This window comes from Catharus ustulatus, chromosome 6 (genome assembly GCF_009819885.2).
Source record: "Catharus ustulatus isolate bCatUst1 chromosome 6, bCatUst1.pri.v2, whole genome shotgun sequence".
Taxonomy (NCBI): Eukaryota; Metazoa; Chordata; class Aves; order Passeriformes; family Turdidae; genus Catharus; species Catharus ustulatus.
The window spans coordinates 46,803,376-46,921,810 of record NC_046226.1 but is presented as its reverse complement, the minus strand read 5'-3'; the positions used below and the strand labels follow the sequence as shown (position 1 = coordinate 46,921,810).

The following is a 118,435-nucleotide window of genomic DNA, read 5'->3' as shown; positions in this document are numbered from 1 at the left end:
AAGAATTTACAATTATTATTATTATTATTATTATTATTATTATTATATTTCTGTTTTAAAAAATCCTTCATATGCCTCTCTTGGCAAATATATATATATATATATATATTTCTTCTGTAAACAGTTAACCACATAACAAAACAAAACAAAAAATCCATATTTTCGTACAGCTACTATGCTAATGGTGTTATGTAAACAAAAAGTAGTGTGCAGCAGCTTCTCACAATAGGATTTTTTTCCTTTGCCTCACAAAACCATGTAGGGAAATATGTCCATCATAAATTTTTCAAAATATTGAAGTTTATAGTTCTGAAAATATATGGCTTTCTGCACTCTAAGTTTTCCTCAACAAAAAAAAAAGAAACATAGAAGCAGAGGGGTACAGTTTTCCTTGGGCTTGGTTTGTTTTCTGGATTTGTCTTTTGCTTTTTCTCCATGAACTGGAATGAAAATGTTATTAAAAGTCCAGCACTTCTCAGAAGACAAATGAACAGAAAATGTCAAGATGAACTTGTGCTGTACCTCTCAAGGTGTAAAAGAAAAGACAAAAAAAACAGTGGGAGAAATAATATTGATAATGAAAACTGAAATTCTGTAGACAGACATACTGGGAGTTTATGCAGAAAACATCATCTGTTCACCCAAAATTTTAGCTGCTCTTGACACTTTAGTATCTTTTGAAGTTTCTTTATTTAGTCTTATGCTCAGCCCTTGTTTGAGGACTTCTCTCTAGTTCTAATTTTTGACATTCCCTTGCTCCTGAGAGGTCTTTATCTGCTGTGTCTGCTGTTGGGTGTTTTCCTGGGTAATGCACTCAGCACCCACACAGCTGCATTTCTCCACGTAGATGTAGGAGTGATCAAGGGAGGTTCCATCACTGCACGTCAGAGTCACTTTTCTTTTGCTGGTCTTGATTTCCTGACAACACGAGCATTTGTGCACCATTGTGTTTGTAGTTTGAGAGTATCTGATATTAAAAAAAAAAAAGAAAGATTCAGAATTTATGTGAGAAATAACACTGCCTCTCCCCCCCCATCACAAAACATAACCAGAAGTTGTGGTACTATTGCTCAGTATTACCATTCTTACAGTATTGTGGTTAAATACAGGTAAATTGCCCCTCATTGTAAAAATTGATTACTCTAAGTCTTCATTAAGGCCAGAAAAAGTAAAGAATTATTCCAGAGTCAATCCAGTGAGAGAATAAGGAAAAACAAATAGCCTCAGTTTTAAATGGACAAAATCAAAATTCGGGTCTATTCACTATAAACACTGAACAACCTGTTAAACACTTCATCTCGAGGTAATCAAGCTAGTACAATGTCCTGTTAATTAGCACAATGGAAAGAGCTGATGACTGGGTGGATGTTGAGCACATCAGAAAAACACTCGTGGTTTGCTTGATGTAACTGGTGTAAAGAGTAGAAGACAAGAGGCCACAAATATCTTTTATGCCACTTACCGTGAGTAAGCATCACAGTTGCCTTCACAGTATGTTATCTCAACAGGTGCAGTAGATACACAGCCGTTATAATTGATGACAGTAGTCGTATTGTGCTTCATACAAACTGAGATCATCACAAAGCAAAGGAAAATAGGTTAAAATACATGTGCATATAAATAGAGAGCTGTGGCTAGTTTGTAACTGAAAACTAAGGTGGATGGAGCTGAAGTAGGAAACTAAGTCACAATGCATTTTTCTTTTAATTGCTGAGGGCCAAATGAAGACTTGCTGTTTGTGTTATCAGTGGATGAAAATTTCCCTTTTTTTATGCAGCTTGGTGCAGGATGCAGACAGAAAGAGCAGTACTGTGAAAACTACTCGATGCACACCCATCTCTCAGAACTTGCTTTGCTTTCCTCCTTAAAAAGAACATATCTATGGAAATCGGAGAATAGTCATAGTCCTTACCCTCCCACAAAAAAGCCAGTATTTAACATTAGTGGGTGGGAAAGTTCTCCATCTGTTTCACAAGGACCTAAAAGTGGAAGTGGAAGTGTTCTGATCCTTTCTTTTCCACCTGTTTCCTTTCTCACACCAGTGAAGTAGTGAACCCAAATCTGGTCAGTTCACCTCTTCTGTCTATGCACCCATTGTGCAAAATGGGCTAATATACCTAATAAGGCACATAGAATCAATACTTCTAACAAAATTATTATTACTTACGTTTCTGTGTTCTTTGGCACACTAAACAGCAGCCATCATCAGATAATCTGATATCCTCCTTAAGTGGGAAAACACAAAAAGATAACTCAGGTTTCGTATCTGCATACTAAAGCAGACTTTCCCTGCTTCTTAATTTTCTCTGGCACAAGAGACTGTGTATATTTTTGTATTGACATGTAATCTAACTTCAAGCAAGGCTAAATATTAAGGGCAAGTCACTAATATTAATAAGAGTTATTTGAAAGTTGAACTGGAGGAAAACTACTCAGTTTAGTAGTATAATTTCAGCAAACAATAAAGCACATAGCATGTGTAAGTCAAAATATCGTGACCAAAGTCCATAGAGGTGAAGGATTATAATAGACAGGGTAACACAATGAATGAAATAACTGACTTGCCAGAGGCTGACTTTTGCTTCTAGGTCACTTGACACTTTTAGGAATCCAAAATATTATGCTTTTCTCTAATGTCCAGTCCTCAGTGAGGATTGATATATCACTCGTTTTAATTTGGAGTTGCTTTTCTGAGATAAAATTTGACTGGGACCAAGTTCAGAAAGGATAAAAGGAGAGCTACTTCCTGCACAATGCTTGTGCTAGTTATTTTCACTGGACACCATGATCCTTATATCACAGGTGTTAGGCACTGCAACCTTTCCAAAAATGAGAACTGGCAGAACAGTACTTACTGGATCACACTCATCACGGTTGAAGGCAGGACAGTTTGCCTTTTTGATGACTTGAATGAACTGGTCACCATGTTTTTCACATGTGTAAACAGTACAGTTATCACCAGGTGGATTCCAGTGTTCTCCTTCCTGAAAGTAGTCAAAATTAAAGCAGATTAAGATCTTCTTATATAAAAATGAAACAAAAGCCCCCCAGTGGTTTATTGTTGCTGTGTATAGTAGTTTGATTATTCCAAACAACTTCCTTGAATTTCAGCTAATAATTATTTGCCATATTATCATACTGCTATTAAGTGTTTTTCATTAACCAAGTGAAGAAACTATTTTTATCTGGATGTAGATGTGCTTTTTGTGTGAATAGGGTGAGTACATGGACTCATTTGGAAATAATAATTTACATTTCAATAGTTTTGTCATTAGAATTTATGGATATGTCAGAATGCCTCCACAGATAAAATTATCCTGAGCAAAATAGATGCTACAGTTTCAGAACTCGAGGCAAACAAAAGTCATTGCTTTCACCTATGTATTTTGCTATGTTGATTTCTGAAAGCCATTGTTGAGTATCATATCATAGCTGCTTCCAGAAGTCTTAGAACTGGCATTTTGTGGTGTAGGGTATTGTTTAAGCTGTGTGGAGACTGTCCAGTCTCTGCTTGAGTAAGCATTTGTCTAATATGAGAAAAGATGGAGGAAATAAATGTGACAAATACGAGGAGAAGAAAGACTAGCAGAGCGCCCCAGAAGTGAACTAAACCAGAGGTAATTACATGGAGCACGTGTGTGATGTTATCTCCCACGGTCACTACACAAGCTGCTGCCTTGCACGTGCCACAGCACTGTCCAGGTTCCACTGTGTATTTATAGCCCTGTTTTGAAAGAAATGGAGAGACAATGGCATTAAGTCACATCACAGACCTTAGCTGGTGGTTACTGGAGCTGAGCGGGCAGGGATTTCTGAGAGCAGCACAGCACTCACCAGAGGGCAGTAGGTGTCACAGATCACAGGCTGGCACCTGACTGTGGGGTGCTGAGGCTTTGAGGGAGAGGATTCAGAGCACATACATTCTTCACAGGGGCCTGATGGGATGGCAGCTCCAGGCTGGGGAAAGTTGGAAAAACTCATTATTAGTCTGTTAAAACAAGTTGTTCTGTGCAAACATGTCACAGAAAATACAAAGATGAACTATATGTAGGCTAAGCTATCCATAAATACGATTTCTGTTGTTTTATTTAAGCAGAGTTTCTGGTTTGGTGATATCAATTTTGGAATCAAATTCTGCGGTTGTAGAAAGGAGAGCAGAAAATGCTTGTGCTTGTACAGAGAGTGTTAACCTCAGTAAAACAGTGAATAATGTTTTATCTCAGGCCTTCCTACAAAATATGGACATGACAGGTGTCTCATATACACCGCACTGTGAACTATGTGAAGGTGTATTTTTATAGTGAGTAACTCTGGGTACTTACTGCATAATAGGTTTCGTTGACTACACAGCCTTGTTCTGTAAAGAGGGAAGAAGGAGGTATAAGTTTTAAGCAGCAGAAATGCATGAAAAAACTTCTGCTTTGTAGCTTTGTAGGCCTGTGGTAGCAGCCTTAAAACACTCATTGACAACAAGGCCCAATATAATAACACAGATAATTTGCATCTCTCCCATAAGGTTTTTGTAACTTAGAAAAATACAGCAGTAAATAGCACATGAGAAGGGTGCCCAATACTCACTGCATTCAAAGACAGGACAGCAGTTTCCAGGTGGCATTACTGTGATAATTTCCTGTCCCTCTAAGCACTGGGGTGTGATGCCAGAACAGAGGCTTGTGTTACAGTCTGTTTAGAATAATAGAAAATAATAGAAAATAATAAGCTCAGAATTTTTGAATTGAAACAATTTTGTTGTACATAAACTTCTGAAGTTTTCCCATGGGGTAGATATGGTGCTTACAAAAGATAGTTTAATGACTAATTCAGTCTAAGTGACAAGGTGTTTTCAATGTGATCAGGCTTTCCCATAACCTTTGTAAAACAAAAACACTGAGAACAGAGTGGAAAGAGATAATTTCAAAGACAAATTTGTACCAATGGGGAAATCTGATTACTCTGGTCTGCTAACTGGTTCTGGAACTTTCTTTAGCATTTTTTAAATAGTCAGGACTATTTTTTTAAGTTAATTTTCCTAATACTGCTCTTTGAAATAAAAAAAAGTTTTAAATGTTTTTTGAATATTGTTTCAGATAGTGGCAGTATTAAAGGCTTTCAATATTAAATTATAGAAGATTTTCAGTTAATATTCTGTGTTTAACTAAATAGAATCTTTTAGTCTTTAAATTCGTTATCTTCAGGCATTTACTCTGTGCTCTGCAAGAAGGCTCCAAAAAGTGGGATGAGGGAGAAAAGCATTATGACATCAATGCAAAATATTAAAAAATGAGAAATGATTGCTGTAGTTTCCTAAAATTAATATAGCATATTCCCCATGATAAAGAACTAAGACAGTACTTACAGCACTCAGTCCTAGTGCAGCATGGATCTTCTGGTATCGGTATCTGAACAGGTACGTAACCTGGTTTTTCACAAAATACTTGCTGCGTCAGAGAACATTCATGTTTTGTACACTTCACCTTAAGAGTGTTTTTGTCACAGACACATTCCTGGCAATCTCTTGTCCATTTTTCTCCTGGCTAAATAAAGAAAAAGACAAAGGAAAGAAAATAATTAAATATAAAAATAAACCAAAATAATTTTATTTGCTTCCAGTTTTTCGTATTTTAAATTTTATAGGAGACCCTCAAACTGCTTATTAGGGGAAGATACTGGATGCCACTAAAGGTTCTGAGTTCACGAAACTATTGCCTTCTATTTGTTAATAGTGTTAGTATGAGGTTTACAGGAGTTCTAAAAGAGAAGTGATTGAACCTCACATCCATTTCTGAGTAAGAAATGATCATATGACATATTTATTAGGTTGCTGACTTCTATGCAGCTGAGGAACTAAGAATACAGACTATGAACATAAGCAACAGGTAATTTTTGTTATCCATTTCCCGCTTCATTTCTAGTAATTTTAGTGAGCCCAACCTGTGGAAATAATATAAGCATATATGCCTAACTTCCACTAATACCATCTCTCTCTTTTTCTTTTTTTTTTTAAAGTTTTTTTTTCTGTTTGTGAGGTTATTGGAATGATATTTTATCACTTTTTACTGTTGAATTTCATAGGGGTCCTCTAGCACTTATTTTTATGACTGAAAGTGAGCAAATATTTTTGACAAAGTTTTGGTTTAGAGGAACATTAAATATCATCTTGTTTAATTTGCCTGTGTTCATTAAGCCACACTTGTGATACTCACCCATCTGGACATTCCATTTGGTTCTCTGCAGACTGGAAAGAAAAAAACAGAAAAACAAATGAATGGGTTTTTACACCACTGAAAACTCACAAAGGAGTACATACATGCAGTTTCAAATAAAAATACTGTGAAGGTAAAGCTAACAAGAAAATGAATATGCGGACTAATTTTGCTGAACTGTAGAATTCTACTATCTTGGTGGATCTCACATAAGGAAGGATGATGGGGGGAAAAGGTAATATTGACTATTATTCAGTTTGTAATTGGGGACACTTAGAGAGGCTGATTTGCAATGATCTGATTATGCAAAAGATCACTATAGAACTCAGGCCTCCTGATTTACAATCCCAGTCTCCATTTATTCCCCAAACTAGCTACAGATGACTTACCACATTCAGAGACACAGATGCTGCTCTCTGCATGCAAGAGTGTCAATCCTTCAGGACAGAAACAGCCTTCAGTTATTCCGTAACCAGGACGCTCATAGCTGGAATGGGAGGAATATATGTGCTTGAGTATAGCACTTTAGTGATGAGGCAGGGGACAGAGCAGCATATGTGTCAGATACAAGACAAAAAATTTACACTTTCCAAAGGGCAGCAGGAAGCACATGTTCCTAGAGTTGATAGGTATTTATAAACCTTGAATAAATTAGTAAAATTCACAACATATTTCATTATGAAATAACTCAAATTTCTGAGGAAAGTAGGCAGATAAGAAAGATACAGGCAGATGTTTCAGGGTGGGTTTTTTTTTGTTTTTCCATACCTTTGGTCACAGTTAACTGGATTAATAGGCCCACATGGCTTGTATACCAAGCTTGATGGACAGTTGAATGCTGTATGGAAAAAGACCAAAAAAAATTTAAAAATTGACGGTAGATGTATTTGTTTTCAGAAAAAATTACTATAGCTTTGCCTCCTTCATCTGCAGCTTCTGTGAGAAGGACCCCACTGAATTTTGTAACAGTAACCAAGTGTCAGATAAGGCATGTTTCGTGAATAAAACACTAATTTCTAACATTTATCACACACATTTTGCAATAGTTACCACATGTATTGTTGGTCATTCCTCTCCAGTCAATGCAGACACCTCTAGCAGCACACTCTGTTGCATACATCTCCAGACTGGAACACTGCATGAATTCATCATCTATGCGACATCCATCAAAAACACAGCCTTTGAAAAATGGTTCTGGTGGTATTACAGTATGACATTCTGCAAAAACCCTGCAGGCAGGAAAGAAAGCAAACCCCTTCTATGTTAATGAGCCATTATATAAAGTCTGTTCCTGTCAGACAACACTTTCCAGTTAATAGCATGTGACTCTGCTTGAGAAAGAAAGGTATGAGAAACAAAACCCTACGAATGGCCAATAAGCTGGGAGATAGATTCAGGAAAGATTAAGAAGTCTGAAGTGCCTTTTTTCCTAAGGATGTTAATGGTCATAGTATTTCTGTATGTGTTCACAAATTTTTATCAGTTTGACACCAGAAATTTAGTCTAAAAGACAGCTGCACCAGATTGAGAAAAAAGGAATGAAAGAAAGTAGCAAAAGAAAACACACATAAAATAGCTCCAAACTTAGTAGATATTTCAGAAGGCATGTATAAGAGGGCCTTTATAAACAACTTGTCTGAAAAAAGCTTTTGTCAGTCTACAAAGGTAGAGGAAATACTTCAGGAAAACAAGCCTTTGTGCTTTTTGAACTCCCATGTTTTAGGTAAAATGTACAAAGAATGAAGGACATTTCTCAGCTGTTTGCATCTGCTCTCTTCACCTGTTTGGTAACTGGGTTCTTTATGATTTGTACTGAAGACCCTGTTTAAATTTAGAGTTCCATCTTTGCTTAATAGTTAATGAGCATACTCTGGAAGTATTGCATCCAGGGAGTATTGGTTTTAGTTCTTGCTGCATCCCTGATTTTCTGACTTTACCTCGCCTTGCTCACTTATCTTCAGAATGCAAGTCATTAAGGCAGACCAGTTTCTATTTCAAAGACCTTTTACTATATATATTCTGTCGTTAAGCTGACATTTTCAGCTGTTACCACATGCCAAAGCTATAGCTATTATTCTTTTAAGATACTGAGACAGTTTTGTCTAGAAAAATGAATTTGTTTTCTTACTCGCTCAAGATAAGCTTGCAGAGCTGAGGCGTTTCACATTGCGGCTTTGGTGGAGGTGTGGTTATAGTTTCTGGTGGTGGTACTCCATGGCAGTCCTTGTTGTTGCCAACAATCCAGTGATGAGCCATTTGGGGACAGGAGGAAATGATCTTACCACTTGGTAAGCGGCATTCATCTTCTTTGTTGTTTGTACATGTTCCTGGAAGACACAAGCTGGGTAAGTCTCATAGGCCACGTCAGAGATGCACAATACATTCCTGGGCAGATATATTTAGGTGTGATGTGCTCATGAAATACATATTTTGTCTTGCTTCATAGGGAGTGCTTTCTCTAGTTATAAGAACTTTAGGTTATTGAAAAACATATGTAAAACCCCAGCCCCTAAGAAATGTTGAGCTTTCGACATCCTACAGAAGTTGAAGAGCCAAACTGTACTAATTTCCATTTACTGCTGTTTAAAAATTTCTGTAAATTTTAAGACTGCACAGCCAGAGCGGGTGACACAACCAAAGTAGGGGTGGGGAAAGAGGACCCCCTCCCATCTGTGTGTCCTTCTTACCACATTGTCCTTCTGTGTTGTTGCCAAATTTGCTGTATGGGAGCTTCACAGAGAAAATTAGACCACTAAAGGTGATAACAGCACCAATTTCTTCTATTTCAACAATCATATTGATGCCAAGAGTGGAGAAAGAAATGCCATCTTTTTTGAAGCCTGGTTGAACAATCTTTTTGTTGAAGTACATCTGAATGCAGGGTTAAAAAACAAAACAAAACACCACATCATTATAAGCACTGCTTCTCTCTGATTGCTATAAATAATATATTTTCTAATCTTCATAATTATTCATAACTCCGTATTGTTGTTCATCACATCCAGTGCCCATTGGCATCCTAACAAAAGCATATATTTGCATTGATATCATGGCTTGTATTGCTAGAATGTGATAATAATCTAAGCGGCGTCTACGTACTGTGTTTGTGCTGATTGTACACCAATACACAGTGTTCTAAGCATATAAATCCACGTATTTTCTTTGCATCCCTCATGATTATGTGTATTGGAAACATTTTTCGTATGAAAATGAGTGGTAGTTTTCTTTAGCTACAGAAACATCCCTGCCATTGTTATGTAATAACTTTGCTAGATAATCACACCATCCCTATATTACATAGTGATTGCCATTGGAAGTGTTGTCTGAATTCAAAATTAAGTCAGATGCCCTTAGCGTCAGTTTTATGTAGCAGTGATCATATTTATTTGTTAAACTTTTCAGTTTGTATCCCATATCTTATATGAGCTAATACAGGTAAACATATTTGCCTAATAGTAATTGTCAGAAGTTATTCTGTAACTCTCTTCTCACTGAATCAGGCTAAAGCATGAGTTAAAATTATGAGTTACTGTTTTCTTCCACAGGGAATTGCTGGAACCAACCTGCTCCTGACTAAGAATTAGACATGACACTATAAGGCAAGAGTGCCTATTCAGACACTTTTCTCCCTTTCTATAGATTCTCTAATCAACTAATAGATTCTCCAGTGTAAGAGGGGGACTATCTTTTCATTTTAATTGGTCTGCCAACACCACTTTGGATCGTGAAGGTGAGGTGGCTGTCTAAGTCAACCCTTTTCTTCAGCTATACCTTTCTCCACAGTAGGAAATTGAAGGGAGAATGATGTTAGTGCTGTTCAGTGCCTGAAGATCCATATGTAGAGAAAGCATTCCTAGTAATCCAGCAAAAAAGAGATACATATCCATCTTCCCCCAAAGACTCCTGCTTCCAACTGTGTTTCTTCAGTGTGTTTGTTTACATAAGTGTATGGCACAATGTACAAGTTTCCATTGAATACAAATTTTATTCTTAGCATCCAGTGCAATACTTTCCCCCCACCCACAATGATATGATCTGACCTGATCACCTCCATAATGTGATATTCTAACAGACTATCTCAGAATAGTATCAATAAGGCTTATGAACACTATTTCTTTTTTGCAAAAATAGAAAAAGAAATATTTACCACATTAGTCATCACACCATTCATGAGTTCACGAGTCAGCACCACTTCTGCAGATTTGTAGAAAATAAGAATGGATTTAGGGCAGGAGAGTCCATCTTTCGCATCACAGTAATAATTGTCAATGTAAACACGGAAGTTGTCATATCTCGGGACAATCTGTTTCACCAGGACATAAGTGCAGTTTTCAAGGAAGGTGTAATAGGTTCCATCAAAAGTAATGTAATGAGGATCACCCCATCCACTACACACACCTGGTACAGAGAAAACATTTGTAGGATTCAGATAGAATTTATGTAGAAGAAAATTTAAAAACTGAAAATACTGCAATTTATAGAGCAACCCTAAGAAATTAAAATGCCCATATAATCTTTGTAAAGTTCAGCATTTTTTTTTCAAAAAATGTTATTCCTGAATCTATTGGCACTTACATTGACACTCATATCGGTAACAGCATCCACTTTCATCAGGTACCAGCATTGGTGGATATTTGTTTGCACAGGTAATTTCCTTTACAGGTGGGCAGTGTGTTGGTACTACATCTATATCATTGTCTCCATTACAGATGACCTCTGTACAGTTGGATAATTTGAATCTTTCTCCAGGCTGAAAAATGAAGAAAAAGCTTTTGTCACAAAACTCAGCAAACAGGCATAACCTTCACTCTTGTTCTTAGATTTATGATATAATGTTTCCAGTAATGGTGGTGTTGGAAACGAAATCAGTATGTGTTACTTGTCTTCAGTTTGTAGTATTAATGATATTTAATGTCAACTAGAGGTTTTCAAAACTCTGACCGTGTTATGAGGGATAGAAAATGCATACTTTTCCAAATCTAAAACAAAGACTAAAATAAAATTTTTCACTGATGGTAAAAAGCTGTCCACAACTTTTCTATATATTCATATATAGAAACAAATACTCTACATGATTAATTTTTAATGCTAAAAGGAGGTGGAAACATTAACTACACTTGTTTCTTGTGCATGAAGAGCTCTTCAGGGGCTTGGGGCACGTATTAGGTTACAGGAACTGATTTCCGCTATTCCATATCTATCATACTTCAATGTCAACAGAGAACATAACAAAAAAACTTTAAAGGAGTGTAGATAAAAAGGCAGGAGAACAGAAACAGATACAAGCCTTTACTGTATCTTAAATAATTCACCTAAGTGAGAAAATAAGATCCACAAGAAAACTCTGGCTATTAGGTCAGAGAAAAGGTACATTATATATGCAGTGCAAAGAGTCTAATGAAAAATAAAGTAACAAGAAAAGAATATTGTAACTCACTTTAGCAGTATAAAAAAAATGAAATTGAGAAAAAGGAGAATTCAAATATTATGTCCTATATATTGCCCATCATTAGCAAAATAATTAACACAACCAGCACATGTAAGGCTTAAAGACTACAAACTGTTCCAATCTCATACCACCCAAAAAATGACACAATATCAACAGTCAAAAAAACGACACAAATTACGTACTTGTAATGGAGGGTAAACAGAGGAAACACAACCACGAACAGGAGCACTTGTAGAGGTGGGAGGAACTGATGTTGTTACTGTAGACCATTCAGGGGAAGTAGTAGCTGGAGAAGTTATGATATTGCAATGCACACTATGTCTTTCAATATCACATGTCGGGCTACAGATGGCATATATTCTACAACCTTCACTATCCACTCTGTTGTAAATCAAGTCACCTAATCACAAAGAAACGTAAAGAAAAGTTAAAAGAAAAAAAATTCACTAAAAGTATGAGGGGGAAAAATTAATTAAAAGTAATTTTTTAGAAAAATCCACAAAAAAAACCACAAACCCAAAATAAGGGGAAAAACTGCAAAAAACCACAGGTGAAAAAATGAAATAAACTAACCAGGAGAAAAAATAGTATCACCAATCTTGCAGAAACACGGTGTAGTTGAAATCTGAGTGGAAGCTGAAGTAAAGACCGGCTGACTTGGCGAAATAAAGGGAGATGTGCTGATGGTAGATGACGTGGTAGAGAAGGGACAGTTGTAGTTGGGGGTGCAGCAGAGCACGCGGATCCTGTAGTTGAGGCACATCTTGAACTTGCCCGTCTGGTCCTCGTTCTTGCACACCAGTCCAAAGTGGACGTCGCACTGCACGACCTGTCCCACCTGCTGGATGGGTACATCGGGGTAGTCCTCCGCCTGGCACTCGATCTGCTTTGGCCGCTGGCAGACTCGCTTGCCGGCGGCACGGATGTGCTGGTAGGTTTCAAAGTCTCCCTGGTTGGGCCCCGAGGAGGGGAAGTCGACATCGAACCAGTCGCTCCAGGCGCACACTTCGGGTTCGCAGGTGGTGGTGGTGGTGGAGGTTGTAGTTGGCGTAGGGCTGCTGGTGGTGATTTCTGTGGAGGTAGGACTGGTGGTGCTGTGGATATAGGGCGTGTAGGTGGGGGTTGTGGTTGAGGACGGGATTGTTGTGCTCGTCGTGGGGCTGGTGGTGGTGGTGGTGGTGCTTGGTGGGACTGTGCAGTTGTAGTTGGGGGTGCAGCAGAGCACGCGGATCCTGTAGTTGAGGCACATCTTGAACTTGCCCGTCTGGTCCTCGTTCTTGCACACCAGTCCAAAGTGGACGTCGCACTGCACGACCTGTCCCACCTGCTGGATGGGTACATCGGGGTAGTCCTCCGCCTGGCACTCGATCTGCTTTGGCCGCTGGCAGACTCGCTTGCCGGCGGCACGGATGTGCTGGTAGGTTTCAAAGTCTCCCTGGTTGGGCCCCGAGGAGGGGAAGTCGACATCGAACCAGTCGCTCCAGGCGCACACTTCGGGTTCGCAGGTGGTGGTGGTGGAGGTTGTAGTTGGCGTAGGGCTGCTGGTGGTGATTTCTGTGGAGGTAGGACTGGTGGTGCTGTGGATATAGGGCGTGTAGGTGGGGGTTGTGGTTGAGGACGGGATTGTTGTGCTCGTCGTGGGGCTGGTGGTGGTGGTGGTGGTGGTGCTTGGTGGGACTGTGCAGTTGTAGTTGGGGGTGCAGCAGAGCACGCGGATCCTGTAGTTGAGGCACATCTTGAACTTGCCCGTCTGGTCCTCGTTCTTGCACACCAGTCCAAAGTGGACGTCGCACTGCACGACCTGTCCCACCTGCTGGATGGGTACATCGGGGTAGTCCTCCGCCTGGCACTCGATCTGCTTTGGCCGCTGGCAGACTCGCTTGCCGGCGGCACGGATGTGCTGGTAGGTTTCAAAGTCTCCCTGGTTGGGCCCCGAGGAGGGGAAGTCGACATCGAACCAGTCGCTCCAGGCGCACACTTCGGGTTCGCAGGTGGTGGTGGTGGTGGAGGTTGTAGTTGGCGTAGGGCTGCTGGTGGTGATTTCTGTGGAGGTAGGACTGGTGGTGCTGTGGATATAGGGCGTGTAGGTGGGGGTTGTGGTTGAGGACGGGATTGTTGTGCTCGTCGTGGGGCGGGTGGTGGTGGTGGTGGTGGTGCTTGGTGGGACTGTGCAGTTGTAGTTGGGGGTGCAGCAGAGCACGCGGATCCTGTAGTTGAGGCACATCTTGAACTTGCCCGTCTGGTCCTCGTTCTTGCACACCAGTCCAAAGTGGACGTCGCACTGCACGACCTGTCCCACCTGCTGGATGGGTACATCGGGGTAGTCCTCCGCCTGGCACTCGATCTGCTTTGGCCGCTGGCAGACTCGCTTGCCGGCGGCACGGATGTGCTGGTAGGTTTCAAAGTCTCCCTGGTTGGGCCCCGAGGAGGGGAAGTCGACATCGAACCAGTCGCTCCAGGCGCACACTTCGGGTTCGCAGGTGGTGGTGGTGGTGGAGGTTGTAGTTGGCGTAGGGCTGCTGGTGGTGATTTCTGTGGAGGTAGGACTGGTGGTGCTGTGGATATAGGGCGTGTAGGTGGGGGTTGTGGTTGAGGACGGGATTGTTGTGCTCGTCGTGGGGCTGGTGGTGGTGGTGCTTGGTGGGACTGTGCAGTTGTAGTTGGGGGTGCAGCAGAGCACGCGGATCCTGTAGTTGAGGCACATCTTGAACTTGCCCGTCTGGTCCTCGTTCTTGCACACCAGTCCAAAGTGGACGTCGCACTGCACGACCTGTCCCACCTGCTGGATGGGTACATCGGGGTAGTCCTCCGCCTGGCACTCGATCTGCTTTGGCCGCTGGCAGACTCGCTTGCCGGCGGCACGGATGTGCTGGTAGGTTTCAAAGTCTCCCTGGTTGGGCCCCGAGGAGGGGAAGTCGACATCGAACCAGTCGCTCCAGGCGCACACTTCGGGTTCGCAGGTGGTGGTGGTGGTGGAGGTTGTAGTTGGCGTAGGGCTGCTGGTGGTGATTTCTGTGGAGGTAGGACTGGTGGTGCTGTGGATATAGGGCGTGTAGGTGGGGGTTGTGGTTGAGGACGGGATTGTTGTGCTCGTCGTGGGGCTGGTGGTGGTGGTGGTGGTGCTTGGTGGGACTGTGCAATTGTAGTTGGGGGTGCAGCAGAGCACGCGGATCCTGTAGTTGAGGCACATCTTGAACTTGCCCGTCTGGTCCTCATTCTTGCACACCAGTCCAAAGTGGACGTCGCACTGCACGACCTGTCCCACCTGCTGGATGGGTACATCGGGGTAGTCCTCCGCCTGGCACTCGATCTGCTTTGGCCGCTGGCAGACTCGCTTGCCGGCGGCACGGATGTGCTGGTAGGTTTCAAAGTCTCCCTGGTTGGGCCCCGAGGAGGGGAAGTCGACATCGAACCAGTCGCTCCAGGCGCACACTTCGGGTTCGCAGGTGGTGGTGGTGGTGGAGGTAGTAGTTGGCGTAGGGCTGCTGGTGGTGATTTCTGTGGAGGTAATACAGGTGGTGCTGTCCATACAGGGCGTGTAGGTGGGGGTTGTGGTTGAGGATGGGATTGTTGTGCTCGTCGTGGGGCTGGTGGTGGTGGTGGTGCTTGGTGGGACTGTGCAGTTGTAGTTGGGGGTGCAGCAGAGCACGCGGATCCTGTAGTTGAGGCACATCTTGAACTTGCCCGTCTGGTCCTCGTTCTTGCACACCAGTCCAAAGTGGACGTCGCACTGCACGACCTGTCCCACCTGCTGGATGGGTACATCGGGGTAGTCCTCCGCCTGGCACTCGATCTGCTTTGGCCGCTGGCAGACTCGCTTGCCGGCGGCACGGATGTGCTGGTAGGTTTCAAAGTCTCCCTGGTTGGGCCCCGAGGAGGGGAAGTCGACATCGAACCAGTCGCTCCAGGCGCACACTTCGGGTTCGCAGGTGGTGGTGGTGGTGGAGGTAGTAGTTGGCGTAGGGCTGCTGGTGGTGATTTCTGTGGAGGTAGGACTGGTGGTGCTGTGGATATAGGGCGTGTAGGTGGGGGTTGTGGTTGAGGACGGGATTGTTGTGCTCGTCGTGGGGCTGGTGGTGGTGGTGGTGCTTGGTGGGACTGTGCAGTTGTAGTTGGGGGTGCAGCAGAGCACGCGGATCCTGTAGTTGAGGCACATCTTGAACTTGCCCGTCTGGTCCTCGTTCTTGCACACCAGTCCAAAGTGGACGTCGCACTGCACGACCTGTCCCACCTGCTGGATGGGTACATCGGGGTAGTCCTCCGCCTGGCACTCGATCTGCTTTGGCCGCTGGCAGACTCGCTTGCCGGCGGCACGGATGTGCTGGTAGGTTTCAAAGTCTCCCTGGTTGGGCCCCGAGGAGGGGAAGTCGACATCGAACCAGTCGCTCCAGGCGCACACTTCGGGTTCGCAGGTGGTGGTGGTGGTGGAGGTTGTAGTTGGCGTAGGGCTGCTGGTGGTGATTTCTGTGGAGGTAGGACTGGTGGTGCTGTGGATATAGGGCGTGTAGGTGGGGGTTGTGGTTGAGGACGGGATTGTTGTGCTCGTCGTGGGGCTGGTGGTGGTGGTGGTGGTGGTGCTTGGTGGGACTGTGCAGTTGTAGTTGGGGGTGCAGCAGAGCACGCGGATCCTGTAGTTGAGGCACATCTTGAACTTGCCCGTCTGGTCCTCATTCTTGCACACCAGTCCAAAGTGGACGTCGCACTGCACGACCTGTCCCACCTGCTGGATGGGTACATCGGGGTAGTCCTCCGCCTGGCACTCGATCTGCTTTGGCCGCTGGCAGACTCGCTTGCCGGCGGCACGGATGTGCTGGTAGGTTTCAAAGTCTCCCTGGTTGGGCCCCGAGGAGGGGAAGTCGACATCGAACCAGTCGCTCCAGGCGCACACTTCGGGTTCGCAGGTGGTGGTGGTGGAGGTAGTAGTTGGCGTAGGGCTGCTGGTGGTGATTTCTGTGGAGGTAGGACTGGTGGTGCTGTGGATATAGGGCGTGTAGGTGGGGGTTGTGGTTGAGGACGGGATTGTTGTGCTCGTCGTGGGGCTGGTGGTGGTGGTGGTGGTGCTTGCTGGGACTGTGCAGTTGTAGTTGGGGGTGCAGCAGAGCACGCGGATCCTGTAGTTGAGGCACATCTTGAACTTGCCCGTCTGGTCCTCGTTCTTGCACACCAGTCCAAAGTGGACGTCGCACTGCACGACCTGTCCCACCTGCTGGATGGGTACATCGGGGTAGTCCTCCGCCTGGCACTCGATCTGCTTTGGCCGCTGGCAGACTCGCTTGCCGGCGGCACGGATGTGCTGGTAGGTTTCAAAGTCTCCCTGGTTGGGCCCCGAGGAGGGGAAGTCGACATCGAACCAGTCGCTCCAGGCGCACACTTCGGGTTCGCAGGTGGTGGTGGTGGTGGAGGTAGTAGTTGGCGTAGGGCTGCTGGTGGTGATTTCTGTGGAGGTAATACAGGTGGTGCTGTCCATACAGGGCGCGTAGGTGGGGGTTGTGGTTGAGGATGGGATTGTTGTGCTCGTCGTGGGGCTGGTGGTGGTGGTGGTGCTTGGTGGGACTGTGCAGTTGTAGTTGGGGGTGCAGCAGAGCACGCGGATCCTGTAGTTGAGGCACATCTTGAACTTGCCCGTCTGGTCCTCGTTCTTGCACACCAGTCCAAAGTGGACGTCGCACTGCACGACCTGTCCCACCTGCTGGATGGGTACATCGGGGTAGTCCTCCGCCTGGCACTCGATCTGCTTTGGCCGCTGGCAGACTCGCTTGCCGGCGGCACGGATGTGCTGGTAGGTTTCAAAGTCTCCCTGGTTGGGCCCCGAGGAGGGGAAGTCGACATCGAACCAGTCGCTCCAGGCGCACACTTCGGGTTCACAGGTGGTGGTGGTGGTGGAGGTTGTAGTTGGCGTAGGGCTGCTGGTGGTGATTTCTGTGGAGGTAGGACTGGTGGTGCTGTGGATATAGGGCGTGTAGGTGGGGGTTGTGGTTGAGGACGGGACTGTTGTGCTCGTCGTGGGGTTGGTGGTGGTGGTGCTTGGTGGGACTGTGCAGTTGTAGTTCGGGGTGCAGCAGAGCACGCGGATCCTGTAGTTGAGGCACATCTTGAACTTGCCCGTCTGGTCCTCGTTCTTGCACACCAGTCCAAAGTGGACGTCGCACTGCACGACCTGTCCCACCTGCTGGATGGGTACATCGGGGTAGTCCTCCGCCTGGCACTCGATCTGCTTTGGCCGCTGGCAGACTCGCTTGCCGGCGGCACGGATGTGCTGGTAGGTTTCAAAGTCTCCCTGGTTGGGCCCCGAGGAGGGGAAGTCGACATCGAACCAGTCGCTCCAGGCGCACACTTCGGGTTCACAGGTGGTGGTGGTGGTGGAGGTTGTAGTTGGCGTAGGGCTGCTGGTGGTGATTTCTGTGGAGGTAGGACTGGTGGTGCTGTGGATATAGGGCGTGTAGGTGGGGGTTGTGGTTGAGGACGGGACTTGTTGTGCTCGTCGTGGGGCTGGTGGTGGTGGTGGTGCTTGGTGGGACTGTGCAGTTGTAGTTGGGGGTGCAGCAGAGCACGCGGATCCTGTAGTTGAGGCACATCTTGAACTTGCCCGTCTGGTCCTCGTTCTTGCACACCAGTCCAAAGTGGACGTCGCACTGCACGACCTGTCCCACCTGCTGGATGGGTACATCGGGGTAGTCCTCCGCCTGGCACTCGATCTGCTTTGGCCGCTGGCAGACTCGCTTGCCGGCGGCACGGATGTGCTGGTAGGTTTCAAAGTCTCCCTGGTTGGGCCCCGAGGAGGGGAAGTCGACATCGAACCAGTCGCTCCAGGCGCACACTTCGGGTTCGCAGGTGGTGGTGGTGGTGGAGGTTGTAGTTGGCGTAGGGCTGCTGGTGGTGATTTCTGTGGAGGTAGGACTGGTGGTGCTGTGGATATAGGGCGTGTAGGTGGGGGTTGTGGTTGAGGACGGGATTGTTGTGCTCGTCGTGGGGCTGGTGGTGGTGGTGGTGCTTGGTGGGACTGTGCAGTTGTAGTTGGGGGTGCAGCAGAGCACGCGGATCCTGTAGTTGAGGCACATCTTGAACTTGCCCGTCTGGTCCTCGTTCTTGCACACCAGTCCAAAGTGGACGTCGCACTGCACGACCTGTCCCACCTGCTGGATGGGTACATCGGGGTAGTCCTCCGCCTGGCACTCGATCTGCTTTGGCCGCTGGCAGACTCGCTTGCCGGCGGCACGGATGTGCTGGTAGGTTTCAAAGTCTCCCTGGTTGGGCCCCGAGGAGGGGAAGTCGACATCGAACCAGTCGCTCCAGGCACACACTTCGGGTTCGCAGGTGGTGGTGGTGGTGGAGGTTGTAGTTGGCGTAGGGCTGCTGGTGGTGATTTCTGTGGAGGTAGGACTGGTGGTGCTGTGGATATAGGGCGTGTAGGTGGGGGTTGTGGTTGAGGACGGGATTGTTGTGCTCGTCGTGGGGCTGGTGGTGGTGGTGGTGCTTGGTGGGACTGTGCAGTTGTAGTTGGGGGTGCAGCAGAGCACGCGGATCCTGTAGTTGAGGCACATCTTGAACTTGCCCGTCTGGTCCTCGTTCTTGCACACCAGTCCAAAGTGGACGTCGCACTGCACGACCTGTCCCACCTGCTGGATGGGTACATCGGGGTAGTCCTCCGCCTGGCACTCGATCTGCTTTGGCCGCTGGCAGACTCGCTTGCCGGCGGCACGGATGTGCTGGTAGGTTTCAAAGTCTCCCTGGTTGGGCCCCGAGGAGGGGAAGTCGACATCGAACCAGTCGCTCCAGGCGCACACTTCGGGTTCGCAGGTGGTGGTGGTGGTGGAGGTTGTAGTTGGCGTAGGGCTGCTGGTGGTGATTTCTGTGGAGGTAGGACTGGTGGTGCTGTGGATATAGGGCGTGTAGGTGGGGGTTGTGGTTGAGGACGGGATTGTTGTGCTCGTCGTGGGGCTGGTGGTGTGGTGGTGGTGCTTGGTGGGACTGTGCAGTTGTAGTTGGGGGTGCAGCAGAGCACGCGGATCCTGTAGTTGAGGCACATCTTGAACTTGCCCGTCTGGTCCTCGTTCTTGCACACCAGTCCAAAGTGGACGTCGCACTGCACGACCTGTCCCACCTGCTGGATGGGTACATCGGGGTAGTCCTCCGCCTGGCACTCGATCTGCTTTGGCCGCTGGCAGACTCGCTTGCCGGCGGCACGGATGTGCTGGTAGGTTTCAAAGTCTCCCTGGTTGGGCCCCGAGGAGGGGAAGTCGACATCGAACCAGTCGCTCCAGGCGCACACTTCGGGTTCGCAGGTGGTGGTGGTGGTGGAGGTAGTAGTTGGCGTAGGGCTGCTGGTGGTGATTTCTGTGGAGGTAGGACTGGTGGTGCTGTGGATATAGGGCGTGTAGGTGGGGGTTGTGGTTGAGGACGGGATTGTTGTGCTCGTCGTGGGGCTGGTGGTGGTGGGTGGTGCTTGGTGGGACTGTGCAAGTTGTAGTTGGGGGTGCAGCAGAGCACGCGGATCCTGTAGTTGAGGCACATCTTGAACTTGCCCGTCTGGTCCTCGTTCTTGCACACCAGTCCAAAGTGGACGTCGCACTGCACGACCTGTCCCACCTGCTGGATGGGTACATCGGGGTAGTCCTCCGCCTGGCACTCGATCTGCTTTGGCCGCTGGCAGACTCGCTTGCCGGCGGCACGGATGTGCTGGTAGGTTTCAAAGTCTCCCTGGTTGGGCCCCGAGGAGGGGAAGTCGACATCGAACCAGTCGCTCCAGGCGCACACTTCGGGTTCGCAGGTGGTGGTGGTGGTGGAGGTAGTAGTTGGCGTAGGGCTGCTGGTGGTGATTTCTGTGGAGGTAATACTAGGTGGTGCTGTCCATACAGGGCGCGTAGGTGGGGGTTGTGGTTGAGGATGGGATTGTTGTGCTCGTCGTGGGGCTGGTGGTGGTGGTGGTGCTTGGTGGGACTGTGCAGTTGTAGTTGGGGGTGCAGCAGAGCACGCGGATCCTGTAGTTGAGGCACATCTTGAACTTGCCCGTCTGGTCCTCGTTCTTGCACACCAGTCCAAAGTGGACGTCGCACTGCACGACCTGTCCCACCTGCTGGATGGGTACATCGGGGTAGTCCTCCGCCTGGCACTCGATCTGCTTTGGCCGCTGGCAGACTCGCTTGCCGGCGGCACGGATGTGCTGGTAGGTTTCAAAGTCTCCCTGGTTGGGCCCCGAGGAGGGGAAGTCGACATCGAACCAGTCGCTCCAGGCGCACACTTCGGGTTCGCAGGTGGTGGTGGTGGTGGAGGTTGTAGTTGGCGTAGGGCTGCTGGTGGTGATTTCTGTGGAGGTAGGACTGGTGGTGCTGTGGATATAGGGCGTGTAGGTGGGGGTTGTGGTTGAGGACGGGATTGTTGTGCTCGTCGTGGGGCTGGTGGTGGTGGTGGTGCTTGGTGGGACTGTGCAGTTGTAGTTGGGGGTGCAGCAGAGCACGCGGATCCTGTAGTTGAGGCACATCTTGAACTTGCCCGTCTGGTCCTCGTTCTTGCACACCAGTCCAAAGTGGACGTCGCACTGCACGACCTGTCCCACCTGCTGGATGGGTACATCGGGGTAGTCCTCCGCCTGGCACTCGATCTGCTTTGGCCGCTGGCAGACTCGCTTGCCGGCGGCATGGATGTGCTGGTAGGTTTCAAAGTCTCCCTGGTTGGGCCCCGAGGAGGGGAAGTCGACATCGAACCAGTCGCTCCAGGCGCACACTTCGGGTTCACAGGTGGTGGTGGTGGTGGAGGTTGTAGTTGGCGTAGGGCTGCTGGTGGTGATTTCTGTGGAGGTAGGACTGGTGGTGCTGTGGATATAGGGCGTGTAGGTGGGGGTTGTGGTTGAGGACGGGACTGTTGTGCTCGTCGTGGGGGGTGGTGGTGGTGGTGCTTGGTGGGACTGTGCAGTTGTAGTTGGGGGTGCAGCAGAGCACGCGGATCCTGTAGTTGAGGCACATCTTGAACTTGCCCGTCTGGTCCTCGTTCTTGCACACCAGTCCAAAGTGGACGTCGCACTGCACGACCTGTCCCACCTGCTGGATGGGTACATCGGGGTAGTCCTCCGCCTGGCACTCGATCTGCTTTGGCCGCTGGCAGACTCGCTTGCCGGCGGCACGGATGTGCTGGTAGGTTTCAAAGTCTCCCTGGTTGGGCCCCGAGGAGGGGAAGTCGACATCGAACCAGTCGCTCCAGGCGCACACTTCGGGTTCGCAGGTGGTGGTGGTGGTGGAGGTTGTAGTTGGCGTAGGGCTGCTGGTGGTGATTTCTGTGGAGGTAGGACTGGTGGTGCTGTGGATATAGGGCGTGTAGGTGGGGGTTGTGGTTGAGGACGGGATTGTTGTGCTCGTCGTGGGGCTGGTGGTGGTGGTGGTGCTTGGTGGGACTGTGCAGTTGTAGTTGGGGGTGCAGCAGAGCACGCGGATCCTGTAGTTGAGGCACATCTTGAACTTGCCCGTCTGGTCCTCGTTCTTGCACACCAGTCCAAAGTGGACGTCGCACTGCACGACCTGTCCCACCTGCTGGATGGGTACATCGGGGTAGTCCTCCGCCTGGCACTCGATCTGCTTTGGCCGCTGGCAGACTCGCTTGCCGGCGGCATGGATGTGCTGGTAGGTTTCAAAGTCTCCCTGGTTGGGCCCCGAGGAGGGGAAGTCGACATCGAACCAGTCGCTCCAGGCGCACACTTCGGGTTCACAGGTGGTGGTGGTGGTGGAGGTTGTAGTTGGCGTAGGGCTGCTGGTGGTGATTTCTGTGGAGGTAGGACTGGTGGTGCTGTGGATATAGGGCGTGTAGGTGGGGGTTGTGGTTGAGGACGGGACTGTTGTGCTCGTCGTGGGGGTGGTGGTGGTGGTGCTTGGTGGGACTGTGCAGTTGTAGTTGGGGGGTGCAGCAGAGCACGCGGATCCTGTAGTTGAGGCACATCTTGAACTTGCCCGTCTGGTCCTCGTTCTTGCACACCAGTCCAAAGTGGACGTCGCACTGCACGACCTGTCCCACCTGCTGGATGGGTACATCGGGGTAGTCCTCCGCCTGGCACTCGATCTGCTTTGGCCGCTGGCAGACTCGCTTGCCGGCGGCACGGATGTGCTGGTAGGTTTCAAAGTCTCCCTGGTTGGGCCCCGAGGAGGGGAAGTCGACATCGAACCAGTCGCTCCAGGCGCACACTTCGGGTTCACAGGTGGTGGTGGTGGTGGAGGTTGTAGTTGGCGTAGGGCTGCTGGTGGTGATTTCTGTGGAGGTAGGACTGGTGGTGCTGTGGATATAGGGCGTGTAGGTGGGGGTTGTGGTTGAGGACGGGACTGTTGTGCTCGTCGTGGGGGTGGTGGTGGTGGTGCTTGGTGGGACTGTGCAGTTGTAGTTGGGGGTGCAGCAGAGCACGCGGATCCTGTAGTTGAGGCACATCTTGAACTTGCCCGTCTGGTCCTCGTTCTTGCACACCAGTCCAAAGTGGACGTCGCACTGCACGACCTGTCCCACCTGCTGGATGGGTACATCGGGGTAGTCCTCCGCCTGGCACTCGATCTGCTTTGGCCGCTGGCAGACTCGCTTGCCGGCGGCACGGATGTGCTGGTAGGTTTCAAAGTCTCCCTGGTTGGGCCCCGAGGAGGGGAAGTCGACATCGAACCAGTCGCTCCAGGCGCACACTTCGGGTTCGCAGGTGGTGGTGGTGGTGGAGGTTGTAGTTGGCGTAGGGCTGCTGGTGGTGATTTCTGTGGAGGTAGGACTGGTGGTGCTGTGGATATAGGGCGTGTAGGTGGGGGTTGTGGTTGAGGACGGGATTGTTGTGCTCGTCGTGGGGCTGGTGGTGGTGGTGGTGCTTGGTGGGACTGTGCAGTTGTAGTTGGGGGTGCAGCAGAGCACGCGGATCCTGTAGTTGAGGCACATCTTGAACTTGCCCGTCTGGTCCTCGTTCTTGCACACCAGTCCAAAGTGGACGTCGCACTGCACGACCTGTCCCACCTGCTGGATGGGTACATCGGGGTAGTCCTCCGCCTGGCACTCGATCTGCTTTGGCCGCTGGCAGACTCGCTTGCCGGCGGCACGGATGTGCTGGTAGGTTTCAAAGTCTCCCTGGTTGGGCCCCGAGGAGGGGAAGTCGACATCGAACCAGTCGCTCCAGGCACACACTTCGGGTTCGCAGGTGGTGGTGGTGGTGGAGGTTGTAGTTGGCGTAGGGCTGCTGGTGGTGATTTCTGTGGAGGTAGGACTGGTGGTGCTGTGGATATAGGGCGTGTAGGTGGGGGTTGTGGTTGAGGACGGGATTGTTGTGCTCGTCGTGGGGCTGGTGGTGGTGGTGGTGCTTGGTGGGACTGTGCAGTTGTAGTTGGGGGTGCAGCAGAGCACGCGGATCCTGTAGTTGAGGCACATCTTGAACTTGCCCGTCTGGTCCTCGTTCTTGCACACCAGTCCAAAGTGGACGTCGCACTGCACGACCTGTCCCACCTGCTGGATGGGTACATCGGGGTAGTCCTCCGCCTGGCACTCGATCTGCTTTGGCCGCTGGCAGACTCGCTTGCCGGCGGCACGGATGTGCTGGTAGGTTTCAAAGTCTCCCTGGTTGGGCCCCGAGGAGGGGAAGTCGACATCGAACCAGTCGCTCCAGGCACACACTTCGGGTTCGCAGGTGGTGGTGGTGGTGGAGGTTGTAGTTGGCGTAGGGCTGCTGGTGGTGATTTCTGTGGAGGTAGGACTGGTGGTGCTGTGGATATAGGGCGTGTAGGTGGGGGTTGTGGTTGAGGACGGGATTGTTGTGCTCGTCGTGGGGCTGGTGGTGGTGGTGGTGCTTGGTGGGACTGTGCAGTTGTAGTTGGGGGTGCAGCAGAGCACGCGGATCCTGTAGTTGAGGCACATCTTGAACTTGCCCGTCTGGTCCTCGTTCTTGCACACCAGTCCAAAGTGGACGTCGCACTGCACGACCTGTCCCACCTGCTGGATGGGTACATCGGGGTAGTCCTCCGCCTGGCACTCGATCTGCTTTGGCCGCTGGCAGACTCGCTTGCCGGCGGCACGGATGTGCTGGTAGGTTTCAAAGTCTCCCTGGTTGGGCCCCGAGGAGGGGAAGTCGACATCGAACCAGTCGCTCCAGGCGCACACTTCGGGTTCGCAGGTGGTGGTGGTGGTGGAGGTTGTAGTTGGCGTAGGGCTGCTGGTGGTGATTTCTGTGGAGGTAGGACTGGTGGTGCTGTGGATATAGGGCGTGTAGGTGGGGGTTGTGGTTGAGGACGGGATTGTTGTGCTCGTCGTGGGGCTGGTGGTGGTGGTGGTGGTGGTGCTTGGTGGGACTGTGCAGTTGTAGTTGGGGGTGCAGCAGAGCACGCGGATCCTGTAGTTGAGGCACATCTTGAACTTGCCCGTCTGGTCCTCGTTCTTGCACACCAGTCCAAAGTGGACGTCGCACTGCACGACCTGTCCCACCTGCTGGATGGGTACATCGGGGTAGTCCTCCGCCTGGCACTCGATCTGCTTTGGCCGCTGGCAGACTCGCTTGCCGGCGGCACGGATGTGCTGGTAGGTTTCAAAGTCTCCCTGGTTGGGCCCCGAGGAGGGGAAGTCGACATCGAACCAGTCGCTCCAGGCGCACACTTCGGGTTCGCAGGTGGTGGTGGTGGTGGAGGTAGTAGTTGGCGTAGGGCTGCTGGTGGTGATTTCTGTGGAGGTAATACAGGTGGTGCTGTCCATACAGGGCGCGTAGGTGGGGGTTGTGGTTGAGGATGGGATTGTTGTGCTCGTCGTGGGGCTGGTGGTGGTGGTGGTGCTTGGTGGGACTGTGCAGTTGTAGTTGGGGGTGCAGCAGAGCACGCGGATCCTGTAGTTGAGGCACATCTTGAACTTGCCCGTCTGGTCCTCGTTCTTGCACACCAGTCCAAAGTGGACGTCGCACTGCACGACCTGTCCCACCTGCTGGATGGGTACATCGGGGTAGTCCTCCGCCTGGCACTCGATCTGCTTTGGCCGCTGGCAGACTCGCTTGCCGGCGGCACGGATGTGCTGGTAGGTTTCAAAGTCTCCCTGGTTGGGCCCCGAGGAGGGGAAGTCGACATCGAACCAGTCGCTCCAGGCGCACACTTCGGGTTCGCAGGTGGTGGTGGTGGTGGAGGTTGTAGTTGGCGTAGGGCTGCTGGTGGTGATTTCTGTGGAGGTAGGACTGGTGGTGCTGTGGATATAGGGCGTGTAGGTGGGGGTTGTGGTTGAGGACGGGACTGTTGTGCTCGTCGTGGGGCTGGTGGTGGTGGTGGTGCTTGGTGGGACTGTGCAGTTGTAGTTGGGGGTGCAGCAGAGCACGCGGATCCTGTAGTTGAGGCACATCTTGAACTTGCCCGTCTGGTCCTCGTTCTTGCACACCAGTCCAAAGTGGACGTCGCACTGCACGACCTGTCCCACCTGCTGGATGGGTACATCGGGGTAGTCCTCCGCCTGGCACTCGATCTGCTTTGGCCGCTGGCAGACTCGCTTGCCGGCGGCACGGATGTGCTGGTAGGTTTCAAAGTCTCCCTGGTTGGGCCCCGAGGAGGGGAAGTCGACATCGAACCAGTCGCTCCAGGCACACACTTCGGGTTCGCAGGTGGTGGTGGTGGTGGAGGTTGTAGTTGGCGTAGGGCTGCTGGTGGTGATTTCTGTGGAGGTAGGACTGGTGGTGCTGTGGATATAGGGCGTGTAGGTGGGGGTTGTGGTTGAGGACGGGATTGTTGTGCTCGTCGTGGGGCTGGTGGTGGTGGTGGTGGTGGTGCTTGGTGGGACTGTGCAGTTGTAGTTGGGGGTGCAGCAGAGCACGCGGATCCTGTAGTTGAGGCACATCTTGAACTTGCCCGTCTGGTCCTCATTCTTGCACACCAGTCCAAAGTGGACGTCGCACTGCACGACCTGTCCCACCTGCTGGATGGGTACATCGGGGTAGTCCTCCGCCTGGCACTCGATCTGCTTTGGCCGCTGGCAGACTCGCTTGCCGGCGGCACGGATGTGCTGGTAGGTTTCAAAGTCTCCCTGGTTGGGCCCCGAGGAGGGGAAGTCGACATCGAACCAGTCGCTCCAGGCGCACACTTCGGGTTCGCAGGTGGTGGTGGTGGTGGAGGTTGTAGTTGGCGTAGGGCTGCTGGTGGTGATTTCTGTGGAGGTAGGACTGGTGGTGCTGTGGATATAGGGCGTGTAGGTGGGGGTTGTGGTTGAGGACGGGATTGTTGTGCTCGTCGTGGGGCTGGTGGTGGTGGTGGTGCTTGGTGGGACTGTGCAGTTGTAGTTGGGGGTGCAGCAGAGCACGCGGATCCTGTAGTTGAGGCACATCTTGAACTTGCCCGTCTGGTCCTCGTTCTTGCACACCAGTCCAAAGTGGACGTCGCACTGCACGACCTGTCCCACCTGCTGGATGGGTACATCGGGGTAGTCCTCCGCCTGGCACTCGATCTGCTTTGGCCGCTGGCAGACTCGCTTGCCGGCGGCACGGATGTGCTGGTAGGTTTCAAAGTCTCCCTGGTTGGGCCCCGAGGAGGGGAAGTCGACATCGAACCAGTCGCTCCAGGCGCACACTTCGGGTTCGCAGGTGGTGGTGGTGGTGGAGGTTGTAGTTGGCGTAGGGCTGCTGGTGGTGATTTCTGTGGAGGTAGGACTGGTGGTGCTGTGGATATAGGGCGTGTAGGTGGGGGTTGTGGTTGAGGACGGGATTGTTGTGCTCGTCGTGGGGCTGGTGGTGGTGGTGGTGCTTGGTGGGACTGTGCAGTTGTAGTTGGGGGTGCAGCAGAGCACGCGGATCCTGTAGTTGAGGCACATCTTGAACTTGCCCGTCTGGTCCTCGTTCTTGCACACCAGTCCAAAGTGGACGTCGCACTGCACGACCTGTCCCACCTGCTGGATGGGTACATCGGGGTAGTCCTCCGCCTGGCACTCGATCTGCTTTGGCCGCTGGCAGACTCGCTTGCCGGCGGCACGGATGTGCTGGTAGGTTTCAAAGTCTCCCTGGTTGGGCCCCGAGGAGGGGAAGTCGACATCGAACCAGTCGCTCCAGGCGCACACTTCGGGTTCGCAGGTGGTGGTGGTGGTGGAGGTTGTAGTTGGCGTAGGGCTGCTGGTGGTGATTTCTGTGGAGGTAGGACTGGTGGTGCTGTGGATATAGGGCGTGTAGGTGGGGGTTGTGGTTGAGGACGGGATTGTTGTGCTCGTCGTGGGGCTGGTGGTGGTGGTGGTGGTGCTTGGTGGGACTGTGCAGTTGTAGTTGGGGGTGCAGCAGAGCACGCGGATCCTGTAGTTGAGGCACATCTTGAACTTGCCCGTCTGGTCCTCGTTCTTGCACACCAGTCCAAAGTGGACGTCGCACTGCACGACCTGTCCCACCTGCTGGATGGGTACATCGGGGTAGTCCTCCGCCTGGCACTCGATCTGCTTTGGCCGCTGGCAGACTCGCTTGCCGGCGGCACGGATGTGCTGGTAGGTTTCAAAGTCTCCCTGGTTGGGCCCCGAGGAGGGGAAGTCGACATCGAACCAGTCGCTCCAGGCGCACACTTCGGGTTCACAGGTGGTGATAGGTGGATATGTTGTTTTTTGTGTCATGGTGCTTGTTGTGTAAGTTTTACTTTGTGTAGTTGGTTTTGATGTTGTTTTGGTATGTATGAATTCTGTTTTTGGTCTAATTGTGTATGTCGTTGTTGTCTTGTGTTTTGTTTGTAAACTTAGAGTTGTCGGTACTGTTTCTGTTGTTGTTGTTGAAGAAAGTGTAGTTGCCTCAGTTGTTGTAGTAACACTTTCTGGGGTTGTTTCACATCGTACCGGTATATTTTTGCAGCATTTAAATCTTACTTCATAGTTATAGCAGATGGGTGGCAGTTGATCTTTATTGTAACATTTCAGTCCTTCATCTGCGTTACATGTTATGTGTTGCTCTAGTAGAGGATATGGTGTATTAGGAAACCGCACTGCTCTGCATTCCACATCCTTTCTGTTGTCACATACTTGGTATCCATTTTTTTTAATGTTCTGAATGGTATCAAAATCTCCATCATTGTAACCTGATCCTGGATAACTGACATCATACCATCTTGACCAGTAACATTTTTCTTTGAAACAAAGCGGAATTGTAGAAGGTGATTTGGTGACAGGAGTTGTTTCTTCCGTAGTTGAAGTTGTAAAGGTTGTGGTTTCAGAAGTTGTAGTGAATGTATATGTTGTTTCAGTAGATGTTTCTCTTGGAGTTATGACTGGGGTTGATGTCCTGAAAGGTGTTGTGGAAGAGCATGGTACAAAAACACAGCAGAGGATTCTGATTTCATAGTTGTTGCACATTGTTGAAATCTGATCCTTGTTATAACATATAAGCCCTTGTGTTGTACTGCATTCTACTTTTTGGCCAAGGTCTTTCAGTGGTATATCAGGGAATTTTTCTGCTCTGCATTCAACAGCCTTTGGGGTTTTACAGACTTCATAACCTTTTGCTCGTAAATCATCAAAAGTTTCAAAATCTCCCCCATCATAGCCAGGGGTTTGTAGACTCCCATCATACCATTCTGACCACTCACAGACTTCATTAACACATACTGATGTAGTTGGTGGCACTGTGAAGGAGAAAAATAAATAACGAGACTGTTAAATTAATAATCAATTCCTGTATATACTATCTTTTTTTGTTATGTTAAATGGGTTGACAGTTTTCCTAATGTCATTTTGCTTCCATTGTGCTCCTGTAGTGCAGCAGTTTATTATACATACAATTTAATGTTACACATATAATTTAATGTTGTAGAATGGAAAATCTATCACCCAGCAATTTAATGTAGTGACATGCTTGGAACTCTCACTTCACAAAAGAATACTAATTATGTGTTACAAGATGCTGAAATAAGGCCAAGGTCTTATTTCATGCTGGAAAAAAACAAGTGTCACTTGTTTTGCATTTAGTTCAGTCTATTTTCATTGGTTTTATCTTGCTTCACTATATACTAGTCTCTCTGGAATGTCTTGAAATCAGTGGCAAGAGTAACATTTAGTGTATGCATCGAGATCCCCACCTACTTTTTTCTTTCAAACCAGTTGACTCCTCACTGTGTTGTCTTTGCTCCTGCATTTCAAGTATCCCTATGCTTTGCATTTTAGCTGTGATCTTAAGGAACCATTTATTGATTGGAGAGCTTTTGCAGGTGAACTTTCATTATGAAATAGATGGAAAATAGCTACTGAATTTCTGCAATGCTGATATTTTCTTTAATTTCAAAACCTAAATATTTTATACTGAATTCTGACTTCATACAACATATGACCAGAGTAACTAGGGATCCTAACCTGTAGTTTGTTGTACAGGGATTCTAAAACTCAAAGTTTCATTATCTCAATGCCAATATCTGAGCAATCCACTTAGTACTGTAAAATATTTTTTTCACTAAACAAGAGAATACACTCTTAAGGGTTACAAAGGATGTACCTGTGGAAGTAGTGGTAGATGGTGTAGTGCTGAAGGGAGACGTCGTTGATGTTGACATTGGACATCTATGGAAAAATCTTTGAAGCGTTCCATTGGGACCACAAGTCGCAACAATACACCATCCTGTGCCATCTGTGGTGTTGTAGACCACATCTTTGTAGTTGTATTTCTGCCCCTCATAAATGCAGACACATTCTGTAGATTAAAACAGGATATTATTCCTTGCTATCTGAAACAGAGTTCTTAAATGTCATTCATATAGAAATGACTTCAACATACCATGTTCATCATATCTGCATTTTTTGCCATGAATTGTGCATTCACTGAAAAAGAGAAAAACAGACTATGAATATGGGCATATTAGTTTGTGACATTTCTTTTTGTTTTCTTCTATCAATCCTTCACTATTCATTGTGTATTTAAGCATAAAATGACTCTATCTTCTCTGAGTTAAGCAGATCTGCTGCACAAATTCAGGCTAGCTGTCTTCACATAGTTCCCTGCCAAGAAAAGTAGCTCTTCTTTGAGTCAGCATATAAAATATGCAGCATCCCTACCATTGTTTTGGGAACAGGACAAAAGATATGAGATAGATGATTTGAAATATTCTTATCTCCCCAATAGGTCTATTTATTTTTGGAAGGGAAAATGTAAATGTATCTTTTTTTCACTTAATTTAACAATGATTATACTAAATTAAAAAGACTTTAATAAATACACAAAATAAGTAGTAAATTAATCTCAAGGCTAAAGTTTCACTATGTCATTTAACTTCATGGGAAAGGAAGAAAATTAGACATTATTCCTCAGCCTCTGGCCTAGTTCCTGTTGGTAAACAAAAAGTTTAACGTGTGAGGAATTATGTTCCACAATTTTAAACTCTACTTTTAAAATTCTTTTCTGATCCTACCATGATTCACAGTTCTGCTTTGAAGGCATCTCCATTCCTGGCTTGTAATTTTTTCCATCTTCAAAGCAACCACAATTAGAAACACAGGTCATGGTTTCCTCATCAAAATAGGGCTTATTCTTTGGGCATTGTGGATAGCAGCCTGCAATAAAAAGAGAGTCAAGTTGACAGTAGGCCTTTCATAAGTAACTCTATACTCATATCTGCTTTTCCCAAAATGTCCCACATGGTAAGTGAAATTTCAAACTCCCTGTTCCTTTGATCGCACAATATATGCTTTGGAGTATTTTGTCCTCATCTTCATTCCAAACAAATACATAATCCATTAGGGCAAACAATACTAATTAGAAAATATCATCTTACAATTTCTACTGCACACATGTCATATACTGAGTAATACAAATTTTTTTCACCATACTGCATTTTAACCTTTCAAGCAGAATAAAATATGCATAATTATGCTTACCTTCCAAACCCCTCATCTCATGAAGGCATTTCCCACTTGGATTATTGCAGGTCTTCATACAAGGTGCTCCACATGGCTTGTAGTGCCATTCACATTCCCCTTGTGGATTATAGTAATCACAGAACAGAGCTAGAAGAAATGTCAGAAAAATATCTTTGATGATTTAGCTCTATACTGTTTCAGTTTTTCTAGGTAAAAACCCAATGAGATCAGCATAATCGCATAGGTGGTGAACACTACATTGTCTTATTGCTAAGGTAATACAATTGTTACATCTCTAAAACCTTTTGATATCAATTAATATACACATCATAGAACAGTTAAACATTAAGCATGAAAAATCAGTTGATTGACTCACTGATCTTCACATGCACTAATGTTTTATTTACATGGAACCTGATGTAGACAGGTGGCACTGTAATAAAATATCATATTTCACCAGTAGCGTATCATGATTGTCAAGTTAGACACTAATCACACCACTTGTAAAATTATTACCTGTGGTTTCATTTTATTAAGATAGATTGTCTTGTAGTCATTTACCCAATTGCTTTGTTGGGGTTTTGTTTAGGTGTTTTCTGGATTTTGTCTGTTTCTTAAGCATACAGCTGTGCCTCTTAGAAATACAATTTTATCCTTCCTTTCTTGTTCTACTTTTTTCCTTTTATTTCCCTCTGTTTCCTTTCCATCTGAACCCCTTAAAAAGTAGCAGGTTGAAACTCACGACAGATGGATGGGGTTCTCCATGATATGCAGATGTCCAGCTCATTACATGCTTGAGCGTAGGCAGCTACTGCTGTGCAGAAACATTCACAATCTCCTCCAGTGTCGCAGGCACAAGCATCATCCACACATGCTTGGTAATATTCATTTGGTTCAACCTGATGGAGAAAACATTCAAGTTTTCATACCCTTGTGCTCTCAGCACTGTCCTAAAATAGCTGAATAAGGTATCTGAAACTCACAGTTCTGTATGTGAAAAAAGCTAAGAAAGGGAAAAGATCACGAGAATTATTTGAAAAAAATCAAGAGGAAAATGTAGAACAAAGTTATTGCTAGTAAGCTGCAATATTAAGAACTGTTTGATGTTGAAGACAGTTGCAAAATACTGGTAATTACTACAAGCTAGCACAGAGTTATACATATCAGGTGGCTGATATTTATGATAGTAGAAAATTATGCCATTAGAAAATAATCATATCTTGAGATCTATCTATTGTTATTCGTTCTATTTCTTTAGTGTATTTGCTCAAGACAAAAGCTGAGAAAATGAAAGTGAAAATATTTCTATGCAGTCTCTCTACGCAGAAAATTGGTCTAACTTCACTCTGTCAAGCATGACAAAATGTATTTTAGAGTATTTTTGAATCCATTTCACATAAAAATGTAGGTAATCATTTTGCCAAGAATTGAAGACTAATTTTTTTGTCATACCTGTGAGTGACACTTTGCAAACACTTCACTGGTAATGATGCTGCATTGCTTCTGTGCCCAGGCTTTCCTGTACGGGTTTGCGGTGCATGGGTCCTGTGTACGATTGGCATTTGGGCAACTAGAAGACACTTTCCAGCTATTGGCAAACTCCAGCACACTTCCTACCACAGACTGACTGCGAGTAGTGAAGTCATTATTTCCATTGCCATCATAGTTTCCACAAAGTCCACAGACATGGCCCTGCATCAGGATAAACAAAATGACAAGGATCAATAAGGTATAATTTCTTAGCAACAGACCTCAGGGTGACTCTTATGTAACCATCTTATTTAAGGTTATTCATACCCATTTAATAATGGCATTGGACATTTTCATAAATTTTTTTTCATGAAGAGATGTCTTGAAGTTGTTATTAGGAAGAAGGAGCAGACTGATGGGTCTTGTTCTCAAGTACTAAGCTATTTAGTTTTAGCTGATCCTAAATACATCTCTTCAGTGAGGGTTTTTCATGAAGAAAGCTACTGATAAAATTGCTGTTATACCATGGCTGAAAAATGTAATTTAAGGATAATACATAGTACACAATTTAAGTCAACACAATAATTATAAAAAATATGTGATTTCTGCTCTTTTGGTTACAGTCTTCTGGTTTACAGCCTAAATTTTCACCCTCTTTCTTTGAGAGACAATATGAATATGTTACAGAATTCATTTTGTTCATGTTTTCACTTTTAAAGTATACCTGAAAGCTGGGACTAAGTTTGATGAATATACTGGTTTTCTTGTCCCACATGAGTATCAGACCAACAGTAGTATCAACCACCAGGTAGATGCCCATGGAACGGATTTGGAATGGTATTTTTCCTCCAGGTGTCCTCTGGATGACATCAGAGTGTCCATCATTGAGCACCAGCTCATAGTTCTAAGACAGAAAAAAATTTTAGAGGCCAATTAAAATAGTTGCCTATTTTGTAGTTTTATATATTGACAGTAACTTCTTGAAATACTATCATCAAAAGGATCCTATTCAACAACCTCACATTAAGAAATTTCTCTGTACATTTCCCTCCTTTGATTTCTAGAGCAGAGAGCAAAAAGTCTAGTGACATTTTCATTCTCTTGGAGGCCACTTCTCCTGTGCAGTCTAATCTTGGACAGCTTGTTCTATCCTTCTGGCACAACTTATAAAAAAAAAAAAACAAAACAGCAAACCAAACAACTTACTCCCAGGAAAACTTTAATAGACTTAGAGCAGGTAGTGCCTGTAGTGCCACATGGAATGTTCTCAGTGATGACTCTGAAGGTTCCCTGATTCATAGCCTGTTGACCACAGTAGTTCTGAAACAGGAGAATGATATTCACTGTTAACTATGTTACATGTTCATAAGTAAAGGTGCTTAGAGCAAAAATCTAGGCAGGACTCTGTTACCTGGACCAGAACATATTCACAGTCCCCTTCAAAATCAAAGCGTTTGCCATCAAAGGTGGTATAATGCCCATCTCCATAAACAGAACATGTTTCCAGGCAGGGTTCCTCAGAGCATTGCCATTTTCTGTTTCTACATGTGCTACACAAGACAAAAAGCACTTCAAATGTAAAAACTAGACAAACACACCATACATTTCTATATTTTAAAATGTGTTAAGATTCTAATGAAAAAATAAGGTTTGCTTATTCTCAAAAATGCAGCATAGCTCAAGAACTATTGGAATTTATCCAAAGACTGTTACTTAATGTAATGAATCATCTGCATTAGAAAACACCAATTCTTTCAGGTTTCCAGATCCTGTTGGATCTATTGAAATGGAAGGACTTCCTTGGAAGAAAAAAGATCTTTTTACTTGAATGACTGTGACATCAAAACCATGTTTTTTTTCTGACTACTTGCAATTTCTGGGCTGTACCATTGAGAAAAATATTCAGAGCTTGCTTTTTAAGTACTAAGTGATTTTTTTTATGCAGGATTCCTTCCTAGAAATCTTGATACTGCTAGAGTGAAATTATATTATTTTCACAGAGCTTAAACTGTTCTATTTCCAAAATATTATTTTACAGTATGTTCTTACCAGTTGTTACAGCCAACTCTGATTGACTCTCCTGGACTGTAGGAATTCCCATTGTGAATACATGGACAGTCTTCTGGAGCTATACAGCTACCTTTGCCATCCAACACTTGATCATCAGGACACACACAGCCAGAGACACAGTGAGTTTTGTACTGTAAGGACGATAAAGAAAATGTGTCTTGAAACATTTCCCTGCTGGAAGAGTCCAGCTTTAATCAAGAGATCTTGATTAATATGCTTTCAACTAGGTATAAAGGGTCTGTACTTACACATTCCATATCTAGAGTCTGACAGCTCTTCTGGCATCCTGCTCCCACCACATTTGCAGTGACGTTTCCACAGTCGACATAAACCATGGGAGGCACACAGACTGAAAGACAGAAAAGCCATGAGAAATGTGACACCAACTATACATTTACATCTTTGTGTTTCCAAGAACAAAATGGAAACACTCCTTTGTGAATTATATGTACTTTAATGTGATGCATGTAGCAAGAAAGAGAAACCAAATATTGTTTTGATCTCATACTCCCCTGTTTTTTGTGATTCTGCTTGGACTACTCAATAAAATTAATTTTTAGCTAGCTTCATGAAACACTTCCTTTCAGAAAAACAGAACAAAGCAGGAAAACATTTGGAACTTTTTTTTTTTTTGGTTGGTTGCTTTGGGTTTTTTTGCTTTTACATTTTAATTAAAATGTGAATAGTTTCCTCCTCACACTGAGTGAGGTGACCACGTATCCTTTTATCCTGGGTAACCCAGGGGGTTCTAACTTGTTTCAGCCACCTGAAAGGTAAGACCAGTGTTTCTTTATATTTTGAGAATGTCCTCTACATTACAGAAGTCCTCAATTCATTTTCTTGGCTGATTTCAGACTTGTACAGGTTTGCATCATTATGACAAGAGAAGTACTAAGTGATAAGAGTGAAGATGGAAAGGGAGAATTAAAGAAAATCTTGAGTGATATGTTACCTGGTTCAGGCTTCTCTCCAATGCAGCTCAGCTTTCCATAGGTGCAAGTGCTATAAAAACAAGGGAATGGACATTTTTTTAACTTGTTAAGTTACAGCCTATTTGCCAATGAACTTGAAATAATGAAAAACTAATGTGTGATAAATAAAATATGTCCTTTATCAAATAGTTTGCACATTTCAAAAATATTAATATTTTATATTAGAGTAGAACAAAATACAAGTAGATTCTATATAAATAAATGTTTGGTCTGTCTATATGCCTAGTTTTAAACTGTCCTTCAGAATACATCAGATTCCCATCATAATAGCAATAACCTGTAACAGAATTATCAGACATCTTTCACCATGGAACAAGCCTTTTACAGTTATGGATAAGAAAAGTATGTGTGGAGGGCAAGGAACAAAGGAAGGCAGAGAGAAAGAGACAGGATGGGAGTTTGGCTGTTAGCAAAGGCTGACCCACCACAGGACTGTTTGTTGAATTCCTGTAGTTGTTTATGTACAATCTTCCAAATACAGACAGCCCTAACAATTTTTTAAGAAGTTGTGATTTATTTTTTTAATTGAAAGTTTTAGGTATAGAAATTAATTTGATTTCATAGAATTTATATGGTTTCATGATTGCCTATACCAAATATTTTATTCTTTTTTTTTACAAATCTCTTACCAGACAACACCATTATCATGAACAACTTCTCCAGAAGACAGAGGTGTTCCTTTGTAATAACAAGGACAGCTAGAAGCAGGCACACATTTGCCACTGTCATCCATGTAGGTTCCATTTATGCAGGTGCAGCCATCAACTGGGACAAACTTGATGCTGCATGTGACATCAGGCTCACTCAGAGAGCGGCAGGTGGGTTGGCAGGAATTGACATTGTAGGTGTACTTCAAGGACTTCGGACACAAGGTGGTGTATTTTGCTTGAGAGTAAGAAGGTGAGTTACATTTGTTGGTCGTTCAAGAATCAATATAGTTACAAAGTATTTGAGATAAAGTATGCATGATAAACGTGGCATTGTATGTACACATGCTTTACTGATATCCCCAGTGGTGTAATTTTTTGTAATACTAGAGCAAAATTTTCCCTTCTAAACGTGTCAAATATTTTGCCCAAATTAAAAAAAAAGTTCAATTATATTAAGACACTGTGTTTCTTCCCTTATGTTATTTTTATACTTTTTGTCAAAATAAGTTGCACTCTATTTTATTCTTATTGCAAAGGTGTAGCTCTTCAGGTTTTTTAGAAGTGGTTCTCAGAAAGTAATCTAACAAAAGCTCTTTCTAATATTTCTTCCTGTTTCTTTTATAGCATTCCTTTCCTCCTCAGCTTCTTAAAAGTCAATGCCACACTTAAACCCCAGTTTAACACAATTTACTGTGGAATCCCTAAGAGCTGCTGCGTGGGGTGTTCTGGGTGATCATTTTCAAAAGGCAAAGGGATGCAAAACTTACTGCAGGCTTTGCTCCTCCATCCAGTGAGAAGAACTCCTTTAGCAGCACAGGCTCTGACATAGCTGGAAAGGGCAGCACACATGCAGTCCTCACTCTTCTCACAGTTACAGGTGTCAAACATACAGGTCTAGGAACAGAGGATGACATGTGATCATTAGAATGTCATGTCAAAGTCATGGCAGTCTGCAGTTTCAGAGTGTTATGTTCATTATAAGTTAAAGTGAGTGTAATCCACATGTGTAAGTAAATATATGTCTGATTTTCATTGAGCTCTTTCAAAAGAGGTTATTTATGTGGGAAAAAAAAAGAGTAATTAGAGGTCCACTATTTTGATTTTTTTTTCTTCAGTTTTCCAACTACTTCAATTTTTTTGCCACTTTGCCATATATATTTAGAATAAATGGAGATTATTTGATGCCACCCAGCTTTAGGAGGTTATGCTTAAGAGCCTGAGCTCTCTGCAGCAGAGGAACAAAGAATATAAGAAGTTATTTGATGTGTTTGTATAGTGGGCAGGGATAATACAATATTGTTAATTCCAGATGATGTTTCTTGAACATCATCTTACAAATTTGCAATAACAGGAAAGTTTTCTAAAGTACCAAGGAACTCTGTTACAGGGTTTCACCACCTTGAATTCCTAGAACATTTTTGTTCACATTTTGTCTAATTTTCATTGCTGTTTGTATTCACATTGTTTGCCTTGTCCTTGCATAGTTGCAAAGCAGTTCAGAGGAATTAAAGTGCCAGTTAAGATTCTGGCTAAAGCTTTGATTATAGCTCTCAGAAGGGACAAGTTTTATCCTTTGACAGGGAACCCAAACTCCTAACTTAGTCTTTAAGTTTGCACCTGAAAATAGGTGCAGGAGGAATACATCTTAAGTTTATCCTCCAGGGAATGGAAAGAAAGATAGCTTCACAAAGGAGCAGATTTCATGATGTGTAGATAAGAATGAACCCTTGGCTTTTAAAGAACTATCATAAATGCATCGCCTCACAAATGGCAAGTTGTTCTCTCAGGTGTTAGTATCAGAAATGAGTAGTTTTCTCCATATAGAGATAGAGTTAGAGCCAAATACCTTCTGGTAAACTTCTGGATTCACTGTTGAGTGACATTCAGCAAAAGGTCCAGTGGTATCAGAGAGCAGTCCACACCAGTGCTGAGCATACTGGTCTGTGAATTGAAAACATAAGGATTTCTATGGCAGTTGATCTGCAAAACTTTTGTTTCAGTGTAACTATACCTCCTCCAGGGAAATTGCAGAAGCTTAATGCTGCAATATAATTAAGTTCTGCATTTGCTGAGGCACACGGTCTTTCACTTCTAGGCAGAAATATGAACTCTTCATAAACAGTGTTCTCTAATTCATGATAATTGTCATGGAATAAACTAAAGATACCCTCAGCTGAATTTTTAAAAGGGAGGTTCACTCTAAATTAAAACTATGCTAGTTCATCTCAGAAGACAGAAGAGTAGCTTGTGAATACTCAAGAACTATATATTTTTTTGGCTGAAATGAAGCTTGAATGCTTTCAATCTCTGAACTGCAAGTCTGGTTTTTAGTTTAACAGGAGAAGGGTCACGAGCTTTAGAGGGGCTAGGCACAGCTTTTTTCCCCTATGTGACAATAAGTCTTTTCCAGGGATGAATCCCTAATACGCTACATGGTTCCAGTTTCCCTTAAGTAAGTTGACTTGCTCTCTTGATTCAAAGGAATATATCTGAAGATCCAAAATATTTTGCTAGTTATTATTTATCAATTGAAGACTTCTAGTGTCAACTGAAGAAAACTGTGTGTGAGTGCAAGTAGTTCTGTTATTTTGGCTAAATCCTTGACGGTTGATCAGCTTATTCTTTCTTTGCATCTTAAAGGAGAACAGAAGAGGTTGCTGAGCTTACCATTTTGTATGCTGACAGTACAGGGGTCCTCAAAGGTATTTTTGGCATCAGGACAATCAGCTCGAGTTTTCCAAGTATTGCCAAAGGCAGCTGAAGTGCCCTCTATCACACCACTGGTGGTTTTGAAATCATCTGTCTGTACATCATTGAAGTTTCCACAGAGACCTAGAAGGAAGCAGATGGTCTGTGCAAGTCTCCTACAGGACCAAGGCACTGGTGAAGGCAGTTGTTAGGACAGGGTCACTCACCACAGGTCTGCCCTTTATGTGACGGGTCTAAATCTATAAAAACTTGCATTGAAGGCACAAGTTGAACCTGTAGCTGAAGACCAAAATTTGTTTGCAGTATTATGAAGAAAGATGAAGGCCTGAAGATGGTGACGTTTGCTAGGGATATAAGAACAAAATAGTTATAATTTCATTCAAGATGAGCAGTTGAATTAATTGTTCATTAGAGGAACAATATAGTAGAGGAATTCTACAACTGTGTTTGATATGATCCTAATTTCTGAAGAACTGGGCGGGGGCGGGGAAATGATCCTCACAGGAAATCCGGCACCAAAACAGCCCAACCTAAACACCTAAGCAACAAATGTATACAAACCTTCCACTTTCTGTCAGGTGTTTTTAAATGAGTGAAGAACACACATTTCAGTTGTTATTTAAAAGGTTGCTTTTGTTAGATGAAAATGCTATAGCATTATTTAATTGAAGACTCCAGCCTGGACCTACTCTGTCCTTTCATGGTTTGCTTTGTGTTCAGGTGCAGTAATGTTTGAGAAGAACTGGTATGTGAGAAACTTCAGTGATGAATGTGCTTTGTGAACAAGGATGGAGGGAACACAGGGAAATAAAGGACTTGAGAAACTGGAGTCCAGTTGTACGTCAGAATTTTTCTTTCCTCTCATGGCAATGTTTGGATCTGAAAGTGTGCAGTAACATTATTTGCTTGAACTAATTAGATAGTGCTAAATTTAAACCATGATTTTGCTAAAATTATTAGTGTTGAATAGGCAAATCCTATTACATAAAAATGTGAGACAGGACTCTATGGCAGTGCTCTGGGTTTGCTGCAGTGTAACCAGAGGTAGAACTTGGCTTTAGTTTAATTCATGTAATAACATTTAAAAGCAAAAATGAGAAATAAAAGTTTTTCCAAGGAACTTACCTGCTGAGAATGGTAGCTGTGTGTAGATCATGTTCACAAATACACTCCCGGAAGGCTGGATCACAATGTTCTGCCCACAAGAAAAGATAATTATTATCAAGCAGATAAGTTAAATACTTTCCAAATGTTTCCTATCCAATACTATTCAAGATAAAGGTGGAGGGGTGGGGTGGAGGGGTGGGGATTGAGGGAGACTATAATGATGTTCTGATTCCTGGGGGGGATTAAGGGAGACTATAATGATGTTCTGATTCCTGTACTATTTCTTTAATCTTTATTGCTGTGTTCCACTGTCTGAGAAAGCAAAAACCAGAAATTATCTAAATAACAGAGAGAGACTAAGATCTTCTCTTCCTATGTGCTTACTTTTTTCTTAATTTTTCTTTTAATAATGTTTGAATGAGATAACACAAAAAGGCAGTGCAGATTTCTTGTCTGTGCTGTTACATGTCCTTTGCCCTGTCAGTTAATCTTGGCTAACATCCCTGCAGAATGCCAGGTGTGTGCATTTACTGCTCACCGTTTGTCCTCCGTTTAGGCTGACGGCTACACCCTTGAGGCATGTCTCAGTGTCTGTCAGGCCACACTTGTGGATATCCCCCAACACCGTGAACTCATTGCTGTCACAGAGCTTGAAGGAGAAAACAAGAGATATTGTTAAAAGGACTTGCTATACTGGAATATTCTTATCTCAAAAAGATTCACAAGCAAATGGAATTCTTAGCAAAGTTAGTCCTTTAATACATTGTTTATTTAATTTCTTCTTGCTCGTATGGTCTAACATATGCCTAGAGCCACCAAGTAAGTTGGCATTTGTGCAGTCTTGCCCACTGGAAGCTGTGCATTGCTTCTGGCATTCAGGGGTGAGTTAGACATTAATCTGAACATTAAAACTTCCTCATGCATTAGTAAGACTAGCTCCTAATGTGCGGGCAATACCTATTTAATATGCTTGAGCAGAAGGAGATATGCCTTTCTTGCCCACTGGTTATAAAGTTTACCAGGGAGAGGAAAGATTGTTTCTTCTGCACTGAATAGATTATTCATGGCCCTGGTGATTTGGGCATTCTTTTAACAGGTAGCAAATATGGATTTAAATATCCTCCCATGGGAAAAAAATGAAACTAAAATTATTATTCTGGAAGTTACTGCATAAAAGGTTCAGATTTTGACTCAGTTCTGATTTTCACCGGACTGTGTTCTGTAAGCCATCTTCTAAGTGTGCCTAATGGCCAAAACGCAACAGGGAAAGACTCAGAGAAGGCTGTTATTCTTAACATGTCTTACCACATTTTTTGGCATATTGAAGATTAAATTGAAGAGAGCTGAGATACAGAATTATAGTCATCTAGAAATTCAGTATTAAATTCTGGGAATTTCTGAATTTTTGTATGCAATTTTAGGGGTTTTCCTCTGCCTCCAGAGAGCCTGAGAACCTAATTTTATATGCTGGTGCCAAAAGAAGGAGTTCAATGTGTAAGTCTGACCTATGCTGCAATCAAGGCAGTGCTTGTGAATCTTATCCTTTCCTTGATTTAGGTTAATCTATTTCTAAAGCATCTCATTCTAGCTCATTTCTAAGGCTTCATTATTCTTTCTCTTGTTCAGATTGATTATGTCAAGAACAGATTTTATTTAATATGAAGTCCTTATGAAAATAATTTAGCTTAGTCATCCAGTAAAAATAAACAAAGAATAAATCTAGGGTTATAAAATCTAACAAAAATTCAGTGCAAATTCTAAACAACTATCAAAGAACACAAAAATACTATAATATTATTTAGTATAACCCTAACAGAAAAGCCCCTGAAATCCATATAGGGATGTTAACCCTCTAACCATGTTAACCCTCAATCCAGGTTAACCCTCTGAGATTCAGAAATTGATATGATTGCCAGTAGTTTTCATCAAACAACATCATATATAACAAAAACTTTTTTCTCTAGCAAGAATTATGACTCCTTTTTTACCTTGGTTAGGACATAGCTACAGTCTCCAAAGAAGGAATAGTATTTCTCATCAAATGTTGAAATGTGGGAACCTCCTTCAACACTGCAAGTCCCAGGGCATGACTGAGAGACGCAAGACCATTCACCTCCAACACAGGTACTGAAATGAAGGAGGCATTCAGTAACATTGGGTAATGCAAGTGTAAATGAAATAAAGAGACAATAAGGGTAGATGATACCTTAATTTTCCTCCTGAAACACTGATCATACTGCTAAAGAAACCAGTACTGCTTTGAAACTGAGACAGATATGGGGCAGGCACATTTATATTAAAGTAATCATTTTATATATATATATAGTTGTTTATTTCCAGTCTTTGGACAGAATTCATGTCCAAATCCATGTCAAATATATTAAGCATTTCTTGGAAAATAAATAAATAGGTACAGTTGCATGCACTTACACAGTAATACTTCAGTAATTACAGGGATATTAAAATATATATTATGTACAGTAAATTCACGAATACAAGCCGCACTGACTATAAGCCGCATCTCTGGGTGTTGGCAAATATTTTGGTTTTTGTCCATAGATAAGCCGCACACGAATATAAGCCGCTCTGTCGTTCGCAGCGAGGACCCGCGTGCAATTAGTAACAGAACCGCGGGAGGGCGGGGTTTACTGGCTGAGCTAAGGCTGTGCAGGCTCGGCCCGCTAGGGGCCGCTGACGGGGCCAGGTGGCCCAGCACGGTGCTGCAGCTCGGGGCCGGCCGCCGCTGCCCCTGGGCTCGGTCACCCCAGGTCGGCGCTGCCCCGCGGTGGCAGGCAGGGACGGAGCTTCCCCCGCTCCTACGGCAGCGGCGGCGGGCGGGGACGGAGCTTTCCCGCGCCCGTGGCGCCGGCGGCGGGCAGGGACGGAGTTTCCCCGCTCCTGCCGGGGCGGCGGCGGGCGGGGACAAAGCACCCCGTCGGCTCCCCGAGCCGCGGCAATGGCTGCGCGGGGCTCCCGTCGGCTCCCCGGGCCGCAGCAATGGCTTGCGCGGGGCTCCTGTCGGCTCCCCGAGCCGCAGCAATGGCGGCGGGCGCTTCCCCCCCCCCTCCCTGGGCCGCAGCAATGGCGGCGCCGGCTTCCCCCCCCCCTCCCCGGGCCGCAGCAATGGCGGCGCCGGCTTCCCCCCCCCTCCCCGGGCCGCAGCAATGGTGGTGCGGGCTTCCCCCCTCCTCCCTGGGCCCCGGTAGGGGCGGCCCGGGTCCCCCCTCTCCTCCCCGGGCTGCGGCAATGGCGGCGCCGGGCCCCCCCCCGTCTCTCCCCTGGGCTGTGGCAGAGGAGGAAAGAGAGCTCTCCCGCCTCTCTCCCCGCCCCCCGTGCTGCCTACAGGGAGCCAGGCTCCACCCGCGGTGCAACAAAGTAGCGATTTGTAACAATCGCAAAATGCCGACTTTGCAGCTGCTCGGCTCAGCACTCTGGCAGGCACTTCTGAGGTTGTATTAGCCGCTCCTGATTATTAGTCGCATTTCCGGTTTAGGAGCAAAATCTTAGTCAAATTGGTGCGGCTTGTATTCGTGAAATTACTGTATTTTTCAAACATGCCTCTCAAATGTTATCCTCCACTCAACATGCCCCAAAATGTCATGCCCTCTATAGTATTTACATGAGCATCTTAGCATTACACTGTGGTGCTGCAAAGGTGTAACATTAATACCCATTTTTAAACACGTCTGGTATTTGACTTTGATTATCTTCCTTCATTGGTATTTCTTGAAATTGAAGCCTGTAATTGAAGCACCTCTAATTTTTCTTCCAAATGTGAAGGGAAAACAGACATGAAAGTAACCTCTAAAGCAATGCAATTATGGAACTTCAATTGGTAAGTACTTGCTCATTTGTTTTTTAAGGGGAAATCAGTAAATATTCGGCTAATCCATGAAAAAACCTCAACCCAAAACCCAAAAAAACAAACAAAAAAAAAACCCCAAAAGTGAGAAAATATGTTACCATGATCTGCATTTAGATGAGAAGGAGGCACCAGGAGCATAAGTTTCACCTTCATAGGTACAGTGGCATTCTCTGCGGGGAATGCAGCCAGCACCATTAACGTCATCAAACACCATTCCTGGGAAAAGAAAGGGTCTGTTTCTTATTCTGCGTGCTGCAGAACCTGCCTTTGAATACACAGCTAGCAGAGGCCTGTGTCCCATTTCTTCTGAATTTTAAAATAATAGCATGCAAGCTATATAGAGATTGAAGGGCTATATTCCATTGAAGTCTATCTAAAAATCTTAGCATGATCAAAAGGGACTTCTAGGAAAATATCTTCCTGTTATGTACTTCATTAGAATGGAATTAGGATTACAACTACTATGTAAAGAGCTGGAATAGAAGAACTATTTGTAAGACTGCCCAGGGACATATCTGTACAGTAAATATTTCTATGCCTAGAGACAGAGGATTGCCTTAGAGAAGTCAATGCTATTACACAAACAAGTAAGGTGAATTCTGTGAGACATCATGGGGGTGGGCAGAACAGCTGCAAGGGATGAAGCTGCTGTGATACACAGTCACAACAATTTAGTCACAAAAATTTAGACTCAGAAGTATGGACAAAGAACACATCTATCTTGTACTGATAGGTTGTTCTTGTGTGCAATTCTCTGAAACACCAGACCTAACACACTGCTTAGTGCTCTGTCAGCTCCTTGTTTAGACACACAACACTTGACAAGGAGGATTTGGTCATTTGTGGAATCAGATGCAGCTTTGCTAACAGCAGGAGTTATGATTGCATGCACAATCTGCTTAAACACTTTATACTTTCTCTGAACTGAATTGGAATGCTAAGAATAGAAGACTCAGTTTTTAGGAGCAAATTATCTTATTCTCCATTCATTATATATATAGATATATAAAATAGGTATGTAGAAAGCACATTTGTTGTTTAAAAGAGCATATTTAACGATTTGAATAGAAATAGTGCATCCAGAGGAAAAATGTAAATATTACTTCAATGATAATAACACTGATGATGTAATGGGAATGAGCCAGAGTATGAAAGTTGTTAAATGTTTACAGGTGGGTATTCTAGGGGATTTTGGCTATGAGAAGAGGGCAGGAAATGAGCTTGCCTGGAGGACAGACGCAGCCATCTGTACAGTGATCTTCACAAAGTGCAGATCGTTCTGGGTTGCTGCACGTGTCAGAGCAGGGAGAGCCACACTCCTGGTATTGCATGTTGAACGGACATGATTTGGCTAAAAGTAGAAAAAGTATTATAAAGCTGACTTTTCATTTAAAAGTTTGAGAAAACAGTATTTGCAACTTAGGTTGTTTTGTGTCAAGATATGACAGGGTATTGTGATCCAAGCGGATGATGAAACATCTTAGATTTTCTGATTTATAACAGAAAATATATAACCCCCTAAACTTCCATATTCCCAAAGTCTTGCATATGACCTGGATAAAACTGATTTCATGATAATTGCATGCAGTTTGAAATTATTGTATTCTTCAGGAATAAACCACACATATTTGAAGTTTGCTAGATGTGTGTAGTAATCCCAGGAGGGCTCTTCCCAAGATACTCACGGCACAGGTCTGAGGTTCTCCAGTTCAGGGGCTGTCCACCTGCATGAGCACACTGCCGGGAGTACTCAGCAAAGGTGTTGCACATGCAGAAGTCAGCCATAGAGCTGTCACAGTGGCACAGGTCTTGTATGCAAGTTTCAATGTAGTCCTGGACATTCACAAGCATATTGCAACTTGTAAAGGCTTTGCTGGTTAATACTGTCTCACAGATAGAAGCCTAGGAAGGAAAAGAGAGAAGGTAAGAAAATTGTTAAGAAAATATAAAACTAATTTTTTAAGGCATGGAGAAGAACAAACCAAAGAATGATCTGTCCAGAACCCATCCAACAATAGTCATAAGCTGATATTTAGGGAAAAATAGAACAATAAGGCAAAACCACACAGAACTCCTTTGACTAACTCTAGTAGCTTCCATATCCTTAGTTACCATCTCCTCAGGTCACTTCCCAAGCATTATGCAATTACCTTCTAGTAAGACATTCTCAGTAATTTTCTCTTTCAGGAAAAATATGCAATCTTCTTGTAGAAGGGGAATGCAAATTTTAGGCATTCACTTTAGCAAAGTATACAACATGAAATTTAGAATATTTTTCTTTTGAAACCTACAGCTGAGTCATATTCATGCTCTATTTTTTTCCCCTTCTAAAAAGTTTTCTCCAAAGATAGAGAATGTATTCACATTGAGAAAATAAGTTTTGAGAGAGAGGTTCTTACAAATTCTCTTGAGCAGTTCATCAGAGAAGTAGGAGGAATAGGATCATCACACTGCTCTGTGGGTCCATCCATCTTCTGCCTATTACCAAACTGTATGGGAGTCAGTTTTGTCTCTGAAAAAAACAGTTCAAAGAATAAGGCTTACTGAATTTTGCATGGAGGTTTGGTTTCTTTTGTGACACTACCTGCTACAATGTGAACAGTGATTATCAAATAGTGTCACTATAATATGAAAGGGAAAAGATGAACAGGATATATAAAGAACTGGATCCTAACTATTGAAAACAAGCAGAAATTTTTATGTGGCAGGTCTTAAAATACCTAACAGTGATGGAAGCAGTCTAATACATCTCAAAGTCCTGACTTCACACAACTGACATCACATGAAGTAATTCCAGTTTTCCAGTTAATACAACCCACAACCGATATTAAAGTATATTGTAAGAAGAAGAAAAAAAAAAAGGCACCAGTACTTAATAATGCTCCTTATTACTTACTCCCTGAAATAAATTCATTGCTGAGTGGAATTCCATTGAAGTCCCCACAAAGTCCACAAGTTTGATTGGCATATTTCTTATCTAGTTCCACCTTAAAAACAAAAAAAAGGAGGAAGGAGGTTTATAGAAAGGGCAGTCTTGATGGTTAGGAGCACAGCCTATACCAGTATTGGTCATAGTCAAAATGTGAGATATGGCTGTTGTGGAGACTGTGCTGTGTGATAGCAAGGTAGGCACCATTGGAATGATCAGTGATGACCAAGAAAAGCTTGCTCTTATCCTAGTCCTGGGTTTTGAACATCAATATTTTGCCAGGTCTGGAATCTAAGGAGTACTTCAATGGTGAGGCAGGAACATAATAATTCAGCATCTATTGATTCTGAGCTGAGCTTGGTAGGGAAAAAAGGGAAATTGAGAGAAGCCTGGAAGACAGAACAATACACTAAAAATGGACACAAATCCAAAAGTAACTAATACCTGCCTGGCTGTAATACTGCAAAGGTGTAAACAAACTATTTTCAAAATACAGACATTCCGCTGTGTTTTGGATATGTTCTTACCAAGAGGGCATCTTGTCCATTCCAAAGAAAGGTCAGTCCCAACTTGGCAGAAACTTTCAAATAGTTGTTACTTCTCTCTATCAAGACTCCCATATGGCTGTAGGGCATCTGGACCCTGGGGAAAGATCATCATAAGTCAGCAGGGGTAGGGACAGACTATCCATTGAATGTCCACAATGATATCCTTTCTCATTCTGTATCTGTGAAGGAATTAGACCAACAACTACTGCAGACAACACAGGTTTGCAATATGTTGTCCATTTCCTATGCAATTGCCTCTCATCATGCAAATGGATTGGCTTTGCTCTCCGTGTTATTCCTTTTGGCTTTCTCTATTAAGAGTGTTTTTCTGGGTAAAATGTGAGCATATATCTGTGGTTGTATTATTCCAAAAAGTGCTAGGAGGTTCTATTTTGCAGTGTGCTTCAGGATATTGCTATTTACTCCTTGAAGCATTTGATAATAAAGGGATAGACTCCAGGCTTTCTGTGACATGAGTGCCATTCAGGAAGCTGTAACCGAGATAACCTTTAAACTAGTTCACTGTTCATAGCTGCCGTAACAGACAGCTCACTGTGGGATAGCTGCTCAAATATTTACCTGGCCTTTGGGGTAGGTTTCACACCCTATGCCAAAATCAGTGCTGAAATTGCTATATAGGTAGCAAGTTTCCAGAACAGATAATTTTAAATTAATTCAGGTACAAGCTGAAGTGCAGTCACTGCTTTACCACACACTGTTCAGTGCAAGGACAAAAGTTGTCAAAAATTCCTCTTGGGGATCCTGCTGTGGTAAAATTAATGTACTGACTTCAAGGGTGTAACGAATGCAGCTCATAGACTTTTTTTTTTTTTTTTTGTTACTGCTTTAGGAAGGACCTGCTTGGGAGCAATGTGAGATCAGATGAGGGGAAGAAATATTTGCTCAAAGAGCCCACTGGGAACAAGGCAGGAACATACAATTTGTTGTCGAGCAGGACAGAGCTGGGGGTCAGTTCGATCACCACTCCTTCCAGCTTCATGATGACATGAGTGATCACAGTAGCATTTTCCACCATTGCACGCCTAATCTGGATGTTGAAGTCCTCATAGGAAGACTTGCAGTTGGAGGCAAAGATGTAATTGCAGACCCCAGGGAAGTAAAAAATGTCCCCATCAAAGGTCTTGAAGTGGAAGTTCCCCCATGTGCTGCACACACGGCCATTGTGAGAGGGGTTGCCAGCTGTGGATTCAAAATAAGCAGTAAGAATTTTCTGCAATTTTTTGTAATATCCTCCCTGTAGATGCTTTATGCCTCCTGCTTCTTTCACCCTCTTTGTCCAAAAAGCTCGTCTTTTTTCTGTTTTGTCATGCTATCTGGTTGTCATTATTTATTTATTATTGTGCTTAATCAGTTTTCATAGGGGTATAGGGCCTAGGATCAAAAGAGACCTTCTGGATCACTAGATCCAGTGCTCTAGGTCTGATGACCTCCCTATCCTATAAATCCTTTCCTAAATATAGTCCTAAAGTATCACCATAAAACCATATTAAAGTTAGTTTAAAACTAGCTGATACTTCTACTTGGGAAGACCACTCATATCCACAACCTCTGAATGGCTAGAAGACTTTCGTTAACATCTTCCAAAACACATTCCCATCCCACGTATGCCTGGTTATTCTTGTGCCAAAATTACACTTCACCTTGAAGGGGTTTCACCTCCCTGCTCCTCCCTCTGCCCATCATAGAAATCTTTCTTTTCAGTCTTCCTTTCCTTGCGAGCATACTCTCCAATACCCCTGATTATCTTCCCAGCCCCTTTCCACATTTACACTCAGCCTACTTGAATTGTACCCTATTCCCAAGATAAGGTGTCTTGACAGTTTTCAGCACACTAGCATTTTCCTCTCTTTACTGGAAATACATATAATCCTGGGGAAAACCCACATACAATATGTATGCATATATAAATATATATTAAATTTCTTTTTTACAGCTGCATCATAAAACAATGAGTCAAAGCATTGTATTCACAGATTATCCACATTACCCGATGAATTAATTTTCTGCTAATTTTTTATGATGCTAAAGGACCTTACACTATTTTTCAGTCACTCCATGCTCTTTGTCATTAACAAGAGCACAGGTATTTAAGCCATGATATTTGTTTAACTTACCCTTTACTTTCAGTGCATTTGGAAAGGATGGAATGATTGTCAGTCCTTGGGATTTGAGAGCTGGTAGAAAATAGAAAAGAAAAGAGTGACCAGGTTTAACCTTTGAAATCCTAAAACATGAGTAGAGATTGCCTAGTCTTTTTAGTGATTAACATATCCTAGTTACCCTCTAGGGGAAAGTTTCTACAAGGTTTTATTGGTGGTTTTCACACAATGCTTTGTGTTCTATCTTTCTACACATTTCACTAACAGCTAAGTTGCTCAGACTGTAGTACTTTCTTCCATCATTTGTTCAAGACTCCTATCTGATGCTGGCCCTGATACCCTGAACTCAAAAGCAGCAATATGATCCTCAGAGCACTGTATTGCAATAGTGATTACAACAGCTATTTTTAAATAATCTGTGGCACACATTTTGCAGGGCAGATCAATTATTTCAGCCTGTCATCACTAATACACCAGTCAGCTTTGCATCCTTCCACCCTTATTTTGCGCTGTCCAGTTACATGTCATGCATGATGTTGTAGTACTTAATTATTCCAATGTTTAAGGTAGTCACAGTTTTCTTATTCTCTTGTGAGTGATGCAGTCATCTTGACACAGTGTAAAAAAATGTGCCTTTTATTACCTACTATCAAGTACCTTGGTGATATGTATGTAAACACACACCTCTTCTGAAAATACACTTTTAGATATGTTATGTACCTTTCGTGAAGTTAAAGATTAGATAACATTTTCATATCAGTAGAGCAGATCCACTGGGCAGATCTCAGAGAAAGTTCTCAAGCTTAGAGCAGAGACTGGCTGAGAACTGAATACATTGTACAGAGGGCTTCTCTTTAAATGTGTGTGGTATATTTTAGCTAGGAATAAAAATATTCTAGTAATCTTACTATTTATCATCTTTAGAAAAAAAACCCTTAGAGATCAGCATAAAAATACCTACAGTTTTGTCGCTGCAGGAGAGATGGTGAAACATACTCTGACTTTGTTGGTTGTTCACCTCCCTGGGCTTGAACTGCATCAGGAAGAATAATAAAGGAAATGTGAATGTCAGTTTTCTTGAGTTCCCTCATGGTGTCTCAATTATATCTGTTTAAACGTACAACACTAGGTATAACAAAAAGCATCAAAGACATGTTTATGTACAGGAGGACAGAAATGCATCAGGACCCATGCTACCTGAAATTATGATGACCAAACACCACCCCTTCAGCCTTTTCCTTTCTGGTTTTTAATTATTTGGGTAATAAATTACTACAGGGAAGCCATCAAAAACATGCCTGTGGTGATTTGAGCAGATCCTTCTTTGGCACAGCGTACCCCTGGATTCCCTAATAAGCTTTTCAGATAAAGGACCTAAATTTCTTTACGTTCACTCTGTGCTTTAAGCATCAGTAAAAGCTTTTTTTTCTAGCTAGATGGCTTTAAAATAAGTCCCTTTTGTACAGGAAGAATTCACTTTAGGGTTAGAGGACTGATATTTGTCAAAGCCAAAGTTACTCTATATTTTATAGTTTCAAGCACTCTTTGTAATAAGCCACAGAAGGAAAATAAATGCAAAAGCCACACCACAAAGGAGGAAATGGGCCTTTCCAATAGATTTATTTGTGACTGTTGATTTTGCCCCAAAGCAAAGAAACCATTTTTCATTTCATTCCACTGCAGCATTGCAATAGGAATACATACATTATCTGCAGGGGCCAGAGGGGCTTTTACTGTTTAGTGAGAGTTCATCAGAGGGCAGGTTGAGGTGAAGACTGTTCTGGCCAGAGAAAACTGCAAGGGCAGGTTCACCCTCTGCTGCAGCTCACAAGGGCAGTCTGTGGATAGGACCACTAGAGGGGCTAAGGCTGAAAGCAGAGCTGTAGGGAGCTCTGCAAGTCTCCTCCTGGGGAAAGAGCTGGGGATCTGCAGCTGGGGTTAGAGGACATGCGTCCACATTTAAGATAGGAACCATTCAGTGCTTCTGGGCTCCTTCAGTGCCCAGCCTCAGAGAGCTTGTTCTTCTCCCTGTACACACTGTGTGGCTCATGCCTCTGCCTCGTACTGTGCCTCATGCACTGCAAATCCGTGCATGTTGTGCTAATGCTACAGTCCTGTCATGGGCTGTTCTTTGACACTGCCACTTCAGTTACTATGGAACTACCTAGGAATAGGAAAAATATGAAATCGTACAATAAGATCTGCACTGGAGATCAAAATGCATTTAAAACTATCCATGCTGTTATCTTAAACTTAAAAGGAAATTATCAGATGAAAAAAGGAAAAATAAAAAAAATTAAGATATTTCTATCCATTTGTGACAATTAAGTACCCTCAGAATATTTATAGCAGTTTCATTTGTTTTCAGCCCGTTGCAAACCAACCCTGTGTGCTAAGCTTTTATGCAACCTCATAAGCAAGAGTAAATGAATTTTTAAAGTCTATTGCCTGGTGATTTTCAAGCAAAATCCTCCCTTTCTTCAATATTCTATCATCAGCTGATAAACAGAATCTTTAATAATTCATACAGACATACTCCTCAACTAATTTGTTCCTTTCTAGAGGTACCTCTGCACCTTTTGCTTTGTAATTTAGAAATGCTATATCCACCTTGAAGTGGATATTAAAAGCTAAATGCAAATCTTGAGGTATTTTTGTAGAAATGTAAGTTCTGAGGGAGCTCCACTCAATGCAGTGGAGCTGTTCCAGATTTCAACTGGAGGAAAAAAGGACAACAATTTCAAAAGAGTTAATTTTCTCTCCTTATGAAGAAGAGCATTTTAAGCAGACAATAAAATCTTGCATGAAGGTAACAGGTTCATTAACTTCACAAAGCCAAGGAAAAAAAAAAAAGCTTCAAACTCCAAAGCAAGTTATAAATTCTTTAAAACAGTAAAAACGCCAAGCAGGTGACGCTTCCTACCTTTGATCTGTAGGCAGACCAGGGCTAATATTGATATCCATAGTGGTATTCGTGTCCCACCACCTTTACCCATCTTCTGGAAGCCCGGCAGGAACTACCGAACTACCTGCCTCTGAGGAAATACCTGTCTGTTCCCAAGTCTTATATAGTGAGAGACTCCAATTTGGCTCAGTTCCCAGATTGTTTCACAAGGCTCTTAAAAGGTGGGGCTTCAGACATTTTTGTTTTCTTTTGCAGGTGCAGAGGTAAACAGAGGATGCTCTGACTTTCCCTGAACTATTTACACTCTAGGAGGAGTCTTCTTTCCACATTTTTGATGAAATGTCAAGAAGTGAGAAAGAAGAATTTTTGCTTAGGCTTAGTCTTCCCAAATTTTTGTGGGACAAACACAATTTAAGAGACTTCTGGGTGAATTTTGAGCAGGAAGTTTGAGTGAATTATTTCACTTTGTTGTTGTTGTTTTTCTTTTTTTTTTTTCTTTTTTTTTTTTTTTCCTCCTTAGGGCAAGTGATGATAATTAGGTTCTTGAAAAACCCTAAAGAAGTTCCACCTGATACAAATTTTTTAATGAGTTTGCACCTGCCTATGTAGCTACTTTGCTTGTGAAAATGAAGAAATCAAATGCTATTTAAGGTCAGCAGTTATTTCACTGGCCAGGCACAACGTAGGTGTACACAATGAGAATCCTTCTGTGTTGGCAAGTCAGTAATATGGTCCTTTCTTTGAGGGACTCCTCTTTTCACATGGGCAGTTTTAGGGTTATTTCAGCTGTTTCCCTCCTGAGAAAAGATGATTTCACCATTAAAAATTATTTGGTTTCTATCTATGATTAAAAAACAAAAAAAAAAAAGTGATTTATAACCCTGGAAACATTAAAGGATAGATATGCCAGAATATTTTTTTGAATATTCCTTATCTTAGGAGCAATGAGAGAGTGAAGAATGCTTTTTGAGTTTGTTAGAGCAGTTATTTACATCTATATTACTTTGGGAAATTAACCTTTTATAGTGTTTTACCCTGGGGTGTAGAGAAACGGAGTCTTTCACTAAGAGAGCAGATCCCATAATCCCAGATGGGTTCAAACAATTTCTGCAAGGAAGAAGGTACTGGGATTGTCTCCATATTCTTTGGAGTCATAACTATGTTTAAAATGGAATGAAGTTTAGCCATCAGGAGGGACATTAGAGGAGCATTGAAAAGGTAGTGAAACACTCCTTTAGGTTGCCTAGGAATACTGTCCAATTTCCATGACCGAGTTAGGAAAATACCTCCATGAGAATGGTCTAAGTGTTGTTGATAGTGCTCTAGATCCAGGGAAAAGACTAAATGTCCATTTGAAATTCTCTCAAATATGATTTTATATTATGTTTTATGAAAAATTATCATGGAATCATAGAATCCTAGAATGGTTTGTGTTGGATGGGACATTAAGACCATCCAGGTCCAACCCCCCGCCATGGACAGGGACACCTTTCACTGTCTTGTTCAGAGCCCTGTCAAACATGGTCTTGGACCCTTCCAAGGAATGGAGCTCCATAACTTCTCTGGGCAGTCTGCTTCAGTGTCTCACTCACCTCACAGAAAGGAATTTCTTCCTAATATCTAATAAAATCTACTCTCTCTGATATTTGAAGAAGTAACTTCAATACTAAGAGGAAAAGAAAAGGCACAATTTTTAGATAAAAAGCAAACAAAAGCAAGAAAATATGCTGATTGTCCTGAACATTTTAAGAGTACAGCTATTTTAACAGAGGTGACATAACAAAATTGAATTGGAAGTTTTGACAGAATTTTTTTCCATTTCAGTCATTAGTTATACCCTTAGCAACTTCATTGATGTGTGGCTCTGTAGAATTTACCTTAGCATTATTTAACAAAGAAAAGAAGATGTCTACAAGATACTTGTATATACAGAAATACATGCAGTGAAAATTTAAGGAAGTATCATTGTCTCTAATGGTTATTATCGAAGTTCCAGGACGAAGGTCTAGAAAAAATAAAAAAATGTAATGGATTTAAATGATACCTAATTGAAGTAATGATAAAATAGTATGTTAAACTCATATGGGTAACACACATAAGCTTATTAAGAGATTATGCTTGCAAAAAGAAAAATATACTTTATGAATCATTGTATATACTTACCACTAAAAATCAATTCATATCAACAGTTGCTATGCTGTGGTTTCATATGCATTTCCTGCGTGTTCAGGGAAACATGGTAATCTCTGAGACATCCCAGCCTTGTCATCACAAATTAGGCTGAAACTGGTGTACAGTTCAGTTTAACCCGTTTAATTGTGCTTTAAGGCACCATTAGAAGTGATTCTCTGTATCTGTATTTTTGACTGAAATTGTTGATTCATAGACTATGACATGTCATTCTTGCCATATTAAATTTCTTGTGCTATTTCTTCTCAGAAATTATTATAAAATGTGTTAAAACGTATGAGATTTGCAAAAATAATCTCAAATACTCATGCTAAATTGATTTAGAAGCATTATTAATTATTCAAGGAAATAATCTCTCTTCAAATTGTATTTCACCTCCATTCACTCAATAGACATACACAAATGACATGAGAGAGTATATTTTAAAAATTAGTGGGAGTAGCATTTCGGATTTTTGTAACCTCCTTGTGATCAAATCCATACAATTGACTGCATAAATGGAAATATTAATATGTTTGAAGAATTTATTGATGTACCTATTTTTGTTTTACAGAAAAGATAGAAAATTTTGCCATTGCATTTGATCTGAAAACCCTGACATTTTTTTCTATAGTTTCTCTTCCTTTTTCGTGGGATCATATTCCTACTCTCTGCATCTGCAGTATTAAATTGAATGAAATATTTCAGTAAGAGTTGTTAGCATTTTCAGATCCGTTCTTTTTAACCCTACATGATCTAATGCTACATGGTGATGATGTTATTTACACATCTTACTGATGACTTCTGAATCTCCTTCATAAAATAAAATGAGACCATCATATCTTATCTTCATAGATACCCACTGTAGCATACAAATAAAATGTGATAGCAAACTAGGTTAACTTTTGGGTGCAATAATGACTGACATCAGTGTCTCCATTTATAGTTAAAAAAGACAGAATGATGAACTCATGCAGACATGCACAAGGTTATCTAGTCCACCTGGTGCCGTAATGGAGTAGGGAGTATTCATTTCAAGGGAAGGAGGAAAACAAGTGTAATTCACAGGAATTACAGCACTTCCTCTATGTGAGTGCTAAAATGCAAATTATCAAGGAGCTGCCTGCTAGTCTCTTCTCTGGCTGGTCATTTGGCCACTTCTGAAGCCTGTTTAAGCTCCAGAGTGCTGGGACACTTGGCATGGAATTCAGCTGAAGTACCACTCTGATTGTCCCTGAATTTTGTGCAAATTCAAATGCATGATTTTTATCTGAAAACTTCTATGAAAAAGTGAGGTAACTGATCAATTTCAGCTTAAAAATTGTTCATTAATATTACAGGTGTTCTCTTACTTATGGGAAGGTGAACTACATTTCAAACAGCTGCAATAAGTATTTCATAGTGTGATACAATGCAGTCTATCTAAAGTAAAGCTATAGTTCAAGACCAAAATAGGGATAGAACTCCTTTTATGTTCTTTACTAGATCTTAGTCAAACACAGAGCCATTGATCCATTCCTTTACTTCCAAATGCTTAGATAAAACTCATTAATTAAAAATCAAATCACATTATAACTGAGATTTTAATCCATTTCATTAACATGAGTAGTGCTCCTGTCTTGTAGTGTGTGCATTGTAGAGGAGCAATACATAATGCTTTAACCTCCATTGTTATCTCTACGTTTTTACTGCAAAACCAGTAACAGGTAACTTAGGATCTGTTTCTGGTCTGCTCATTTCAAAGTTGGAAGTGCAATTTAGAAGAACCCAAGCAAAGCATAATGTTTTAAATCAGGCACTGGAGACTGGCTAGCTGCAACATAGGAACCTCAGTAACACCAATATGACTAGGAGGTAAAAGATATTGAGAAGAACATCTCTCATTTTATTGAACGTTTTTTCCTCTGGAAAGCAAATCCATCAGAGAACAACTAAGAGTACTGTATTAAGACATTCCCTCCATGGAAAGTTAGTAAAGAATCTGTGCATAGTTAAGAAAGGAAAAACAATGTGCACTCTGTACCATGAGAAGTATGAACATGGGGACCAGAGTAGAGTTTCCATGTTGTCTGAACATGTCCAGGATATCTCTGTGTATAAAGGGGATAAACACTTAAGCCTCTTTACAGTTTGTAAACACAGACACCACAACCGTGCATGCCAATATTTGCAATTGGTATTATAGACTAAAAAATGGATGTACACATACATACTGGAGGGCATATTTACCTTGTGCAGTGGTGCATGTTGGGGAGATCCCTCTGTCAGCAGATGCCAAGGTAAATTCATAACAGGAAATAGTGTCACTGCATTGATATGAAGTTGCACTTAGGAGAATTTGCTTTTCTCTGAGACACTGACACTGCAGCATTGCATTTGGGATCAGAGCTCTAGTTAGAGCTATGCAATGCCACAGGCCTTTGCAGCACTCTGTAAAGCCAGCTGAAAGCTGAGGTCTATTATGCAGTGCCTTGGTGAGCCAAATCAAAATTCAGTCTTTAGAAACAACTGGTGTTTGCAGGCTTAGGGAAATAAATGGTACAACTAGTCAAAAAGTGGGTGAAATGGAGGGTTTTGCTGAGCAGTATCTACAAACCCTCAAAGGAACCTGTTGGTGATGCACAAGCTGAAAAAAATCTGTGTTAATGTACTCTGGTGGACACAATTCTGCTGAATGACACTTTGTTTTTTGTAATAATATAAAGTACAGACTGTGTGTAAGTGGAGTCAGATATGTATGTATACTAATACCACTAGCAAGTTTTGTCAGCAGTTTGATTATTAGTGGACCCCTGAGTATATTCCTTTATCTTAAATCAGTAGCAGACATCCTTATTCCAAAAAATAATGCATGGAGGATATAATTAAATGCATACAAGCAAGGACAAACATGGAAAAATAAACAAAATCCTTTGCTCCATGTGTTATTCAAGACTCAGAGAAATTAACTAAATTTATAGAAGTGTTATAAAATTAGCAGAGACCTCTTTAGTATTTCAGTTCAAACATTGCCATTTACATTAATAATTTAAGCTTCTGTTATGTCATCCTCCTTGAAGGGAGAGCATATTGTGCAGGGGTATCTATGTATGTGTGGTCGATCTCTATTGTAAAGTTACAGTAATTTCACAATTATAAGCCACACTGAGTATAAGCCGCACTTCCAGGTGCCAGCAGCTTTTCATTCTTTGTCCATACATAAGCCACACCTGATTATAAGCTGCACGTTACAATACAGAGTGTGATAAAAGATATCTGTTCTATCACCATCTGTTGGGGGTGGGGGCAGTGATCCTTATCTCAACAGCAGATATTCTGCTAATGGGCCATCCATTGAAACCAGGCAGGGCATTGTTCTTCATCTTTTCACACCCCATCCTTCCTCCAGAGAGTCATTTTCTACTAATGGCCCATTGAGTCCCACTGTGTGACTGATAAAATTACTGCATCCCATTGGAAGTTGCTCCAACCAGGAGGAAGAGCCCAACATTTCTTACCAAAATAAAAACAGAGGTTTTGGGACACTGAGGTAACCCCTTTCTCTACTGGACTCCAGAGGAAAACTGGATTTCTCCACATCACCACTGGACCTCCAGAGGGAAACTGCACCTTCTGCAGGAGCACTGCTTCAACTGAACCACATCTGTCACTGCAGGAGGATGCAGCCACCATTTAATGGGACTGCTGCCAACACCCTGCCTGATGGGACGTCAGGCTGTACTCTGACTTTGTCAGGGTTTGGAGTTTGTTTCTTTGTAGTACTGTATTTCTATTTTAATTTCCCTAGAAAAGAACTGTTATTCCTAATTCCCATATTTTTGCCTGAAAGCCCCTTGATTTCAAAATTATAGTAATTTGGAGGGAGGAGGTTTACATTCTCCATTTCAAAGAGAGGCTCCTGCCTTTCTCAGCAGACACTTGTCCTCCAAACTAAAACAGCAACTTTTTGTTCTTTGTCCATATATAAGCTGCACCTGATTATAAGCCGCACTTTGGGTTCGGACCAAAATTTTAGTCAAAATGGTGCGGCTTATAATCGTGAAATTACTGTACTTTTAAAATTTACTTTTTAGAAGTCCTTTTCTATGTTTGGCATTTCAGTTCACAAACTTGGATAACGGTACAGCAAAAAGACTTCAGCTAATGGAAGCTGTTGAACAAAATGCAGGCAGGTATAAATTGGCCACAAAATAATTTAATTTGGAAATTTGGCTAAGGTTTATAAACATCGAAGGACTGCTATAATTTCTTTAAGACTTTATTGCAATAGCAGGGATAAGAATCATAATCACTTTGGAGACAAGCCTGATGCTCATTTATGTAGATATTAATATGAGAGTTTATTGTGCTCATATTTTTTATCTATTGTTTTGCTTTTATTTTAGTAAATTTTAAGGAGAACTTATCTTTATAAAGTATTATTAAGTTTGTAATGTCAAAACACTAGGAGGAATTGATGTTAAGACCATCAGTGCAGTTCTATGAGACAGTTTTAAATTACATGGGTGAAAAGTTATGTTTCTCAGAGGGTTCTTTTTTTTTAAGACTGAGCTTAGATAATCAATGTCTTTCCTTGTTCAATTATTTTTCCCTGTGTGTCCTAACACTTTGTTACTGTGTGTTATTCAACCCTCACTGAACACAGTCAGCAATTTCCTCAGTTACTTTTCTGTGGTGCCCATCACTGGAGTCCCTGAGAAGTTCGTCAGTAGTAATGTATTGCTTTTGAAAATATCTTTTTATCTTTTTAAGTACTTAGGATATATTATATTTTTTTTTCATATTGCTAAATAAGGCATAGCAATTTTGGGGGGGCAAATGGTCTAACATCCCTAGGAATAATTTTCAAAATATGGAACTTTATTTTGGTAACCACATGTTTAGTATGTCACCTTCAGATAGAACTGTGAAAGTCCTACAGTTCTGCAGATGAGATGTTGAAGTGTCCAGCACAGAATCTAGAAGAAAATGTCATCAAGTGTGAAAATTCCAGTTTAAATAAATATGTGCAGCATCAAATCTATTCAAAATAAAGGAGAATTTGAATCCATTTCAACATGGTGACATCTGTGTGCCATTTTCACTCTGCAGTGGCCAAATTCTCCAGGCAGTGAGAGAGGACCGCGGACAACGATCACGCTCAGAGTGTGCTCTCATTGAACCTCAAATCCGGGTTCAGCTCCCTGTGGCAGGTGCCTGATGTGCACACAGTCCAGTGGAGAGCAGCAGGATCCAATCACAGACTCAGGGTTGTGCAATCCTGTGTACGCACAAAGATGGCACATTGCGACTTCTGATAGCCCGCACTCCCTGCTCACGTAAGGAACCTTTCCTCGAGGAATCTGAGTAGGCACAGGAGACCTACCCATGAGAAATTCTCATGGGCTCTGTGTTGCAAGTTATCACAGACTGTGGGTTTTAGATATATCCTCTAAATATGCATCATGGGGGTGACTAATTGGGCTTGCATGGTTTGCTAAGCTGAGCTGTCAGACTCCTTATCATTTTGCAGTGCTGAAGTATGATATAAAACAAGAATGCTGTCAAACTTGAGCAGCTAGACTTGTACTGTATTGAACATTCAACACGTCAGTGGATGAATTGTCTGCTGACCTTTTTATAGTCAGGTTTTGGCTTTATTGATCTGAAAACTATGAAAATTCTTATCTGCTTCGGTTGGCTGCTGCAAGTGGCTGAAAACTGGTGTTGCATGTTCATGTTTTGAAGATAGGAATTATATGGACTAAATTTTCTTATCATGACCTGAAATGACTTGCAGAGTTAGGGATGAAGAGAAGATTATTCTGCTCTTTTCTGTTGCCATCATCAAGCAAATTTTATCTATGGCAGTTTGACTGTTAGTCTTCAGTAGGAGATTCCTGCTGTAAACTGGTAGTTGCAGATGGTGTCTAATTTTGAGTGTACATCTTCTAACTCTTCACCTCCTTTGAGTGCTAACAATATTTCTTATGAAGTGAAGGTAGAGTCTAAACTATTAGTAATAAATGGAATAGAAAGACTCAGATGTAGATTTCAGATCTGAAACCAATTTTTGTGAGCTGCTGATTAGGAAAATCAGGACACTGTCTACAGTCACGCTAGATGTGACATTCTGTGTGTGGTTAGTTCTAATATATGCTTATGGGCTGATGCCTTTATACAAATGTGGAGTAGAAGAGCTATGATTCCTTTTATACAACACAATAAAGCACATTTATCTCTTGTTTATATTTCTCTTAATAATTTAGGAATTTTGTTAAAATTTCTAGAAAGAATTTTGGACACTAGAGATAAAAAACACTGTACTAGATCAATTTTATAAAGGCAGTAATGAATGCATCAAATGCAGATCTGAACTGAGAAGCTCACAATCCCTATGCAGTGGATGCTGAAGAGATTTGAAGAAAACTTGTCCTTTGTTGAACTAATTACATGATCATGGAAATGCATGTAAAAAATATTTCTGTAAAAAGCTGACTTTTGGAAACTGAAGGTGAAGTAGGGTTTCTTATTGAAATTTATCTCAGATTAATATTGACACAAAGGGCTGTTTTCCATTATTAGCCTTATCAATGCAATAACTTTTTGATAGAGAAAATATTGCCATGAAATGAGGACACTTTTTTCCCTGTCTTCACAAGAATAAACAAACAAATTACTCTCTACAATCTAAGAAAGAAATCGAAAAGTTTGACATATGTTTCATAGCAGGTAGTGGGCTCTTAATCCTTCTGAAACAAACACGATCCAGAAGGCTGTTCATCTCCATTTTGTGTTTCTGTCCAACAAGAAGAGAAACAGGAAAAGTAAGTTTGCTTTTATGGTGTGGATCCTGCAGTTTTGGAACTCCTTTGTATACTCATTTGTTCTCTCTGAATCATTCTTGCAAACAGGTGGGGAGCGCTTTCTTTTCTTGCAGGTTTTGGATCAAATTCAAGGCTCCAGGAAACCCAAGCCTCTTACGCTGGTGAGTTTCAAAGCAGTTCAGCATAACTCTGTTGGGCTGCACAGAAGGAAACCTGTGAGTCCCATGCCTTGTCAACGGTATTCCAAACACTTCATTTCTTGACTTACAGACTTAAAAGCATCAGGTGATCACTTTTTTTGAATCAGACTCCTTTATATCGCATACACATTTTATCCTGTACTTTTTTTTCATGCAACTTGCCAATTTACATTTAAGGCACGTCATTTAGGGAAATATCTTTTCTTGGCTCAGAGATTCCCAACGACAGAGAATTGCTGCATCTGTTGAAGAGCTGGTTTTGTTGTTATATACTGAACATTGTTAAATGACAGTCTTCCTTTTCTAAGGGAAGAATCAAGGGGGAAAAACCTGCATTGCATACATCAGCAGCTAAAGCATTTCCCAGCTGAACACTAAGTCAGTTTGCTGAAAGATTTATGTCGAAATTTGGTTAAAATCAGTTTGATAGCCTTGTTTTTCATATGGAGTTTAATTTCACAGGAAATCAGTTCAGTTTCATCCCGCACAAGTGAAGGTGAATCAGATCAAGAAAGAATATCAACTGCAGGTGAAAAAAGTGAGAGAAACCTTTCACTGTGTTAGGAATTGTTTGGGTTTTTTGTAGCCACATTGGAGCTGTATAAGAGTCACTTGTTATGACCACATCAGAGCTGTACAAAAGTCATTTCAACTTGCTCTCTAGGGTCTTTGGTGTACTTCAACTTTGCTGTAACTGCTGCATATTGAAAGATTTAAATTATACTTTTCTTTTATGATTTGTATAACACTTAGTGAGTACTGAGTGGTTTGTGCACATTATGGCTTGGAACTCCTTCAAGCTAGACTTTCATGTGAACCAGCTTGTCATGGGTTATATTAATTAATTACATTTACACTAATTAGGGTGGCTAAGGAAATACAACATGCACTGTTGTCATCAATAATGTGAAATCACTTTCCCTTCTACTGGCTCCAGGCTGTATTGATAAGTATCGCTAAGAGTTCATAATAAAATTTTTATACGTTTTTTCTCATGTAACATTATGATATCTTAGATTCTTAAGTAGTAAAAAGAGATTCCAGTGTACCTGACCTATAAAATCTTGATATTCAATTAAACTTTTTCCACGGAAGGATTCCTTTGCAGATAATCACAAAACTTACTATGCTGTTCTCAAAGCAAAGACTTTTCTCAGCATACTCTCAACTCTTATGGAAGTAATGATTATCTCGGTGTTGTGCAATCCACTAAATTCAGTGGTCCTGGGAGATGATCCACCTTGATAAGCAATGTACTTCGACAATCTACTTTTACAGAAGCTGGGGGAGAATTCCTTCAGTTGAGAATTTACATTGTTTTAACTTCTAAACTGAGAAAAGCAGGCTTAGGGTTTAGTTTTTAGGGTTTTTTGTTTTGGTTTGGTTTGGTTGTTTCTTTTTTTCTTTATATTTTTGGTTTTTTGTTGGGTGGTTGGGTTTTGTATGTGTGTGTTTTAAGTAAAGATGGGTATGTCTTAGGGTCCTAACTTAGAAGTTTAAAAATCAGAGAAATTGAAGGGATGATGGTTTATGCTTCCCACGAAGGGAAACAAAGGGATGGGGAAGAAATGCCTGAAAAAGCAGGTCAGAGGCAGAACTATACATGAATAAGTAAATAAATGGGTCTAAGGACACGTTTTACACTGTGCAGTTACAACATGTAAGATTAGCCAGGACAAATCCTATTAAAATCTTAAATACACAACAAGCCTAGCCACTGTCTAGGGCAGTGTATAACAAAGCTCAGTATTTAATAACAATGTCAGGTTAAGTGCTAAGAAAGGGTGGAGGCCAGGGCTATGGCACGATTGAGGATTTTAAGTGCCCGCAGACCATGCACAAGTTCAATCACTCCTGCCTTTGCCATACCCTGAAAACACGGCATTTAAAACTCAGAGCCACATTTCATAGTGTGAAAACAGTATTTGTTGAAACACTGAAAGTCAGAAACAATGCTTTTGTTGGCAGCTTTCTTGACATGTGCTTATTCAAAGCAGGGAAGAAACAGTGCGACACAGGATATTGGGAGAAACACTGGAGAAAAACTGAAAATCTCTTTAATCATGATGAAACTGTAGTAAAAATTCCTGGCAGCTGACATACATAAGGATATGCAGCAATGCTCTGAAAGCATAAGACTTGCAAGCCTACCTCATGTGAAACAGGAAGTAAAAGGATGCTATTTTACAGACGTGCCAGCTAGATATTATAGCAAACTGCATGCACTTGCCTGGCTGGCTTCTGCCATCTATTTCCCTCGGCAATTTATGAATACTTGCTGCCCATCCAAGGTTGGTATCATCAAGAAGAGGTGTTATCAAAATCATGAATGAAACATTGAATGGTTTCATGTCCAGAACAGATACAGATTTATATGTTCATACAAAGAACTAGAATGTTTTGCCATATCTGTATAATATATAATAATAACTTGCTATATTAATTTAATAAACTATTAATTTATGTAATTCCTATCTTAGCAATTTCCCATTCTCTTAGGTATTAATGCATAATCTGTGCTATTTGATATGACAGTATTTTCTATTGGAGTGAAAAGCAGATTTTAACGTGACAACATTTTCTAAACAAAATATTCAGCAAGTACACAGTCAAAGAGATTGCCAAAAGGTTGTTCTGTTTAGTGCCAAAACACTAAATTAACAACTTCAAGTCAAGCATAATCAAAAACAAAGACTGGCTTGTTCAACCGTTATCTAAGAGAACAAGAGCTACAGCAAAGAATACAATTTTGTAGTTGGTTTCCACCCAGAAGTGCATGCTTAATACTAAACTGTGCTCTGCAGATAGGTGTCTGGAAGAAAATTTCTCATGTTCAATAAGAACAAAGTAAAGAACTCTTACTTAATTTTATCTGAGATTAATTAAAGTATTTCTCTTGATTATAACCATAACACCTATAACCCCACAGGTCCCAAATTTGGAATTCTTGTTCAGCCGAAATGTCTCATATGGAGACCGACAAGGTTAAATTCATTTGTTTCCGCAACGACTGCAAGAAAACAAAATTGCACTTTCACCCAGAGAGGTGTCCTGGCTCATCTAATGTGGATGGAAGAGTAATTTATTCCTGGTGGGTGGGTTGTGTACTAAGGAGTTTAAATATACTGAGCCGAGCACCAGCCTGCACATATGAGGAGCATGCCAGTTTACACAGGGCTTCTGCGGGTGTCAGACAGCACCCTTTCCAAAATGGAAGAGACAAATATTACTGTATCTGTCACAGATCCTTGGAAACAACCCTGAATACCTAGAGTTTTCGTCTTGGCTGGCTAAACAGGGAGCAAAACATCTGAAAGGGCACGTTCTTATCAGGAGCTATGGTGCAGCAACAGCAGGAAATAAGCAGCTTCCTCAGAAATCCGCGTTGCCAATGTGCATGTCGCAGGTTCTTTCCGTAATTACATTCTCTAAGATAAACATATTTCAGCCAGGAAATTTAACTCCATTTTGAACAAAACACTCTGGGCAGGTTAAAACCCATATTCTGAAGTATATTCTGTCTTTATCTGTAGTAGAACCTTCAACTGAACTAATGGAATATATTGGCCCTATAGTCCCTGTAATTAATTACATCAAACTTCTGTGCAAGTATCCTGTGGCTTGTGATTGTTTGCTTGGCTGCTTGAGACCATGGATACCTGCAATGTGCAACATCCTGTTGACAAGATCACACATTTTCACATATCAAAAATGCTCAGATGCTATCCTGGTGAAATTCAGTCCAAATCAAGCCTTGATTCCAAGTCCCATTCCCCACTTCTTAGGCAGGGATTTGGCTGATGACTCCTGACTGTGCTTTCTAGCAAGGCTACAGGGGGCAACAAGACTGCAGCTGAGGAAAGGTGGAGTCTCCCTTTAGCTCCTTTTCTGTACTGGCAGGTAGTGAAGTAGGGATTCAAGGAGCAAAGCTATTTTGAGAATGGATTGAGGATGCTGAAGCAGTTTGGATGAAAGACTCCTTTGGTGCACAAAGCGGGGAAACATCATTTTTTGAGTGAGTTGCGTCAGAAAATAAGGGAGGAAGATTTGACTCTTCTCATTATTAATCATAATTAATTTTTATGATGCAAGTTATACAAGCAAATATAAGTTAAAGATGAAATTCTGCATTTGCATGAACTTCATGACTGATGGTTTGGGTTAGAGGTACTTATTCTGACAATTATTTGTTTCAGCAAACAGCTTTTGGGAGTTATAGAATGTTTATCTACTTCTATTTCATAGAATCACAGAATCAATTAGATTGAAAAAGTCCTGAGATCATCGAGTCAAACCTACTTGTTTGTTTTTCCATATTTGTTCAAGGTGCCAACTGGGAAGTGGCTTCTGCTAAGTTTAGAAAGTAACACCTACTCTGCTGTAGGAAAAAAAAAGTTACATTCCTAATATGATTGTTATATTGGGGAAATGATTCAAAGTGGTGGTTTTCACACTGTGATGCCATTTTGGGATTATGAAAGGAGGAGCATAGCAGAGATTTCAAGTCAAAAGGTGAATTTCCTGTAAGTGCTACACATCTCAACTCAGTTAAGGACAAGGATGGAGTACCTAGTGTTTCACCTCTGTCTCTTGCTGTGTGTAGCAGCAAGTAGTGCAAAGGATTGGAAAGAGAGCTCTAATCACCCAAACGTGAGGCAACAAGAAAACTGCCTCAAGGTACATCAGCCCTGCAGATCTGTTGCTGAAGGAGAAAAAAAAAATCCCGTATGGATCTCAAATAAGACAAAGTGAATATGCAAACCTTAGACAAATTCTGTTTTTATATGAAAGCATGTAAAAGTATTGCATAGAAATGCGGTTTTTCATATGAATGATGAGGTGATAGTAGTTTTTTTCCAGAACTCTTAAGGTTTCTGATTTCATCTGCTGTTTGATTATCTAGACGAAGTAAAGAAGGCAGTGTCCTGGACCAGCTAATACTGGCTTTTTCTGCCAGGTTGGGCCCTCTGGCTTACCTGTGAAATTGTTTCCAGAGACATTTGCTGATCTCATTTAATACATCTTTTGATAACCAGACTTCCAGAGATATCTGACCACTGCAGTAGCTCTTCAGCCATCCAGGCAACAGACAATAACCTTTGCAAAGGTACTGCCTCTGAAGCCATTACTGAATTTTTACAGAGAGTGACTTAGAGGAAATTCTGTTGCCAGTATTTAATTTGTTTTTATATTATGTAATAATGTAAAATTTAAAAATAAGATAAAGATATTTATAACACTCATGAGTCCTTTAGTAAGACGAGAAAAGTCTCTTTAAAAGGAAAAAAAAAGTAAGTCAAACTAGGATTTGATGCAAAGTTCAGTTAAACTTGTGAGTTAGACCTAGTGGAGTAATTATTAGCCAGCTTGATTTTTAATAAATGAGCATAAACCCACTGACTTTGATCTATAAGCACATAGCATTAGATTTGTATTCAGATTGTTTTGTAAAGAGGAATGCTTATTATATCAGTGTATGGACAATTTTTAAACCAAATATAATGCTCTAGGTGGGATAGGAATCCCTTATCCCACATTCAGTATATGTGAACATCTAACTGTAAAAGATCCATATTTTTTGTAAATGATGTCTCCAAATGGGATCACATTGGTCCCTTAAATGAGGTTCCAGAACAGAGTTTATGCTACACTTCAGTCTCACACTTACACTCTCTAAATACTTGTTAAAGCAAAAATTATAGCTGGGTATTTATTCTCATGCTAACTTAATTTAAGCTAATTAGAATAATCATCTATGATTTGAGCACCTTTGACAGTCCTACAGCCTTCTGTTCTGGTACAAATTGTCCTTAAGCCTCTGAAAATTTGACATAAATTTAAATAAATATTTGCATCAAATGTCTCATAGAAAGCCATTGTTTAGATATATCTAACTGAAAAATTTCTATTCTGTTACCAGAAATTGGTAGAGGTAAATACTTGGGTACTGTGAGCCAGACCTCTTCTACTTACTTCAATGTAGCTCTCTTGATTTAATGATGAGTTGGGTTCATGACAACCTGTAAGAGAGGAGCACACCACCACTGGTGTTCCTTGGAAAATAGATGTTACACTGGGATTCTCTGCCCTCCACTGAGGCCACTCAGATGTACACCTGAACATTAACACTGAAACCATAATTTACATCTTCCAAAAGCCTGAGAAAGTTTGGATCACACTCTTTTCTCTTACCTCTGATTACAATGGCAGGCAAAGGTCTGTTGTTTTACATGGCTCAGACCTTATGTCTAGTAAAAATGAAATGTTGGGAATTTAGGGAAGATGGCCCAGCACAGGAACAATGACCTAAGAAAAATGAAGGTGTTGGATAACCTAAAACCAGTCTTGAGAAGGTGACTATGGACGGTGGTATGAAGTTATATACATATAAAGAGAAACAGAATTACTGCACTTATATGTATTTTTAAGTACAAATATCTTGGTATCAGACAAAACCTCTGCTCTACTAGGTGTGTAATTATGGGGCAAAAGATTTCCACAGTGGTCTGCAACAAAAGAACAAAAAAACAGACAGCAAAACAGGCACAAGTAATAATGTATAGGAAAAAAAGTAGAAAGCAGGATACAGTACAACATACACAGAACGCAGAATGCAACTCTTTAAGTAAATATTAGCAAAGAATTACTGCAGATATTCATCCAGGTCAAGGAAAGTGGATATGTGCATGAAATCAACTGATCTGTTCAGCCACTGCACACCTGTTCTCTTGGAGGCATTCCATGGACTGGAAGGACCAAGTGCAAGACTGAAATGCCAAAGCACCCTGCCACAACCCATTCTGATGGGCTCACAGCATTGCACAAGGCGATCATAAAAGGAGAACTTCGCAAAACTGTGTGCAAGATGAAAATACCCTGCAGGAAAAATGTTTGACCCTTCTGAACATTTACCTTCTAGATGTTACAGTTAAGGCTGGGACTAGGTCAAGGAGGGAAATGAGCTGCATTTTAAGCCTCTGTACCCTCTAGTTATTTGTGTTCAGTCAGTCACCCACAGCTAATGTTTCTCCTTTTATCTCTATTATGACAGACCCAGCTACATGAGATATACCATTTGTAGAAACAGCTCTTTAGGGCATGAGGAGGTCTCCATGAGAACCTCCTTCAAGACTGGTGGTGCTGATGGCAGAAGCTTTCAGTTACTGACAGACACCATATATCACTATTTCAGCAGCCATGGCAACAGAAAACAGTGTTCAGAGCAGAGAATGGTCTTGATAATAACCCATTTACATTTTTTTCAGTAATGCTCTTTACAGCAGTTTTGACAGTGCCACACAGATCACCAGGAAGGAAGAATTGACTTGGTAGGAAGGAGCAAGAAGAAAGAGAAGAACATGGTAGTAATGAAAAAGGCTAGGAAATAGTTGGTTTTATATTGGGGGAGGAAAGGAGACATTCACCAGTGACCAGCCAGCTCTAATAATACCTTTTGATGGTAAAGACTAATTATGAGAATGGCTCATAAAGAAATAACTCATCTCCTCCTGTATACAGTGATACAACCAGAAGTCACCTTTAAGTGTATGGGTACTTGTTCTGCTTGGTGCTTTCTGAAATATCGCATCAGTTCTAGGATTAAATAAGGAACCCTGCTTCATGTCAACATGGGTCTTTATTTTGCTTAGTCCTGTGTCTATTCAGATAGCTGATGGATCTCTGGGAGGAAGTTGAAATGGTTTACCACTTTGGAATCTGCAGCAACCCCCAAGTAATGCTCCCAGGAACAAAAAGGTGCTAGACCTTAATGTCGAATGTTACCAGATGTAACACTCCAGTTTAATTATGTCCAAAGTCCCTGTGATTTCATAGTTGCACTTCTCAGAGTTAGAGTCTCATAGCCAGCAGCTATGAGAATTCAGAACCCAAAATTCAGGTCTGAAGCCCAAACCAGTTTTTCCTTCCCAAGGATGCAGGGCTGTATTGTGTTTCTGTGTTTGGTGTGCAGAGAAGCAGAAGAAACATGTCAGCCTATTACCTGACACAGCATCCAGCAGCAGGTTCCTGCTGTTGTGTAAGTTGTGGAGCTCACCCATAACTGCTCTCCATCTGGGAAAATTTTGGATTTTATGTGTGCACCCAGTGAGGAGGGACAGCTGTATCACGAGTAATGGGAAGGGAGAAAGCAGAAAAAAAAATCTTGAAGCATGTAAGCCTTTCACTGAGTAATTGGTTTTGTTAATGTGCTAAAATAGCTCTAAAAAGATATAAGTTTAGCTGCCTCACAAATATTGTTGTTTCAACTGATTTTGGGGGATAAATTGATTATTTGGCCATTTGCATGCTAGAATTACACCCAAACCAGAAGAAATATGAAACCAGAGCAGCATGGATATCTCATAGATAATTATAATGGGATGAGGTATAAAGGAAAAAAGTGTCAACTATTTCTCAAAAACTGGTAAACCATTTTTAAAATATTAAAAAAAAAAAAAAAGCAAACTCATTTACTCTGACACATTAATGTGTGAGGTCATATTTTCTATCTGGCCAATAAAAATACTACCAGTGTGTGGAAAATTAAAGAGTAGTACTTCCCTTTAAAGAGGTTACAGAAACAGTATTTTAAAAGTAGACTACACATATATGAAACACATAAATGTTACAATAAAGGGCTTGAGATAGGTATAGATATATGTATATCAGAAGAAACCAAACAAGCTCTTAAAAAAGGGGACATAAGGAGGAGGAAAAAATAATCTGGCATTAGTTGAGAAGATATCAAGCGCAGAATTACCTGGTGTAAAATAAATTAGAAAGAAAAATTCATAATTTTTTAAGGAAAATGTACACGGGAAGGAAAAGGGGTAAAAAGAGCAGTAATATAGTTTGATTTGAAATAAATTCCTTTGGGAATAAGCCTAATGGAGGTGGTTTGTGAAAGGCAATATTTTCATGCAAACAGGAAGTGAAGAAATACTGAAAGCAAATATATAAAATAATGTTCAGGAGTAAAGATGAAAGGTACAGTTATGATTCTTTTTCTTTTACAGACTTTCAAAATTCCTCATTCCTCCAACCCTTTGACGTGATTGAAGTACATATCTGTTTGAGGTTTGGGTTTTTTGGGTTTTGTATATTCAATGCTATTATAATTTAGTGCAAGTACATGCCAGTGCTATGAATGCCCACTGCTGGTAGCTCTGACTGTAGCACTAACATTAAAAATGTACTTTAATCTGCAATATTAAAAATGGACTTTATTACCCATTTGAAAATTAAATTCTCAACATGCTGCTCATTTCATGTGCCAAGAAAGAGCCAAATTCCTTGGCTTTACTTTTGCACATGTTGCTCAAGGAAGCTTTTAGTTCGAGAGCATTTCTGAAAGTCCATTTTATAGGTTCAAAGGAATGAATATTATCAGACAAGTCCAACAAGAGTTTCCCTCCCCATCAGTGGAACATACTATTCCTGCACTAGAATATGAATACAAATACTTCCTTTCAGTCAGGAAACCTCATAATTCTCTGTCTGAGCAGAACATTGAACCACGAATCTCAAAGGAACCTAAACTCTCCCAGGGACTGGAACATCCTGATGTAATGATTCAACACGGTCTTGGCTTCCATGACAGCTTAATAAAGTAAGTGCTATAGATCATTTTCTGGGTGTGATAGAAAAATCTGCACTCTTTTGTTCACTTCTGTGACACTTTCCCCTTTATTCACTTTAAAGTAGGAACCACTGCTGCAGGAAAATTCATACAGTGAGTGGAAAACCACCTTTCCACCAGATATGTAGCAAAGTAAGAGGTGTCATATTAACATTTTCAGTATATTATCCTCCCTGACCTTTTAAACATTTATGAAAATGAGAATAGGAAAAAAAGTAATTTCTCCTGAGGTTTTTTATTTTCATTTCCTTTGGAGTTGTGTTATTTGAAAGTGCATTTACATTAGCTCACAAAGCCATTTTTATCTTTAAAACTGTTTCAGATGAAAAATCCTTTAATTGTGTTATTGCGTACTAAACCTAAAAAAAGTAAGAGTAGCAGAATTTTGCTTGCTCTGCATTTGTTTTATGTCTTTTGATCTTGTTTCTGTCCTGGTGTTGATATTACTCTGAAACCTGTGGTAAAATGCCTGGGTGAGAAAGGAGCTTAGCTCTTTGAAATGATTGTGGTCAAATTTGTGTTACACCCTCTGTGATCTGATAACGACAAATCTAACATGTAAATCTTTGCAGAGACACATACACTCAGGTAATCCATTTATTTGCAGACTTGAACAAATATTGACAGAAGCAACTTCATACCTGTGTGTAATGACCCACCACAGTGGTGACAGATCACAGCCCTAACTAGAGCCTGTGCATGAAAACACTGGATGTACAGAGCCTGGCTCAATGTCTCCTGAAGTTCAATGTATTTTCTTCTTTTGCATTAAGATTGATCAAGACAAAGGAAATACACTGATCTTCTTGAATCAGGTGTCAGAAGCTACTCGTAAATGCTGCTTTTTAATGGTGTTTGCTGCAGAATGGTGTAAGCTCAGGTGGAGCTATGCTGCATGTTCCAGTCAGGTTCTAGGTGGGCTGAATGATGTTCTGGGGGTGCTTCTCTCTACTCTCAGTAGACGAGGACCATGACACTCACTGCTGGATTTAATACACCCAGTGAGTGCATGTCACACTTTGAGTTTTTCACCTCCTTGGATTCCATTTTGGCTAGGATGCTACAGGGTGGTTTTTGTTAGATCAGTGTAAACCAGCATACATATGAATAGCCACCTGAAAACTGCTTTTTGGAGAATAACTCATCCAGTTTTGTAGATGCTAGATATGATGTGATGCCTATAGTAGAGATATACTACATTGTGGAATTATTATTTTTGCATTTTTGCTTAATAAAGAATTTTCAAAATGTAGCAGTAATATTTTTGTAATAGCAATGGTGAAGATATTTGTAATGTAAATCTTTTGGGTAATAACCTTAAAAATAGACATAAGTATAAAAACTTAGGTTTAATAAGTTGCTCTTCTACTGGTAGCAGTTTGGATACTTGCAGGTTCCTAAATTCCTTGTAATATCATCCTGCTTTCAATCTGACTTTTCATTCTAGAGTTCTATCCCCAAAAAAGGTATTGAGTCTGAGATGGACCATATCATTATGGTTCAACAGAAGAAAAGAAAGGGAAACTGTTTTGTTATTTTTAGAAAAGAAACTGCCCTGCTACATGTTTACCAAGTACTCCTCCCTCATCTTGCGTGCCTGCTCAATGTGGAACCATAGGCTTTAGAGTATCTGACTCTCCAAAGAGTGTATTTTCTAGGTGTAACACCAACGCGCAGCTGTGCCCACCTCAAAGCAAGGACCTTCTTGGCTTATTCCAATCTGTACAAGAGTTGCTACTGGAAGAACTAGTCAGGAATATTATGCCAGGATAAATTTGCTAAAAAGATCTTTCTAGCGACCAGTCAGCTCCAAAAAAGAAACGTCTCTCCACCTCTATCTCTTCATCCCACCGAAAGAAGAAGCTTTCTATCTACTTGTTTGGAAGGCTCACTTTTGGCCTGAAAAGGAGCTTAATATCGAAACCAGCAAGCAAAGACACTTCAGGTTGATTTTCTCCCCTTTATTTTTATTTTTTCTTTTTTTTAAAATCCACATTTTGGGCAAACTTTTCTTCCAGGTGCATAATACCTTTTCCTTTTAAAAACAGGGAAAGTATGTGTGGTTGTAATGCGTCTCTAATTATATTCCATAGCTTGCTGAAGCAAAGTTAAAATTATAACTTTCATGATGACAGTGAATCAATTTTTCTACCTTGTGTAGGGTGGATGTGAAGGCTAATGTCCTCTCAAAGCCATTGACTCAGGATTGCTAAAGGAAGTCTTGTGAAGGAAAGTCTTCTCTTATCACTTGGCATTTCTGACTTGCTAATCTGATTTCAAAGGAAAGTCGTTCATAGGAGTTCCTGGTTCAAATCCTCCTTCTTGCTAAAGTTGATGTCAAAGCATGTGCAACAGTAACTGGATGAGCAAGTCAAGCTTGTTGAGTTCAGATACAGAAATGCTAACAATTTACTGATTTAGCAGCTCTCAGATGCCAGTTAATAACCAGAGAAATAGGAGCCCATTCAAACTTATTGGGTCAGACAATCTGACTTTTTCCTGTACTGGTGCTGAAATCCAGCTCTGGGTGATGTCCCAAATCAATAAACCTCTGGGTCAGTTATTATGTTTTTTTGATGTCCCCGGCTGCATGAAATAATAAACAAACAGCCTGCATTTTCTCCCCCTTCAAACCCTCCCTTTACTTCCCGTTGCTACCTACATGATTTTGCTACCCACCCCGTGTCTCTTGCAGCTTAGTCTGACCAAGCAGGTGCTATGGTGAATGAGGAACGCAGCTCAGGCTACTTTTTGTGTGCTCATTCAACCTGTTCCTGATAGCAAGTAGGGGAGTATCAGCAGTGATAGTCTGCACTCAAACACATCATACTTGGGGAAATATTGGACGTGGGCACAATCTACCTGCTCCCCTTCACATGATCACATGAGAGTGAATGTGATGAACTCACCACACACTGAACAGAACTGTTAGCATTTTCCAGGTGTTTTCCTTGTGCCCCATATCAAGCTTCCAGTTCAGGTTTTAAAGATCTGTGTTTCTGACAACATATAAAATGTATTACAGGGACTGTGGTCACAGAAGATGAAAGTTTTCTTGAGTTTTCCATTTTATATATACATTTTTTTTTAACCAGCTGTATAAAGTAATCTCTCTGAAGTACTGACTCAGCTTGTTCAAGTATTAACTTGGTGAAGTCAGTAATAAGAACTCATTCTTATTTAGTCCTAAGCAGCAAAGGCTTCTCTCTCATGATACTTTTAGGGGCTGTATTGATGATCCACCTGGGCATGCCCACCGACAGAAGGCTCCCATCACTCCATGTTCACAGGTATATGTTTTGGAAGATCACAAGATTCAATTCTGCATGGCTAGTGTCAGCACTCAGAGCCCATGGGGTCAGTTGGTCAGCTCATCTGCGCCCATGGCCAGTGGCAAATCAACATTCCTCAATGGTAACATGGACCATACATGGTAACATGGATCAGTTCTCTGGAAACAACAAAAAAAAGATGTCAATGGAGGTGGGCCACTTGCATCCTGTTGGCACGGTCCACATTCAAGGTTGTTCCTATTTGGCTCCATTCCCTTGAAGACACAAGGAGCAGCTGTGCAGGAAGTAAGTGATAGCCACACCACCTAATGCTTTATGTACAAACAAGGGGTGAGCTGCACAGCCTTGATAAAGGCAGGCGTGATAGTGGTGGAGTCAATTTGCATCACCTACATGACCCTACAATCCAAATAAGTGTTGCCACAACTGCTGGGCAGGCTGGAGATGTCCCATAGCTGGGATCTGATTCCACAACAGCCAATACTGCAGAGGTTTGTGAATGAAAATTCAAAACATTCATCTCTTAGGTAGCACCCCTGCAGATTAAAAAAATAAAAGGGGGCTGTTTTTGTTTGAAAACACAGGTAATCCAGTTTTCTACCAAATTTCTACCATATTTCTACCAAATATGAAACCTTAATTTTGATATAAAAAGTTTTTAAGCCCTTCTCCACTGATTATTCGAAAACAATTACATATAGGGTTGTTCATTGATTTTTCCATTTGCCAGTTACCAAAGCTGGAACATTGACATTTATTATTTTATTGGTATAAGAGAAGGGAAAAGGTATTGCTCAATAGCTTGCTTTTCATGAATACTTATAATTTCCTTCTACAAACTTTGTTGATGTAGATGCAATTTATTTATATTTTCATGGTATAAATGTAAAAGACCATGGATACTATTGCAGTTCTGTCAGAAGCTACAGAAAGTGTTTTCCAGACTGTAAAAGTGGGCTTGTACTTGTGGTGAGAGTTAAAGCTCAGCAAATGTGAGCCATTGATGTGCCTGCCCATGTCAAAGGGGATTTCAAAGCCCATGGGAATTCACTGTTTCATGAACAGAGCAGATGTCTCACTCATAAGACATGAATGACTCCCTGTCATGAATTCATGGTCTCACTGAGCTGATGTTCCTTAGCACTTTGTTATCTTCTTGCCTCTGGAAGCACTGGGCTCCCAGGCACAGCCTTATTTTGGACACCATTCTTTAGATCCCAGATGTAGGATTTAGTTGCCTGAACACAGTGCAAAAGAAAAAGACTTGTGCCCCTTTAAATATCCCAGGATACCTGAGCATCATGAACAGAGAATTTGTGTCCTTCTACCTCTGCCTCCACAGACAATGCCAGATACTTGCATTGCCTGTGTTCTTGCAGCTGTATCCCTAGGGAAGAACAACAGGATGCCAAGTTTGATGCTGTAAATATTCCCCAGGAGAAGCTTGATTCCTTGATCAATTCCCCTTAACTTCAGGGGGAATATGGTCCCCCACCCCACGTGTCTGCTCTGAACTCTGAAGCTGGCTTTTGTGACTATGCACTGCTACTGCAGAACAGGCAAGCTGGGAGAAGGCAGCAAGCCTAGAAACTGGTGATGGCTACAACTGCTCAACTGAGCCAGCCACAACTCTGCTGAGGCCTTCAGCAATGGCTTTACCACTGCTCAGGCAGTGAGCTCAGAATTTGCTTAAAATTCTCCAAAACCACAGCTATTGCTCTCCTGCTGGTATAAAGATGCTAACATAAAAATCTGTGGGTTGAGTACCTTTCCAGTGTGATCTTCTGCATACAGCTTGAGTAACCTAGCTGCATTCACCTGCTTGGAAATATGGAAATTAGGTCATTCTATGTGATTATAAAGAGCTACCTTTCTGGAAGGCAATGGTGTGGTTTGATGGCAGTTGTCTAATAGGAAGCCACTGAACTACAGCACAGGCTGAACAGTTGTCTATAGCAGTTAGGAGATGGTGAGATGCAGTCAGTGGAGCTAAGGCTTCAAGTTGCCTCAGTGTTAGCAGAAATAAGACTTTACATTTCAATATTAATTGTCTAAGCTATTCACTATCTGCCCTTATTATATGGATAAACCCATGTAACCAGAGATTATCCAGTTCCCATTTGGAAAACACACTCTGTATTTATTAGCTCACATACTCCAACTAAGTAAACTAATCCTCTTTAAAATTTATTACTATACTGGTCTTAGTATGACACAGTTACTCTGGTACAATGAGCTCCTGTGCATATGGATATGTCATGAAACACAGAATTGATTTCCAGCTTTGCTTAAGTGCCTTTGTAAGGCCAGAGGAGCTTTCAAATCCAAGAAGCAACATGCAAATTAAACTTTCAGCCTTTTAACTGAATAAGCTTTTTTTTTTATTGCACACAATCTTTTTAATCAATAATGTGAATGCTCATTAGAGCAGTGCTCTACTACACGATCTCGTGAAGGCAGCCTGACAAAATGGGTCTAATGACAGTAAGGTGATAGTTGGGATTTTCTTCTGTCTAAGAGGGCAGAAATTTGTTCAGTACTATCTTAAGGTGTTCAAACCCAGTGGCCTGGAAGATCATTCCCCTAAGACTATTTAGATTCTCTGACAATACAATTGCAGATCTGTGGCACCTAAGTTAGCCTTCAGCAGAGTGTGAGATGGTCTTTACCAGTCTTACACCTTATTTCAAGCTTAAGCTTCACACCATTTTGTAGGGCACACTGGAAGGATTTTTTTCTTGCAAATTTTTAATGGTCATAATTTACTTAATCTTTAAGACTTATTACTTTCCCGTGTGAGATGATGCTTCCTGTTTTTCTCGTCATTCTTTTTGCAATACTGCTTGGAAGCATTTTCCAGCTACAGTTGCTCTTTTGTTGCTCTCAGAATGAAGTAATTTCTCCATTGGACATAATGTTTAATACCATTTCTGCCATAGGATGAAACATTGACTTGATGCAGCTGACCAGAGTACTGTGTTAAGTAACTAAGAGAGAAGAAAGGTGGGAGAAGCCACAGTCTCAGTGTGCCTGGCAAACCAACCACTGGTGGTTTGTAATGGGACAGTGAAGCTGAGTCTCTGTGTGCTCTGTGTGCCAGAGGTGCAGTACAGTGAAACCCAACACACCTTAACAACAAACTGCGCACTTCTGCCCTCCAGGCTGAAATTCAAGCCTGAAGGATGAATGTCTAATTACCATCACCAATACATTAAGTCCAGCTGATAAGCTGGACTTGGTGATCCCTACGGTGCCTTCCATTTTTAGATATTGTATTAAAAACAAAGCCCCTTCTTTCTGCCTTCTACGTTTGAGTAATTCTATGATTAAAAGCATTATTAGCAACTTGAAACAAAATATTTCTAACACGTGCACAAGATGCTTTGATCAACTTAAAAGTTTTTGTTTGGTTTAAAATATAATTTCAGAAACAAAATCTTTTCGGTGCTCTTTCAACACAGTACATTACTTTCTGGGGCTTAAAGCATTAGCAACAGGATGATGGCACTAGTCTGGAAGGATTTTTTTAGGAATGGAATTTGCTAGGAGTCTCCTAATTGGTAGCCAAATCCCTTGGGTTTGTTTATGGAGTAATTTTCTCTTAATTTACAGGAAAATAATAATAAAAAAAAAGCAAGCTAAGAAGGCATTGGTTTTCATGCAAGAGTACAGCACTGAAGAGTTAGGTACCTATGAGCAGAAGAAAATCAAAGCCAAAGGCCTGCCAAAAGTCATACAAAAATTCACATATGAATACTGGAATCAACACAGAGATCTTCAAGTTAAGAAATCCAGTTCTGACTGGCATCTATTCTTAAGGTAAAAATTTGGTGAAACTGCAAAACACTCAATTAAAAGTGTTCATTTTTCTTTTCTTAATATGAGTTCATTGTTAGTTCAACCACACAGAGCTCAATGCTCAGAGAATGCATTCCACTTAGCTAAATTAAAATCTAGGTTGGGGCAATTGAAAATGAAAAATTAGGCCCTGGGTTGAAAATGTCCCACAGCATTGCCAAGGCAACAATATCAAAACATGATAAGCAGAATTATTCTGAACGTTAGGCACAGCTTAAAATGAGGTTACAGCAGCTTTTACTGAAGGTTGAAGGGAGACACAACACTTAGTAGTTGCCTGCAAGCAAACAGCACCTACAGTACCTGCAGTATGTTTAGCCTCTATAATGCATACCATCGCCTTTGTGCTAGATACCCTATTGACTCTGTGTGACTCACTTTTTCATGACCTCACCGAGGAGATAACACCCTCATTCGATAAAAGAGTATATCAATTAAGAAAAGCCCTACTGCCTGATAACCTGATTAAGAGCTGAGTACTCAGGGTGGTGGTGTGAGACCATTCATTTCTAATCAATTCTGGCTTCTTGCTGAGCAGCTTTATGGAATTATCCAGCCTTTGGCAAACTTGTATGATGCTTACTGCACCTAAAGATAAATTACTCTTTATTTGTCCAATTTGCTGCAAGGTGGGGCCCGTCTGCTTGTAGGGATCCATTCTCTTAAGACTTAGTGTCAGAGAGTTCATTTCTCATTTGAGTGTTCTTAGGGCTTTCATGTTTTTTGCCATTTTTGTAAGCCAAAAAAGAAAAAAATGAAGTGATGTAGAAACTTCAGTTTCAAGATCACAGATATACATGCTGGTTTATAAGTTCTCTGATGAGCAAGATCAGTTATTTATATCAAATTTGAGAAAAATCCCCAAATCCAGAGCTGGAGGCAAAGCTTTCCTTGTCTACATAATCCTGTAACTGTAGATCATAAAATACATACATTCAGTATTACCACAACATGGCCAAACCCTTCCTTCCCTCTGTGTAACTGTTGTCACACATTGCTATCACAAAGTAAAGGAAAATTTGATACATATTGTGAGACATATTGTTAGGGCTTATGTTCCCTTTTCCTAGGGTGGAAACACCTACGGAGAATGCCATGTAGTTTACTTCATAGTTTGGTTCTCCTTTTGTTGCTCCCCTTTGGATTCTAATCTTTCACTACCAGGCTGTTAACAAAGTGCTGGGTAGGAAGGAGATGTGTCCCTTTCTTCTGTTTCAGTTTGAACAAGAAAAGCGTCTGATAGCACTGGTGTAGATAGCTGTGAGGTCTTGCTCCTTGGTAATCAGCAATGTTTTCTTGGGGCAGCAGGAGCTCCAGGCTGTGCTGGGAGCCCTTGGTGGAGCACTGGAGCTCAGGATAAGTCTGCCTCCACCCTGTCCAGCATGCAGACAAACCAGAAAGCACTGTGCTAGTCTTTTTTCATTTGTTTGTTTTGGCGGTTTGGAGTTTTCTTACAAATTCAAGCCCATCATTTTAAAACCAGTTCCTCAAGTGTTACTGAGATGACTTTTGCCACTAGGATGACTACAGTTTTACTTCAAGAGCTAAGATCCCGTTTCCTTTGGCAGCAACCTTTCACAACTCCTTTAGGTCTAGGTGATTCTCCCCCTCTATTCTGCCTTCATGAGACCCCACATGGAGTGCTGTGTCCAGGTTTGAGGACCTCAGCTCAAGAAAGACATGGACCTGTTGGAATGATTCCAGAATAGAGCTACTAAGTTGATCATAGGACTGGAACACCTCTCCTAGGAAGACAGACTGAAAGAGATGGGGCTGCTCAGCACAGAGAAGAGAAGGCTTTGGGAAAAACTTGGAGCACCTTCCAGTACTTAAATGGGACCTACAAGAAAGCTGGAGAGGGGCTTCTTATACAAGTAGATAGCATCAGGACAAGGGACCTTGGTTTTAAACTAAAAGAAGGGCAGGTTTAGGTTAGATAATAGGAGGAAATTCTTTATTCAGAGGGTGGTGAAGTATAGGAGCAGGTTGCCCAGAGAGGCTGGGTTACCCCACCCCTAGAAGTGCTCAAGAAGACCAGATTGGATGGGACTTTGAGCAACCAGGTCTAGTGAGTGATATCTCTGCCCATGGCTGTGACTAGACGATCTTTAGGGTCCCTTCCAATCAAACCCATTCCATGACTCCATGATATTTTATTCCTCTGGGATATCTCAGCCATGCCTGACAATAAGCAGTTTAGGAACTTTCTGGAACTTAAAAGACAGTGAGAAAATAAATCATTAGCTATTTATGGACCAGTCTATGCATAAGACCTGGGGCACAAATGCCATAATGATGTGCCCTTCCCAGAACTGTACCAGGATGCAGGGACATATGGCAAGGAGACAATCTCATGCAGTTAGGACCAGGCACCTTGGAGATTATACTTATCATATCACATCATATCTTGCAATTAGATTCACATATATGTACAAGGAAAGGCATGGAGAAATGTACTGGCAAGTACTGTAAAGAGGAAGACTTCCCCAATTTAACACGGTTACACTGAAAAACTTGTAGTCTGGTAGTGGTGGGAAATCCTTCAGGTATATCATGGCTCTGCATGAACCACAAGCTGCTTAATAGTGCATTGAAATGCAGTCTTGAGCCATGACTGGTAGAAGATGTACTATCTGATTTATCCTGGGCAAAATGTCCGGAGGGGGTGGTAAACACATTAAGTTAGATGAGCCATCCAGGGCATACCTTTCACTTGTTATCAGCTGTGCATGATAAACTGACCCCAGAGACATTCCAGTGTAAACTGAACTAGAATTATTTCAGACCTAAAGATTTTCTATTTGCAAGAAGTAAATATCAGGGAAGAATTGGCATCGGACCTTGTTAGCAAGCAGTGAGGCTCAATGTACATTTATAGGGAAAGCAACAAATCATAGAGAACAGAGACCATTTTATTGGTTCTGGAATTAAGCAGCAGGGAAATCCTAATCAAAACTAGAGGGTTGGAGTCCAGAAGCTGTGGAGATCACAGATCACTACAAAATTATGCACACTTTGTTCTTATCCTGCAGGTTTTTTTCTTCTGCAAATGCTTTCACCTCTCTCTGAAGTAATATGCCAGCTGTGCAAAAGTTTGACCCTGTGTACATTCAAAAATTGATTGTGCTTTCTGGCCTTGCTGAACACAAGCCAACCTCTATCTGCAGAAACAGTGTTTTCCAGAAGCAGCAGTGAGTACACACGGATATACTCTTTGCTAAGGGCACTTGCCAAAGCCTTGTGAACATGTCCAGGAAAGAAATATTCCTGGTTAGTCAAAACACTCAAACCTTTACCACTGGGAGTTAGTAGAAAAGGTCCAATCTCTAAATTTTTACCATACCACTTATTTATACTGTATGTGTTATATTATAATAACGTGTTCCATAGAGCAAACATCTGTCTGTCTCCTAGAATACTTTCTGGATCTTTGCCTAACTTCAATCAAATCTGGCAGATGAATAGATATCTCAAATTTATGTGAGTTTCTGTAAAGCTAGAGATATTAGTTAGCCAGATAAAAGAAAGAAACGTTAGTAGGATATTTCTTTAAAGTCCTTACACCTCAGGAAAAGCTTCAATATTAATTTACCCCTTACTGCACAGGGAATCAGCATGAGAGCTGAACATCAAAATGTTTATATGTTGGAAACAAGGCTTCATTACCTCACACATTCTAAAACATCTAACCTCACAGGTGGTTGGCTCTGTGATGGCTAATAAGATGAATATACTGACTGAAAGCTGGCACATTCATAATCTCTTAGCTTGAAGGAATAACATAAGCATAGCTCAATTAGAATTCTATTTAGTGTAATTCAGTTAAAGTTTTAGTGGCACAAGAAGACAGAACTCTCTGGGAAATGAGTTTTTTTTAGGTCCAATGGCTGTGGAATCCTGTTCAAAAATTTTTTTGCTCTGGAGCTGAATGACTCCACTGTGGTCATCCCTCATAGCACATTACTGGTCTGAGAGGGATGAATGACTTCCCTTTTAGCTGTAAAATTAGAGGCACTTTTTTTAGAGAAACATAGACCTATTTAGGTTGGAAAAAACCTCTAACATCACCAAGTTCAACTGTCAACCCACCATGTTCACCACTCAACTATGTCCTCAAGTGCCATATTCACAAGTTTTTTGAACACTTCCAGAGATGGTGACTCCACCACTTCCCTGGGCAGCCTGTTCCTGCACTTGACAACCTTTGCCAAGAAGAAACTTTTCCTAATATCTAATCTAAACATCCCCTGGCGCAACTTGAGGCCATTTCCTCTCCTCCTCTTATGTAATCATGCACTTTCCAATTGCTGTGAGTCATGAAGGCATTTTCAGCTCTACTGCCCTTTCTTCCCCATTCTTTGTTACCTCTGAGCCTGAGAGCATCCTGGTCATCTGAAGTGGTTCTTTTTCTCTGTTTTCCCAGTTGTGCACACCAGGATAATTTTTTTTGTTTGTCTGACTTTGAGTGTTTTGCTCTCCTTCCTACTTTCAGGACTTTGTTCCTGGTACTTTGTTGAACTGCCGTTACTCTTTTGTAAATTCAGTCTGAACTTCATGTTTTTCTCTTTTTTTGGCTAACTGTTGTTAATTCTTAATTTCATAGATGTTTCTTCAGTATTCAGTAAGTGCTTCTTCAGTTGTGTCTTTGGGTTGCAACCTTTGCACAGATGTTTGGTCTTTATTTGGTCAAGTCTTGACCCTTGTGGTAGAGGGGAAACAGCATAGAGGTTCTTGCAGCCCCTGCTGATCTCCCAGGCAGCTTTTCTCAGGTAAATCCATGAACATAGCCACCATGATTTTCAACCAAGCAAAAACTGCACAACACAGTGCATCAGCCCTCCTTGCTGGAGCTGTCCACAGCTGTCCACACAGTATTTTGTCTCTATCACATGCTCACAGCCCAGTCCCATAGGCGATCTCCTGTCAGTCTTTAGCCTTGTACAAGAAACAGACCCCTTTTGAGTCACATTGACCAACATTTTCAGGAAAAAGGGGCTTCTCCGCCTTCTTCATAGTGTACAGGAAATATTACTCTCTGTCTGGAGTTCAGGCTTGAATGCCTGTAGACAAAGAGAATCTATTTCCTCAGTCAAATTTTTGATGGCGAGTGGGCAGGTTGCAAGCATTTCTGTCTGCATATCAGGTGGAAAAGGCAGCAAACAGACACACCTTCTCAAATGCACATATTTCCCTAGATAAATTGGGAAAGTGGGATGGGGAATTTTAGATTGTCATGCAATTCTCTTTTCATTTGTGTTGTTCCTGGTATGACATCTACATTTTCCCCTTTACTGCTCTCTCCTTAATCCACATCCAAAGGTGAAAGAAAATCTGTTAATGAATTATTTATCGAAGTGCTATGCAAGACTCCTTCTGGTGGATTTTTCAAGTAATGTTACACATTGCATTATACCACGTGAATTATTGGTCTTTGTCCAGTGCTCCTGGGGGTGGCAGGGAGGAGGTGTTGGGTTGCCCTACCAGCAGTGTAAGTTATACTGACATGGGGATTCAAGAGTCTCTTCCTGGTTCTGCAAAACTGTGTATTTGTAAAGGATGCCTTCACCTTCAGAAGCCAAGAAGGAAGCCTGTAGTTATGTTTCATTCACAACAAAAGGGGAAATAATACAATTTATTTGTTTTCATTTACCTCAGGGACTATTTCAACTCCACAACTTCAACATGGGTGATGTTCAGCTCTATCTTCTTCAGTTCCAGTAAACTTATGAGTGTTCCAGGAGATATTTTCAGATGTGGTGTCCTGATTTGCTTTTAGAAGGTGAGCTCCCTCGTCATTAGTGCAGTAGTGGAGCACACAGTCTGACAGTCTGTGGTGTTCAAAGGTGGGAAAGGGCAAACGGCCAAGGGTTGTTGGTCCTTCTGCTTTAGGAGAATAGGCAAGGAGCAAAGCATGCCAGGGAACAGTTAACTGAGGACAAATGGGCAAATTCAGAGGCAGCTCAAAAAATTAAGAAAGTGGTTTCAAAACTAATTTGAATCGAAATAAAAAAACTGAAACCTGTAGGACACAGATTATATATTTCTCTTCCCAGAGCAGCTTCAAAATTCTGCAGTTTACAGTTTCAAAGAATGAGTCACAGACCCCTCTACACACTCAGGTTCTTAAAATTGACTATGTTTCCTCCAATTTTCCCTGCTTTGGATTTTTTATAAGCTATGGCCTTTGTGACAAAGGTTTATTTTCTAAAAAATAAGGACTGAGGAAGGTAAGCAAAAGAGTTAGTCTGGCTTTCCAAAAAAGAGGACTGTCTACTTATCAAAAATTAGGAAAGCTAATAGTGAAATGGGTTTTACTTTGAGTAAATGAGTTTCTGGTAGGAGGTGACTAATGCTGTTTATCTGCTTAATGTAGTGAAGCCCAAGACTGTATTTGCCTTACTGACTTATACATAGCTGATGTTTCCCTACTTCAGTATTTCAGGTAACTCTGACTCACTTATTAAATAGTAATAACCTTATTTATATTCATCTTTTTAACCTTATATTTATCTGGAAATTCGTTTAAGTGAAAAACACATGCAAGTTACAAAGCAGAAAATTGCAAATTGCAAAACTACATGAGAGAAGTAAAAAGAAAGAAAGATATATAAAACAGGAGCTGATGTCCAGTATGCCTATGGATGCAATTCTATAGCCTTTACCCAGTTTTCCTCTGATTATATTTTTTTTGCCACAGTGAAATAGTTATTTGGCACATAGAAGTCCTTGAGGTCCTCCCAAGCCTATATGGCCTTGCTACCTCATTCCTATCTAAAAGGTAGACAAAACGGGTATGTCTTGAAGGAGGCACCTGAGCAGGATATATCTGTAGTTGTTATCAGTCACCCTCATTTTCACTAGGCTTACCATGATCTTTAGCTAATAGAGGATATGGTCTATTAACTCCCTAACTCTAAATGTTTCATGGTCATGGAGATATGCTCCATGTCAAAGTTTAACTCCCCACTGAGAGGTTTTGTCAGGGTTTGCTGCTGATGGGGAAACTATGTAACAGGAAAGTACAACCTCTTTCCTGGTTCTAATTTTGTGTTTGTGTGACTATTAAGGTAAGTTTTAACCATGACTATAAGAGGAAGAGATCTACAGGATGTAGTAAATATTGTATCTGTCTAAGAAATTGTCTTGACTAAAGAAAAAGACAAGTCGGGGAGCACCTCTGCCATCTACCTCTGCCATCAAATGTGCTCACAAGGCCATCCAGATAAACTGGAAAGCATGTTAAAGTACTGTTGGACTATGTCTAGACGGGCAGAAAGAGACCAACTATTTATGCTGGAATTTGGGAATATAAGCTTCACTGAAGAAACAGTAGGAAGGTGTAATTTAAGGTGAATATAGGGGTAAAAGGAGAAATATAATAATCTTTCCTAATAAAATTTTTTAAAAAATATGAATATTTCAATAGATTAGATTTTTTTGTTATATTAATTTGTCATTATGGATTTTAATTTTCTCTTTTTTTTTCTTTTTAATCTCAATGTCTTGATAGATTTGTGTTTGTAATAAGTGCTATGCACAAAGATCCTATATGTCAGTTTGCATACTACATTAATTTCTGTCTATATGGCTTTGATCCGTATATTTTTAAGGCAATAGGTATAAAAGTAAATAATTTCTACCCTTTAACTCTCTAAATTAGACATTCTTCAGAATTAAAGAAAACTGCTAGCGTCTCAAGGAGAAAGGAACCCTAAACTGAATCTAAAGTCATCTTCAGAGCTCACAGAGAGACAAGTCCTTCTTCAAAGTCCTCTACAGACTGGAATGGCCTGTCTCTCCTACCTACATTCTGACCTCCCAGGATCTTATTCCCTCTCTGCACAGTTCATTTCTCTAGGGTACAAAATAACCACTTGGAATAAGAGGAAGTGGTGGTGGCAGACTCCACATGCAGTTTTCTCAAGTGCTGGCAGTCCAGGAACTCCTTTTGTGATTTTTTTGGGAATTGCTGTGAAGCAGTTATGGTAGGAGAACATTAAGAACACAATTACAAAGAAGTGTGTCATACTAATTCCGGCAGCCAAGCCTGCAAATCCAATAAGTTGTCATCAGCACCAACAGGACAAGTAGTGCCTTCAAAGGAAAGTGCAAGAAACCTCACAACAAATAGCAAAAAGGAGTGCCTCACCACACTGTGGATATAGCTGGCACACAGCTGACCTCTGAAAAGGAGCTTCAGTGACTTTCCAAAGAGAGGAAAATACATGGATTTGAAGAAAATTCAAAGGAGCAGTAGACACTCAGGGGTGACAAGCTTGCAGCAGGGGTTGGTAATTTTGGGGAAGGTCAGGACGAGGAGTGAGGAGGGACGGTAGTGCAGCATGCTCTGTATAAACCTCTGTTTGTACCTCTAATGAACCAAGGGGATCCCTGGTATTTTACCCAGGGGCTAGACTGAGCTAGCTTTGTCAGTCTCCATAGTAATTCTGTACTGAACTAAACCTCTAGACTGATGACTTACGTCATCTGTAAGTAAACATGTTGGGTCAAAAGCATAGATGTGCTACTGTTCATGTAAATGACATTTTATCAGTTTGCTAAAGTGCTGACTCTCAGCTTATAAAACGCTTGAATTTACTGTATAATACACTCAACTTTGAGAAACAGCTTGTAAATAAATGTTTCTGATGAAGACTGATAAGTCAGTGAGCCACAAAACCATTTCTGTTTGCCAGTTAAGATTCAGTGGCCTGAAGAAAAAGTAGATAAGGAAAGATATTTGTTCTCTACAAATAGCTTCTTTTTACTTTTGGAAGTTCACACATGTTTGAGATAAACACCAGATAAACAGACATAGTTTCTAATTATTTCTACATAGTGCCCAAGGAAGGGAAACAATGACTTTAAGATTTTATGCTGCCTTTTTAACTGCATCACTTATGTAAGAAAATATTACTGATGTGCAGAAACCAGAGGCTTTTTTTTTAATGCAAGATCTGAGAATTTCAAGAGCCTTGAACATGATGGTTTTTGTTATGTAGTGTCTAGTTTGTTCACAGCTTTATTTTCAGTTGTTCTTATTGCTTAGAAAGAATATTATAAATGAGAAAATAAGTAGTAAATGGAAGTAGGACTCAACAGTGCACACTCAGTGGTACCCAGCCTACAATCAGCGCATTAATTGTGGAGACATCAGGGCTCTCAAGGCCTTGCATGAATCACCAGATAACTGACATGCGTTTCCCTACAGGCATGTTTACCCTGCTGTCACTTCAGCACCAGCAAAGGGCAGACATACCACAAAACCTGTGCCAAATGCATCTAAAATAACCTATGCTGCAGCAGCTGATTAATCAAAGTATCTGTTTTATTTTAAACATAAGATAATATCTCTAAGGATATGTGCTGTCAAGTTTAGGAAGTCTCACTTAAGCTGAGCCTTCTGAAGACGGCTCTGTGGCCTTATGGTTTCATCAAGATCTCTATTAGTTCAGAGAGGGAGATGGGCAGCTCTAGAAAATGATACCCCTCTCTTGGGGTGTGTTGGACAGAGGAAGTGAGGCATTTGTGAAGTCTTATGTGCTCAAACGTCAGATGCCCCAAGTTAGGTAAAAAGAACCTTCCACATTCTGGTTGCTCTCCATTTCTATTTACTTACTATGCACTCACACATCCGTCCAAATAAGGGCTAAATCAGTTTTTCGTATGAGATGAGCTCACCTTTTGGTGTCCTCATTGGAGATCCTAACACAGCTCTGAAAAGAATGAATTCTGATGCAATGTTGAAGATATGCACATCCAAAATAAGAACTGTATCAGGCTCTAAAAAATCAGTGCATGAATTTGGAAGGCAGTCAGCTGGTCATGAAGGGGTATTTATTCACTGTATTAAACTTCTAACTACCATAGAGCTGTGCAAACAGAAACCAGTAAGTGTTTGGGAGGCCTTGCTAAAAGCTGCACAATTGCTTGACAGACAAAAGAAGGTGTGAGCCTTGAACGTGAGAATAAAACAAGTATATTGTGGTTTACCTTAATATCAGAACAGTCACATGGCTGCCTTTCAAGGAATAATACAAGAAATTAATCTTTAAGTATTCATGTGGTAAGATTGAAATCTTTATAAATTGCACAGCAAAGACATTTTGGGATCAAATATCCTTTTAAGTCCAGCAGTATTTTTCAAGACACTCACAAAGTTAATATTTGACATTATGTTTCTAGTGATATTAGTACTATAAGTGGTGTAATTATGTTAACCAATAAAATACAGAACCAACACAAACCTCAACAAGACAACTAATCAAATAATTCTTCCTTTCCAATACCTGCTATTCTTGCTTCTCTTAAGGAAAAAACTTCAAATAAGAGAGGAAAAAGGGTTCTGATATGATGTTACTACTGAAAGATTCTAGACTATTAGAACTGCTTTAAATAGTTGTTATTACAGTGTAATAAGTATTGTGATTGTATTGAAACATGATACTGGTATTAAAAATTGTTATTTCACTCACCTGCTAATAACATCACATGCATTGCATGGGAATAGACTACTATTTAAAAAATATCATGAGCTAGCTTGAGAACTAAAGTTTTCTTTGCATTTCCAATTTTTTTAAAACAACTTTGTAAAAAACTTTCCTTTTGTTCTTCATCAGCATTAACAGTTACATTCCAGTCACTAGACTGATGGGATTACATACTTTCAGTACTTGGAGGTCTCAAATCTGTAACTAGGTATATGTAGTATATACCAAGTTGAAGTATTTGAGTTCTGGTGATAGCTGTAGGCAAATATTTTTAGTTTAGTTATATTTGTTGAAAAACATCCAGAAAGGAGCAAAGCTGTGAACCATATTATTACAAGTTATTGCACAGACTACCTACTTGAAAGATAATAAATATAGATCTGCAGCTGTCACATTCAATCAGTCTATATGCTGATCCTTTCCCTGCAGTCCACATTTTTCATATAATTTTTGAGCTTGGATGACCTAAGAAATAGATCCATGCTGTCCATGTGGTCATTTTCCTCCTTTTGTTTGTCATTGGATATAAGTCCAGGGAAAATTTCTATTGCTATGCCAGCAGTGACCACCAGTTCCCAGTGAGATACATTCTCAATGTCAGCAAAGTGACCACTTGTAATGTTCAAAATGTTCACACAGACATAGAAAAAAAAGCCACTTGGCAATTGCACCAGATCTTTTAAATCTTACTGGAAAGACTGTTATGTATGGACCAGAAAAATTCATTCCTCCCTTTCTCATTCCTCCTTTTCTATTAATTGTAACCTAACATCCCAGCAATGCATATCCTTAGGCAATAGGTTCAGCACCTCTGCACAGCTTCATCCTGAGACTTGCTACAATTCTTCCAAGTCAAAATCCCAAATCAAGGGAATGATGACAGACGTTTAAAATAATATTACTTCTGTACTCTGGACAACACCAGTAGCTGGTGGATGATTTCTGTAGAATCTGGCAGGTATGTGATCCCAGAGGCTCTAGATTCTTGCAAACCTCATGAAGTAAAAGAAAAATTGTTGCTGTTAAAAGAAAGGCTAATATTGTTCTATAAGGTCAACCGTTGCTATTTAGCAGAGAAGACAGGTTTTCTTGTTCCACAGCTTGTGCAACATGTTGGTTTTTTCCTTATAATATTGCTTATTTTACTGAATTTTACATGTATATATTTTACATGGGTTTGATTGGTTTGTTTTACTTTATGTTTGCTTTGTCCGTACACAGATGTCACGTTTCTACCTGAACCAAAAATGAAGCATAGTTATAATGTGAGTGTTGTACATGTGGTATGTTCATGGTGTTTATAAAGGTGTTTCTATAAGAGGAGCCACTCACAATAGAATGTAGTACGTCTATCCTGCTGTAATCATGATCACACTGTGAACTGCGCTAATGCAGGAAAGACAAACCATGCCACAGGAGAATATGGCCCACTAGTTTTCTTAACAGAAGTGATGGCTATTTCTCCACATGAACAGGCCCACAAGCCAGATAAACTGCTTATTTATAAAAAGGGCAAATTATTTTACATACTTATGAATAATGACTTTCCACCTATATAGATATTGTAGTAAAGTTCACTTGGTAGTCACCATGTGCCTATCTTTACTCCTCACTGTACAACCCTTGAGCTGGGCACTGGATTTTTATCTATATTGTATCTTTACTATTTACTTCATCCGGGGTGAACATATTTTACATAGTCCAAGAAAATACTGAACCCACCACCATCAGTAGATTCATCCTGAATTCCTACACCATCATTGTAGTCTACCTTTCAGATTCTGTGTGATAAAGCCATATATGTATTTTAGACTTCTGGATATTTGTCAAAAATTCTTCATACTGGAGTGATTTAATATGGAGTTTTACAAATTACTTTGTGCTGTTGAAAGCCAGATGAGCCATATTCAGATCTGGTGATCCATTGAACTCAAAGAGCAAATGGGAAATAGAGCTTGTCCCTTGCTTCTCTGGCCATGCATGACATTGAAAGGCTGTCATGCATAGAGACTATTTTCCCTTTGGCACAGTGTTTACCCCCTCAGCTCCCTAGTACCAAGAGACACTGTACCCATGCGTGGAGGAACAAAACCATGAGGTCAAAAGTGCCTTAAAAAAAGGCAGGGGGTGAATGTGCAGATCGTTATCTTTAGTAACCATAACAAAGCTCACTACATTTTGTTGCGTATTTTTACGTTAACAATATTGAATGAAAAGGGTATGATGTAAAGGAGCACCTCCCAAATGATCTGCAACAATGGTCACAGTTTATGAACATGGCTAATATGTCTAGAGCGTAATTAATTAGACAAAGGGAAAGAGGTGGACTTCATTTTATGCCCTGTTTGATATCTGCAATGTTTGTATCAGATGCCTATGCTTCCTTTCACAATGCCTGGTCAGAAACAGGCTCTCTCAGAGTATTATTCACACAAATGACTCATAGCATCGTACGGAAAGGAAAGCTAGATGAACTCTGTCATAGAAGTTGCAGTCTCAGTCCTCATGGAAAAGAGCTTCTGCACAGAATGTAGTACTGCCAGACTCTCTCAAAGATTTTACAAAGATTACTATACATTAGACTTTTGTCCTGTTTCTATGTAATCCAAGAAATTGGAATGAGCTGAAACAGATAATTTATATGGAACCACCTATTTTTTTCTGTTTATTTCTATTTCTTTTTTGATGACTAACTATATACAGTAAAATACTATTTTCACAATAGATAGACTCACGCTTCCTTAGTGTTTGTGGACATACTCATATTTCCTTATATTTTAACTAACTGAATGAAATCTTCATCATACTTTTGAGATTATCTCCAAAGGGGCTTAAACTGCTGCTTCCTCAAGCAGCAATTTCCCCAGAACAGCACCTTCTCTGACCGTGTTTCAGACTCCTGGATTTCACTTAGGATTTGAGAAACATTGATTAAAATTGACTGACATAAAAGAGAAACTCCTCTAACACAGATAATACTGCAGCATTCATTAACTTTAAAAGAACCCTTGTGTTCATTGAAACCCTTTCCATCTTCCTGATGCACAGCTAGCGGGTCAGTCAGTATGTAAATGTAGACAGTGCAGCTCTTGGTTCCTTCTGGTTCAGTAACATATTATTGGCTACTGATCAGTAAGTAGCTGTGTGGCCAAGAAATGAGCCAGGTACAAACTGTTCGTTGAAATCATTGCACTGTAACTGGTTTTGAAGGCGCCATTCAAGGAACTAAAGGTCTGAGGAACTGGGATATACAAATGTATCAGCCTTAGGTCAAACACAAAATGCCTTGGGCCAAACACAAGCAGGCACATGAAATTGTAAAAAATGATCAGCATGGTTGCAGATGAGAGTGCATCCAGTTAATTTATCTGAGAAATAAAAAGAAACAAACAGAAGCCTCAAGCAATAAAGGATCTTCCAAACTGAGGCAGATAGATATACAGATAGATAGATAGATAGATAGATAGATAGATAGATAGATAGATAGATAGAACAATTATAAGAGCAATTTGCTGAGATGAAGAAGGAACCAGTCGTTGTAAGAAGTTCTCAAACCAATAAAGGATTGCCACTGTGGATGTAAATCTAATGGGATGTCCCCATAAAGCGCTCACAGGTGTACCAGACACGTATCAAAACCTGTTGAGCCACTCCAGTACAGTCACGTAAAGCTCGTTTACAGTATCTCATCTGTGATTAGATTATGATTTGTCAATGTTTCCATGAATCTTGTTGTCCAGGTAAAAACAGTGAACCAGCAGCAAGGCCTCAGTAAATATTCATAGAGATTATATGGCAGTGTGTGTTGGTCAAAATGAATGCCAGTAACAGAGATTAAGAAAAGGTCTTTAGAAAGTAGTTTGGACTATATTGATCTTTTTTCTTCCAGGGTCTCTAAGGTTTAATTACTTAATATAGTGAGGTAATGCCTGTTATCTTCAAGATTATCTCTACATTCCTAGGTATACTTTTACTACATCAGCGGTACTTTAAAAATTTGGAACATTACTGCAAACTCTTAGAATAATTTGCCACGTAGCTAGCTGGTTTTCTCTAGTAAAGCAGGAGCTAAAAATACCAGGAGTTTTGACTTCTAAACTATGAAAAATCGGACAAGCGGGACAGAAATGATCACCGTCTCACATCCACTGAAAAGTCAGCAATGCGTGTACAAAATCATGTACTTTCTCACTTGTTCCAATGAAAAATACAGGAAAATCTTAGTCATGATGGCCATCTTGATAAAAATGTCAATAAAATCAGTGGAAACATTCCACCTCACTGTGTTTTACACTTAAACCACTATGATAACTTTAAACCCACAAGGTTTTTGAAGGGATTCTGCAGGTACAGAGACTTGAGAACAAGACTTGAATTTAGCAAAGATTTCTGATGTTTTCCATCTTCAGTTTCTAATGCCAGTGAGCGAGTACAATATCTGTGCTTCCTGTACTTTCTTTTCCAGACACAGACTTGTAGTACAATCTTGGCCATTTTGCATATGAATGGCACCTTCCCAAGACCTTTGATGTGTAGCACAAGCAATTCAGCAGGTGACTCATTCATCTTTTATCCCAGCATTGTTTCCCATCCATCATACATGAAACTAGAAGATGGCTTTTTTTCTGAAAGAACAATTGTGTGGATAAAAATTGACCATCAAAGGTAAATTCAGTAAAGGAGAAGATCCAGTAATGCTATGGTGGTCCGATTACAGCTTGGAGGAATTTTCATGGCTAGAAATCTTGCTTTAAATTTTCAGCTAAATAGAGTGCAAGTTATCCTCTGTTCTGCAGTGTTTCTCTATGCTCTGCCTTGCCTATAAATGGAAACCACCTCTCCACACTGGATTCCTAAAACAGCTTGTGAAATCATAGCGCATGAAAAGCCTTGAATGAATGTGAGATAGTGTTATTACTGGAGAGAAATGCAGAGAACAATTAGGTTAGATAGCAGATACTTTTATTTCAATAGTTTTCATTCCCTTTCTGGTTCATTTTAACCCTAGCTGTCCAACTCCACAAATTAACAAGATTAAGGGAAGTGAAAAACTAGCATTTTTTCCTCTCTGTGTCAACAGTACAAGTTATTACCTGGGAAAACTTTTCTGGAGGAAGACAGCACCTTGGTGCTTTGCCTGAAGCTAAATCACTGCAAATACTGGGGTGACCCACTGAAAGCATTTGGTGAAGAATCTGTGTACGTGTGCCCTTACAGTTTTGCATAGTTCTGCTATGTCAGTAAAGCTGCACCTGTAGTTGAAGTTACACTGTCCTTAATGTTGGCCTTGGGCCCCTATCTGCCTTTCATCTCAACCCTGAGGTTTTTTTAGTTGACCCTACACAGCATAGCAGCACCTGGTGGGAAATCTGGTCATCTCTGGGTCCCAGACTGACCCGTTGGCTGCTGACTCTCCAGCCAGTGTCTGTGTGGTTGCAGTCAGCACACGTGCACAACTTAGCACAAAAAGCCGGTGCACAGGATTTGCACAATTTCATGTTCCTGGCTCCTGACCTCTCAGCATACCGTGTCTCACATTCTATATGGAGTGGAGAGATGTCTGGAGGAGAACCAAGTGTCTGCCAAGATGTTCCCCACAGGAATGGATATGAGATGTCAAGGAGAGGCTCCTTTGGCATCTCCTGGCCTTTGGCACAAATCTTTTGTGCTGACTTAAAAAATACATGAATGTGTGTTTCACTGCAGGATAGAGGATAGATACAGAATGCAGAATACAGGATACAGGACCAAATAGAAAGGTGGGAGGGTGGCTGGTAAAAAGCATAACAAACCAGCTGTGAACATCAGTAGAGACAACTTCTAAGTGATCTTCATTCTCTGACAATTGCAAAAAGTCTGGACATTGAAGTCAGATTCTAATGTACTTCCAAAGTGGGACTGAACAGTTCTGGCATGCAGGTTGTTTGGAGTCCTGTGTTCATAAATCAGTGTATGCATCCTTAAAAAACATAGTAAAAAGACCCAACTCTAGAACAGATCAGGTCTTTTCAAACATGTGGCAGAATAAGCAGTATCCTGTTGCCAGTGATGCAAAATGACTGAATGTTGAGCAGCAGCTCCTGGAGTTGATGGATATGTGGCCTGCTGGAAGCCATGTTACCAAGAAAGCTGCAGAGGTACACGAAAAATTTTAAACCATAAACAAAACTGATGAAGGTAGGGCAAAGACTCCTTAGGAATGTATAGGATTAGAAAGAAGACAACAAACAGTTTCTTTCATGATCTCCCTCTTTTTTTCCCCCCCTAAAAAAAAGTAAGGGAGCCGTCGGGGACACTTACAGACCTTGCCTATCTTTTCCAGTATTCCTTGCTTTTAACTCCTGGCCTCTCTGAATTCCTGTTGTTCTAGACTCAAACCAGGCTTGCCTTGTTACCTTATGCCCTGCATTTCAAAGAGCCAGTCTACTCATAATCTGCTCATGTAATTCCTAATCCAAAATTACAAGTGATATTCCTAAGAGAATTCACCAGTACATGTATGCCAGTAGCATCATCATTCCAAGAGCACAATAAGGCCAGAGCAGCCCAGCAGATAATTTCTCATTCCTTTGGCAGAAATATGCAGATTCAAACTGCATGCCTCAGAAACTTCTCAGGAATTTCCCTCTATCTAAAATTTCATAGCAGAGGAAATATCACAGCCAAAATGATATATAGAAGGAAGTAAAAGCTTAAAGGACATTTTGATGGCTGATGTCCTCATCAAGATTAACCATCTGTATTTAGCCAGTGTAACTGCTGCAAATAAGTTTTGTGCTTTATCAGCGTGACCGCAAAGGTTAATTAACCTTCTTTCTGGATTTGATACCTTTCCAAGAACATGTAGAAAATGATTTGTAGGGGCTAGCCAGTTTGCTACAGATAAAGCTACTATGCATTTATAAAAAGACAAATGAATCAGAGCACAGTGAACCTATCAGAAATCTGTCTAGAAAACAGGGAATAGGTTCCACTTGCATAAAATTTCCTCATGTCAGAGACTATATGCTTAAAGTCAGGCTTGGCATCACTATTTCATGACAAGCCTCAGAGTCCTCTGGTGCCTGTCTTAAAACCAACATAGCTAATGTTGAAAGATCACACAATAATCCCAACTTTCCATTCAATGCAGTGATAGCAGGATCAAGCTCTAAAGTCAGTTTGGAGCTGTCAATAAAATAAACTGTGCTGTGTAGGCAGAAGACCTCATGGAAATGTTGGAGCAGATGTTTGCTTGCTGCTACTGCTGCATAAGGGAGATGGTATAAATTCCAAAAGTCAGTGTTCCCTACTGTATTTTATTTCCTGAATACATTTACCTTGCCTCTTGAATGTATATCCCATTAAAGGCACAAATCTGAAATACTGCTTTCCTAGAGGAAACTCACTGGAAAGTCATAAATCAAGAAAACATAAAAAACCCAGCCTAGACAAAGCCTATGTCTTTAAAGATGTCGTATAATGAGGAACAGAGCAAAGGATACAGAAAAGAATGGGATGCAGGCTTCTCTGTGTACATCAGCGTTGCTGAATCACACCCGTATCACACCAATTCCAATCCAAATCTTCTCTTTGTATACAAAGAAATGTCAAATCACCCTCTGAATCTTTGGCTAAATAAGTTATTCTCTTTCATTTATTTTAATTAACTAGTTCATAGTCCTTACTCCTTTTGAGTAAGAGACACTTAAGAAAAAAGAAGTCATATGCTAAAATACATGCATTTTATAGGAAAAAAAGAAACATTGAGCAGAGTAGATAAGTCAGAGACCATTGTGAAAAAACATTAAGCTATCTGGATTTATATTCACTTATGTATGTGCACAAGTGCATTTATGCACAAATTTGGTTTTCTCTTCATACAAACAGCGATTTTGCACAAGGAACTGTCTCAATCTCTTACTATACAGAAAAACTGTGAACATGATGTTTTAGTACAAGAAGGGATTATGTACATTTATAATGTTAGAAGATACTCAAAATCAGTCTAAATTGTCACTTCCCTTCAGTAATTTTTGTCCAGAGAGGAGCAGCAAGACAAGACATTTGTGATTTCATGTGCAGTGAGAAAACACCTACATGAGGTAAACCAATCTTTTTTCTTTATGGACAATGACTGAAAATCAGGCATTTTGCTGGGTGTCTTCACATGAATGGCATTGAGAGTACTTGAGAGCACTTGGGGATTTTTTTGGGGTGGTTTTCTGATGTTTGTTTGTTTGTTTCTGTCTTAACCTACACCACAGCCATGAGTGTTTATTTCTGACTTTTGACTCTGAATAGTTTTAGTCTGTTTTGTTCATGGACCTGTCAGCGCAAAGGCCAAATGAAACTAAAAGCCTCCACTTCCAAAGTGACTGAGACTCAGATCTGATTTATTTTATGACTTGAGCTCTTCCTTGTCTTGCTGCAGCCAGCAGCTGGAGAGTTAGGTCTCTGATGAGACACTGCAGGAAAACATTCAGAGTTTTATACAGATCCTGTCTCACTTATCCTCTGGTTTCCATGGAAATCCATATGATCCCCATAGCTACCAAGTCTAGTTCTCTTCAGTGTGTAGGATAGGCCTGCAGGTTAACCCATACAAGCTCTATCCATTCAATTGTATGCATGTTAGGGAGATTGAAACAAATCAATTTAAACAAGGGTCAATACAAATATTAAATTAAAGCATTTGTACTTTTTGGATGATATGTTCAAAGACGATGTCCACATACTTTGTGGCTCTAAGCTGGTATTTTACCTTGCTGAAGCATTTTTTATTATTATAATTAATGTAAACATTACAATGCAATGATAATTAATGCAAGTTAGAAACACTTTGAGTAGCTCTAACATATTAATTTTTTGTTATGTTTTATGTTACAGGGAAATATATAAAATATAAGAACTATATTTAATACTAAGAGTGAGATATATGTATGTTTGTATGCCTGCATTTCTGGGCATTTAAATGAATTGAAACTATAATAATATAACACATAAACTGAAAACTGAGGAAAAGAATACTTTTTGCCCTTTTACCACATCAAAGGACTCATTTTAAGTCTACCTCGATGTTGGATATCAGGTTTTAGTTTTTCTGTTGGAGTCTCAGCAGCAAAACTTGTCAGCTGTGTTGCTTATAAATTTTCATGGTTCAGGTGTTGACAAAAGACAGATTGCTGAAGAGGGACTCTGTCCATTTCTCAAGCAAAACTGAAGGTTGAATATACAAGTCTGAAACCATAATACTCTGCATGGACAGCTGTGTTAGTGATTTGATTTTATGGCAAGCAAACAGTGCTTACTTTAAGGGGATTTATTAAGATTTATTTAACACAGCCTACCTTCTGCTTCCCTGGAAGTGTCAATATTGCTAAAGCCTAATATTGTATAGACTTTATTACTCTCTTAACTAGCACTTGTGTGATCTTTGGTATTCCCATAACCTGATAAGGCACCATTGAGACACGTAACTGGCTGTAAATGTTTTATCTTTTTTCTCTTGTGATCTTGCTATGTTTGAGATAGATTCTGAAACTTTTTTATTGGTTTCATATAAATTTGCTATTTGCTGTAATAAAAATATCTGTATTTTTATGTCAGAAACTCAAGGAAAACCTTCTTGACCAGTTACCATGTTTGTGAGAGCCCCAATGGGAACATACAGGCATTTGGTAATTTCCTAAATGTGCTATTTTTCGTACATGATCAAGGTCATAATATTTTTTCGCCAGATCTTTAAAATCAATTTATTACTTAGATTTTGTTTGTCCCATTTTCCCCCAGTGCAAAGTGTGCACACACACACACACACACACACACACACACACACAGAGTGGCCTTACACCTCAGGCAAACTACACTGCTCTTCAGCCAAATCAACATCCCCTCCATATCTTTGAATTAAATCTGCAAATTACAATATCATCCTGAAATTTAACCTTTTCAGATTTTGTTCAATTCTATGCACTCCCTAACATCTGTAGGACTCGAACTTTTAACCCATTCATTTCAACTCATTCATTAACCCATTCACACATTTATTTCACCCATTCTTTCAGCCCATTCACAACCCATTCACTTCACATAGTCCTAGGGTAACAGCTGTTACAGTAAATCTTAGGGTACCTTTTGTTTTGTACTGTTACCTTCTATGAACTTCAATAGAAAAAGATAAAGAGAGATACTTGGAGTACAGTTTTCAGCTGTTCTGTAATCAGGGTTTTGCAGTTTTACCTTCCCTGCCTTTGTGGACTTGCTAGTTCTCCTCCATAGTGGTGCTGTGACAGCTCCAGCACAAACTGAGACTGATTTGAAGTAAGAGGCACCTTAGCCTTTAGGTTAATGGTTTTATACAAATATTTGGGGAAATAATTTGAAATTAAATGGGCATTATTATCATGAGGAATGAGCATCTCAGTTCTCCTTAGCTAGCTCATCTGTCCCTGTTAAGCCATTGATGTAATTGGCTTCCAAAGTTTGAAATTGCTTCCATGACAACTCTTATTTGGCTGTAAACTGAACTGTTTTGAATCTGAGGAAGAGAACCTGTAAACATAAAACCAATGACTCCTGGCTATTCCAGTGGTGTAACATTTTTGTCAGGAGCCTGTTTCTATCAGATTTTTAAGCATCCTAACAAAATAAAAATATGATTTATGGTGCTTTATCCTGAGGCCTGTCACATAAGTAACCACCGTGAAGCAAACAAAATGTTGTGCATTTCAACTGCTTAGACTTTGGGGAAGTGTTCCCTCAGGGAAAATTCAGGATCCTCAAGCTACAATAGATCACGTTTCCTTCACTCTTGTTTTTCTGGAACACGTGTCTGATGAATTTTGATATAACAGTTGACCATTGTCCCTGCTCTTACTCAGCTCTAATCAGTCTGGATCTGCTTCATCCAGTCAGTCAAAGCAGACTGTTTAGCACAGACTTGAGCAAATTTGTCTTGCATAGGTGGCAGTGTCTCAACAAGGGAAATCTTCTTGTCTGAGTACAGCTATGCAAACATACAACCATTGTTCTGTGGAAATATTGTCTGGCTATTCCCTTTTATTTATCTATGACTTAATGTCACCCCAGAGTAAAGTGATTTATATTTACCAATTTGCATTTAATCTTGCATAACAATTTGGGGAATGTACCAAACTATACAACCATTTCCTTAAGTTCTTCTTAATCAGGATATTTTTAATTTAAGAAACAAAGTCAAGGAAAAAGTGCTCCTCTGAAACACCAACTGAAAAATATCAACAAAATCCTAACATGTAAAGATGGTGGGTTCTAATATCTTTTAGAAGTCCAACAATTTAGTAGTCCTCTATACTATTATTTCCCAAAGTTGACAGGAAAATTTGATCCATAAAGGATGGTTTAATTTTCCTGGATCTCATAATACTTAAAGGCTTTGTGAAAGGGAAACAGGTAGAGGATATTAAAAAAAAAAAAAAAAGTAGGATAAAAAAAAGTAGGATAAAAATTCAGTAGCTGAATTTAGTGGGTACATCGTACTTTAAAATAGGATTAGCCTTCATTAAGGGACACTTCATAGAGTAACATGAAATACAGTATGAAGATACTTGATGTCCTGGCAACACCAAGAAAGTAACTTAAGAAGTATAAGCTCAAGTATAAGGTGATGGATGGGATGGAGAGAGAGTTGGGAAGGAAATTGCCAATTCAAAGTTCTTCATGGGATACAAGGAGGCTGGATGAACTGATGATAACCCCTGACATTTTACAAAAATAAAGATTCTTTATAATTCATTTTAATCATGCTAGAGGAAGTTCCTATGTGTTTACAAGCACTTCCATTGTTCCCCAGTTATGGGTATTAAGTGCAGACATGGAGGAATTTGGCCTTTATCATACTGAGTAATGTGTGGCTCTCTGTTGCTGAGTTATTCTTGCAGTTCTGCTGAAGAAGGTCCTTTGATTTCCTACAGGCCTTGAACAGGGCATCCCTCCTGGCACCCTGCATCACCTGTAACTGCATTATTATTCTGGAATCAGCTGATACACAAAATTACCAGAGGCAGTGAAGATGACAGATGTGATCCTAATCCAGCTCTAGTCAGTGATAATCTTCCCCTTGATTTCTCTGCCCTTGAGATCTATGGCTTTGTATCGAATGGACTGTTTCACTAGGGATGCTGAAAACCATCCCCAGATACTGAAATATGGTCCCTCCTGGAAGCTCAAGTTTGCTGGTTCAAGCCATCTTCCATGAAACCCCACTCATCACAAGAGCACACATGACAAGGGTGATGCTAGGACCAGCCAGCTTTGTAGGGCTAAGAGTTGGAACCAATCACTGCCTTCAGAAATCAAAGTAATATTTAACTTGACATTTGATGGTAGCACAACTGAACTCTGCTTCCTCAAGCTTATGGAAAGTTTTCTTGATCATGAAGTTACTACCAGTTTTATGCTGCTGTTCCAATCATCCCTGAGAATCTGTAATCTTCAAGCAAACCAGTCACAGGGTTTATCGTGTATGGTAGAATGAAATTGCATGTTAGACTGTGAGTTTTGTGGACAAGAGGGTTTACAAAGCATTCAGATCCTCCCAGGAGCACACTGAAGGACTTGCAAAGTATCTGGACAATAAATTGCAGGACAAAGACTGGTAAAATCTGGGGCATATTCCTGATGGGATCTCTCTCCATATCAGACCATCAACAGATATTTGATGGGTTGCAGGCAGGAAGGCAGGGAAACACGTTGTACTCAAAGCCTGGAGCCCTGATAAGTATATTTAAATGAGTATTCACAGTAAATTTAGTTTTAATGGATATCAAGCGATTACCTGCCAATAAAATATAAGGGCCCTAAATACATTAGTTTGATATGTTTACCTAAGTGAAATATTTAATTCAGGACCCGAGTCAGTGAAGAATGATGCAAGCAGATTTGTGTCTCTAATTGGTTGAACTGACATGGTGGGCAGCTAAGGACCTTAACTCACTAATGCTTTTCAACTGATGGATTTAGATAGTATAAACCCTAAGCGACATTTGTGGCATTCAGGGTGTGACCTCGTCTATACAGACTAAAATTTAAAGAGGATCCTAGGAACCAAAATCTAATTTGATGACCCCCTGCCTCTCCATCAAACATTATAGTGCTACAACAGGCAAACCTGTGCCCCAACTTTTCCTCTTAGGGACCTACCTCATGTAAAAATAGGAGCAAATGGAGCAAGAATTTACCCGTGAATGTGCATCTGGCTCCACAGAATTTGTGATCAATGTTGATATTATGTCAACCTATGATTACACAAGGTAGGCTAAGCAGCAGGTTGTATTTTCTCAATAAATGAAGTGTTTCTATGGAACTGAACTGCCAAGTGTCTTCATGAAGAATGCAAGCACTTAGGAATAATCTTAGATACATTTGGGAAGAAGCAGTCATCCAGGAAAACACAAAGCAGGGTGCGGGAGAGAAAAGAGACTGAGAATGAGATCTACTGATCCACAAGTACATGAAGTCATTGTCATGTAGTGTTTCCTACTAGGAAACCTGCGTAACACTTTTACTGGCGATATTTCTTCTGTGTGGATTCATCTCTTCTAGAGGTTGTGTGCTCCTCACAGACAGTTCTTCATAGCAGCTAACATTGTACTGACCAAATGGATAACTTTGTCAGAAGAAGGATTTAAGAGGATAATACAGCAAATAACCACTTTTATTGATTCACTGTTAAGACTGCTTTTTCTATGTAAGTCTAGGTGCTTTGGTTACCCTTTCTAACACCCACCCCCTTCAGCTTTGGTCAGACACAGCCTACTGTCCTCCAGAGTTTGCAGAGCAGGAAGATTCAGGCTTACACGTATCTATCCATTCAACACACTTCTCTCTTCTCATTGCTACAGCTCCAGTATCAGGTGTTAAACACTACACCTCCAATCAGAAGTGTTAAGTCATTCCTGGATGGTATGGAGGAATACTAAGTAACCTGGAAAGTTTCAGTTTACTTGGAATTGTCTGAAGTAAATTGCTAAGAATTTTTTTCTAAAGGTGTGACCAGGTTCTACCAATCCCAACTGCCTATAGCAGGAAAGGTTTTGACTTTCTTTTCTGTGTACGAACCATTAATCCAGAAAACAATGCCTCCATTCTTAACATCTCTCCCTCCTCTCAAGTTGCCTGTTGCCATTTACTCTTCATTAACTCTTCCAGCTCTACAAATGCTGTAATCCTGGGGCTATAACATTTCTGCTGCGAGCATGGGCTGTGAGCCCATGTGCTGTTCCTGCAATTGCATCACAAGCACATGATATAGGAAAGAATGACTAGAGGAATGAAGATAAGCAGTGGGAGAGGCGATTCAAAAGGAGTTTGGGTTCTGCAATGCAAAGCCACATCCTCCTATTTTCTCTTTTAGACAAGTTGTGAAATAGGGAAATGTCCCATATGGAATGCAGAATTTGAACACCTTTAAGTTTGGTAAGGCTTGGTTCTGGCATCTGCCTTGAAACACACCTAAAGTCCTGGTTTGCTTGAGAGAACAGGCTCTGGCCTTAGGCATAAGGAACAGATTTTGTGCACATAGAGCCTCTGTTTATCTAGTAACTGCAGGTGGTATGCAGTGAAAGCTATTCTAATTATTCTTCCTCTGAACTTCATGAGTTTTAAATCTTGTCCTTTACTTTCCTAGAGATAAATCCCAGATAATATGAAAAAAAATATATCTAGCTCATTCTAGCATCATTCATCTTTTTGCAAAGAGGGAAGTGATCAAAATAAAACCAGGAATAGCCACTAGAGGACTGTAATCTGGGAGAGGTGGGGGAGGGATGTGCCTTACATCACGTAAGGGTAACAACCATGCACACAGTTAGGAGGGGCATTGAACCCTGACGAGCCTTTCACTTACAGTGTAGTTCTGAACATCCTTGCATGACTTTTATTTTACCAAAGATGAGCAGGTCCCAGCCAGGGCAGGGTCTTAATTCAAGAAGCAAATTTTGGCATCTGTTTCAATTTAGGCCTAAATTCCACTAACATCATGTAAAGTCTCATTCAACAGAGAACTACAAAAGTGATGCTTTAAGATTTTTGTTTTCTCCATTTGTATTCTAGTGACTCTGCTGGTTTTGCTCTGTTTTTCCTTTAAAAGAAATGTTACAGAAAATGGCAGCTCTGGCTATCAGCTGTGCTGATGCTGTTCTTGGCAATGAATGCAGGGAGACTGGAAAATTATTTTGTTGATGGAATTTCCTCAATACCTTTGGGATTAGACACAATGGACTGAACGTGACTGTGACGTAAAAAATTCATTGGGATATTTGTTTAAGACCAACCCTCCATGACTCGAACAAACCTCAATCAATAGGGGATGGGCTAGAAGCTCAGTAATTACGTTTTTAAAGGAAAATGTTGGGGTTTTTTTCCGAAATTTACTTGGTTGTATGATCTATAAAGGCACCACATTGACAAAGGGGTTTTTTAATTATTAGGTCAGACATGGGCCATCAAATAGCTCTGATACGGTAACAGTAAAAATGTAATCAACTTCCTGGTACTCTGTGTTTTGAAATCATAGAACTGTGTGCTGTGATCCTTTAAGAAATGGAAAAATTACTCTGCAAATGCAACATGAGGGTTTTTGTTCGGATTTAAATCTCTCTCTACCTCCTTCTCTTACCTCCTGCTGCTTCCACTAAGTAAGAAAGGAGGGGCAGCTACAAGTTTCATTTGAAAAGAGTCCAGCATAAAGAACTATCAGTCAGCAACTGGTCTAAGATCAGACTAAACAATTACTAAAATGTAATGATAACCAATTTTCACTTACTTTCCTTTTCCTGAATGAAAATGGCTAGAGTTTGGAGCACTAGATTTTTCCAAAAACAGAACAAAAATCTCCCGATATGTGTGAGAGGTCTTATAATACTGAATGTCTGAAGAGAGCAAGAACAAATAAATTCTGTCCATTCAGAAGACTCAATCAAGATCAAATAAAATTAAGTTGGATGGCAGTGGGTCAATGATTAAAGATCAGCTGCAGTAAAGATCCTGTACTTGCTGCAGTGAAGAGGCACAGCCTTTAGTTCCCCAGGAAGCTGGACTTTGATGACACCCCAGAAGGATTGGCCAGACCAGTCCAGGTCACACAAGGCCCATGGCATCCCACCACACATGAGCCCTCTCAAACTGGAGTACCATGTCCCTGCCCCTCTGTTCTTCCTACTCTGGCCTCCTCACATTGCCTGATCCACATCTCTCTAAGGAAGAAGACACCTGTTTAGACAGGAGAAATTCCTTAAGTTTCCCAGTAGCCACAAGTCCCACAAGATGTGAGTCAGCGTACAGCCAGCAGGTCCATGCCTTAACTTAGTTCCACAGCAATTTCTATCTGCTGGCACCTGGGCTGGGGGGCTTCTAAAGTACCAAATATAAAAAGAGGTGGGAGATTAGTCTCCATGCATGTTGTCAAGCTGATAGCCAGATGTAATTTGGTGAGGGATAAAGATGGCCTACAGGACTCTCAGAAGGTCAGCACTCCTGGTAGTGCTTCTATTGCTTATGCCTGGAGCTGCCAGAAATTAATCAATGGCCTGGAAGAAGGTTCTCAGAAAATATTCAACAGTTTGCAGCTGCCACTTCCTCCCTTCCTTTCCTCTCCATTAAACACTCCAGCCTCATGCAAACAAGGCAGCCGAGATGCAGGAATTATTCTCAGAGTCCTCCCAACTGGTCAGGGAAAGGAGATCAGGCTTTTGAAAACTCATTCAGGGTGCACTCTCCTCCTCTTCTTCCCACCATGTAGATTTTTGTGCTATTTAAAGAGGAAATGTGTTGACAAGTCTTAGCAAAACCTGACTGGGATAGCTGTAAATCCAGAGCACCCATTGGGCTGGAGATCATGGAGAGCAGATGGTGATGCCGGGGGTGGTGATGAGAGAGCAGTGGTGGAGCTCTTTCACTCCTTCTGGGAGAGAGGATGTGCCAAGATCATGTAATTTAGGGACAAAGGATAAAGCTAGCAATAATATCTCCATCTACCTGGGAATTTTAGAGGTAAATGGCCTCAGTGTAGGGCCCAAATACATCAGGCTGGGCACCACCTAATTCTTTGACAGGTACACTCATTGCAAACACTGGACTGCCTTTTTTTTTCCCTACTTGCAGCAGGTTAAAAAATTAACCACATGCAGTAGAATGGAAAAAATGCCAATACTTGCTTTAAAAGGCTGTAGGTAATGGAATAAAGGGGGTTTCCCCTTGGCACACATGTGTTAGGAGCATTATGTAACCTTGTTTTGTAAGAAGCACATTGAGCTTCTGGCACTGAAAAAGACCCACATATGTTGACTGCAAAAATGGGAGAGTCAGGAATGTATTATACAGGAATGAGTCTTGCCAAAGAAAGTGAAGTACAAACATCCCACATTTCCCAAATTATCTTTCTTTCCTGCTTAATGCACTGTAATTGAAATTCAGTTGGACTTTGACATTGTGGACTGGATTCAATCCCATTTATATTGTGCATAGATAGGAACAGATGATAAAATGATATTGTTTGAACAAATTGCTCACTTCCTTTGCAATAATTCTTACAATTGTTAATATATTAATAATTATAATAATATGTTGCATTTATAATAAAGCCTTTCTTCATCAAGAATCCTAATGCTCTTATGAAATAAAAGGATTGTACTGTGTATACACTATCTTAACTGAAAATATATCCGACATCACAGTTCTGCCTGTAAATCATGCTTTAAAACATAAGGACATTAACTTCCCTACCAATCTTTTGCATTTCAGTGCCTTTTTATTGTTAAATATGGCTCTGGATTTTTCCAGCAAAATGAATATGTGAGAAGTCTGCAGCATTAGGCAGCTTTCCTAGGGGAACTCTACATTTATTTTCACTGCTGCAGGCAGTCTTGTTAATTTTGATTTCCTTTGATTTTCAAGATAACAAGTAAAAAAACAGTGGTGAAAAAGAGAGTCCTTACTGAACAAAATTAGTATTTCAGTGGTTCTGTTTAGCTATTACTGTTGACAATCTGGGTGTGCAAAAGATATGAAGAAAAGCCTCATTGCCCAGTCTTGAGTGAAGCAGGAAGGTGCATGCTGATTTTTGTCAAAAAACTTATGTGAGGTCAACCCTGAGAAAAACACTCTTAAAAGCTGACACTGCTGCCAAATATTATTAGACTATATATCCTGGAAACTTAGACCAGATATCTCAATTTAAAAAAAACTATTCCTACATCTTCATGTAGATGAACTAATAAACATCCTTTTAATTCTTGATTCAATAAACTAGACACCCTTGTAAGGCTCATCTCAATACAAACTTCATATGACTTCCCTCTGCTGAAGTATCAAACACAGGTGCTTTGGAGGAATTTGTTGGACACTGGACAGTGAAATGCTTTCCACCATGTATGGCCTAAAGTCATGGTAAATAGAATGTGTCCCTTCACTGCCTCCATTTTTCTGAGCGACGGGAATAAGAACACACAATCAATACAACCCTGAGAATGCTGAGGAATTATCAATATTTTTATCTCTTAGGATCTTTGAAGTGATGATGATGACGATGATGATGATGATGATGATGACGATCATTATTATTATTATTATTATTATCATTATTATCATTATTATTATTATTTCATTTAGCCAATGTAGATAGTAGAAGTAGTCAATATTGGCAATGCTCACAGGCACAGTGTCAAGATTTAATTGATTTCTATTCTTGGTGTAAATTTTTTTTCCGATCTAAGAATTAATTTGCTAGTTGTACCTACTGGCCCCTTTAATCACATGTAAAAGACAGAAAATGGGAAAAAGAGGAAGAATGTCAACCACCCATGCTGAAAAAAATGTCAGGGAAGAAGTCAAACTACATTTCTAAAAAAACCCCAAAGTCTGGAAACTGTTTTTCCAGTAAAAATAAAACAAACAAAACCAACCCCAAACCTCATGTTGGCCAAGAATGGAAAATGACCATTCCTTAGGTAAATGTTTGAATAGTTAAAAGAATGAGGGAAAGATGGTGACAGCTAAAATGTTTTGTGCATGTGTGATATAACAAGCTTTCTTTACAAGACAGGTGTAATAACAGTGCAAGCTGTAAGAATGCCCTGCCCTGTGAGTCAACAGGCTGACAACACGGCATTTATTTGCAGTTTAGAACAAGAAGCAGCAAATGGTTTGGCTACAAGAGATGGAACTACAGGGCTAGCATGGGGAAGCATACTGGAAGTATGCATGCTGGAATAGATCCAGGATGCCAGGATGTTAGCACTTCCAGCACTATGAAAAATACCATAAATACTATATTGGCCACAAATGAGGCAGAATTTTAAATGTTGTCCGAGACAGCAAATTACTCACAGGCCTATGGAGACCTAACAGCAGCAAACATAGTTTCAACCATTATCAGCTCTTGTGGGTTATCAAAAAGGATGTGGGTTTGTGATTGATGTTGTGTAGGGCCAATAGCACAGCCCTAGTCTTCCAACCCTTCCTGCCTCTTTTGAACATCTCATTCCAGAATTACACCCTGTCTGACCCAGTACTTTGCAGATGAAGGCAAATAGGAAAACAAAGCTTTCTGAAGCTGTAAAGAGTGTCTTATTCAGAAGTGGTTTTGTATACAGACCTCTCACTTCCCAGATAAGAATAATATCCTAGGAAGCCAGTCAATGAGAAGCAGCAGTTTAAATTAATACACACACCCTTTATCCAAATTCACTTTCATAAGGAGATAAGCTTTCTGTAAGTTCACTAATCAACCAGTATAAATGGAGACAGCAGAATGGGAGGTGTGGTTTCACAACCTAATTTTCCAGAATTTAAATTTAAGTCAAAAGTAAAAACAAGAGAATTGCTCCCATGCTAATTTATATCAGAAACATTTCTTTTTTAACAGGCCAATATTTGCTCACTAGCTCAGTCAAAAAAATAAACTAAGAACCAAGGCATAAAATAGTTGAAAAACTATCATATACTTAACCACTCAGGGCATTTGATATGTTCAGAGCTAAACCCTTCAGCGACTGTTGTAACTCTTGCCTCTGCAGAAACTCACCTTTGATGACTCATCAAAAGAAACTAAATTCTTCTGAAAAACCACGGAATCTTTATTAACATGAGGAGGAAAAAACATGAGTGCAGCTGGTTTTAGCCTATTTCCTTAGAAAGTGTGCGGTACAGGAGCATTTCTGTTTTGTGAACCTGAGTTACAATTTAAGAAGGAGGAGATGGGTCCATTGTCTTTGCAACTAAGTTGTTTCTTTAATTCTGGGTCATTTTTGCAGGAAAACAGTGCTTGTCTAGTAGAGCTGGGTTTGTCTCATTACTGCTTTGTTATCGTCTCCAGTGAACACACTGAAAGCCTTTGGCATCCCTACCTTTTTTGCAGTGCTGGCCCCTGTGATCTCCCACTTCCAAGCAATAGGCTGCAGGACTTCTCCAGACCCCTTGTAGATCATCTGCTGCTCCCCAGCTCCTGTCACTTACACTGACACTGCAAATTTACCAAACCCACACATTTGTTCATCTTTGTTGTGAAACTCAATGGTGTGTGATGAAAAAGACTCAGGGCTAGATATGTACAGAAAGAATGAAGATTCTAGTCCTTTAAAGCTGTTCAAAAGCTCTTGCTCAGTCACAGAACATGTAACTTTTTTCCAGCAGTGTTTTGTCCTGCTTTCAGAAATGCAGGGACTTTGAATTGTAGCTGCTTCCTTGTAATTAACTAGGTACAAAAGCTGAACCCACGGAAATTGTACAGTAAACACTACTGCTTACTGGCATATGGGAAAGAACAATGAGGACTCAGACTCCCATGCTACAACCTAAGAGCAGCACAATATGCTGTATTTCGTGGTGATTGCATTGTACTGGCATGTGATTTAGGGAGAAATAGTTGCTTTTGCCAACACAGAAACAAATTTTCTTCTGCCATTATGTTAGGGCCCCTTTTCACCTCTCCTGTGCAGAGTGTTTGCTGAAGTCTGTCTGGCCAGTTAAGCAGGAGGTTGGCTGTGCTGCAGCAGACTTGTGGAAAGCAATTAAATGATTTATTACTTCTATTGAAAATGGGTTTTGGAAAGTAAACATTGTTCAGTGCAATATCACCACTAGTGACACACAGCAGTTTGCTTCTCTAATGTTTTCCTTCAGGAGCTCACGAAACATGGCAGAATACCACTGGACCAACACTTGGTCCCAGAGGGTATGTAATCCTGAGAAGAAAATGTGACTGAGCTAGGGTAGAGGAGGTGCAGTCAACTTCTCTGCAGTCTGAACACCAAGGAGAGTCTGAATTTGTGACAGTGAATTTCAAACGTGATTCGTGAAACAGAGACAGTCTTACAAGCCTCTACAAATCCCTGCCAGACATAGCAAAAAAAAAAGCCAGGTTACTTGATTTAACTTCAGGCTTTGAGATTGCCACATTCATGGTGAAGAAAGAGTCACAGATTTGATAAGGGGATATTAGGTAACATTACTGTAATTACAACAGAGATTATAAAGCTAGTGCTAAAAACCCAGTGTGGGAGCTGAGTAAGGAACACTGGTTCAGGACATAAACTATGTTAAGTGCTCAGTCTGGCAAAAGTCCTGGACATGCCTCTGCAGTCATGATTTATGTCAAATCATGTACTGAAAGCAAGAGGACTAAGTTTAATTTGGCTCTCTGGACATAAATACACCAACGGTCAGGAACATGTTGTTCAAACAGCAAATATGGACTTCAGTGTGCACTGAAAGTATCAAGGTGGCCTCTTGACTCATGCCACTAAACCTCATGCATCTGGTCTATGCATGAAATTTAGTATGATTCTCCAAATGGAAGACAGTTCTGAGATCACCAGATTCCCTTCCGGTATATAGAAAGAATCCCTCATAAATTAATGATCTCCACCTTAAACCAAATAGATTTTTTGCCTTTGCCATTTCCTAAGAAAAATTGTTATACAGCCTTACACATTTATGGCTTAAAAATATGTCTTATTTCAGATTAAGGAATACAAAGCAAATATCTCTGTAAAACCTGTTGATTGTTCCACCCTTCTTGTATTGACTTTCTGGATACAGATGATATGTGCATAAAAATATGCAAATGGACTCTTTACCTTTCTTCTGAGAAAACTGTCAGCATCAGATCTTTTTGGTTCTCTACAAACATACAGGCACATAACAGAAGAACTATGGCTGTAAGTAGAATTAGGAGCACTGTAATACAAAACACATGAAATAACAGGATTTATATACAATCAAACGGATGTTGTACTTACAAATCTAAAGCTTTACTACAAACAAAAGAGTAACTCCCTCTTCCACCATTTCTTTTTTGTCTCACTAGAGTTCTACTGACTTCAGTGAATTTTGTTCTGTCTTATATTGGCCTAAGTAAAAGCAGTAACATTGGCAACAACAATGTGTTGTTTCAAATAGACTTAAGGGGTAACACAATCAGCAGTGTTTGATGAGTGATACCTTCTCACTATATGTATATGTTATGCTAAAACTGATGTAAAGTTATTATGCTCAATAACTGATGATGTAAATGTATTGACAATATCACAGCAATGTGAGGACAACAGACTGGTGCAAGCAGAAAGGGGGAAATGGTTATCAAAATATATTCAAGAAATCATAAATTCTATCAACAGAAATAAAAGTTGATTTAAGAATAGTAAGTATACCCATAATGATTATAAACCAAATTCTCATAAATCTAAATATCCTGATATTTAATTAAATGGAAGACCATCATGTTATCTTCAGAGCTGGCTTAAAAATATTTTTTTCCTATGTTTCCCTTAAATCCAAAAATAATTTCCAGTAAATCAAGAAAATGTTAACCTAGGATTAAAATAGGGTCAAATTGTGGTGCTTTTGTTCTTAAAATGTAATCTTTGTGGATGCAGTTTAGTCTAAAACTCCATCAAAATATGAGAAAGCATTTCAGTGCTTTTAGGTATAACACACACTTTTAATTTGTTCTGTTAATAGCTTCATTGTTTTAATTCTGATCTTTAGATATTGTAAAGGAAAGATTAAGACCTACCAGAGTGAATGAACTGGCACTTTATAAAGTTTCATTTCTGGAATACCTACTATACTCCTGGTATTCTTCAAAAGCCAGAGTCCAAAAATATTTTGAATTTAGCAGCATAGCAATCTAAATTAAAGAGTTTTTAAAAAAACACTTTATGATTTTTTTCACCTTGCCAATTTGTCATATTTAAAAATACTGCAAAAATTTCAGACCAAGGTTATTTTTTCACACAGTATTGTAAATTTATGCTCAAAGAAAACCAGGATTTATGTAAAAAGTGCTCAGTGTTTGTAGTGAGCCCTGTAGCAACAACATCACTGAAGGGGAAAGACAGACTTGTAAAAGCATTTATTTTCTAGTGATGCAATTATGCCTAAACATTTTTTCACACCCCAGGTTACTCAAAGTGCTGTCTCACCTGACTTTGAACACTGCCAGTGATGGGGCATCCACAACTTCCTCCCGTAACTTGTTTCTGTGTCTCATCACCGCTATTAAAAAAAAAAAAAAATTAAAAATCTCTTTATCTACAATTTAAACCTAATTTCTTTCAATTTAAAACTGTTGTCCCTTGTCATGTCTCTACAGTCCCTGGTAAAAAGTCTTTCTATATACCTTTTTTATCAGCCTCCTTTATATATTGAAATGTTGCTGTGAGGTGTCCCTGGAGTCTTCTCCAGACTGAACAAACTCACCTGTCAACCTCCAGCCCTCTGGAACTAACAGGTCTGTGTCTTTCTTGTGCTGGGGATTCCAGAGCAGGATGCAGCACTCCAGGTGGGCTCTCTCCAGAGTGGATGGAGTGGTGGGGAGAATCACCTCCCTCAGCCTGCTGGTCACATCTCTTTTGATGCAGCCCAGGATGCAGTTAGTTGTCTGGGCTGCAAGGGCACATTGCCAGCTCATTTCCAAGTTTACATCCCCCAGTATCCTCCAGTCCTTCTCTGCAAGGATAACTCACCATTAATTAACCACAAAGATTGCAGAGATACTAGGAATTGCCCAGTTCTTTTTGCAGCCTGAAGAGAATTGAAGCCTGAAGCCTCTGGAGGGAGATGGCTCCTTTCTTGAGAGTAATTGCACAGATTTATCTGGGGGAAGGTTTGGGAGGGCAAATGCAGAAAGGGTATGAAATATAGGAGCTGAGCCTGCAGCAGGAGTGTAGACTGGGAGAGAAGGAGCAGGGGCTCCCTGCAGCTGAGGGCAGACCCAAAGCTAGATTTCAGAGGTGAGGGACACAAGGAGGCTTCCCAGGAACCCTGAAAAGAGCTGGCAAATCAGAGGTGCCAGCAAGGGTTGGACTGGAAGAAAGCTCCTACTCTTCATGAACAGAGTTGACAGGAGACCTATTTAATCAAACCTTTTAAAATCACATTCACCTCAGAGCTCTGCACTCCCGCTAAAAGTTATCCTGCTGCAGATTATTATGCACTCTAGTAAATCCAGCTGGAAGATTTCTGGTGGAAGGGGTTTTTAAGTGGGGGTTTTTTTGTTTGTTTGTGGGTTTTGTTTTTATTTTAAGGGAGAGCCCTTTTTACTTTAAAAATATTCCGCTTCAGTGAACTGGCTGCCTAGGGATCCTGTCACACCACATTTCTGACACATCATAACACCACTTTCAATGTCTTCTTGTATCAAATGTCAGATGGGGATTTTCAGAGAAAGCAAAGGCTTTTCTCACTTTTAGATTCTGCTGATGTGAGCATATATTCCACTCTAACCACAGTGCTGACCCATCTCAGGGCTCGAGTTGCATGACAGACTGGATACATAACTTAGTTTTCTTTCAAAGAAAACTGTGCAGATGCAGCAGGACCTGCCAGTCCAGACAGAATTCATTAGCAACAAAGATTATATGTTTCAATGTTTGCTCCCTTGTTTTGACTGCAGGAACAAGGAGAAACAGTTCTTAATTACTAATAATCCCTTGCATGCATTATTAACAGACTATTTTGTTCAAATAGCAGGTACAGAGTAATTCATCTTTGTTGATGATAATGAAAAACTTTGTTATTTATTATTTTGCTAGAAGAATCTTTCTCAGCCAAGGCAGCCCTTATGAGGAAAATAAAAACAAAAAAAAAGTAGTTCAGTTTTAAAGCTGCAATAAAAAGTTGTGATTAGAAAAAAAATTGCTGAATTATCACATATTTATAAAATAGAAAGTAGAAGAAAATCAGGCCCAAGGCTATTAGAAGCTAGGGAATTCAAAGTTATAAAGAAGCATTGAAATTGAACTGTATTATGGAATCCCACAGTATCTACAAGCACGGATGATGTTACACAATATTGTAGAACTGTCCATCAGGTAAAATAACAACTCATTTTTATAGAACAGACAATTTTGTTATCAGAAGTGCTATGCCATCCCACAAAATGCCCAGGCTGCAAAGAAGTTCCTTTCACTGAGTCATATTCTGCAGTGAAAATCAACATCAAAAGCAACCAGCTTAATTCCTTAGTTATTAACAAAAAACATGTCAGGAAAGTCAAGCACACTTGTGAGCATTGCACTGAATGCAAAATATGACACTGTTGGGAAAGCTTTGTTTACTTTTTTCACCTTGATTGGAGTTTATTTTTCAGATGTTTTTCAAGTCATTGAGCTTGAGGGAAAGGTCAATTAATAGGCATAGCTTCTCCTTCTGGCAGAAACCTTCACACTGAATAATGATTCCATTAAGAAAGGGTAGATGTAGGATGAGAATGTGTTTGAAACTGATTTTCCTTCTATAATGGCTATAATTGTCATTATTATGATTTACTGTGAACACCACAACACAGGACACAGAAACATCACCCAATCAATTACTTGCTCCTGGAAAGGCACTGGCATCTCTAGGGGGATGTCCAGTCCAATTTATTTGGTGATAGAGAAGAAACATCCACAGGAGCTACAGGAGCTATTCTGGTTCTCAGTAAACAGACTCCAGACAAGAACTTCCCCATACAGACCAGTATTGCAGGTTATAAAAATTCTTTGAATTCTCTGAAGGATTTTCCAAACTACTAATTTTGGAATAACGTGATGAATTAAAGCAATTCCTAATTTTTTTCTTGGAGCAACAGCGAAGGAAGATGAATTTATGGCATATATCACATACCCAGGAAATGTAGTCCATGCCTAAACTGAAGTCGGAAGAAAGAGAAAACATCATCACAACCAAACAGACAGTTCAAGCAGGCATGCTAGAACTAAATTGGGGTGCTTGGGGATGTTAAGGTTTGTGCACTGGTCCTTGAGAGAAATAGCCCTTGGGGAAAGGCTAATTCCAAGCCATAAAGTGGCAGCTGGTATAGCTACAGTGCACTTTAGTAGCCTTTTGTTTATAGAACAATGCTCACTGCAGGTCAGATTAAACTCTGGTTTTAAGCCAGGTTTTTACGGCATTACAGGAAATAGATCAGTCAATATAGAATAATGTCTAGATATGTAAAGAAGTGAGGTCAAGATGCTGTAAAGGAGTGGCAATTGACTTGTCTCAAGATTCTCTTTGAATAGCAGTGTAGGAAGAGGTGGCAACATGAAACCATTTCAGAGCTGGAACACGACAGTGTTTCTGCACTTCGTCAGAGACCTTCATACATTGAAACTGAATATAACTGATAAATATAACACATAGAGATGGTACTAACTTCACTGCTAATTTAGCCCAGTTCTAAGCTCCCTTTGATTTGTTGGAGTCATGCTAAGGGACATTAATGTAGGTCAAAATATGACTCATTCAGTGTAAGGGTTGAGAATGAGATCCATTTCTAAGGGCTACATTTAAAATGCCAAAAAAGGAGTAAAGGGAAAATTCAGAAAATTACTATAAATGTTAAAAGCTAGTGAAATTAAGGCCTTTACAAAGAAGTCATAATAAGCTATGAAACTGTTCTCAGCATTAGCCTTAGCAAAATTCAGGGTGAAAGAGTTTTTCACTGAAAGTGCTGCTGGTTGAGATGTTCAAAGTAGGGTACAGGGTTGGCAGAATTTGTGGCAAATATCTGGTGCTTGATGTCACAAGTACAAAACATCGGCATTTGGGATCAAATCCTTACATTGCCTAAAGGATTTAGATGAGGTAGGGCTATACTTACCTCAGGCTAGGAAATAAAAAGAAGGAGAGGTAGGAACATTTCCAGAGGAGGGCTGGGCTGAGGTAAGATGCACAGCAATTTTCAGTAACTAAACAGAAAGAGTACAGTGCTTCAAGTCCTGATTTATACAGACTTTTTAATCTAAATGGGATGAACCATTGCCTACCTACTCAGTCTTTCTTGGTTTCTGGACTGGATGCTCTGGAGAATCTGCAGTTAAATAATTTCCTTTCCAACAAGGAGGATAGTTTAAAAGCAGGCCTTTGGAGAAACCAAGCTCAAGCGAAACAGGGATCTCTGTGACCAGAATATCAATCCACACTTACAGGAGGCCACTGGACAGATTGCATTTGAGTTTAAAAAATAAATTAAAGCCAGGGAGAATCAATTAAACAGCTTTACAGAGTACTGATGGAAATTGAGCCTTCACCTTTTTTAGAGAGAAGTAAAGCTCTCAGGAAATTACGATGTTCTGTGGCTTCACAATCAAACTGCGGCCTAGCCCTGACAGAAGCCAGTTACGCAGGCAGGCCTCCAGCGCTGCTCTCCTGAGAGCCTTTTCGATTGTAAAGGATTAAATGGCTGTGAGAATGGCCTTGTACAAGGTAAACTGAGACTCCATTGTTGCCCTAAAGATACTAAATAATCAGATCCTTTGAAGTGTAAAAACAAGAAAGATTTTCACAACTGATACCTTTGTCTTCGTGTCTCTGGAAAATCGTCACAGTTCTTTCTCCTAAAGGATGTTTGGGATGCCGGGTAAGTAGCAATCGCTGCATGAAGGCTCTATGAACTTAAGTGTTACAATCATGTAACAGAAACAATCACATAAAAGAAACAAAGGCCTAGCTTTGTCCTTATCTTAGATCAGGAGGGAAATATAAACAAGGCCAAGAACATGTCTTTGAATGCAGGAATCTGTAGAAGAATCAAACACAACTCTCAGACCACTCAATCTTTATTCTCCCCCTCACCTAAAGGATGATCCATGGAATTTGCCAGATTCTTTCCTTTTCCGGTTCATTACTAATCAGATAACTTTCCTGAGTGATATTTAGACAAATTTTTTCATGCTTACCTTGCAACTTTCCAATTGTTAAACTGGTACACTGAAACAAAGTCGGTGCAGCATTCTTTTAAACAATCCCTTCTGTATCAGAGGGCATTTACAGTTCACAGTCTTTGTTCTCAGTTTGAGATTCTAGATATCAGAATAGATTCATATCGATAAAGCACACCATAGATAACACTACAGGTCGGATTCCATAGCCAGCGGATCGCTCAGTGGAGAATTAGGTCACAGAATAGCACCTCTCCCCAAATAAAAATTCAGAGTATAACCTGAATTTTCTTCTCCTCCTTGCAAATGCCAATAACTGGTAGCAAAAGCAAAAAAAAAAAAAAATTAAAAAAAATTGACTAAAATATATCAAAGTAGTGTTGTGAACTGACCTTTCCAAGCCTCAAACCAATAGGCAAGTCAGAGCTCATCTTACAACAGCAACCCAGACTCAGAGCACACCAGTAAAATGATAAAGTGTCTTAGGAATTGTTCACCTGACATGAGGCAGTATCTCTGACAAATATTTATTTTAGCAATATGTGACAGTACTTCCTGGTGTGCTAGCTCAGAACTGTTCAGTGAGATGGGAGTACCATCCTCGTATGATAAGGAAAGAATGGCTACAGGCTGAAACCAGCTGAGCCCTGGGCCAGCTGGCTCAGCTGAGCACTGGTTCTCCTGGGGTTACCCTATTGAAGTTTATGCTGGTGTAAAGAATTCACACGAAAGGAATAAACAGTACTTGGAGTCATGCCATTGATTTTTCTTGAGTTACGCCAAGGAAATGTTTGACTTGCGGAGACCAGTCAGTAACCGGAAGAGATGGCCTTGGGCTACAGATGAAGGCTTGACCCTGCACACGTGAGAAGCAGCCACACAGCAACAGCAGCAGAATCATGGTCAAATCAAGCTCCTTCAGCCAAGGTCACCTGTGTTTAACTTTGCCCATTCTGGTGGGGAGCTTGAGAGAACAGCCTAAAGAAGGACACACAGAATTCTGCTGCAGTCCAGCTTGCTCTGGACAAGCAGCAGTGCTGC

The 118,435-nt window shown here is 41.2% G+C and overlaps 1 protein-coding gene across 1 annotated transcript; it reads right to left on the bottom strand.

The window, feature by feature from the left end:
• Window positions 1-735: 735 nt before the first annotated feature.
• LOC116997702 (mucin-5AC-like) lies at window positions 736-112,737 on the bottom strand. The gene is given in 53 exon segments (XM_033062780.1): window positions 736-967; window positions 1,463-1,568; window positions 2,168-2,225; window positions 2,856-2,984; window positions 3,835-3,957; window positions 4,323-4,357; window positions 4,579-4,683; window positions 5,357-5,534; window positions 6,204-6,235; window positions 6,593-6,690; window positions 6,972-7,041; window positions 7,254-7,432; window positions 8,332-8,530; window positions 8,891-9,074; window positions 10,351-10,601; window positions 10,779-10,953; window positions 11,835-12,052; window positions 12,226-18,159; window positions 18,239-19,501; window positions 19,567-20,094; window positions 20,175-20,405; window positions 20,506-21,533; window positions 21,535-22,471; window positions 22,518-29,171; window positions 30,053-30,247; window positions 30,332-30,375; window positions 30,963-31,104; window positions 31,429-31,557; window positions 32,153-32,309; window positions 32,863-33,102; window positions 33,605-33,784; window positions 34,087-34,200; window positions 34,292-34,430; window positions 34,930-35,081; window positions 35,199-35,299; window positions 35,903-35,952; window positions 36,572-36,827; window positions 37,360-37,486; window positions 38,439-38,533; window positions 39,260-39,424; window positions 39,508-39,645; window positions 40,427-40,496; window positions 40,947-41,057; window positions 42,397-42,535; window positions 44,372-44,489; window positions 45,499-45,624; window positions 45,959-46,175; window positions 46,673-46,785; window positions 47,170-47,260; window positions 47,730-47,844; window positions 48,689-48,981; window positions 111,323-111,422; window positions 112,670-112,737. Coding segments are annotated over 53 exon segments (22,932 nt in total).
• Between the last annotated feature and the right edge of the window lie 5,698 nt (window positions 112,738-118,435).